This window comes from Rana temporaria, chromosome 11 (assembly GCF_905171775.1).
Source record: "Rana temporaria chromosome 11, aRanTem1.1, whole genome shotgun sequence".
Classification (NCBI taxonomy): Eukaryota; Metazoa; Chordata; class Amphibia; order Anura; family Ranidae; genus Rana; species Rana temporaria.
In genome coordinates this window covers 61,260,566-61,404,744 of record NC_053499.1, presented here as the reverse complement: position 1 = coordinate 61,404,744, position 144,179 = coordinate 61,260,566, and the positions used below count along the sequence as shown (strand labels likewise).

General features: G+C 42.2%; 1 protein-coding gene across 1 annotated transcript; it reads left to right on the top strand.

Moving 5' to 3' along the window:
• The first annotated feature begins 45,116 nt into the window (after positions 1-45,116).
• LOC120917386 (solute carrier family 22 member 6-B-like) lies at positions 45,117-143,757 on the top strand. Its single transcript, XM_040328650.1, has 10 exons — positions 45,117-45,596; positions 53,564-53,667; positions 68,469-68,623; positions 70,245-70,413; positions 75,521-75,644; positions 119,720-119,838; positions 122,854-123,068; positions 131,359-131,467; positions 131,543-131,743; positions 143,545-143,757. Exons 1-10 carry the CDS (start codon positions 45,222-45,224, stop codon positions 143,630-143,632), a joined length of 1,659 nt encoding a protein of 552 aa, XP_040184584.1. The 5' UTR covers positions 45,117-45,221; the 3' UTR covers positions 143,633-143,757.
• The last annotated feature ends 422 nt before the right edge of the window (positions 143,758-144,179 follow it).

Sequence of the window (144,179 nt, the reverse complement as noted above, 5' to 3'; positions counted from 1 at the left end):
GAAATGGCAGGATATAAAATCTGTCATGTTACCCCTGTCATTGATTAATAAGGCGAGAATGCTTCCAATTGTTGAATAGCATACATTTACGTCATATATCCATAAGGCTGTCAACAGAAGTATTACAATATACTTTGTTCTTCATCTTGCAGAAGTTCCTGGAAACAGGATACGATAAGCTGCGGAGGCAGCCAGAGAAAAGGGCTGTGGTCAGCGCCCTAATCGCTGACTTTGGCGGCCAACACGACCACAATGCAATTGTGAAGAAGTGGTCTGACCTGAAGAGGCGCCAAATGGATCAGGTCAGACGTCTTCGGGCTAAATATCATCCAGGTAAGTTATTGTTGACAGTTATGTTTTTTTTTTAAAAAGTGTATTTTGTGTGTGAACTCGAAAGAGAGAGGAGCCGGCCTGCAGGAGTTGGGAGGCCTCCCCCAGAGGCAATCTGCCACCTTTCTCCATGCCCCGGTTGGCAATGGCGGGTGTGAGGGGGTCCTCCCAACCCAACCTCGCATAGCACACCCACCAGGGGCGGGGCTGAGACCACCAAACTCAATTCACAGGTAGCCGAGAGCGGGATCCGAACCCCTAGCTGCAGAGGTGAATCACTTGTCAGTGCAGTGGCAATCGCGTGGAGCCACCGCAGCTCCTTTGGTGACAGTTATGTAAGGTCATATGTAATTCATGTAAGGTCAGATGTTGTTAACCAAGATGCCATGTTGTGCTAACATATATCACCACCAGCCAAGGTATTCATAGTACTGTTGAAAAAAGACATGGGACAGCAGACAGGAACACAGAAGTTATGTGGGAACATAATTTTCCTATTGCTTTGCATGGGACTTTAAAGAAAAACCCCGACCATGGCAAGTGGGGGTGGGTAAGGTTTAAACCACCTATCCTATGTTTGTGGCTGACATATAAGTAACCTGTGTGCCAAGTTTCATATAAATATCTTTAGCCGTTTGTACGTGATGCTGGAACATACATACATACATACATACATACATACATACATACATTTATGCACACACACACGTTGAGTTTTATATATATAGATTACCACTAAATTCCTGTGTTAGGAGTGGGGTTGTTATAGTAATCCCGTGTGCTCCATCAGGCCCTTTTTTTTAACATGAGATGGTCTGAACAAAACAAAGGAGACAAAAACAGCTCATTTTAACATGGTTGCATCCCAGCTCACGCTCAGTCCCCTGTAGTGCCCACAAGACCCTTTAATATAACATTGTCCCATTGGTTAACTGTCTATATAAATCAATTTGTATTCATATACAATACAGCAGAGTACACAGAATTTGCATACGTCATTAGAAAACATTTATATAATATATGAACATTGTGTTATTATAGGAGCTCCAATGCCAGTTGTCCGCGCCAAGCGCAGAAGGCGCCAGGCCGATGAGGAGGAGGAGGAGGATGCGGCAGAGGAGGATGCGGCAGAGGAGGAGATGCATGAGGAGGAGCAGCCAGGGCCCTCCCACTCCCCAACCCCAGCTCCTGTTGAGGAGCAAGCTGAGGAGCTTCCCCCCCCCACCACCCCAACTTCTCAAGCAGAAGAGCAGGAGGAAGAGAGCGGTCCTGTGAGCCTCATTCAGGAAGGTAAATATGTGCACAATGATTAATAACATTTCAACAACAAAATGTAGATATAAAAATGGACAACATATAAAGCGCACCTGTCAGATTGTAGAACCATAATATGGTATTGATGCTAGAAGTATACAGGTAGTGCATAATTATTAGGCAAGTTGTATTTTTTGAGGATTCATTTTATTATTGAACAACAACCATGTTCTCAATGAACCCCAAAAACTCATTAATATCAAAGCTGAATTTTTTGGAAGTAGTTTTTAGTTTGTTTTTAGTGTTAGTTATTTTCGGGGGATATCTGTGTGTGCAGGTGACTACTATTACTGTGCAGAATTATTAGGCAACTTAACCAAAAAATAAATAGATAGCCATTTCAATGATTTATTTTTAACAGTGAAACCAATATAACATCTCAACATTCACAAATACACATTTCTGACATTTAAAAACAAAACAAAAACAAATCAGTGACCAATATAGCCACCTTTCTTTGCAAGGACACTCAAAAGCCTGACATCCATGGATTCTGTCAGTGTTTTGATCTGTTCACCATCAACATTGCGTGCAGCAGTAACCACAGCCTCCCAGACACTGTTCAGAGAGGTGTACTGTTTTCCCTCCTTGTAAATCCCACATTTGATGATGGACCACAGGTTCTCAATGGGGTTCAGATCAGGTGAACAAGGAGGCCATGTCATTACTTTTTTTTATTTAATACCCTTTCTTGCCAGCCACGCTGTGGAGTACTTTGACACGTGTGATGTAGCATTGTCCTGCATGAAAATCATGTTTTTCTTGAAGGATGGTGACTTTTTCCTGTACCACTGCTTGAAGAAGGTCTCTTCCATAATCTGGCAGTAGGACTGGGAGTTGAGCTTGACTCCATCCTCAATCCGAAAAGGCCCCACAAGCTCATCTTTGATGATACCAGCCCAAACCAGTACTCCACCACCACCTTGCTGGCGTCTGAGTTGGACTGGAGCTCCCTGCCCTTTACCAATCCAGCCACGGGCTCTTCCATCTGGCCCATCAAGACTCACTCTCATTTCAGCAGTCCATAAAACCTTAGAAAAATCTTTCTTGAGATATTTATTGGCACAGTCTTGACGTTGCAGCTTGTGTGTCTTGTTCAGTGGTCATCGTCTTTCAGCCTTTCTTACCTTGGCCATGTCTCTGGGTATTGCACACCTTGTGCTTTTGGGCACCCCAGTGATGTTGCAGCTCTGAAATATGGCCAATCTTGTGGCAAGTGGCATCTTGGCAGCTGCACGCTTAACTTTTCTCAGTTCATGGGCAGTTATTTTGCACCTTTGTTTTTCCACACGCTTCTTTTGTTTGATGATCACGCTTCAGAAGCTTTGCAGCTTTAAGAGTGCTGCATCCCTCTGCTAGATATCTCTCTATTTTGGACTTTTCAGAGTCTGTCAAATCCTTCTTTTGGCCCATTTTGCCAAAGAAAAGGAAATTGACTAATAATTATGCACACCTGATATAGAGTGTTGATGTCATTAGACCACACACCTTCTCATTACAGAGATGTACATTACCTAATATGCCTAATCTGTAGTAGGCTTTCGAGCCTATACAGCTTGGAGTAAGACAACATGCATAAAGAGGATGATGTGGTCCAAATACTCATTTGCCTAATAATTCTGCACTCCCGGGATGTGTTAGACACATAACAAGTGTATACACATGATAATGATTGATTAATAAGCAAAAAAAAATATTTATTTATTTGGTAACGTTATTTGAAATCCAAATGTTTTTTTATTATATCCTAAAAGCATCAAGAGATATGAGGAGGCAGAACAGACTCATCGAAAAGACCCACCAGAGGATCCTGCAAAACCAGCGGAAGATGAGCTACCTCACCCAACAAAATGCTCTGCTAGAGCAGCAGCTATCGGGTCAGATTGCGGAAATGCACCGCATTCAGAAACGCATTGAGAGCTATATTTAAATTTATTTTTGTATTAAAAAAACTTATTTTTTGGAAATGTTTCATTTCTTTTTGAGATAGAGTTGTAGGTTTTTCAACACATCTAACTTCACATCAAACAAATCAACATCAACACATTTAACTTCATAATAAGCAAAAACATTTTATACTATTATTTTATTTAACATTAACCTAGGACAAACTAAAGCACACGACACAGACACGACGAACACAAAATAAACTGTTGAAAAATGAACATAACAAAAGCAACAATATATATATATATACAAAGAGAGAGAGAGGGAGAGCAAGAAAGAGAGAGAATGCAGATGAGCTCTTGCAGACAGCCCAATGGTTGCAGTATAAATGCCGCAAAACAGGGTTTAACATAAGGTTCATTGTTATAGTTACACTTGCTGTTTAGATCCGGTCTGGTAGTCCGGTCTGGTAGCTTGTAGCGGAGGCTGTTGGTGGATCCGCTGTGCCAGAGAGGTCATGAAGCTTTACTCAGCATGGAGGCAGCAGCAGGAGTATTAAAATATAATATAACTAGACAATGCATTTCCTGAGGAAAATGCGAGTGGGAATGCTGAATAGCTTAATTGGTGAGCCCCTTGCCAAAGACATTCACCATAACCACTACACTATCTTTAGGACACACAGCTTCTTTCTCTATCTGCAAAGTATAGAGTATGCTGACTTCCTGGTCGCCCCTCCCCCCTCAATAGGTTTCCCCTCCCCCCCAGGTCAGTGAGGAGGAATATTGCACTGAGGTCAGGAAAGTTATTTATGGAAAGAAATAACATTACAAACGCTTTTAATTCACAGATCTAATACATGATTTAAGCCTCCAAACAAAGCTTAATAAATCCTCAAACGTACATGCAATTGATACAACGACTACACCGTTTGAAATACACGGCCCTTGTAAACGCATCGATATGAAATTTATGTAGATAAACTTAAAAATGTGGCCATGTCTGCGATTTAGAAAAGAGCGTCTTTGTGAGTTCTGCAGCAACATTTTTTAGATAATTTCACATGAGAGTCTATGAGACATAATTTCTGGCTGTTGCTCCAATAACTAAAACTAAAATACGTATCGCAGAATTGGTCACATTGCCATAAACCAGACAAGCATAGCTACGTTTTGATATAAAAATTGTGTATGAAAAGTAGATCTTGTGGGCGTGAGACCAATTTGTTTCCCCTTTTTGTAAAGATATTTTTAATTACAAAGATCTCCAATGTTAAGGTCACATGACAGACTCTAAATCCCCTCCATAGGATTACATTATAACCTATTGCATTTTTGTGAAAAATTCGCAAAACGTAAATTGCGTTTTCACCAAAAAATTGTAAACGATAACGATCTGAAAAGTCATAGCCGGATAGCTAAATATTTTGTGACCGCTTTAAAGTTTTTTCAGTGTCTGTAAGTGAAAGTATGAAGTAGCTGAAACTTTTGGCATGGCATGTGAATTCAAAGGGGAAAAGGATGTTCTCATTGACTTCAATGTTAAAAAAAAGGGTCTAAAAGCTTAAAATTTATAAAAGTGTAAAAAGTAGAAAAAAACTTGAAGAAGTCCCATCATTAGCTGAACGAGACGAACATTTTTACAGTTGAATGGTCTCAATAGCTGAAAGTATGCCGAAGTTACGCAGAACCAAAAAACGTAAGGAATAATAAGATTACTAAATTTACGGATATCAATACTGGAAATGTTTATTAAAGCATTCACACTAATTAAGATTAATACATTTACGGGTATCCATACTAGGAATGCTTATTAAAGCATTCCCACTAAGTATCACACAGGCATGATTTACAAGCAGTAGTGGTAATAGTAATACATAGCATAAAAACACTTGGGGAATACTTTACAGCATCAGTAGTGGTCATAGTAGTCAATAGTGTACCAAAAAATTGGGACACAGGTGTCTTGACTGAGCTGTAATAGTAGTAGTAGACATTGACAATACAGTGTCAAATCACTCGGGCAAGAGGTGCCATGATGAACAGCAGTCTTAATAAGAGTATATAGGGTGTGAAATAACTGCTGACATAGGTGTCTTGACTGGGCAGCAGAAGCAGCAGTAGTAGTATTAACAGTAGTAGTTGATACAGAGTCATATCACATGGGCAGGAGGTGCCATGATGAACAGCAGTAGGAATAGGAGTATATAGAGTGTCAAATAACTGCTGACATAGGTGTCTTGACTGGGCAGCAGCAGCAGCAGAAGCAGCAGTAGTAGTATTAACAGTAGTAGTTGATACAGAGTCATATCACATGGGCAGGAGGTGCCATGATGAACAGCAGTAGGAATAGGAGTATATAGAGTGTCAAATAACTGCTGACATAGGTGTCTTGACTGGGCAGCAGCAGCAGAAGCAGCAGTAGTAGTATTAACAGTAGTAGTTGATACAGAGTCATATCACATGGGCAGGAGGTGCCATGATGAACAGCAGTAGGAATAGGAGTATATAGAGTGTCAAATAACTGCTGACATAGGTGTCTTGACTGGGCAGCAGCAGCAGAAGCAGCAGTAGTATTAACAGTAGTAGTTGATACAGAGTCATATCACATGGGCAGGAGGTGCCATGATGAACAGCAGTAGGAATAGGAGTATATAGAGTGTCAAATAACTGCTGACATAGGTGTCTTGACTGGGCAGCAGCAGCAGAAGCAGCAGTAGTAGTATTAACAGTAGTAGTTGATACAGAGTCATATCACATGGGCAGGAGGTGCCATGATGGACAGCAGTAGGAATAGGAGTATATAGAGTGTCAAATAACTGCTGACATAGGTGTCTTGACTGGGCAGCAGCAGCAGCAGTAGTAGTATTAACAGTAGTAGTTGATACAGAGTCATATCACATGGGCAGGAGGTGCCATGATGAACAGCAGTAGGAATAGGAGTATATAGAGTGTCAAATAACTGCTGACATAGGTGTCTTGACTGGGCAGCAGCAGCAGCAGCAGAAGCAGCAGTAGTAGTATTAACAGTAGTAGTTGATACAGAGTCATATCACATGGGCAGGAGGTGCCATGATGAACAGCAGTAGGAATAGGAGTATATAGAGTGTCAAATAACTGCTGACATAGGTGTCTTGACTGGGCAGCAGCAGCAGCAGAAGCAGCAGTAGTAGTATTAACAGTAGTAGTTGATACAGAGTCATATCACATGGGCAGGAGGTGCCATGATGAACAGCAGTATTAATAAGAGTATATAGGGTGTGAAATAACTGCTGACATAGGTGTCTTGACTGGGCAGCAGCAGCAGCAGTAGTAGTATTAACAGTAGTAGTTGATACAGAGTCATATCACATGGGCAGGAGGTGCCATGATGAACAGCAGTAGGAATAGGAGTATATAGAGTGTCAAATAACTGCTGACATAGGTGTCTTGACTGGGCAGCAGAAGCAGCAGTAGTAGTATTAACAGTAGTAGTTGATACAGAGTCATATCACATGGGCAGGAGGTGCCATGATGAACAGCAGTAGGAATAGGAGTATATAGAGTGTCAAATAACTGCTGACATAGGTGTCTTGACTGGGCAGCAGCAGCAGCAGAAGCAGCAGTAGTAGTATTAACAGTAGTAGTTGATACAGAGTCATATCACATGGGCAGGAGGTGCCATGATGAACAGCAGTAGGAATAGGAGTATATAGAGTGTCAAATAACTGCTGACATAGGTGTCTTGACTGGGCAGCAGCAGCAGCAGAAGCAGCAGTAGTAGTATTAACAGTAGTAGTTGATACAGAGTCATATCACATGGGCAGGAGGTGCCATGATGAACAGCAGTATTAATAAGAGTATATAGGGTGTGAAATAACTGCTGACATAGGTGTCTTGACTGGGCAGCAGCAGCAGCAGTAGTAGTATTAACAGTAGTAGTTGATACAGAGTCATATCACATGGGCAGGAGGTGCCATGATGAACAGCAGTAGGAATAGGAGTATATAGAGTGTCAAATAACTGCTGACATAGGTGTCTTGACTGGGCAGCAGAAGCAGCAGTAGTAGTATTAACAGTAGTAGTTGATACAGAGTCATATCACATGGGCAGGAGGTGCCATGATGAACAGCAGTAGGAATAGGAGTATATAGAGTGTCAAATAACTGCTGACATAGGTGTCTTGACTGGGCAGCAGCAGCAGCAGTAGTAGTATTAACAGTAGTAGTTGATACAGAGTCATATCACATGGGCAGGAGGTGCCATGATGAACAGCAGTAGGAATAGGAGTATATAGAGTGTCAAATAACTGCTGACATAGGTGTCTTGACTGGGCAGCAGCAGCAGCAGTAGTAGTATTAACAGTAGTAGTTGATACAGAGTCATATCACATGGGCAGGAGGTGCCATGATGAACAGCAGTATTAATAAGAGTATATAGGGTGTGAAATAACTGCTGACATAGGTGTCTTGACTGATCCAGAGGAGTCATGGGAGAAAATCATGTGGTCAGATGAGACTATAATATAACTTTTTTTATCATAATTTCACTAACCGTGTTCGGAGGAAGAATAATGATGAGTGCCATGCCAAGAACGCCATCCCTAATGTGAAGCATGGGGGTGGTAGCATCATGCTTTGGTGGTGTTTTTCTGCACATGGGACAGGGTGACTGCACTGTATTAAGGAGAGGATGACCGTGGCCATGTATTGCGAGATTTTGGGCAACAACCTCCTTCCCTGAGTTAGAGCTTTGAAGATGGGTCGAGGCTGGGTCTTCCAACATGACAATGACCCAAAGCACACAGCCAGGATAACCAAGGATTGGCTCTGTAAGGAGCATATCAAGGTTCTGGCGTGGCCTAGCCAGTCTCCAGACCTAAACCCAATAGAGAATCTTTGGAGGGAGCTCAAACTCCGTGTTTCTCAGCGAGAGCCCAGAAACATGACTGATGTAGAGAAGATCTGTGTGGAGGAGTGGGCCAAAATCCCTCCTCCAGTGTGTGCAAAGCTGGTGTAAAACTACAAGAAAGGTTTGACCGCTGTAATTGCAAAGAAAGCCTACTGTACCAAATATTAACATTGATTTTCTCTGATGTTAAAATAGTTATATTCAGCACTGTAAATACATCAGGTCCGGGGCTTTATCAGGGAATGCATGACAAGGGACCCTTCAGCGCCCTGAACCGACGACGGGTGCCAGAAAGTCACCGCCGATCCAGGACTCATTCATCTTTATGAATGTGAGTCTGTCCACGGAGTCTGTGGACAGACGGGTCCTCTTGTCCGTGACCACCCCACCTGCCGCGCTGAATGTCCGCTCAGATAGTACGCTGGAGGGGGGGCAAGACAATAACTCCAGCGCATACTGAGCGAGCTCGCGGCAGGTGTCCAATCTGGCAACCCAGTACTCCATGGGGTCGTCGGTGCTCATACTGTCAGAAGCACCGACGGACGCCATGTAGTCTGCCACCATGTGGGCCAGCCGCTGGTGGTGACTGCTGCTGCTGCTGGTGCTGGTACTGGGTCGCTCGGTTTGGAAGAACATCCTCATCTCTTCCATTAGGTCCCCTGCTCGGCTGCAGCTGGGTGCAGCCACCTGCTGGGTGAGATGAGGGGGGACAACTGGAGGCCGGGGAGTTGCCTGCTCCAACCGTCTGACAATGGCTGCCTGCAGTTCCTCCATCCGGTGCTGCCTCCGGCTGGCTGGGATGAACTGCTCCAGTTTCCCCTTGCACCTGGGATCCAAAAGGGTGGCCATCCAGAAATCATCCCTCGTCTTGATGGTCTTAACCCGGGGGTCCCTCCTGAGGCATCTCAGCATGTGGGCAGCCATGGGGAAGAGCACAGCCCGCTGTGACTCCTCAATGCTGGCCAGGTGAATGAGGTGCGACTCTTCATCCCTGAGGCGATGCTGGTCAAACTCAGACATGCCCAACCCCCGGACTATCGGTGCCCCCAACACCGGCTCTCCCTCCTGACCAGGCCCTGACTCCGGGACGACACCAGCAACCACCTCCTCCTCCTCTTCATCATCATCCTCCTCCTCCTCCTCCTCCTCGTCCTGGCCCTGGTCTCGGTGGAGCATTGCTGACTCCTCCTGCTCCACCAAGGCACTCTCCCCAGCCTCGAGCAGGCGATCTAGTGTCCTCCCCAGCATGAACACTATTGGCAGCACGCTATTGAGGCCGATTTGCTCACTGCTGACCATCTTGGTCGCCTGCTCGAAGGAGGACAACACTTGGCAGACCTGGTTTATCTGCCCCCACTCCGCACAGGCGATGAAAGGGAGTTGTGGTGAAGTCCTCTCAGTGCCTAGTTCCATCAGGTACTCCCTCACCGCCCTTTGCTGCTCCCACAACCTCTTCAGCATGTGGAGGGTGGAGTTCCACCGCGTCACACTGTCCACAATCAGCCTGTGAAGGGGCAGATTGTACTCCCGCTGCAACTTGGACAGGGACGCGGTAGCGGTTGGGGAGCGCCTGAAGTGGCTGGCAATCCTACGCGCCTTTGCCACAATGTCACTCAACCCTGGATAAGTGCGCAGGAACTTCTGCACCACCAGGTTGAGGACATGTGCCAGACAGGGCACGTGGGTCAGACTGCCAGCACTAAGGGCGGCGAGTAGGTTGCTGCCGTTATCGCAGACAACCATACCTGCCTGGAGCCTTCGGGGTGTCAGCCACTTCTGGACCTGAGCCTGAAGTGCTTTCAGCACTTCTTCTCCAGTGTGTCTCCGGTCCCCTAAACTAACAAGCTGGAGCACGGCCTGACAGCGCACGTGCCCCACACTTGAGTAGCTACGGGGGCGCTTGCTGGGAGGCTCAGCAGCTGCGGAGACAGTGGCTTGAGGGAGACCAGCAGTTCTCCCCTGGACACCCCGGGGCGGCACCACAAGATCGGTTGCCGCCGATCCCTCACCGACGCCTCGGAGGGAAACCCAATGGGCCGTGAAGCTGATGTAGCGCCCCTGCCCATGCCTGCTGGTCCAGCCATCCATTGTCAGATGAACCCTGTCGCTGACAGCGTGATCCAGCGACAGGGTTACATTCTGCACAATGTGCTGGTGTAGGGCAGGGACACCAGTCCTGGCAAAGAAATGGCAGCTGGGGACACGCCATTGGGGTTGGGCCTGCTCCAACATCTGCCTGAAGGGGTTGCTGTCAACTATGTTGAAGGGCAGCAGATGTTGGGCAATAACCCTTGCCAGGAGCCCATTGAGGGAACGCACACGTCGGTCTCCAGGGGGGAAGGGAGTGGTGCGGTCAAAGGCGTCTGAAATCGACGCCTGGCGCCGGACGGCAGTGCGGGACACAGACGTGGAGGGTGCTGTGGAAGTAGAGGTCTGGCTGCCGGTACCAGTACCTCTACTAGAGGGAGCGGGGGGGCATGACCTGCTGGAAAGAGATGAAGATGTGGCAGGGGCTGCTGTACCCTGCTCACTTGTGGTGGTGGCGCTGCTACCACCACCACGCTTCATCTCGTCATACACCGCCCAGTGGTTTATCCTCAGGTGCTGGTTCAGGGCTGTGGTACCCACCCGAGCCAAACACTTCCCTCTCTTCACCCTCACTTTACAAATCCGGCAGATGGCCACGGTAGGGTTGTCTGCCACCAGGGTAAAGTAATTCCAGACAGGTGACTTCAGCACCGCCCTCCTGTCAGATGGGGTGACGCTTACTTGCACCTGCTGGGACTCGGTGCGCACAGGTGGAGCTGCCTGCTGCTGCTGCTGCTGCTGCTGCTCCTCCTCCTGACACCTCCTGCTGCCATCACCAGTGGAGACCCTGACGATGGTCTCCCTGGTGGTGACCTGGCGCACCGTTTCACCAGGGTGCCTACCTTCCCCGTCGTCACTGACGTAGTGAGCCGACGCGTCAGATGGCAACCATGATGGGTCACCCTCTTCGCCCCCAGAGATGTCAGACCAAGGGCTGAAATGTGTTGGTCTGAGGGAACCAACTGACATGGAGCCTCTAGCCTGGCTCCGCTGTCCCCTCACCCACGCCTGGGTCTGACTAGGTGCTGCTGTTTCCTGCACCAAAACAGCAGCACCAGTTTGAAGGGATGTCTCTGGGATACTGCCAGCAGGTATCCCATCCTCCTCATCCATCCCTTCAAAAAGGTCCTGACCATCAGGACAGAGCTGGAGGTCTGCCTGATGCATGGCCTCCCCCAAGAGATCCCTCTCACTGTCGCTGTCGAACAGTAAGATGCTGGACTCTTGGGGGCTGGGGGGGCGTACTACAGGCACCGGAGTAATGGTGGTACTACTGTGAGTCGGGACCGACGACTCAGTGGCACTGCTGTGCCCCATGTAGTCCACCACTACTTCAGCCTGAGATGGCAATATCGGGCGGCTGCCCGATGGGAAGAACTCCCGGATCAGGCGTACTCCCCTTGCACCCGATCCTCTACCACTAGTAGGGGCACGAGAGGTACCCCGTGCTGGCAGCGATCCAGCACTGGGAGTAACTCCCCTACCCCTGCTGCCACGGCCACGGATGCCGCTCATTATTGCTGATATGTGTGTGGGGGGGGGTAAACTTTATTGGGGGGGGGAAATGTGAACAAAATGTGTTTTTGTGTATTTTTTACAAGACAGGCACGCAGACAAAGACGTACACAGACAGCTACTAAACTATAAGAAAAGTAGTACACCAAAGACAAGGACTAAAAAAAAAAAGCACTAAACAAACACACACAGACACTAAACACACACTAAGCTAAGCTAGATGAAATAAATGTACACTAACAGTGTGTACACTTACTACACAAAATTTAACTAAACTGAACACAAAACTTAGCTTTTAGAAAAGCTCTTTAGGAAAAACTAAACAAAATGTGAACTGAGAATGCCTAGCAAATATCACTGAACAGCGAACCTGCAAGATCTAACAGTAACACAAGATGAACAAAACTTAGCTTTTAGAAAAGCTCTTTTAGAAAGCTCAGCAAAATGTGTTCTGAAATCTCTAGCAAATATCACTGAACAGCGAGGATTGCAGGATCAAACAGTAACACAAATGAACAAAACAGCACAAAACAGCACAAAACGTAGCTTTGAAAAAAGCTCTTGGGTCTATTGCTTTGAAAAAAGCAGTTGATATACTGGAAAAGATCCACTGGAATCACTAAATAGCAATGCTGGTGATGATCTAAATCAATCAGGAACAAAGACACAGGAAAACAGGAACACAGAAACAGCCTCCACACTCTATAGCCAGCTTCTGAATCTGCAATGAAATGGTGCTGGGAGTGAGCTTATATAATGTCCATGCAGGCAGGTTCCTATTGGTTGCTAACCTCTGACGAGTGTGGAAGGAGAACTCTGATTGGCTCTGATGCAAAAGGGCGGAGCAAATAATCGCGCAATATTCCTATTGCCGAATATTCGCATTGCGAATATTCGGCAATATAAAATGATCGCTTCAGCTACTCGGCCCAATGGCTCTAATCATACCAGCAATGCTTTTAGACGTCTATGGAGATCACTAGGATGTGATCTGTTTTAAAAATGAAACTGTAAAAATCGCTCTGATGCGGAAGATCGGGGCGAGGAAAGTAATCGCGCGATATTGCGTTTGCCGAATAATCGCATTGCGATCTTTCTGGAAAATTCAATGAACGCTTCAGCTACTCGGCCCAGGGTCTCTATTGATACCAGCAATGCTTTTAGACGTCGATGGAGATATCTAGGATGTGATCTGTTTTAAAAAAAAAATTGTAAAAAATCGAATATTCGGAATTGCGAATATTCACCGCGAATTTCGAAATATAGCGCGATTTCTCGAATATGCTATATTCGAGTCGAATATTCGCAATGCGAATATTCGTGAGCAACACTACTCAAGGGTACACAAGCTAGGATTACGGTCAGTATTGGCTGTAGAAGCTGTCTCTCTCTTTGTCTCCTCCGGCTTGTATGTATTCTTGTATGTTGCAATACTGTTACCTGTTTAAATATGTGCCTGCTGTACCAAGTCATTTTAAAACTAAATAAAAAACAATTAAATTTTAAAAAAAGATAAATATCAATCACCTCACATGATCATAGGCGGAGATTTTAACATGGTAGCCAATGCCACATTGGATAGATGCACCTCTGCTGCTTCCACTAAGGATTTCCCTAAAACTCTGGCTAGAAACCTACTTGACCACCAATTGGTGGACTCCTGGAGGGCTCACAACATAGGTCTCAGAGAATATACCTTTTATTCCCACCCACATAATAGTTCAGCTATATTGGACTATATATACGCCTCTCCTGTCATTCTGGCCAATTCCTCGTCATCCACGATACCCCCCTGTGTCTGGTCGGACCACCAGGTGGTTTCCTTTACGACAAATTTTATTGGTTTGGCCCCCATTCCTTATACATGGAGGTTGAATGAGGCGCTCCTTTCAGACACAGTGGTCGAGTCGGATGTGGCTAGAGCGATAGATGAATACTTTACACTCAATGCTATTCCAGATACCCCACTTTCTACGATTTGGACCGCCCATAAGGCAGTAATACGCGTCAAGCTTATTGGAATTGCCTCAGCCCGTAATAAGGCTAACAGGCAAAAAATCCTGACCCTCTCAGCGGAGTTAGATCTACTCTATAAGAAAGTTGTCTCCCTACATTTAGATTCTACCAGACGTACCATTGACCAGAAACGACTGGAACTAGACGCACTACTCTCTGCTAAGGTGGAGAAGTCTCTGAGATGGTCTAGAGCTAGGTTCCTGCTCCATGGTAACACAGCCTCGACCATGTTTGCGAGAAAGTTGAACCAGTCAACGCGCCCTCCTCATGTCTATAAACTAGCTACTGGCCCGGGTCAGACCTCCTCACACCCACAAGAGGTGCTTCAGCACTTTAAACACTTTTACTCTTCTTTGCTAGCTGCCATAAGTTCTGAACCTCCCTTACATACTGATGCCTGGTTCCAAGCCCTTCCTATTCCAACACTTTCTCCCTCACAACAGGAGAAACGTAATTTACCCATAACTCTTGCCGAGGTTCTGAATGTGATCAAGTCATTGAAAACGGGATCTGCCCTGGGCCCAGATGGCTTTTCATCAGTTTATTATAAGAAATTTGCTATGCCCCTTTCCACTATACTGGTCCAACTTTTCAACTCGATAATACAGGGAGACAATTTCTCTGAGGAGATGTTATTGGCCAATATGTCACTAATTCCTAAGCCCAACAAAAATCATACTCTCCCTCAGAACTATAGGCCCATCTCGGTCATCAACAATGACTTAAAGATCTTCTCTAGAATCATGGCAGACAGGCTTGCTGGAGTGATATCCTCACTAATTTCGCCCTAACAGTCAGGCTTCATCCCCCACAGACTCATTACTGACAATATACATCTAGTGACAAACATTATCCAGTATGCTAACTTATTTTCACGCAAATTATTCATGCTAGGCCTTGATATCCATAAGGCTTTTGACAGCGTATCCTGGAATTACCTGTCAGTCCTTTTACCCCGTATGGGTTTTCAGGGAGAATTCTACCATGCCTTTCAAGCTCTGTACCAGAACCCTAAAACTCGTATTAGAATTCCAGGTTGTAGTTCAGAATTTTTTAGTTTGGAGAGGGGGACGAGGCAGGGGTGCCCTCTCTCCCCTCTGATTTTTGCTCTAGCCCTTGAGCCCTTAGCCATTGCCATTTTAGATAACCCGGACATTCAGGGTTATACTAAAGGCTCCTCCATGTACAAGTTTTGTATGTACGCGGATGACGTGTTGATGTTCATAACTAACCCCTTACTCACTTTACCAAATTTGATGAACACCTTGTCCTGCTTTGAGGGGGTCTCTGGACTTTCGGTTAATGTCTCAAAATCAGAAGCCCTTCCAGTGGGCTTTTCACCCGCGGAACTGTGCCATCTGAAGCAGACCTTTTCATTTTCATAGGCAGGTGATTCCCTCCCGTATCTGGGCATTAACCTTACCGGGGACTTTCACAAACTTTTTATGGCTAATTACCCTAAGATGATAACCAAACTGAAACAGTTACTGAGGCTCTGGTCCCCTCTTCATGTCTCTTTCCTTGAAAGGATTACAGCTCTTAAAATGACGGTTCTCCCCAAGCTTCTATTCTTATTTCGCTCCCTCCCGATCAGACTTTCAAAGACTTACCTGATGGATATTCAATCTCACTTTAACAGGTTCATTTGGCAGAATAGACCCCCGAGATTTGCTAGAGATATTTTATACAAAATAGGGGATCATTTTATGGCATTTTTATTAATATTTTTTTTACTAGTAATGGGGGCGAGCAGCGATTTTTATCGGTATTGCGACATTATGGCGGACACTTCGGACACTTTTGACACATTTTTGGAACCATTGGCATTTTTATAGCGATCAGTGCTATAAAAATGCATTGATTACTATAAAAATGACACTGGCAGTAAAGGGGTTAACACTAGGGGGCGAGGAAGGGGTTAATCATGTTCCCTGAGTGTGTTCTAACTAAAGGGGGGGTGGGACTGACATGGGGAAATTACAGATCGCTGTTCATACATTGTATGAACAGACAATAGGTCATTTCCCCCCCTGACAGGACCGGGAGCTGTGTGTTTACACATACAGCTCCCGGTTCTCGCTCTGTAACGAGCGATCGTGGGTGCCCGGCGGTGATTGCACCCACTGTGCACGCGCGTCGGGATTAGGGGCGAGCAGGGGGCAAGCGCGTGCCTCCGGCGGCATGCACACACCCCTAGTGCCCGCTTCGTGAGGTGATGTAGATCTATGTGACCTCGCGCAGAGGAGCCGACCAGCCGCCGTATAACTGAGGGGGTAGTATATGCTCTGGAATGACTGGAATGCCCATGTGGTATGATGTAAATAGGGAAAACCAAGAGGGTCATGCATATAAGAATAAAGGAACATGCATATCAAATAACCAAAGGTAAAACGTAGGAATACCTGTATCAACACTTTAGAAGAGTACATAATATAAAAGTATCAGGGATGAAGTTTTGGGGTTTAGAAAAAATATAAAAGACACTGAGGGGGTAGTCACCTTATTGGTACCCTCAGTCAAAGAGAATCCTGGTATGTATACGAATTGGGTTCATTAGTGCCTAGAGATTTAAATAAGGAATTTTACAATTTTTTAACACATACATTTGTTTTTAAATATCTTTTTTATTTTATTTTTTTTATTCTATTCTTTCACGAATACAGATACATTTACGTAGGTAAAAAAAAAAACAATACACCCTCTTTCCACCCTTGTATCCTATTAACTTCTGAATTTTCCAGCCAGAGGTCCCCGCCTCTCCTTCCCTCCAAATGTTGGTAAGGCATGCATACATATTCTCCCAACAAGAGTGAGAAAAGAAGAAAACATTTCTGAAACATCTTAAGCAAGCACTTAAAACCCATACCTCTAACAAGTCCATCATAATCAAGCCATCGGATAAAGGTGGAAATCTGGTAGTGATGGATGTGGGGCAATATGAGAGCATGTGTTACCACATTATACGGAATTCCGAGTGGTATCGCCATGTTCCAGTGTCACACATCCAGTACTACACAAAATTATATAGGGATATTATTATCAAAGCCCAACATAAGGGTGTTATTGACATCAACACTTTCAAATACTTGGACATGGAAAAGTTCACCACTCCAACCTTTTATGCACTTCCGAAAGTGCATAAAAGCTTGACTAACCCCCCTGGCCGACCTATCATCTCAGGCTGTGTGTCGTTAACTGAGAGAGCAAGCCAACTAATTGACAAATATTTGTACCCACACATGAAAGGTCTTTTCTCTCATGTGAAAGACACCATAGAGTTATTAAAAATTATCGATGGTCTGTAGATTCCCCAAGGAGCCTGGCTGATGGCTATCAATATTGAGGCCCTGTATAATTCGATACCCCATACCAGGGGTGTCGAGGTTATTCGGGAGTTCCTCGGGGAACGGGACCTAGATTCTTGAAAATATAACAAGTTTGTTATTGAGTTGTTAGATTTTGACACACAATATATTTGTTTTTAAGGGTTCCCATTTCATCCAGATACAGGGTGTTGCTATGGGGCCAAATGTGCCCCCTCATATGCAAACCTGTATCTGGGGGGTGGGAACGGGACTTGTTTGCAGATGAAACTAAACATATCAGTCAGATACTATCTTGGCATCGATATATCGATGATGTTTTTATGGTGTGGGGGGGACCCAAAGAAACCCTGATTATTTTTTTGGATAAACTACAGCCTGAAATTTATTTACACTTTTGATTTGATGAGAAAAACTTTCTTGGATGTAGAAATATTCATCAACGAAAAAGGTGAACTTTGTTCTACATTATTTCGTAAGCCATCAGCTGGTAACAGCTTGCTTCATGCAAGCAGCTCACACCCTGAGCAGTTAAAAAAAAGTATTCCCTATAATCAATTTCTGCGAGTAAAAAGCAACTGCGCTTTAGATGAAGATTTTCAGAAAGAGGCGGACTCACTGTGTCAACGCCTCATGGATAGAGGTTATAGTAAGACCAGTTTGAAGAAAGCATTCAATAAAGTAAAAAACCTTAATAGACAGTCGCTAATATGTAAGTCTCGATCAGAAAGGGTGAATACATCTACAAGGGTTATTACGAAGTTTAGCCGACAGCATGCCAAGATACGTAAGATCTATGACAGGTTTTGGTATCTACTTACTGCAGATCAAAGAATATCCAGATTCATCAAGCCACATCCACCTTCAAAAGATCTAGGTCTTTGAGGCATATTCTGGTGTCCAGTCATCATATTAATAGAGGTATTATCAAAAAACAAATACCAGGCACCTATCTCTGTAGCAAATGCAGTTTTTGTGGGTTCATTTTGGCAGGTAAAACCATTGCTCTCCCAAATAACACTATATGGACACCTAAACACAGGACCAATTGCCAATCCATTGGTGCAGTCTATATAATGAAGTGCTTCTGCAGAGCCTTTTATATAGGAAAAACAAAGCGTCATCTGTTCTGTAGGATCAGGGATCATGTTTCCTTGATCGCGAAGCGTAAAATGGAAACTCCAATTAGCCGTCATATTGGCCTTTACCATGATTTCCATCTGAAGTCCATAGGGTTCTATAGTTTGGAACATATACCACAGCACGAGCAATTGCAGCTTTTTTTTTTTTAATTCATCCCATCATTTCATTTATAATTGTTTTCTTTTCTTTCTCCACCATCATATCTCTATATAATTTCATCATGCCCAGTTCCCTACATTTTTGACCTCTCTCTGGCCCCCTCTCTTTTCCTTTATACCATCTTAGATGACAGTGGCACACTTATGGCCTACTCCAGACGGGACACGTTTCCTGGGGCTGCTTTGGACACACTGTGCAAGTGATACCTCTCAAATTTCCGTTTGGGAGGAAAACCTATTAATTTATTATCTGATAGTTATTATGTTACTTGATATAAATGTTGTTATTTGATTTGTAATGCTTGTATTTTGGTGTTCACATTTGTATTTTATTTGTTTGGTTCGCCATGCATGACAGTAGGTTCTTCTATCATCGTGAGTTGGGGGATTTTTCTATCTTCCCCCCTTTTTCCGGCTCCACCCCCTTGGGGGTCGGTGTGTGTACGATCATCCTAGTGTGTAGACTCCATTCATGTGCCTTTTAGTTTCCGTACGGACGCCCAAGGGTGACCACTGATCCAGTTTGTTATCAAGCAGGGACCGATGTCTGCCCGCTTGGAGGGACCCCTATATTGTGGCTTCGTGCAGATCAATGCCTGCCCTTTTTGAAGCCATCCACACTTGCAGTCATCAGCACAGAGTCAGTACAGGATGTCTTTCTGTGCAATAGGGCATGCAAACAGGAAGTGATATCACTTCCTGATTCCCATGTTTTAGTCCACATTTCCGGCCCCTCCCCCGGGGGGCTTTTTAAACCCCACACCGCGTTTGCCGTGTGGGGAATGTCCAGGGAGCTCACGTTTCACCGGGATCTATACTACAGTTATTTATCGCTGATCTCTAATGGCCATCTGCAGTATATTAGCTATAAAAGGATCCACTAATAGATCTTTCCGCTTGTATCACTTTCAGGTGGATTATTTAGCAGTTTGTGCTATTTTTCCGGTGGATGTATTTCTACTCTTTAAGTCCCCCTTTTTGGTAAGACATCATCGGTAGCCCCAGGAGGGGCACAGATATAAATGATTGAGGATTTATTTTTGGGTGACAAGATGCTTTTAACCCTATAGTGTCAATTTGAGGAATCTATTGTGCTATATTTAAAGGGGATTTTTTTTAGATACATCTAGGTAGAGTAGGAAAGAGCCTGATTTATCCATCCAATTCTGTGGTCCCTTGGAGCTCCTTTCTTTGGATGTTTAATTGAACAATCGGAGGAAGGTGAGTGCAGCTCTTTCTACTTAGGCATGGCTGCCCAGGGATCTGAGCAACCTCCTCTTGTTTTATTTTTCTTTAGACTTAATTATTGAACGTATTGTTACAGGCATTTCAGGAGGTTTTTGACTAGCACGATTGTTCTTCATCCCCCCTTACGGGAACTAATGGCAATTCTTGAATGGATTTGAATGATGTGTACATGCAAACACCTGGAGGGTGTTGGTCCCTTTGCAGTGATCTTCATATCTCCATGAGTTAGGGAGCCCATGAGGATAAATGGACTTGATTTATATCGGCTCTGTTTCCCCCATTTTCTTTTGTATATTGTCTTCATATTATTAGCTAGTTTTATTCCTAAATACTTTAGCTCTTTTTTTCCACGGGAATTGGAATTAAATTTGTAAATCCTCTGCTTCCTGATTACTTACATTAATGTTCAAGATCTCGGATTTGGCTAAGTTTATAGTAAAATTTGTCAAGTCACCATATTGTTTTAATATGTTTAGTAAGTTAGGCATTGTAATCCTCAGATTTGTGATGTAGAACAACACATCGTCAGCAAAAGCTGCCAACTTATGTTCTTCCTCGTCTGCCCTGACACCTCTTATATCGGGATTGTTTCGAATTGTTGCAAGGAGCGGTTCCAGTACGAATAGAAGGGGGAGAGGGGGCACCGCTGTCTAGTCCCGTTTTTCATCTCGAAGGGGAAGGATGACATGCCATTATTTTTTTATATTTGCCATGGGGCGATGATACAGTACTTTGATACACTGGATCATTCTTGGGCCAACACACATTATTTCCAGCGTTTTCATCATGAGTCCCCAGTCTATCCTGTCAAATGCTTTTTCTGCATCTATCGATTAGCCCGGAGGAAACCTTTTTTTTTTTATTTGCTGGAGAAGGAGTAACGTTCGTACCCCGTTATCCCTCCCCTCTTTTCCTGGGATGAACCCAACCTGGTTCAGATGGACCAGTGTGATCATCATGTCTTTCGTCCTGCAAGGATTTTAGCATATAACTTAGTGTCTGCATTGAGCAGCGATATCCGTCTATAATTTAGCGTGTCATCTTTCCCCTCCTTCGGGATTACTGTTATTGATGACGGAAGGGCCTCCCTGCTCATATTGTACTCAACCCCTAATCCATTCATATACCGTGATATCCTTGGCATCAGGATCTATTTGTACTTTTTTAGGTAATAAGTTGTGAACCCGTCGGGTCCAGGACTTTTCCCCAGGGCCGATTCTTTTAAAGCCTTATTAATTTTGTCCTCTGGTATTTATTTATCTAATATTAACCTTTCATCTTCGGATATTGTAGGCAATCTGGCATTTTTTACAAATTCATTTATGTGTTCTATTTTGTCACTTGCCTGTTCTTCCTTCTGGTTTACAGAATATAGAGCCTCATAATAGGTTTTGAAACTTTCTGCTATCTCTTTAGTCGTATATACCATTTCCCAATTCTTCTTTTGTATTTTTTCTATAAAGTTTCTAGATTTTTTCTTTTGTAATATTCTAGCTATATGTTTACTTATTTTATTCCCCTACTGATATCTTTCTTTTGCTATTCTGTTGAATGTCCTTTTCGTCTCTTGCTCCATTAAAGGGGTTGTAAAGGTACAATTTTTTTTCCTAAATTGCTTCCTTTACCTTAGTGCAGTCCTCCTTCACTTACCTCATCCTTTGATTTTGCTTTTAAATGTCCTTATTTCTTCTGAGAAATCCTCACTTCCTGTTCTTCTGTCTGTAACTCCACACAGTAATGTGAGGCTTTCTCCCTGGTGTGGAGTGTCATGCTGGCCCCCTCCCTTGGACTATAGGAGAGTCAGGACACCCACTAACACACAGCTCCTTTCTCTATCTGCAACTTAGAGAGCGTCCTGATGCGAGGGGGGCGAGCATGACACTCCAGGAAGAAAGCCTTGCCTTACTGTGTGGAATTACAGACAGAAGAACAGGAAGTGAGGATTTCTCAGAAGAAATAAGGACATTTGAAAGCAAAATGGAAGGATGAGGTAAGTGAAGGAGGACTGCACTAAGGTAAAGAAAGCTATTTAGGAAAATAAATTGCACCTTTACAAACCTTTTAAGTCCTTTAGTTCTTCTCTCTTATTTACCAAAGATTGAAATAGGGCCAGATCCACAGCCAGCCTCGTAACTTAAATATTCCCATTTAAGTTACACTGCCGGAAAATTTCTACCTAAGTGCCCGATCCACAAAGCACTTACCTAGAAATTTTCGGCTGTGTAACTTAAATCCGGCCGGCGCAAGGCGTTCCTATTCAAATGGGGCGAGTCCCATTTAAATTAGGCGTGCTCACGCGCCTGGCCGTACTGCGCATGCTCACAACGTCATTTTCCCGACGTGCTTAGCGCGGTTTTATGTTGCGCCGGGTTTTGAGAATCGCGATGGGCGTAAAAAAAAAATACGAGTTGCGGTGGAAAAAAATAATTAAAAAAAAAAAAGACGGCGACGCAGGACAGAAGGGTCTACTTTTACAAGGCCTAAACAGTTTAGGCCTTGTAAAAGCAGCCCTAATTTTATGATTGCAAACTAATACTTATGGAGAAAAAACGAAGCTGAAAAACTTTGTGGATCTCCGTAAGTGTTAATTTGCATACCCGATGCTGCATTTCGACTCGAAATGCCCCCAGCGGCGGATGCGGTACTGCATCCTAAGATCCGGCAGTGTAAGTCCCTTACACATGTCGGATCTTCTGTCTATCTATTGGAAACTGATTCTGTGGATCAGTTCCAAGGATAGATACCGGGATACGACGGCGTATCAGTAGATACGCCGTCGTATCCCTTTTGTGGATCTGGCCCATAGTTCCTGTTGTGTTCCCTGCTGTTGTTTATGGTCCTGTTCTAATCTATGTATTTCATCTATTAACATTTGGATTTTGTTCTTTCTCTCTTTTATCTTTCCTGCCCCTATGGCGATTAATATACCCCTGATATAGGCTTTATGAGCCTCCCAAAGAGTGGCTCCTGATATATATTGGGTATCATTTATGCAGAAATACTGTTCTAATTCTTTCCTTAATGTTTCTGCTACTTCTTTATCTTGGAGAAGTTCTTCATTTAATCACCATGTAAATTGTTGTCTTTGAAATCCGGGTACAGTCATTTTAATTCTCATCGGGGCATGGTCAGATAACATAGACATTTCTATATTAGACTCGATAACATTATCTAGGTCCCTATGATCAACCAATATATAATCTATTCTTGTATACATCCCGTGCACTGGAGAGTAGAATGTATAGTCTGTTACTTTGGGGTGTAAAACCCTCCATATCCATTAGGTGACACGCATACATTTTCTTTTAATCTTTTTTAACTGTGCATTGTTCGTCTCCTGTGCTCGGGATGTACTTTCCACCCTCGGGTCCATACAAAAGTTCATGTCTCCCATTATTATCACATATCCTATCTTAAAGTCCATTAGTTTTGCTAATAACTCATGCAAGAATTTAATGGGGTTATTATTGGGGGAATATATACCGGTATTTACTAATGCACATGTAATTTCACATAATTTACCCTTCAGGAGATATATCTACCTTCTGGGTCCGCTAATCTGTCCTCCAATTTAAACCCCATAGCTTTAGCAAATACAATTTCCACTACCCTCTCTCTCCTAGCAGTTGAATCAGCATAATACCATGTAGGAAAATCCGCGGAGTACAATTTCACATTTGTATCGTGTGTGAGGTGGATCTCCTGTAGAGACACCACATCGGCACCATAGTGTTTGAGCTCAGGGAAAAAAGGCTTCCCTGAAGCCCAGTGAATGATGGCCCTCCTTATTCCTCCCAACCCCCTGGTTCAACCCCCTAGAGATTGAGCTCTGAGGTGGTCTTATGAGCAAGGCTAACCTTACCTGGGGTCACCCGTTCCTGCCCCCTCCCCCCTCCCATCTCTCCCCCTGCCCCAGCTCAAGTCCGGAATACCCTAGTCCTTATTTCAGCTTTGTTACCCATTTCTCCCCCTTTTTTTCCCCTTTCAATTCACACAAATTCTGTTTCTTCAGTCTTCTTTCTTAATTTTTTCTTTGTTCCTACTTGTTTCTTATTCCATGCTGGATGCCAGGACTGATGGTCTTCCATATTATCAGTGGGTTCTTGTTCTTCCCACCAGCCCGAGATCTCTACTATTGGTATATTCAGTCTGTTACAAAATTTCGGGGTATCTTCCGGGAATCTTAGGGTTGCTGAACGACCTTCTTTACGACCAATAAGGCAGGCTGGGAATCCCCATGAGTATTGGATGTTCTGCGTCTTTAGATGTTCCAGTAATGGTTTGAGAATTCTTCTCCTGGACAATGTCTCTGCTGCTAAGTCTGGGAATACCTGTAAAATTGAATCTCCATATTTGACATGTTGGTTAGTTCTCATGTGAGCCCTTATCTGTTCCTGTTCTTAGTAGTTATGAAATCTTGCTATAACATCTCTTGGAACATCCCCTGCTATTTCAGTGGGGTTTCTGATTCTGTGAATCCTTTCAAAATTAATTGTTTTTTTCTAACTCTGTTGATCCGAGGATATGGCCAAATAGTTTGTCCATTTTCTCTTGTAAGTCTTAATATTCTCCTTGCTTCTCTGGTAGTCCTCGGATCCTAATATTTTTCCTTCTATTCCTATTAAAGGTCATTTAAGGTCTTCCAAAATACAGTGTCTCACGACATTTTGCCAAACATCACTGTAAAAATACAGCTGAACTTCAAGTGTGGATTACTGAATCCATACCTGAAAAATATTCACCTGCTGAGCGTTTTCAACTTTAATGTAAACAGGAAACATTTTGAATCTATACATTAGATACTTTGGCGTGCAAAGACCTTAATGAGGATATTTAAATAAATACAGTTATATTAATGCCTTGATATATACTGTGTATATATATATATATATATATATATATATATATATGTATGTGTGTAGTATCTTGCCCTCTATTGTACCTCCTCTGATCATCTAATGTATTTCTAGATTCTAGTTTTCCCATTTCAGATTCCACCACCTGTTACTCATAGGGTGGTAATTAAATGTGGATGTAGTAATTTAGTGAGTATGGCTATATTAACAATACATGGATAGAAAAACTGTTTTTAAATAATTGTAATCATTGAAAAATGGAAACTGAATCGCCTCATTGAGACTGATATTGGTTGGAACTTTGTTTTTCCCTAATATATTCCATTTAAATATATTTTTCCCCTCTCTCTTTAACTTTACTTATTTTAATATATGAATATATCATTTTTGGTAAGTATATCTCTCTCACATAACATACACCTTATTTAAATATATCCGTACCCACAGTCATTAGCTTCTTTATTGTTGATCATTACTGATTGTCTTACAATCTCACAAGAACGAATAACAATATCCACATTAATATATATACCTTGTTGTGTCTCATGATATTGGAATGTCGATATTCAACATGTATTTTAATTAAACATGTATTTTAATTGTTTAGATCTTTTTTCACAATAAGTTATATTGCCTCTGGTCCACGCTCCATGTGAATCTCTATATAGACTGTTTAAATTAATAGTATCACAGATCAGCTGCGTCTGACAGTGTCTTCAAGGACTCTCCTCATGAGCAGGGTGAACCTTGGGGCCAGGGGCGTCGGGAGGGGGTGGCTAGCCGTGGCTGAAGCCCCGAATTTGACCCCGTAAAGCTCAGAGTCTCACGGTGGCAGGACTGCATTATTAGCCCGAGCCACCGAGTGAGTTGCAAGCTCCGGGATTGATCTGATCCTGAGCGACGCCAAGTGCCATAGCAGGTCCCGCCTTCTGGACCCTGAGCAACGCCTCTCATGGATGTCCCACTAGTCCAATGCAGCAACCGCGGGACATGTGACGTCCATCATAGGCACTGCACTGGTTTCAGAAGGCGGGAATTACAATACAGCCGCCGCACCGGCACCACATCCCTGCTCTGCGCTCGGGCGGGCCACGGGCGGCTCTTCTTTCCTCTCCTCCTGGGCTCTCCTCTCCTCAAGGCTCCTCAGCTTTCCTCCCCTCCTGCTGCTGTGACACCGCTGAGCTGAGGTAGGTCAGAACCGTCAGACAGTGTAATGATGTAAATGTCAGTGTATGTCAGGTAGGTCAGTGTAGGTAGGTCAGTGTATGTCAGGTAGGTCAGTGTAAGTAGGTCCGTGTAGGTAGGTCAGTGTATGTCAGGTAGGTCAGTGTAGGTAGGTCAGTGTATGTAGGTAACTACCGTCAGTGCAGGTAGGTCAGTGTATGTTGGTCCGTGTATGTCAGGTAGGTCAGTGTATGTAGGTCACTACTGTCAGTGTATGTAGGTCAGGTAGTTAATGTGCTAGCCAAAAAAAAGCCTGCGTCACATACAAACCGCCGCCCCCCCCCCGTTTCCCGGCCTTGGACTTTGGGCTAAAGCCCCTGGTCTTTTTGCCACCTAGCAACGCCCCTGCTTGGGGTCATGACCTGGGGTCAGCACTCAGCTAAGTCCAAACTCCCATGAGGGGGTCCCTGGCAGAATACCGGCTGGCCCTTAGGTTCCATGCCCTGGGGGATCCTGTGTCACCTGCTCTCTTGTGTCCTCACACCAGTAGCAACGTGACAGTTTGCTCAAGCCATGTGCTCCTCAGAGAGTCTGTCACCGACCAAAGACCAAATGCAGCACAGTAGTGTAGTGGTTAGCACTTTCACCTAGCAGCAAAAGGGGTCGCCGGTTTGAATCCCAACCACGACACTATGCATGTTCTCCCTGTTTCTGTTTCCTCCAGATACTCTGGTTTCCTCCCACACTCTAACATGCTGGTAGGTTAATCGGATCCTGTCTAAATTAGCCCTAGTATATGTATAAATGTGCGTTAGGGACCTTAGATTGTAAGCTCCTTAAAGGGCAGGGACTGATGTGAATGTACAATGTATATGTAAAGCGCTGCTATCATTTTTTTTTTAAATAAATGCAACACCTAGTTCAGAGACTTAACTCCCAGCAAGTAATTCAAGAGCAAATATTGCTGTTTCTACAGGATCTTACTTCCCGTCGCCCTTCAGATCCAGTCGCCCTCCTGCTGGCTGTCCAGCACAGGTAGTAAAATAGACTTATGGAACCCTCTCTGTCTCCAACCTCTCAAAACATTGGAAGAACCTATGCAGCTTCGGCGAACCCCCCTCACTCCAGAGGAAAGTGCCAGGCGCATGGGTTTGGGCCTTTTTTGTGGTGGTAAAGGACATCTTTTGAACAGACAAAAACAGTCTGGCGCCAGGAAACTGGGACATCTATTGTTCTAAGAACCTTGTGAATGTCCCGCAATAGCCCAAAAGAGCAGCTGTGTGGATGAGCACACCAGAAGGGGTGTGAATGCAAGTAAAAACATTCAGGAGCAACCACAATTGAAAGCAGTGATCGGTACAGTCTTGAAAGGACAAAGAGTCAAATAATTTAAATGTTCAATGAGATAAAACCATGTGTCGATTTAATAATAATATATGATTGGATGAAAAATTATCTAGACATCTCCTTGCATAGATGGAACAACTACAAAGCGTGCTCCTCACTGTGACAGTACCTTAAGCAACAGTCAGTGTTACGTACCTGGTTTCCAGAGTCTGATGCAGGGTAGCCTCTCTTATGACTCTGGTTCGCGAGCCACTGGATATGGGACAGCGGGCTCGGAGCACAGAGGGGTAGGAGTGCCGGGTGGTGATGTGTAGAAGCAGGTGGACGAATACCTCTGGCAAGTAGATGCTGAACGTACAGCGGAGGATGGGTCAGCGACCCGCACAGAAGCTGCGACTACAGCGGCACAAGTTAGTAATAGTTCAGGTATACCGGGAAAGCAGGGTCAAACAAGCCGGGTCATAACAGGTGATCGTGCAGAAAGATGACTGAAGAATGGTCGGTAAACAAGCAGGTGGATCTGGCAGCAGTGAAGTCAAGCAGGCGGATGGTCAAACGGAGCCGGGTCAGGATAGGAGAGATGAGAGGAGTCAGACAAGCCGGGTTCGGTGTTCAAATCAGGTTTCAGGTAGAGTAGTCAAAACAAGCCAAGTTCAGTGTTCAAATCAGGTTTCAGATAGCAAACAGGTCTCAGATAGGATCCACGTCAGAACTGCAGATCAGGCAGCAAAGACACTGTGCTGCTGAGGTGTTTAAATAGGCCAGCCTGCTGTTAATCACTGAAATCAGTCTGCACCATTAACCCTTAAGTGGCAGATCCATGACATTGCCCCCCCCCAAGGGGCAGCCTCCGGATGCCCAGTCGGGCTTCTTTGTCAGGATGAGCAAGGAAAAAAGCACGTAACAACCTCTTGGCATGTATATTACCTTCTGGCTCCCAAGAATTATCCTCTGGGCCGTACCCCTTCCATTTGACTAGGAATTGATTCTGGCCTTGTCGCTTCCTACAGTCCAAGATAGCTTCCACCACGTATTCTTCCCAACCGTCAACCTGGATGGGTTCGGGAGGTCTGGATCCTCTGTTGGGAAAAGGATCGGCCACTGCAGGCTTGAGTAGAGAAACGTGGAACACAGGGTGAATTTTCAATGAGTCAGGCAAAAACAGTTCGTAAGAAGCTAAGTTGATTTTTCTTTTAACTGAAAATGGACCCAAAAACCTAGGTGCCAACTTTTTGGATGGGCAAGGTAATTTGAGATTACTTGTAGACAGCCATACCTGATCGTCTGGTTTCAGGTCCAAGTCACCCCTTCTTTTCTTGTCAAAAAATCTCTTGCTATCGGCCTGGGCTTTAGTTACTGCGTCGTGCAATAACTGATTGTTGCGTTGGAGAAAGTCCATAGTACTCTGCACAGCTGGAACTGCTGACTCTGAAAAGAAATCTGGTAAAAATGTTAAATTAAAGCCATAATTAGAGAAAAAAGGGGATTGCCCAGTAGCTGAGTGATTGGTGTTATTATATGCAAATTCTGCCAAAGGCAGCAGAGAGACCCAGTCGTCTTGAGAGAAGGCTGTGAAACACCTAATATATTGTTCCAGGGTTTGATTCGTCCTCTCTGTTTGCCCATTAGACTGGGGGTGGTAGGCTGAGGACAAGGAAAGTTGAATCTGTAGTGTTTCACAGAGGGCTCTCCAGAAACGAGAAGTAAATTGGACTCCCCTGTCCGAAACGATGTTGGAAGGTACCCCATGTAGTCTAATGATTTCCTTGATAAACACGCGGGCCATTTCTGCAGCAGAAGGTGTGTTTTTTAAAGGCAGGAAATGAGCCATTTTAGTAAAACGGTCCACGACAACAAAAATTGCGGTACATCCCTCGGAACGAGGAAGTTCAACAATAAAATCCATTGCGATCATCTCCCATGGTCGGTTAGGTACTGGTAAGGGTTTTAGTAAACCCCAGGCTAGTTTTCGGGGTGTTTTATTTCGGTTGCATATCAGACAAGAACTGATGTAAGACTTGCAAAATTCCTCCAAATTGGGCCACCAGAAGGTGCGTCGTACCAATTCTAGAGTCTTATTAACTCCAAAGTGACCTGCAAGTGGGTGATCATGAAGAAGTTTCAAGACTTCCACTCTAATGTTTTCTGGGACAAAAACCTGACTTCCTCTCCAAAACAGCCCGTTTCTGGAAGTTAGTGAGACATTAGAGGGTTTGGACGAATCGGAAGATGCTCCTCGGATCATGGAGATTAGGTCAGTGTGTAGGAGCAGGAAGTTGCCATCCGACAGGATGGTATCGGGAATAGAAGTATCCTTTGGGTTATCGTACATTCGGGATAATGCATCCGGTTTAATGTTTTTGGATCCTGGTCGGAAGGTAATATGGAAACAAAAACGAGAAAAGAAAAGAGCCCAACGGGCTTGTCGAGGTTTAAGACGTCTGGCAGATTTCAAATACTCCAAATTCTTATGATCTGTGTAGATCAGTACAGGATGAATGGCGCCCTCCAATAGATATCTCCATTCCTCTAGAGCTGTCTTAATGGCCAGTAGTTCTCGATCTCCTACATCATAGTTCTTTTCTGTGGGGGAAAGCTTTCGAGAGAAGAATCCCACTGGGTGTATTAAATCTTTGTCCCCCAAGCGCTGAGAGAGAACGGCTCCTACCGCAACTTCGGAGGCATCGACCTCAAGAAGGAAAGGTAACGTTGGATTGGGATGTCTAAGGATCGGAGCTGAAGTAAAGAGTCTTTTTAAAATGTCAAAGGCCTTCTGCGCTTCAGGGTTCCAACAGAAACGAAGATTTTGTTTCGTGAGTTGTGTGATAGGGGCCACAATAGCCGAAAACCCTCTAATAAATTTTCTATAGAAGTTTGCGAATCCAATGAAACGCTGCACCCCTTTTTTATCCAAGGGTGTTGGCCAGTCTAAGATTGCAGATACCTTCTTTTGATCCATCTCAATTCCTGTAGGGGAAATTACCAGGCCTAAGAATTGGATGGTTTGCTGTTCAAACTCGCATTTTTCAGCTTTCGCATATAAACTGTGCTGACGGAGGCGATCCAGAACCTTACAGACATGTCCTCGGTGCTCCTCCAAGGAACGGGAGAAAATCAGTATGTCATCTAGATACACGATTACAAAAATGTCCAAAAAATCTCAGAATACGTCGTTGACGAAGTGCTGAAAAGTAGCGGGCGCGTTACATAGCCCGAAGGGCATGACCAAATATTCGTAATGGCCATAGCGGGTACGGAATGCTGTTTTCCACTCATGTCCATCCTTGATACGTATTAAATTATACGCTCCCCTTAGGTCTAATTTTGTAAAGATAACGGCAAATCTTAATTTTTGGAAAAGTTCAGGTATTAAAGGTAGAGGGTAACGATTTTTCACGGTGACTTTGTTGAGTTCCCGGTAGTCAATACAGGGACGAAGAGTTTGGTCCTTCTTTGTGACGAAAAATATTCCGGCACCTGCTGGTGAAGTGGACGGGCGGATAAATCCCTTTTCCAAATTCTCGTCAATGTAGATTTTTAATGCGTCTTGTTCTTTTTCAGAAAGTGGGAAAATTCGTCCGAAAGGGATCTCGGCCCCTGGAAGAAGATCAATCGGACAATCGTACGGCCGATGAGGTGGAAGGGAATCTGCCCCTTTCTTACTGAAGACATCCAGAAATCCATGGTAGGGTTTGGGGATGGATTGAATCAAACTTGGGTCAGTGTTTAAGCACAGCAGGGCAGAAGATGGTTTAGGACGTTCGGGAAAACAGTGTTCCTGACAGTAATGAGATGGGAACGAAAGATTTTTAGATGTCCAGTCAATCTGAGGATTGTGTACCTGAAGCCAGGGTATACCCAGGATTACAGGAAACAAAGGAGATGAAATGACGTCCAAAATTAAAAGTTCCTTATGATTGGATGAAGTAATAGCAGGTAAAGGAAGGGTCTCATGGGTCACTTGCCCAGACTTGATGTGTGAGCCATCAGCCAAAAAAACGGAAAGTCTAAAGTCCTTTGTGCGGACGGGAATGTTATGCAGATCGGCAAATGAGGAATCGATGAAACAACTGCATGCCCCTGAATCAACGATAGCGTTGACCGACACCGTCTTTCCCGGAAGCTGTAAGGAAAGGAAGAGAGCAAGATGGTTGGGGTTGGTAGTAATAGCAGAGATGTTATCAGGAACTGAAGAACGGAACTTACGTATTTTGACGGGACAATTGTGTACGTAGTGACCGGCCTCACCGCAATATAGACACAGGTTTAGCTGACGGCGGCGTGTGCGTTCTTCAGGTGGCAAGGTGGGTCGCATCACGCCTATTTGCATGGGTTCTGAAGTATCCATGGGTGGACCAGCAGAATTGGAAGAAACAGGTGGTGGAAAACGAGAAGGAGGCAAGGGAGCCCGGGTGGTGACCCAGACTGGGCGACTCTGTTGAGAGGATCGTTCCGCTCGGCGTTCCCGTAGTCGTCGGTCGATCTGAACGGATTTGTCAATCAGATCATCCAGGGTGTCAGGTACCCCAATACGGGCCAATTCATCCTTTAAGGCTTCAGACAGACCTAAGCGAAATTGGTGGCGCAAGGCTGCGCTATTCCACTGGGTGTCCGCACTCCAGCGGCGGAAATCAGTAACATAGTCCTCCACTGCTCTACGCCCCTGTTGGAGAGCGAGTAAAGCAGCTTCAGCAGTAGCAGTCCTTTGCGGGTCGTCGTAGAGCTGTGCCATAGTCTGGAAGAAGTTTAGCAAAGTCTCTGTCTGGACACCGTTCTCCTCTAACAAGCGATGTGCCCAATTTTGGGGTTCCCCTTGGAGTAGGAAAAAGACAAATCCCACTTTAGTGGCTTCCAAAGAAAAGGTTCGGGGTTGCAAAGCAAAGTATAACTGACATGCGTTTCGGAAGTCCCGGAACTTGGTTCGATCCCCGGAGAATCGTTCGGGCATGGGAACCCTGGGTTCAGGTGGCAACATCACAACTGACGGACCCGCAGATGACGATGATCTAGCAGTGGATGCTGAAGTTGCGTCCCCAGAAGCTGATAAGTTCTGAACCTGCCCCTCCAATCTCAGGTAGCCATCTTGTAGGTTTTGAACGGCCTGGGTAAGTGATGCTAAGTGTTTACACACCTCTTCCATAGCCGGAACTACACCTGCAGACTCTGTCATGGCTGCCTGATACTGTTACGTACCTGGTTTCCAGAGTCTGATGCAGGGTAGCCTCTCTTACGACTCTGGTTCGCGAGCCACTGGATATGGGACAGCGGGCTCGGAGCACAGAGGGGTAGGAGTGCCGGGTGGTGATGTGTAGAAGCAGGTGGACGAATACCTCTGGCAAGTAGATGCTGAACGTACAGCGGAGGATGGGTCAGCGACCCGCACAGAAGCTGCGACTACAGCGGCACAAGTTAGTAATAGTTCAGGTATACCGGGAAAGCAGGGTCAAACAAGCCAGGTCATAACAGGTGATCGTGCAGAAAGATGACTGAAGAATGGTCGGTAAACAAGCAGGTGGATCTGGCAGCAGTGAAGTCAAGCAGGCGGATGGTCAAACGGAGCCGGGTCAGGATAGGAGAGATGAGAGGAGTCAGACAAGCCGGGTTCGGTGTTCAAATCAGGTTTCAGGTAGAGTAGTCAAAACAAGCCAAGTTCAGTGTTCAAATCAGGTTTCAGATAGCAAACAGGTCTCAGATAGGATCCACGTCAGAACTGCAGATCAGGCAGCAAAGACACTGTGCTGCTGAGGTGTTTAAATAGGCCAGCCTGCTGTTAATCACTGAAATCAGTCTGCACCATTAACCCTTAAGTGGCAGATCCATGACAGTCAGTGGTGGACTGGCTTGGTGGCAAAACCTTCAGGTGTTCCTGAATGTCACTAGGAAGAGGGAAGCCAGCGTATGCAGAGCCGGATGGACAGTCTGGAGCCTCGATGGGATCTCCAATGATGTGTGGCGGAATGATGCGGCAGCCAGGGAGCAAAGGGGGGACCAAGAGGCAGCCAGAGCAGCCACTGACTAATCAAAATGTAGAACGTTTTCTCCGTGCCTTCATCTCAGCCCACCAAGACAACTGGGTGGACCTTTTGCCCTTAAGGCAGAGTTTGCCTTAAACCAACACTCCAATGCCAGTTCTGGAAAATCTCCCTTATTCACTTTTTACGGGCAGCATCCATACATTTCCTTTCCTGTTCCCATCTCTCCTCATGTACCAGAGCAGCTAAACCCAAAAGGACTTTCAACTCAGTCTGGGAAGACATTTCTAAGAATCTTCATCTGGCTGCTTCCAGGCATAAAACAGCAGCAGATCATCATCGTTTTACTGGTCCTAAGTTCCTACCTGGTGATAGAGTTTGGCTCTCTACCAAGCACATCCAACTCCATGTGCCCTCAATGAAATTTGCCCCTCGCTTCATTGGTCCCTTTTTTCATGCTTCGTCAGATCAATCCAGTCTCTTTCAAGCTCCATCTGCCCTCTCATCTCAGGCTCCTCAATGCCTTCCATGTCTACCTGTTCAGTCCACTGTTCCTCAATTGCTTCTCTCACCCTCCTTCTCACCCCGCTCCTGTGGCAGATACCACAGATCAGTATGAGATTAAAGAAATATAGGACTCCAAATACGTCCGAGGGAAGTTGCTCTATCTAATTGATTAGAAGGGCTACTGTCCCATGGAGATGTCCCAGCCCCACGCTTGGTGTCCAATTTCCATCGTAAACTTCCCTCCAAGCCAGCCCCTGGACATGTAGGGGGACCTCATAAGTGGCCGCGGGGCTGATCTGTGTCTTACTGGCTACATATGTGTTTTAACTTTTACTGCTGTAGGTCGGCTGGCATCTGTGGTTCCACAAGCTTGTGTTCAGCTTGGGTGTCGCCAATTTCACCTGATGCTTAATATACCTTTCTTCCTGCTACTTCCTATCCAGCCTCCCATATGCCTCTCTATTTAAATTCCACTCAGACCAGTTTCTGGTTGCTTGAGCAACACTTGTTCCTGAACGCCTTTCGTGCAAACCTTCCTAACCTAACTTCTCGTGAACTGATCTCTTGTGTACCGACTTGGCTAGTTCTCCTGATTATGTTGTCTGCTGCCCGCCCTCACCTTGGTTCGCTATCAGGCTCTCCTTTTGCTTCATCCCTCAATCCATCCATCCATCCGTGTCTGACATTGTCTTCAGGTATTCTCCCCGTCAGCAGGGTGAACCTGGGGGTTTAAACTCCTGGGAGGGGGGTCCCTGGCAGAATACCGACTGGCCCTTAGATTCTACGCCCTGGGGGATCCCATGTCACCTGCTTGTCTGTGGGCTCACACCAGTAGCACCGTGACACATAGCCATTTCGATCTAATGAAGAAGCGGATGCTTTAAAACGTTATCGTCATGTTCTGACATCACTTACGATGCAATGCGACGGTTGTTCCTCTCCTCTTGTGTTAACATCTACACAACACCATCCACCAGAACCCTGCTAAGTGACTACAGTATTATACTGTTGTATGCCTATTGATAGAAGTGTGAGTAGGCATTTGGCTGATTGTAATTAAATATACCATTCGTTGCATTTCCTACTGCACATAGTTTTTGATGCACCTTATTTTTCTTCCACAGACTAATCAATGCTAGGGATAGCCAGGCATACAAAGCTGACACGCTGCCTAGCAACAAGAATGCCTTGAGTGGGCCATGCCCTTAGTAGAAAACAGTGCTGATGAGGGGCCCTTCTGGTTGCCCTGCAAGGAGGCTGTGGGCAGGATGGAGCAGCAGGCATTGGAGTCGGACCCAAAGTCAGCCTCACGCTCCTAATAGCAGGGATATCTCACTGCTGGGTGTAGTGATCTCATATGAAGAAGTATATTGTATAGTCCTCCGGTTAGATAATTGATGTTTAGATGTTAGTATGATGACTATAAATTCTGTTGTTTCACAGCAACACACCAGGCTCTCCAGAGAACGCAATTTTAATTAACTTCCAATACAAACAAAGTCCCAATTCTACAGATGATACAAAAGTCCAACAAAGTAATTAAAAGTCTCATCTTAGGCCTTGTACACACGGTCGGACAAAATCTGATCAGGTCAGAACGCGGTGACGTAAAACACACAACGTGCTGAAAAAACGAAGTTCAATGCTTCCAAGCATGCGTCGACTTGATTCTGAGCATGCGCGGGTTTTGAACCAATGTTTTTCTGTACTAACCATCGGTTTGGACCGATCGGGCAGAGGTCCATCGGTTCGGTTTTGAAGCATGTTTTAAAGTTTTGGACCGAAGGAAAACAGACCGATGGGCTATACACACGGTCGGTTTGGACCGATGAAACTGAACCTCGGTCCATTCTCATCGGTTTTGTCCGACCGTGTGTACAAGGCCTTAGAGAATATATATATTGATCACTTCTAGATCTGTGCCTTCATGTTCGTATAGAGAATATACCGGGAATACAGTATATTCTGAGTGACAAAACTGAACTCCATGACTTTATTCCCTAGCCAATGAATATCTGAGCAATTTGATTGGCCATCTTTGATCTGAAAGACAGAAACTACATCCTGTCTTTAAGGCCTTGTACTCACGACCGGATCTGTGCGCTGGAAACTGTCTGCCCGACAGTTTCCGGCGTACAAGGCTGATTTGTGTTTGGTTCCGCTGGCGTGTACACACCAGCGGACCAAATTACCGTCGTACCGGAACGCGTGCACGTAAACTACGTACGACGTCACTATAAAGGGGAAGACCAAACTTAATGGCGCCGCCCTCTGTTCCTCTTTTGCTAGTTACGGGTTTGCTCGTGTTAGTGAAGGTTTGGTTAGAGCTGATTCGCGCTTCTCGGTCTCCAGGCTTTGACAGCGTGTATTCACGGGTTCAGTGCGTGTGCTTGCGGTAACGTAGTTGTCATTCGGCTATAGGCTAGCAGGTTGTTTCTGCTTTAGCAGTTGCATCCTGTGCGCTCGTATCTGTTTGTCACGCGTTTGTCGCAGGTAGTGCTGGATTTGCGAGTGCTTTCTGTTTCAGTGTGTTCTTGACTGACCAGCCGGCCGGTTTGAAGCCATGATGGAGCAGCAGCGTCAATTTTCGCGAGTTGGTGCTGTTTATGGGATGGCTGCTGGATATGTTCATTTGTCCAGTACTTTGGCCAGAAACAGGGGGCGGAGGCGTTTCTGGACCAAGAATTGGTTGCGCCAGCGTGACCAGTTCTCACATATGCCTCTGCTTAGGGAACTCCAGGAGAATAATCCTAATGACTTTAGGAATTTTCTCCGCATGACGGACCCCGTATTCAACAGTCTGCTGGAACTTCTGTCCCCCTATATCACGAGGCAGGACACTGTGATGCGCCAAGCCATCACGGCCGAGCAGAGGCTTATTGCCACGTTGCGGTACCTGGCGACTGGGAGGAGCCTGCAGGACCTTAAGTTCTCGACAGGCATCTCTCCGCAGGCGCTTGGGGTCATCATACCGGACACGTGTGCTGCCATCATCAAAGTTATGCATGAGGAGTATATTAAGGTAAGTTTCCTGGCTGTAATAATGTGGCCAACTAACTTTATTTTTATTTTCCCAGATATGCTGTGTGTTTAACTAACGTTACCTTTTCTCCCTATGCATGTTGATATCAGCTTTTACATGTTTTTTTCTTGACCTACCTGCATATTTGTCCCTTACCCAATATTAACCTGTCCAGCATGCTATCCTAGGGACAAACCCACCTTGCCATTTTTTAAAACAGGACTTTTTGTTTTTTGTGTCCCCCCCCCCCCCCCTTCAAACTTTTATTGTCCCCATCAGAGGGCTGTGGAGTCTCTTAATGAAGTGGCCCTATATATTTCATTTCCCAAATTCTCCATGCACATTTTTCTAATGCAATTTTAATACTGTGAACTGTCACAAGGATGCTTGTAGGATGTTTTTGTTACAAAGTACTAAATCTCTTTTTTTGTTTGTCCCCACAGCTACCCTCCACACCACAGGAATGGCAGTCTGTGGCTTCCCAATTTGCCCAGCGGTGGGATTTTCCAAACTGCGGTGGAGCAATAGATGGGAAACACGTCCGCATTGTGCCCCCACCCCGCTCGGGGTCCTACTATTATAATTACAAGGGTTATCATAGTATTGTGTTGATGGCGGTGGTGTCGGCACAGTATGAGTTTCTATATGTGGACGTGGGGAAGAACGGCCGGATGTCTGATGGGGGAGTGTTCGCACGGACTGATTTCTATGATCGTCTCCAAGCTGGTGGTCTGGCATTGCCACCAGATGAAGATAATGTGGAAGGACTTCCGTTTGTGTTCCTAGCGGACGAGGCTTTCGGGCTTGGTCCTCACCTCATGCGGCCTTTTCCCCAGAGGACCCTCACCTCAGAGAGGAGTGTGTTTAATTTTCGGTTGGCCAGGGCTCGGAGGGTAGTCGAGAATGCCTTTGGGATACTCACCAACCGGTTCCGCCTGTTCAGGACATCGATACATCTGGCGGAATATAAATTGGACACCGTTGTATTTGCCTGCTGCATTTTGCACAACTTTTTACGCAGGCACTCCCAGACGTACCTACCCGACATCGGTTCTGAGGCAAGACTACCCTCAGATCCCCTTCCCGGGCTGGACACTGGTCGCGCTGGCTTGGCCCCCCAATCAGCTCGTGAGGTACGCGACAAATATGTTGAGTACTTCATGGGTCGGGGGGCCATTGCTATGCCAGATCATATTTCTTTCTAATTCGGCCCCCAAAGAAAGGAATATTCTCAAAAATAATAAATAATTAGACCATTGGACTTTATACAGTTGTTTGTCATTAATGCTTTTTCTCTTTTTCTCTGTCTTCCTGGTTCTCTAACTAACTTCTTCAATTGTAATGCATAATTGATTTCTCCACTTTTAGTAACTAACCACATTTTGCACAGTATTCACTCATCTACAAACAGGGTATTGAGTCTAGAAATAAGAAGCAACTCCATTTGTAAATTTTGAGGTCAAGTATTTTAATTTTTGCTTGTTCATGACCCCAAAAATTATTTTATATTTTTTTCATTACTCCCTGCTTTTGTACTTAGGAGTCTACAAAATTTTTTTATTATTTTTTTTTTTTTTCAGGTAATTCAACCAAAAATATTATGCAGATTATACATTTATTAACAAGTTCACATTTTTTTTTATCAAATATAGTTAGATTTATTGTTTACATATATATATATATATATATAGACTATTTTTGGTGGGGTGTTTACCGCCTTAATTTTTTTTTTTGGGCATATTTTTTATGCACAAAAAACAATAATTTTTTTACCATTTTTTTTGTTTTTGGTGTGTTTTTCAAAAAGTAAATTTTTAGGTGAGATTTTGGAGTCAAATCTCTACTTCACTAAATTCAGTGATTAGAGAGATTTATAATTCTATATATATATATTTTAAATTTTTTGGCGTTGTTTATTCTTTATGGTCTAAACTTTATAGTATCCCAAAATGTTCAACATGGTCAAAAAGTAACAAAATCCAATTCCAAAAATATAAAAACTCACAACAGCAGTCAGTCATGGTGTGCTTTCACACTGGAACACGCCAAAATTGGAAGATACACACATTCAGTGCAAACTCGCCAAATGTCATTGGTTCAACAGACAAATGGCCACATGTGCTATCTGACATCATGGGTGATCAATGTCTGTGTTCTGTGGGAGCAAACCCTTCCTCTCAACTACTTGAGGATGGAGGAGGGGGTTGGACCCACAAAGCACAGACATTAGATATTCTGTGATGGCAGATAGCACATGTTGGCACACTGTGTGTGTATCTTCAAATTTTGGCGTATTCATTATTAAAACTGTAAAAATGTTTGTGGGGGCGGGGGATGGGCGGGGGGTGTTTCAGTCTTTGACACGGCCCATCATGTCAATAATGTTTTTAAAATTAGATTCGATGACCATCATTCTTTGCCGCATATTGTCCATTTCCGTGCAGCATTCCAAAAGGACATTTGTTAAATTCTCTTCCATGACAACCATCCTTTCACGCATATTGTGCATTTCAGTGCTGCACTCCATTACCTGCTGAATAATTATAGCAGCACTTGCACGTGAAAATATTGGCACACCATCCTCCTCCCCTAAAAAAAAAAAAAAAAATGTCATTTACAACATTATTTTTCGATGAGGCCTATCTACATATGTTTTTTTGAATCAAGCTAGGGTGACACTGACCTGATGGGCTTCTCCTTTCCACCTCTTCGACATCTTCTATCACTCCTCCTTCTTCCACCACCTCCCCATCATCTTCTATCACTCCTCCTTCTTCCACCACTTCCCCATCATCTTGGACTCCTCCTTCATCCATCAATCCACCTTCTTTCAATTCGCCAAATTGTTCTTCCGCCACTTGCCCTTCATCTGCTATAACTTCTAAGTCCAAAATTACTTCTTCCTCCTCTCTTCCTTCCTCCTTTCTTCCTTCCTCCTCTCCTTCCACATCCTCTTCTCCTTCCACATCCTCTTCTCCTTCCACATCCTCTTCTCCTTCCACATCCTCTTCTCCTTCCACATCCTCTTCTCCTTCCACATCCTCCTCCTCCTCCACATGTTGAGATGGCAGATTTTGGCCTTGTCTGGCCCTCTCTGCCTCCTCCAAATGCTGGCGACTTCTTTCCCCTGAAATAAACCAAAAAAAATGTAGACTCATCAGCACACAGATATTGGAGAGCATAAATCGCACACATTGCTTAGAAGATGCTTTCATTTAGTTACTTTTATCTTTCACCAAACCTACATTTTGCAATTACTTCTATATGGCAAGCTCTGATCCTGCCCCTTTTTAGCAAAGTGACACACATGGATGTCCCCCCTAAACTGTATTTCTGGGAGACCCTACCAAAACCCATTTTTGATTTGGGGAGACACAGGTGCTCTGCATTGCAGATGTGAAAACATCTGCTTTATTACCACTGTTTTTAGAATGAATCCTGTTTGCCTTTCCCATTCTCATAATTTTATTTTCTAGAACTAGCTTTTACACAATGTTTACAAACAAAGTTTTTGGCCAGTGAGCCATGTCCAGGTGTGTTGTTCCTGGAATAACCGAGCCTTTCTGAGAAACTATGTGATGTTACGTTGTTTACTAAGAACACTATTTGTAAATATGTTGGTATTTAGGTCATAAAAAATAAATGACAACATGTCTTTAAAATTACAAGCAGGCCAAGGAGGCAGATGGTGAAATATACATGGCAACACATTATTGCAGACAATCACCCCCCCCCCCAACCCCAATATATATTTACTTACTTTTACGCAGAATTTTAAGTATTTTCTTCATCTGATGTGGCTCCCTCAATTTTAAGTCTGACCATCGTTTCCTCAGCTGTTCCTTGGACCTGGTGATCCCAAACAGCCTCTGCATTCTCCTCGCCACCTTGTCCATAATATGTGCCTTTCGGCGGTTAGGGGTCTTGTATGGCCCTAATTCACCATCATAGTCCTTCTTTCGCATGATGTAAACTAACTCCACCATTTCCTGGAACCGCATATTAGTGGCTTTATATCTTCTTTGCCTTGATCGGGACGTCCCTGCCTCTGTCCCTTCACTTGTGGCATGAGAGCATCGTGCCCGCTCGTGTGACATCGCCATCTTTCCTTTCCCACAGAGATTATGGGCGTGGAAAAGATGAATTCTTACGCCATGGGCGGAGAAGAGGGCGGCGTTTAATACATACGCGGAGTGTAGAGAATGCAAACAACGTGTTTACGTCGGTTACGCGGAGAATCTTCGAGCGCATACAGAACATACACAGTTAACGCCATATTTCCTAAACTCATTGATTAGGGGCCTCGCAAAGGTGACGAGGGCGGGGTTTAATAAATACGCGGAGTGTTTAAAAGGTGCACGCCGTGATTACGCATCTTACGCGGTAATTAGGCGAGCGTGAGAAACGAGGAGCGAGAGACAGGAAGGTAAGGAAATTAAAAATGTGATCAGCAGAGGCCTTGAAAATGTAGACACATGGGATGGGGGTTTGGGCTGTTGGTTGCACCCTTTTTAAGCTATTCTGTCTATGGGGTACCACAATGTTATTTTGGTATCCAAATGCTTTTGGACACCTCACAAAATAGAGATGTGAACAATACTGTACCTCATTGACAAGTTTTTGAATGGTGTATTCAGATCAGGCAAAGTATTGTTCAAGTGTTGGTTGTACAGAGGTCATTAGGAAGTGTCTTTTATGTCATCCATTGTCAGGGGCATGAGATTTACACATGAAAGAGTGCCTAGATGAATACTGTCATTTGTAAGCATTGTTTAGTTTTCTATATTAAAAATATTTACTGCAATGTTAACAATGGCTCTGCATCTAGCAAATCAATGTTTGGTACAAGCAATGCGGCCGAGCTGCCAATCATTGTTTAAACAAGAGAGACTGTGTTTGTAATTAGATATAGGTAATAAATTTGAAGACACATATTAGATCAAAGAAAGAAAAAAACCGCGCTAAGAAATATTAAAAAACACTAACAATAAATTGCTAATAGAGCTGCAACAGCGAAGTGTCAATACAAAACACAACAGCATAGAACAGAGGAAAAAAGGTTGTAGCGCAACAACATATTAGATCAAGGTCAACGCTGATCCTTTTGAATATTTATTTTTCTGTGGTTTATGTTTTTGGAATCTAGACTCAAAAAGAAATATAATTTTTCAAAAAATTCAATGGACCTCCTACAAACCAAGGAAGCTATAGAGGCCTTACTCCAAAAATATCAGGAGACGCCCATCCTGTGGAATTCCAAACACGCATTATATTGCAATAAAGAGGTACGAGCGGCAGCACTAGAAGAGCTAGCAAACTATATGCAAACTTGGGTGCCAGGATGCACTGCCAACATGGTGAAGGATAAACTTGCCAACCTCAGAAGCACATACAGGAGAGCATACAAAGCTAATAAAAGCAAAAAATCAGGAGCAGCAGCAAGACAAGCAAAGGAACCCAAACTGTGGTATTATAAACAGATGGCTTTTTTGCGGGACGAAATGGAAGGCAGGAAAACGATGTCGAGTCTTTCTTCCAACCTTTCCTCCATGCTACCTTCCAGCGGACCTTCCCCAGATGACCACAGCCCTGCAGAGTCGGAGGAAGAGGGCCTGGCTGACAGAGATGCAGATCTGCCACCCTTCGATGAGGAGGTATAGTAGTTTCCTCTATATTTCTTGCGTAAATAATTCTTGGTGGATTAATGATTAGATATTGTAAAAAAAAAGCCAAGCTGGGAAAAAGCAAAAAAAAAGGTGTTCAGACAAATAGGTGTCAGAGATGACAACTGCAGGGGTCAGAAGTAGAGTGTATTCAAGTAATAATGAACAGAAAATACTAAACGAAAAACATGAAAATGAGTGTGGTTTTATTTAGCGAAATTGTAAAAAATGTCCTTTTTTTTCCACACAGGAAGAAGAGATCAGCCAGGAGGTGGCAGATCCTCAGGTGTCTGTCAGCCAGGAGGAGGCCGGGGTCAGTGGCAGCCAGGAGGAGGCCGGGGTCAGTGGCAGCCAGGAGGAGGCTGGGCCCAGTGGCCTGCAGCAGGTCCCCCCGGCCAGGAGAACCACCACCAGCCAGTCTTCTCCCCCCCAGGTGAGGCCATCAGGCCGAAGGAGGCAGTTGAGGCCTGTGGAGGAGGCAAGCGCCATCATGAGGGCCCCCCTCAACCCCACAGAGGCCTTCAGTGCCTCATTGGCCCACGATTTAAATGAAGGGGAGGAGGACCAGAGAAGACTGGCAAAGGCCCTGATGAACCAGGTCCTTTGGTGGATGCAGAGGGGCCTGCTGACCCCAGAGACTGGGCTATGTGACCCGGCCCGGCTTGCGGAACACCATCCTCCTGCTGCCACATCGACCCCACCTGCAAGACCCCGTGTTAGATCCGCTGGAAGGCTGCCTGGAGGGAAGGCTGGAAAGAGGAGGAAACGTTGATTTTCTGCCTTCCATTTCCTTCCACATAAAGGACATCTTGTTTGTACTACCACAGTTTGGGTTCCTTTGTTTGTGTGCTGCTGCTTCATATTTTTGTGTTTGGCTCCTGAGGCTTGGAAGTTTATCCTTCACCATGTTGGAAATGCAAGTTTGCATATAGTTTGCTATCTATTCTAGTGCTGCCGTTCTTTTTATTTTTTGTGATGACATTTGCCTGAATAAAAGGCTTTTTGCTTTCATTTGAAAACATGTCTATTGTTTGTTATACTGTGGGGATTATTAGGCAGCAAACCTTTAATAAATATACAATGGGTAATTTACAAAGGACACACTCCTTGGGGGGGGGGACATTTGGTGTGCCAACATGGTTTAATATTCTCTAATGAAACACAAAAAAAAAAAAAAAAAAAATTAAAAATAAAAAAAACATGTAAAAAAAAACTATTTTAAATGGTGACATAACTAGAAACAACAAAAAAAAAAAGAAAATATGCACATTCCTTTACAAAAATGACTACTATAAATTATGGAGGACCACCAACCAAAACACACGTCTGGCATAGAAAACATTATTAAAGGATTACATCACAAGCAAGAAATGTGACATTTCAGTATGGGACAACTCTATTGAAATTGCATCAGCAAGAGAACGGGGTTATTCTAGCAAGAGAAGAATTAATAAAACGAGGCAAGAAAATGTGGTTTAGTGCGCCTTTTTAAGACATTGTTCTCTTGCTAGAATAAAAGGTTTGTAATGACGAATGTGCCATATCCCAAACAAACGCGAGTTTTACCTGAACGAGCGCTCCCGTCTCCTCATTTGGACTGAGCATGTCTGACGGACACGATTCCAGCAGACTGTTTTAAAGCAAGACCAGGAAACAGTTGTTCGTTGGAAAACGGTCTGGCCGACGATTGTTTGCTGGAATCCTGTACGTTGCTGCCTACACACGAACGAACATGTCCGCTGAAACTGGTCCGCGGACCAGTTTCAGCAGACATGTTTGGTCGTGAGTACGGGGCCTTAGAGTGGCAGGTAAATGACCCCAGCCGGAGTCACTAATTAGTATGCATTCTTGCATACTAATAAGCCCCCTCTAAAGTAATTAGATTGCATGTGACCTGAGTAATTGTTTGATTGGTTTGATGTGTAAAAACTGACCCATCCTGTCTTTTTACACATTGACAATAGACAAGCGTCTTTTGAAGTGTAACATGTAATTACAGGTTTGATGTGTAAACTAGACTTATCCTGTCTCCTAATCGACAAGTGTCTTTTGAAGTGTAACATGTAATTACAGGTTTGAAATCTAGCCTGGTCAATTTTGGACTTATAATATATATATATATATATATATATATATATATATATATATATATATATATATATATATATATATATATATATATATATATATATATATATAAAATAACATCCCACATAAATCGGCCAACATATTACAACATATATTACAACACTGGGGTATCCAAGACATGGAAGACATCAGGGACATGTTCTACCACCATTCTGTAAAATTATTTGCTCTTTGGACAGCCTTTTTTCAACACCCTCAGGTTAGATACAAGTGGTTCAAACAGTTTGAAAGGCCTTAAAACTGTTCCAACTAATTGCATGGATGGATTTAAATGTTAAGAATAGAAGATCGCTGTAAAGATAGAACTGCTCTGTCATGTCCTTAATACCTTTTTGGGAGCCTCTAGTTCTCTCTAGATGGCTTATTAATTTGGTTAAAGAACACGCAACCATCTCTATAAAAGATAACTAAGCATCAGCAAAGCTTGGCCTTGGCCTGTTAATGCTTCATTATACAAGTAAAAGTTTAACAAATGTCAACGCAGTCTACTCTTAAATAAGACTAAAGTTTCACAGTTATTAACAGCGTTCACACTACCAACAACCATCATAATGTTTGTGGTGAGTTGGCTATGATACTGACAACCAACTTCCAATCTTCCTAATAGTCAGTGTATGGACTATGAGCAGTCATGGCATTTCAAGAGATCCTGATGAGTATAGGGGGCATGGGACGTTTCCAGATCATACATGTCATTCTTCTATCCCTGCCTGTGTTCATGCTAGCCAGCCACAATCTTTTGCAGAATTTCACTGCAGCAATTCCAAAACATCGCTGTAGACTCAATGATTCCTTGGAGGATGGCAATTTTACTGGGATTTGGGTGAAAGCCTTTATTCCAATTGAGGCTAATGGAAAACCCTCTAGTTGCTTCCGCTATACCAGTCCCCAATTCCATATGTTCAATGTCACCTCTTCAAGTAACACAAGTGAAGCAGAAAAAGAGCCATGTATAGACGGATGGGTATATGATGACAGCGAGTACTCCTCTACTATCATTAACAAGGTAAGACATATTGTTTTTAGTTTTTTTTTCCTATCCACTTGTTCTCAGTTTTTTCTTAGATGCTTATGTTAGTTATATTGAGCGCTAGTCCCAAATATAATGATAGCCAATAGTATGTAAATTTCTGTGAATTAAGGACATGATTTACAGCATGCTGAGTACTACCATATTATTTAACTAATATTTACATACATATTTTTTTAACAAGAAAATGTATCTATCTATTTATTTGCAATAGAAAAATTGGTTTGACTGATATCTTCAATTTTATCTGTTGTGGTTACAATAAAGATCTTGGAAAAAGTATCAATACCCCTAGGCGAAATGCGACAAAACAGTTATAAGTTCAATTATTTGCATAGCACATGATCTTGCATCCAGACAAAAGTAAGGATCAACCTAGTAACCTTTCCAGAATCAATTGTGTAGGGGCTTGGCCCAAGAATTGTAAGCCAAGCATCCCAGATTTTGGAAAATGTTGTGGGGTTATTACTAGTTTCTCCCTTAGGAGAGATGCATTCGCCATCTGTTTCCACTCATCTTAAGTGGGGGGGGTGCAGAAATCCATTTTATCAAGATAAGATTATGCACTTGTAGGTAGGTGCAGCCTGCTGTCTCCACTACAGGTGGCGCTTAACCGCAACGGCAGTGCAGAGGGAGAGGAGGTCATGAGGAACATGGTTAGCCACTGTGCTGCCCCTTAGCCACCATGCATGAGGTTGCTGAGCAATTATATTTATCCAACCCTTCTCCTGGTTTCGGGAGAAATTGGATTGATGCCCAACAACTATATCACACAATATTACTTGAATTTGCTGGGAAAAAAATTTATATCACAAACTTATTTTGAGGAAGGGGGAAAACAGGTCACCTGTCGACGGTCATTGCATGTCATACAAATGGCCATATATAAGTCAGTTTTTGCATTCAACCAGCAGGTTAAACAAAAAATGTATTTACCAGATTCCCCCATCCACACATCCGAAATGAATAGGGAAGTCCACTTCCTCATTTAATTCTAACAGCGGGAAGGCTTCTTCAACATCAAATGCACTGAGCAGCACTGCAGGCCTGCAAATTTGATCAAGAGAACATTTTCTAGCAAGACGGTTGTACAAAATTTTATTGGTAGACCAACTTCTTCTGTACAACCCATGTAGCTGCAGGCATCATTCAGATATTCCCACTGAAAATCATATGACGTCCTTGTGCTGGAAGTAGGGGTGCAACGGATCAAAAAACTCACGGATCGGATCGATCCTTGGATCAGGAGTCACGGATGGGATCATTTTCGGATCAGCAAAAAAAAAAAAGTCCCTTTTCATCGGTCCAAAAAAAAAAAAAATTATATATATATATATATATATATATATATATATATATATATATATATTCACACACACACGTTATAGTCATTGTCAGAACTGGGGGGAAATAACATGCAGTAGTAGTAAATAATCTTGCTGTAAAAACAGCAAGATTGTACTTTTAACAAGTCCTGTCCAAAAAGCCTCTTTAATCCACCCTTGTGAATTGCTACTGTGCTCTTTTTTTTTTTTCCCCTCCTCTCAACCAGTGCTTCACTAATATTCCCTCTCCAAGTCTGCTTGCCAGAGCCCAGTGCACAGCGTGACACGCCTCCCCGGGGAGGCGGGGAGGCGTGTCACGCTGGGCTCTGGCAAGCAGACTGGGTGGAGCAAGATGGCCGCCGCTCCGGAGCTAGGCCGAAGCCTGGGACTTGCTTAGGCTCCGGAGCGCTCTGCGGATCGCGGGGTGTGCCGATCCGAACGGGGTGACCCGTTCGGATCACAGATCGGTGACAATCCATTGCACACCTAGCTGGAAGTGGTTAAAATAACTCACTAAAAATATTTTTTTAATTGAAGCTCTTGTGGTACTCACAGCCCTCAATAGTTCCTTCAAAAGACCTCTACTTCACTACTGTGTCTTATATTGACAAGGGAGATAGTAGGGCACTGCAGGGAACACAGGAGATCGTCACCCATGATAGTGTTGGTTTCTGTATTGACATCCAAAGGCGATTCATCTCAATCAGAGCGCTGTACGGTGGTGCAGTCAGCAGGACAGCTAAGTATTTACATCCTTGCTTACAGGTACAGCTTTAATAAAAAAAATAAAAAAACATTTAGCAAAGAAGTTGCAAAGTTTAATGAGGGATACATTTAATTACTGAAAGACAGAGTTGTGTCCTAATTTGAACCTGTCCATCAATAATAATAACAGATGTTGCCCATTCTAGATTTATGACCAGCAAAACTGGTAGCAGGAAATCAATTAACAAAATGGGAGAAAAGTGAACCAAAGAAATTGTGATACCATCAAGTACCGGTATTGTTCCACACACTTAGATTAAGAGGGATTTAGTGACAAAAGGATATATAGAAAGAATGTGCACTGTCTCAGAAAGATGATTCAAAGTGCAAAGTGTCACATGAAAAAGTCCTGGGAATTAATTACCGGACTGTGAATAAATTGATGAACAAATGGATTACTAAATAATTTGATTTAATTTATTGAAAAATAGAATATCAATAGTTAAAATTAGAGCGATTCCACACCTAACACTAAGAAAAAAAACTAAAGGTCTGAAAACAAGGACAAACACAAACAAAAGACAGACATGAAACAATGACAAAACACCACCAAAGAGCATTCATCAAAATTACGCTATAAATACATTAAGAGCATCACCACCAAGCCTGATAGATCGTAAATTGTAGAATTAAAGTTTATAGTATAAACAGTATTGCATTGAATATAACAGTCCCTGGTGAAATTTGCAGGGCAAAAGGACAAAGTTAATTCAAGGGATTGGAGAAAAGGGGGAGATGAAGGCAGGCAGCCATCTGCCGCTACAGATATACAGAGTTCACTAGGCTGTAGATAATGATGACCGTCTGTGTATACTAAAGGAGTATGGTCAGTTTAAAAACTGACCATACTCCAGATCAGCAGTTGATGGATCGACAAGGCTTTAGTAATTAATCAGAACTAATCCACTGAACCAAAATCAATGAACAGAGGTTCGAGCCTGGACAATAGTAAGGTTCTAAGTGGAAATTACACAACAGTTCAGACAACAGGGCTTGAAGATACAAATGGATCAATTACTCACTGTCTGTGTAGATCAATAAAGGTAACGCTGGGCAGCGCTATTACAAGCAGCTGAATAGGACTTTGTGGATAGTAGGAGGTTCTCGTCATGGCTGTATAGCATCATGTTAGCTCTAGAAAAAGCCACTCACGATGAGTAAACAGTAAAAGCCTGTCATACAAAAAGTAGGTTTGCTGCCATATGAAGAGCCAAATAAAGAGCAGTGGCTCCCAGATCCCCCATGTCAAAGGCTCAGCCAAGAACCACAGACCAGCTCAACAGCAAGGTTTCACTGGGAAACCTCAGTTTCATCAGGACAGATGAAAGATCCCCAGTGAAACGTGTTGACTTCACTCTCTGCAGCGTCAGACACCATCTCCAGCATCATCTTGCACACCACCTCACTTTTGAGCTGGTCTGTGGTTCAATGCAATAGACACGTGCATTCGTTTTCGTCCGAAAGCATTTTTGTCCGAATTCTGGGTATTTTGGTTATCATTTTAACAAACGAAAACAAGCGTGCAGAATCCGGAATCCGAAAGATTCCGACATAAAAAAGTGCTTTATTTTCATTTTCGTTGCTACAACAGTTTGCTATAGATAGGAGATTCGACATGACGCTGACAATAGCGATCTGTGTCTATCGAACCTGTAGTCGAATGTGCCTAACCTTAACTCTATTAGTCCAAGATTATTCTACATAGAGAGGAAAGATTCAACATAGAGAAAAAAGATTCGACATTATAGAGACGTGTTGGGGTAGACCATTTGTCATGAATGACGAAGATTCCACAAAGCAGCGAAAAACATACAAACATCGAATCTGTCATTGAAGGCTCATGGTGTCTGTCGAAAGTTCTAAGAAGATTCGACAAGCAGCTAAACTGTACGATGCTGCAATCGTACATTTACGGCCAAATGCTCGGCCCATAGCCTATAGAAGAATTTGAATGTTGGTTGACTAGTAATAATAATTTATAAATATAATTATTACTAGTGTCATACACTATTAGAATTCCTTTATAGCTTGTAGGCAGAACATTAGACCGGAAATGTACAGGAAATGTACAGGAAATGTATATACGTTGTACAGTTTAGCTGCTCCGTCAAATCTTTTTAGAACATTCGACAGACACAGGATTTTTCGGACGAATGCATTTTTTAACGAAACAAAATACATAAAAACGAATTTTGGGAGTTACTAAATAAATTTATTTTTCGGACAAAAACAAAATTCCAAAAGAAAATATTTTAGTGTGCACATGTCTACAATACAATACTGTTTATACTATAAAGTTTAATTCTGCAACGGCCGTTGCCTTCGAGTAAAACTTACAATCTATCAGGCTTGGTGGTGATGCTCTTTTACTGTTTAATGCATTTATAGCGTCATTTTGAATAATTCTCTTTGGTGGTGTTTTGTGTGTCTTTTGTTTGTGTTTGTCCTTGTCTCCAGACCTTTTGTTTTTTTTCTTAGTGTTAGGTGTGGAATCACTGTAATTTTACTATTGACATTCTTTTTTTCAATAAATTAAATCAAATTGTTTATTAATCCATTTGTTCATCAATTTTATCACAATCCGGTAATCAATTCCCAGGACTTTTTCATGTGACATTTTGCACTTTCTGACACGTTGAACATTTTTTCTAGCAGGAAATCAAAACTGATTATCATTAAATTACCTAAAGTAAATTGCTTATCAGTAGCAATCTAAAGCTGGCTTTACAGTAGTAGATTTTCTAACAAATTTCTGTTTGAATATTCGTATGGACATTCGTACGAAAATTCTTTGTATATTTGATGACTGGACGAATGCCATTTGAAATTACTTCAAAAATGTGTTGGTTTTAACATTTGATTTCGGAATTATTGTAACTTCATGAACGAAAACTACATATGCTGCTAGACATTTGTTAGAGAAAAAAAAATGTTCTATTCTGCTCCTTTCACGTTTCTGCGGTTAAAAACCTTGATCTGACCACAATAACAATTATAAAATTGAACAAACATTTCTAAAATAAAAGCTTGGACAAAATTCTATTAGTGTATAGCCAGCTTTCGCAAAACGTATTGCAGGGATGAATATCATTGTGTACATACTAAGAACATTTATTTTTAAAACTGTTGTGTCCCATAAAATTACCATAAATAGTAGCATGTTAAATAATGCATTCAACAGCAGCAATAATGTTTAAATATAGAATTTATTGCAGGGAGTGACTGTCTACTGTCTAATGACTGTCTATTACTGTGTAATATAATGCACATTAATTGTGAGTCAATCATTTTAATTTTTAATGTTTTTCAAAACTATCTTTAAAGCGGAACTAAACTATGTCAGAGCAGCGCAAACTGAAAACATGATTTCATTCATTTTTAATATTCAAAGCAAACTCATCCATCCATCCATGTCTTCATGCTTTATTTTGTTGAGAAATCACTTTGAAAAACACCCCCTAGCATAGGTATGCGCAGCCTATTGCATTAGGGTGTGCATCCCAAAGCTCAAACACATATGCGTGTGTGTGCATGTGTATATATATGGACAGTGTCAGTAGAGCAGTAGACAGTGTCAGTAGAGCAGTGGACAGTGTCAGTAGAGCAGTGGATGGTGTCATAAGGGCAGAGATTGGTGTCAGTAGGGCAGTCAATATTATTTTAACATTTTTTTTTAATTTTAGGAGAAAAAAAAGGAGATTTTTATTTATTTGGCCAAAAACCAAGCAGCAACTAAAGAAATGTAAAATAAGAGTAAATATATATATTAATTTCTATCTGTTAACTCAGTGGTCATCAACCATGTCCTCAGGGCAGGGCCAGACTGGGAATAAAAACTAGCCCTGGAAAAAATTCATACCAGCCCCACAGCATTATCATACAAGCGTAACAGTATAGCATTATTATTTTCTTGTTCATGAAAGGGAAAACCATACATTTTAAAGCACATTTGAAGAGTGTATTATATATAGATAAGACAGATATGAAATCACATAGGGCTTTATATATATATATATATATATATATATATATATATATATATATATATATATATATATATATATATATATAAAAGCAAATTCCAGTTAAAAGTGGTAAAAGTGGTTAATCATCAAGGGGGACCCCAGGAACTCAGAACGTGGGGGGGGACCACCTTCCTCAGAAAGAATACACTAAGGTAAAGGGGGTGGGTTACTGATATAAGGGGGAAACCTTAATATCAGTACCCCCTTACACTATCGTATTTACTTCCCCCTTACATCAGTGACCCCCCCCCCTCAGACTTGCCTAGTGGTGCTGTCACTGACCTACTCTCAGGTGCATCGTGCAGGGCTCAGTCAATCGGCTCCAGCTCGGTGGCTCTGGTTTTATCCTATAGTCTCCTCTCCACAGTCCACACACATTTGACTTCTCCCATGACCCCCATCCTGGCGGTGCTCCCACTCTTAACTCCTCTCCAGACTCCCTCAGAGACTGCAGACATAATACATGAGATGGTCAGAGGCTGCAGACATGATACAAGAGCTCAATGCAGCCTCATCAGTGCCCATCAAATGCAGCCTCACTGTGCCCATCAAATTCAGCCTCACTGTGCTCATCAAATGCAGCCTCACTGTGCTCATTAACTGCAGCCTCACTGTGCCCACCATTACAGCCTCACTGTGCCCACCATTGCAGCATTGCTGTGTCCACCATTGCAGCCTTGCTGTGTCCACCATTGCAGCCTTGCTGTGTCCATCATTGCAGCCTCGCTGTGCCCATCATTGCAGCCTCACTGTGCCAATCAAATGCAGCTTTACTGTGTCCATGAATGCAGTCTTGCTGTGCCCACGAATGCAGCCTCACTGTGCCCAAAATTGCAGCTCCTCCTATGCCCCATGTTCCAGTATGCAGTCCCTGTCTGTGGGAAGGTGTGTTGTTGATGCTCGGTACGGTACCTTCCATGCCTGCAGGATATCCATGATCGCCATCAGCAGGCAGGGTCTGTTCTCGTTTTGGATGGAGACAGTGCTCCTTCCAAAGGATCTGTTTGCTGTGAGATGGAGTGGTCCCTGGCCACCTGCACCTTCAGCCTTCCTCATTTCCTGCCCCCAGTCAGCCTGTCCTCTGGTCCTGGGAAAGTGAGAGCACTGGGTGGGAGCTGGAGAGAGGGGAGTGCGGAGAGCACTGCCGGGGTTGGAGAGCACATGGGTGGGGGCAAAGAGCAGGGGTGAGTGGAGATCACACAGGTGGGGAGCGGAGAGCACTGGGGAGGGGGCTTAAGAGCACTGGGGGGAGCCAAAAAGAACAGGGGTGGAGAGCCCTCTCACGCTATCCAAAAAATTATAATATTTGCCTATTGTTATTATTTTGGATAGCCATAGGAAGCATTAGAACCCCTGTCAAGTTTTTGCTAGGTAGATTTCCCACCAACAGTCACGATGAAAACAGTCAAACGTAGAGAAAGTGATGAGAAATCTGCCACTGAGACACAGGGGTTGATTTGCTAAAGGCGCTTTGCAAGTTTAGTTGCACCAGAGTTTGGTAAATGAGGTGAAAAATCACTTTAAAAAGAATACCCAAAGACAGAGTGCAACTGCACTTTGAAAGTGCACAGTCTATTTGCCTTTAGTAAATCAACTTCACAGACAACAATAAAGTTGACTGGGTCCTAGCCTCTTCTTACTCTACTAGAGGCAAATGAGTTTTCTTTCCATCTACTGTGGTTAGCAGTAAAACATGAATATTGTCCAAATCCTTCCTTGCTTTCAGATTCCACCTCTCACCTTATTTGCTTTTATTAACATAGTTTGCATAAAAATGTTCTGTGTTGTTTCTCATGATTCCTCCCCCCCTGACCCTTCTTTCTTGTAGTGGGATCTGGTCTGTAGTAATCGTAGAATGAGACAACTGGCTCAGTCCATTTACATGGCAGGAGTTCTGGTTGGGTCCATTGTGTTTGGAGGTCTCTCAGACAAGTAAGATTTTGCCAGATCATATGTTCCACTGTCTGTCTAGCAAGGGTATAACTACATATCATGGGGCCCCATAGTAAAATATTGGTGGAGCCCTCTGGTTACCTCCCTACTGTCATTTATGTGTATGTGGTATGTGCAAATCAAGGCAGATAGCAGGAGCAATGTCATCATTTGGCACCATTCTTACTATGGCAAATATCAATTGTTTGACTGTAAAACCACTCATTAATTTTTTGACAGGCAGACCAAAATGTTGGTAAAAAATATATATATTATTATAACAACATGATAAAATAGTACAAATCAACGATGAACATCATATAGTATTAATGCAATTATGAATATAAGATCATGATACATAATACACAAAATAATGTTTTTTCTGTATGTCTGGCACATACTGCCCATGGATACTGGTGGGCTAGCTGTCGTACATACTGGCGTAGACACCTTACATGTTTCAAAATAATTATAGTCCTTCTTCAAAGGTTTTATGTCAAATGGGTAGTAGTAGTTCTACAATATAAATTAGGGTTGTCCAGATACCGATACCAGTATCGGTATCGGGACCGATACCGAGTATTTGCGGGAGTACTCGTACTCGCGCAAATACCCCCGATACCTAAATAGAATACTTTCCCCCCCCCTTTCCCCCCCGCCGCTGCCGCCGCATCGCACCGCCACATCAAGGGACATGGCTAGAGGGACATTGCTGCATATGTGAGGGACATGGCTAGAGGGACATTGCTGCATATGTGAGGGACATGGCTGCATATGTGAGGGACATGGCTAGAGGGACATGGCTGCATATGTGAGGGACATGGCTAGAGGGACATTGCTGCATATGTGAGGGACATGGCTAGAGGGACATTGCTGCATATGTGAGGGACATGGCTAGAGGGACATTGCTGCATATGTGAGGGACATGGCTAGAGGGACATGGCTAGAGGGACATGGCTGCATATGTGAGGGACATGGCTAGAGGGACATGGCTGCATATGTGAGGGACATGGCTGCATATGTGAGGGACATGGCTAGAGGGACATGGCTGCATATGTGAGGGACATGGCTAGAGGGACATGGCTGCATATGTGGGGGACATGGCTGCATATGGGGGGGACATGGCTGCATTTGGGGACACATTTAAAAAAAGTATCGGTATTCGGTATCGGCGACTACTTGAAAAAAAGTATCGGTACTTGTACTCGGTCCTAAAAAAGTGGTATCGGGACAACCCTAATATAAATATATCATATTAGTAACATAGTAACAAACATGCATATAGAAAAGAAAAAGCTGCACTGCATATAAGATAATGTGAACTTAAAACAACATAGAATAAACAGTATGCTGTATATAGTGCACAAAGAACACCAGTGCAAAATTAATATCTGATACACAAGTGAAATAATAAAAAGTCCATATGGATAGGTGTATCCCAAAAGTTCAAAAAGAAGGGGATATGACAGAGATGGCAGAAGACTCTCCGAATGGGTGATAAGAGGTCCAGAAACAATCTTGTGAATCAGTAAGACTGATGAGAGTAGCCTCCACCACTTATGTCCTAACTGCTTACCAAAACGATAGGACCTCTATCGAGATCAACAACGCATGTAATCAAACAAGCCAGCCCAAGAGATCCAGGAATGCTGTCACTCTGTCTGTGTCTCCATATTCTTACTCGTCAGACCGTCTCTCCTCCATATGTATGACCCAGAAGGAAAACACTGACATAGCGTAATAACGTCTAAAGAGGTTTTTTTTTTTTAAAATACACTCACATGAATGCAGATAAAAAGTGCGCATATTCTGTGCTGTAGCCGGCCGGCTCTGCTATCCGCTCGTCCTTCTGGATAGACAGCGTGGTACAACTCGTGGTGACGTCAGCACGCCGCTCCTCCCTACGCCGTTTCGTCACAACAATGACTTCTTCCAGGGGCACAAAACAAACACCCAGGACCGCCCAGCTCTGAGCTTTGGAAATCGAGGGTGCGTACCCCCATTTTGGAATTGGGATCCCTGCCAGCATTGAAACTAATGGTAACAAAGGGATAAACTAAAACTACGAGAGAATCGAAGTTTTAATCTCGAATCGCAAATCAAGATGCTTTATTCAATCAAGAATGCAGGACAATCAATGATTTAAAGGACTGGATATCCAAAATGGAATAATGAATAGATACCATGTTAAAAAACGTTACGTTTATTGGTATATGCTAAAATTTTAAAATATGAGATATTAAAAATATTAGAAGAAAGTTTATTAAAAAATGGCACTGAAATTGAGAAAGTGCCAATAAATTCTGTGATAAATACCACAAAAGTTATATAATAGGGGCTATCATATACAATCAATGTAAAATAATTACAACAATAGTAAAGGAATATGAATGTGTTGTTGACAAAAGTGTGCATGTTCTATCGCAACAATTGAGGCAGAACAACAACAGCAATTCGATTGTAGCATAAATGGTAGGAGAGAAACCATAATGCCTAAAATGGAGCTTAAGGAGAAAAAAAAATTATTGGATAAAAAATCAAAAAATATGAGAAAATATGATTGTAATTATATACATAAAAATGTATACAAAAACTACACATATAAAGTGAAAAAAGGCCTGGATAAACCAAAATTCAGAGCTGGTTTACAAGCAAACTGATGCACATGCATATAGAGCAAAGAAAAGTGCATTCATGTATCTATATATGGCATAAACAGATCATACAGTCCTGATCAAAAGATTAAGACCATTTGAAAAATGGCAAAAAATCATATTTTACTTTGTTGGATCTTAACAAGTTTCAGTAGAGCTTCAACATGCAACAAGAAGAAATGAGAGTGAGACCAAACATTTTTTGAACATTCAATTAATTGAAAATAACGAATAAACTGAAACAGGCTGTTTTTCAGCTGATCAAAAGTTTAGGACCACACCTCCAAAAAAAAAACTAAACCCCCCCAAAACAGAAATCCAACTTCCAAACATGAACTCAGTAAAGAGTTGTTAATATGATGTACAGGTATGCAGGGACTGAGACATTTAGATCGTAATATAGTCATAAGCAAGGTACTTAGAGATTAAATCTGGCTAGTATCCAGTCACATATCTCATGATTGAAATAAAAAAAATCGGCCTTATAGTTAAAGGGTTACTAAAGGAAAAAAAAAATTGCCTAAAATTAATGTCTGTAAGGTAGACAGACAGAATAGTGTAATGATTCTGTTAAAAAACAAGTAAATACCTATTAAATTCCTTCATCTATATCACCTCTGGCGTTCTAGTTTATGTTCTCTCATTAACTTCCTGGTTTGCATCGTTTGTTCATGTAAGAACTACATTTCCCAGTATGCATTGCGGCACACCCAGTAATTCACACCTCCTTGAAGTCTCTAACACGTAGAGAGCGTCCTGCCACACAGATGTAGTTCCCAGGAGGGGGTGAGCACGTCACTGACCACCGCAGTAAAGCCTCCCTTCACGGTGGTCAGTAAAATCAGACAAGCAAGAAGTGAACAGAACAGAGAAGAAATAGGGCAACTTCTGAGCAAAAACCAACAATGAGGAAGTGAAAAGAGGAATGTCTGCATGTAAAGGATGCTTATTATGAAAAACAATTTCCTTTACAACCCCTTTAAGCATACCTTAGTCTCCACAATCAGCTCCAGTGTAACCTACTCCAAGTTGTGTGCTGCAGGAATGATCACACAGGAAGGAGCAGATATACCCAGCTGGAGGGCTTGATGATTCAACATTTCTAAAGGAATAAAAGTCATTTAAAACTGCTTGAGGCTCTAATGTAATGTCGGGTCCCGGCAATACAGATGAAAATTATTGAGAAAAATGGCCACTGTGCCCCATCAAATGCAGTCACTTTGTCCCATCAAATGCAGCCACTGTGACACACCCTCCACCCACTCGCTGTCTGACCAACACTTACCCCATCTTAGTGGCCGGTCAGGCATGAATCTATCCATTTTACATATGGGGGTGGCATAATGGAGGGGGCATTGCCCGTGTGCCCTTAATGGACAGGCCGCCACTGTGGCGGTTTTCCATAGCCCCAGTCCCTCTAATTAGAAATTGTGCATTGTGCGTTTTTGCTGCATTTTTGGGAATTGCACCACAGATGCGGCATGCAGGACTTTTTGTGCACTTTCAGGACATGCAGAAAAAATGTACAACCTAATAGCAGTCTATGGGACTGGAGGGTAACATGCCAGAACACCAGCACTGCAGCTAAACTGCAGCTTGCCAGTGTGAACCCACATCATAACATCTAGGAGGGCAAGAAACTGTCACAGGCTGCTGTAATATAACACTTAATATGCAGAGAGGGGGAGAGAGAGCAGGGAGGGAGGGAGGAGAAGCTTACTTGTTGTCACTTACTTGGATGGGACATAATGGACAGTCCCAGGAGGGGCTCACTTGTTTTTTTTTCTAAGGCTGTGGATGCCGAGCTGACTGCTTTGTTTTAACTTTCCCGCCCACAAATCTTCTTCACAGACAACACAGGGCTGCCAGGAGTGTGGGCAGGGAAAGAAAGAGCAGCTCCACCCAGCCTCTGATAGAGCTTTGTGTGGAGGAGGGAGGGACTGGGCATATCTAACTCAGACTGTCAGCACTAACAGAATCACAGAACTCATCGCTGCAGTACTGAATCCGGCCGTGCCCGCCAACAGAGCTGCTGCACTCGGCCAGCTCAGTGGCCTTTTTGCAGGACATTAGAGCAGCCCAGGGGGCAAATGCATTCTTGCAACCCAGCCCAGTCCGCCCCAAGGGCCTTGGTACACCTCTGGGTAGAAGTGACATGCGGGCCGCAATCGGCCTGCGGGCCTCCAAGGGCCATTCGCGGGCCGCTACCGGCCCGCGGGCCGCCGCGGACCACCAGGCTTATGCCCGGTATGCCCTATGGCCAGTCCGGGCCTGGGTATGCCTAGGGAAGCAAAACAGCATAAAATTAATGTGTGTATGGGAATAAATAACCCAATATCACCACAAAGAGCCTGGCAAGGAAAGAGCTTCCGCTGTACCTGTCAGATGGAGAGGGATCATATAATTCTGCCATACGAGCCGTCACATCTGTCCATCGGTGGTCGCCGCAGCTATAAATAGTGTCATTCGGATGCCCGCACATGCGCAGAAGAATGACCGGGCGTAATGATGTCATCGCGACCGCGTCGCATAATAATGACGCGTAGTCATCAATAGTAAACATAGCGTTGTCCCGGAGGACATGATGTATACTGGGCATGGGCACAAAAAAGCACTGACACAAGTCAGAGTGCAATGTATTAAGGGCAAATCCAGCAATTGGAGCCAAAGTAACATGCCACATCCAGCAAAAGGACAGACACCGGGCATAATATTGCAAAAATAGCTTCACAAGGGTAATAATAAAAGAAAGACAGTTTGTCTACTTGGACGGAAGACAAAAATGATCAATGTCCCTAGAACAGGCAAAAATGCTAGACCAATCAACACACTTTAAATGAAAAATTAAATGACTGGCATATTATTGAATTTGTTTATGTAAATGGGCGGGGCCCCCTATTGGGTGGGGCCCATGGGCTTGAGCCCAGTCAAGCCCAATGGTTAGTCCGGCCCAGCCCTTAACCCTAACCCTAGCCCTTAACCCTAACATAAGACTTTGGACACATAATGTTTCCTGCGCTACTTTGAAGAGACTTTGATGCTACTCGAGCGCTGGAGTGTAAAGTTGCATCAAAGTTGCACTTCATGAACAGAACTGTCATACTTTCTTATTAGCCAAAAAAGAGCAAAATGCATCAAAAACACCTGTTCAAAACCACCAAACGTGTCAGAAAAATGCATCAACCGCAACCTGCATAGATGTTAATACAGAGGGAGTCTGTCTGGGATTACATAAAGAGACAGAAAGTCTGGAGGCAGCCTACATCCACAGAAGATCTGTGATAGTGGTAGTTCTCCAAGATGTTTGGAACAACCTGCCTGCCAAGTTCTCTCAAACTGTGTGCAAGTGTACCTAGAAGAACTGATACTGATTTGAAGCCAAAGGATAGTCACACCAAATACTGATTTACTGGCCAAGCATATCTCCAGACCTAAACCCTATTGAGCATCTGTGGGGCATCCTCAAACAGAAGGTGGAGGAGCACAAAGTCTCTAACATCCACCAGAGTGGAAGAGGACTCCAGTGGCAACCTGCGAAGCTCTGGTGAACTCCATGCCCAAGAGTTATATAGTAAATGGATGTGACCTGACACACACTATAATAAAAGTAGAACACATGGCGGCCTCCATCCCTAAATTTGTTATATAGAAGAGAGGAGTTTGTGGGACTTTAAATGAGGGAGCGCCATGTAAAAAGAAATACCATAAAAAGTAAATTACAGTACATGATTTATTTTTACAATCTTATATACATGTCAAATATTTTGTATTAAATAAATAGGTAGTCACAAGGCTTACTCTAGATATGCTGCTACATAGCATGCAATACAGAAATAAAATCATAGACATGGCAGATATATGTAATAAAATCGGTAAGTATGTGGAATATGAACAGGTGATTGTTGGCATCTGGGGGCACTCTACGCGTTTCCTGGCATTTCAGCCAATCATCAGGAGTGTTTTTAGGACAGTATACTGGAAATGAGAATAAACAGAAATAAATGATGATGCATGAAAAATGGGGAAGTACAGGGACTGTCCAACAGAATGGAAATAGTTGGGAAACTTACTATGCCACCACAAGACCCGGTCCGGTATCTGCCAAGGAAAGAAGGGGGGTCCGGGCAGGATGTCTCCCCCGGGGTTGAGACGGGGAACCCATGAGAACGAGGAACAGTGCCCGGAGTAAGACACGGTGGTCACAGCCTGATCCAAAATGTTATGTGTGCACGTAAAGTGCATAGTGTACCTAAAACAATGTATCAAAAATAAATAAGTAAATAAAAAATAATTGTAAAGAAGGGGTAAGGAAATAACAATGTGTTCCCATAAGGGGATGCATGGGAAAGTGTGCAAAGAGGAGAGCCAGACACTGATACTGAACACTGATAAAGGGGCAGTAAACAAAAATGAGGAAATGAGTCTATTATCAGTAGTAGACCAAAAATAGTACATGGGAAAATAGTAAATGCAGGGTTATGTTCAAAAATAAAAAAGTGATCTAATAACAGTGTTGCTAAACACTGGTATAGGAGCAATAAACAAAGGTTGGGAATTGGTCTGGTAGCAATAGGGATTAATAATATAGGGATATATTCAAAGGTAGGGAAGGGATCTAATAGCAATGGGGCTAAACATTGATATAGAAACAATGAACAAAGGTTAGGAATTAGTCTGGTAATGCATAGGAAATTTATGAGTAGCAGTATTGCTAAATGCCAATATGGGGACAATAGGCAAAAATGTATTCTCATTTCCAGTATACTGTCCTAAAAACACTCCTGATGATTGGCTGAAATGCCAGGAAACGCGTAGAGTGCCCCCAGATGCCAACAATCACCTGTTCATATTCCACATACTTACTGTTTTTTTTACATATATCTGCCATGTCTATGATTTTATTTCTGTATTGCATGCTATGTAGCAGCATATCTAGAGTAAGCCTTGTGACTACCTATTTATTTAATACAAAATATTTGACATTTATATAAGATTGTAAAAATAAATCATGTACTGTAATTTACTTTTTATGGTATTTCTTTTTACATGGCGCTCCCTCATTTAAAGTCCCACAAACTCCTCTCTTCCATGCCCAAGAGTGTTAAGACAGTGCTGGTAAATAATAGTGCCACACAAAATATTGACACTTTGGTCCCAATTTGGACATTTTCATTTAGGGGTGTACTCACCTTTGTTGCCAATAGTTTAGACATTAATGGCTGTGTGTTGAGTTATTTTAAGGGGAAAGCAAATGTACACTGTTATACAAGCTGTACACTCACTACTTTACATTGTAGCAAAGTGTCATTTCTTCAGTGTTGTCACATGAAAAGGTATAATAAATATTTACAAAAATGTGAGGGGTGTACTCACTTTTGTGAGATACTGTATCTGAAAATGTATTGTCAAATAACATAATATGTGAATTTACCCAAAATTAGTTTTATTCATTTTGGCTGGATGTCAGTTAGCTGAATCACTTGCTATGTTCTATACCTCAAGAGGATTTCTGCATACATTTTATCAGGTCAGTCCACCTGCTGTGATTTTTAAGTGGGAAATCAAACAGGCAAACTGGTCCATTTGTGCAAATTAGAAATGCCCACAAATAATTGAATACTATCTTCAACAACAAAACTAACATTTTCAAAATGAAACTCTATCCATTGTTTTTCTTTTTCTTTTGATGTAGTTCATGTTTGATATAGGTTAGACTCCCTAATTCCCATTCATTCAACGAGACAGCAGATGAGCAAAATCTTTACTCCTCACGCAGACAGCAATAAAAGCATATTTATCAGAGGGGGAAGGGTTAGAACTTCTGTCAGTTTTTTATTCTTGTCTCGGTCCTTCTTATGTTGTTACTGGGGAAAAAAAATAACAGAAATCTCTAGGGGGACCAGAAAGCACACCTTTACCACCCTTTACCACCCTTTACCACCATATTCAAAACACTAGTAAAAAAAGGTTTTGATGGGAGTTACACTTTAACTGACAGTTGACTTACCGTATTTATCGGTGTATAACACGCACTGTTTTCCCCTGAAAATAGGGGGCAAACCGCGGGTGCGTGTTATACGCCGATGGCTGCATATGTGAGGGACATGGCTAGAGGGACATTGCTGCATATGTGAGGGACATGGCTAGAGGGACATGGCTGCATATGTGAGGGACATGGCTAGAGGGACATGGCTGCATATGTGGGGGACATGGCTGCATATGGGGGGGACATGGCTGCATTTGGGGACACATTTAAAAAAAGTATCGGTATTCGGTATCGGCGACTACTTGAAAAAAAGTATCGGTACTTGTACTCGGTCCTAAAAAAGTGGTATCGGGACAACCCTAATATAAATATATCATATTAGTAACATAGTAACAAACATGCATATAGAAAAGAAAAAGCTGCACTGCATATAAGATAATGTGAACTTAAAACAACATAGAATAAACAGTATGCTGTATATAGTGCACAAAGAACACCAGTGCAAAATTAATATCTGATACACAAGTGAAATAATAAAAAGTCCATATGGATAGGTGTATCCCAAAAGTTCAAAAAGAAGGGGATATGACAGAGATGGCAGAAGACTCTCCGAATGGGTGATAAGAGGTCCAGAAACAATCTTGTGAATCAGTAAGACTGATGAGAGTAGCCTCCACCACTTATGTCCTAACTGCTTACCAAAACGATAGGACCTCTATCGAGATCAACAACGCATGTAATCAAACAAGCCAGCCCAAGAGATCCAGGAATGCTGTCACTCTGTCTGTGTCTCCATATTCTTACTCGTCAGACCGTCTCTCCTCCATATGTATGACCCAGAAGGAAAACACTGACATAGCGTAATAACGTCTAAAGAGGTTTTTTTTTTTTAAAATACACTCACATGAATGCAGATAAAAAGTGCGCATATTCTGTGCTGTAGCCGGCCGGCTCTGCTATCCGCTCGTCCTTCTGGATAGACAGCGTGGTACAACTCGTGGTGACGTCAGCACGCCGCTCCTCCCTACGCCGTTTCGTCACAACAATGACTTCTTCCAGGGGCACAAAACAAACACCCAGGACCGCCCAGCTCTGAGCTTTGGAAATCGAGGGTGCGTACCCCCATTTTGGAATTGGGATCCCTGCCAGCATTGAAACTAATGGTAACAAAGGGATAAACTAAAACTACGAGAGAATCGAAGTTTTAATCTCGAATCGCAAATCAAGATGCTTTATTCAATCAAGAATGCAGGACAATCAATGATTTAAAGGACTGGATATCCAAAATGGAATAATGAATAGATACCATGTTAAAAAACGTTACGTTTATTGGTATATGCTAAAATTTTAAAATATGAGATATTAAAAATATTAGAAGAAAGTTTATTAAAAAATGGCACTGAAATTGAGAAAGTGCCAATAAATTCTGTGATAAATACCACAAAAGTTATATAATAGGGGCTATCATATACAATCAATGTAAAATAATTACAACAATAGTAAAGGAATATGAATGTGTTGTTGACAAAAGTGTGCATGTTCTATCGCAACAATTGAGGCAGAACAACAACAGCAATTCGATTGTAGCATAAATGGTAGGAGAGAAACCATAATGCCTAAAATGGAGCTTAAGGAGAAAAAAAAATTATTGGATAAAAAATCAAAAAATATGAGAAAATATGATTGTAATTATATACATAAAAATGTATACAAAAACTACACATATAAAGTGAAAAAAGGCCTGGATAAACCAAAATTCAGAGCTGGTTTACAAGCAAACTGATGCACATGCATATAGAGCAAAGAAAAGTGCATTCATGTATCTATATATGGCATAAACAGATCATACAGTCCTGATCAAAAGATTAAGACCATTTGAAAAATGGCAAAAAATCATATTTTACTTTGTTGGATCTTAACAAGTTTCAGTAGAGCTTCAACATGCAACAAGAAGAAATGAGAGTGAGACCAAACATTTTTTGAACATTCAATTAATTGAAAATAACGAATAAACTGAAACAGGCTGTTTTTCAGCTGATCAAAAGTTTAGGACCACACCTCCAAAAAAAAAACTAAACCCCCCCAAAACAGAAATCCAACTTCCAAACATGAACTCAGTAAAGAGTTGTTAATATGATGTACAGGTATGCAGGGACTGAGACATTTAGATCGTAATATAGTCATAAGCAAGGTACTTAGAGATTAAATCTGGCTAGTATCCAGTCACATATCTCATGATTGAAATAAAAAAAATCGGCCTTATAGTTAAAGGGTTACTAAAGGAAAAAAAAAATTGCCTAAAATTAATGTCTGTAAGGTAGACAGACAGAATAGTGTAATGATTCTGTTAAAAAACAAGTAAATACCTATTAAATTCCTTCATCTATATCACCTCTGGCGTTCTAGTTTATGTTCTCTCATTAACTTCCTGGTTTGCATCGTTTGTTCATGTAAGAACTACATTTCCCAGTATGCATTGCGGCACACCCAGTAATTCACACCTCCTTGAAGTCTCTAACACGTAGAGAGCGTCCTGCCACACAGATGTAGTTCCCAGGAGGGGGTGAGCACGTCACTGACCACCGCAGTAAAGCCTCCCTTCACGGTGGTCAGTAAAATCAGACAAGCAAGAAGTGAACAGAACAGAGAAGAAATAGGGCAACTTCTGAGCAAAAACCAACAATGAGGAAGTGAAAAGAGGAATGTCTGCATGTAAAGGATGCTTATTATGAAAAACAATTTCCTTTACAACCCCTTTAAGCATACCTTAGTCTCCACAATCAGCTCCAGTGTAACCTACTCCAAGTTGTGTGCTGCAGGAATGATCACACAGGAAGGAGCAGATATACCCAGCTGGAGGGCTTGATGATTCAACATTTCTAAAGGAATAAAAGTCATTTAAAACTGCTTGAGGCTCTAATGTAATGTCGGGTCCCGGCAATACAGATGAAAATTATTGAGAAAAATGGCCACTGTGCCCCATCAAATGCAGTCACTTTGTCCCATCAAATGCAGCCACTGTGACACACCCTCCACCCACTCGCTGTCTGACCAACACTTACCCCATCTTAGTGGCCGGTCAGGCATGAATCTATCCATTTTACATATGGGGGTGGCATAATGGAGGGGGCATTGCCCGTGTGCCCTTAATGGACAGGCCGCCACTGTGGCGGTTTTCCATAGCCCCAGTCCCTCTAATTAGAAATTGTGCATTGTGCGTTTTTGCTGCATTTTTGGGAATTGCACCACAGATGCGGCATGCAGGACTTTTTGTGCACTTTCAGGACATGCAGAAAAAATGTACAACCTAATAGCAGTCTATGGGACTGGAGGGTAACATGCCAGAACACCAGCACTGCAGCTAAACTGCAGCTTGCCAGTGTGAACCCACATCATAACATCTAGGAGGGCAAGAAACTGTCACAGGCTGCTGTAATATAACACTTAATATGCAGAGAGGGGGAGAGAGAGCAGGGAGGGAGGGAGGAGAAGCTTACTTGTTGTCACTTACTTGGATGGGACATAATGGACAGTCCCAGGAGGGGCTCACTTGTTTTTTTTTCTAAGGCTGTGGATGCCGAGCTGACTGCTTTGTTTTAACTTTCCCGCCCACAAATCTTCTTCACAGACAACACAGGGCTGCCAGGAGTGTGGGCAGGGAAAGAAAGAGCAGCTCCACCCAGCCTCTGATAGAGCTTTGTGTGGAGGAGGGAGGGACTGGGCATATCTAACTCAGACTGTCAGCACTAACAGAATCACAGAACTCATCGCTGCAGTACTGAATCCGGCCGTGCCCGCCAACAGAGCTGCTGCACTCGGCCAGCTCAGTGGCCTTTTTGCAGGACATTAGAGCAGCCCAGGGGGCAAATGCATTCTTGCAACCCAGCCCAGTCCGCCCCAAGGGCCTTGGTACACCTCTGGGTAGAAGTGACATGCGGGCCGCAATCGGCCTGCGGGCCTCCAAGGGCCATTCGCGGGCCGCTACCGGCCCGCGGGCCGCCGCGGACCACCAGGCTTATGCCCGGTATGCCCTATGGCCAGTCCGGGCCTGGGTATGCCTAGGGAAGCAAAACAGCATAAAATTAATGTGTGTATGGGAATAAATAACCCAATATCACCACAAAGAGCCTGGCAAGGAAAGAGCTTCCGCTGTACCTGTCAGATGGAGAGGGATCATATAATTCTGCCATACGAGCCGTCACATCTGTCCATCGGTGGTCGCCGCAGCTATAAATAGTGTCATTCGGATGCCCGCACATGCGCAGAAGAATGACCGGGCGTAATGATGTCATCGCGACCGCGTCGCATAATAATGACGCGTAGTCATCAATAGTAAACATAGCGTTGTCCCGGAGGACATGATGTATACTGGGCATGGGCACAAAAAAGCACTGACACAAGTCAGAGTGCAATGTATTAAGGGCAAATCCAGCAATTGGAGCCAAAGTAACATGCCACATCCAGCAAAAGGACAGACACCGGGCATAATATTGCAAAAATAGCTTCACAAGGGTAATAATAAAAGAAAGACAGTTTGTCTACTTGGACGGAAGACAAAAATGATCAATGTCCCTAGAACAGGCAAAAATGCTAGACCAATCAACACACTTTAAATGAAAAATTAAATGACTGGCATATTATTGAATTTGTTTATGTAAATGGGCGGGGCCCCCTATTGGGTGGGGCCCATGGGCTTGAGCCCAGTCAAGCCGAGGAACAGTGCCCGGAGTTTGAGTATGCAGAAATCAAGAGGATTTCTGCATACATTTTATCAGGTCAGTCCACCTGCTGTGATTTTTAAGTGGGAAATCAAACAGGCAAACTGGTCCATTTGTGCAAATTAGAAATGCCCACAAATAATTGAATACTATCTTCAACAACAAAACTAACATTTTCAAAATGAAACTCTATCCATTGTTTTTCTTTTTCTTTTGATGTAGTTCATGTTTGATATAGGTTAGACTCCCTAATTCCCATTCATTCAACGAGACAGCAGATGAGCAAAATCTTTACTCCTCACGCAGACAGCAATAAAAGCATATTTATCAGAGGGGGAAGGGTTAGAACTTCTGTCAGTTTTTTATTCTTGTCTCGGTCCTTCTTATGTTGTTACTGGGGAAAAAAAATAACAGAAATCTCTAGGGGGACCAGAAAGCACACCTTTACCACCCTTTACCACCCTTTACCACCATATTCAAAACACTAGTAAAAAAAGGTTTTGATGGGAGTTACACTTTAACTGACAGTTGACTTACCGTATTTATCGGTGTATAACACGCACTGTTTTCCCCTGAAAATAGGGGGCAAACCGCGGGTGCGTGTTATACGCCGATAGTGTACATTGAAAGGTAAGAAGGGGGACGAACACAGCCAGAATTCATGAGCCGTCATCTCCTGTTCGGCTCTTACTTGGCTCTCACGTCACACACACAGTCCCGCCTCCGTCACTGGCATTGGACCAGTGTTCTATCTATCACAGGAGCTGGTCCAATGCCGATGTTGGAGGCGGGACTGTGTGTGTCTGTGTGACATGCGAGTGCTGAGTGAGAGCCGAACAGGAGATGACGGCTCTGTGATTTCATGCTCTATCCAGGCTGCTTTGATGGTGAGGTTGCATTGAGGCTAAAAAGGGGCATTGATAAGGCTGCATGATGAGATGGGCATTGATAAGGCTGCATGATGAGATGGGCATTGATAAGGCTGCATGATGAGATGGGCATTGATAAGGCTGCATGATGAGATGGACATTGATAAGGCTGCATGATGAGATGGACATTGATAAGGCTGCATGATGAGATGGACATTGATAAGGCTGCATTGGTGAGATGGACATTGATAAGGCTGCATTGGTGAGATGTGCTGCAGATGGGCATTGATCACGCTGCAGATGGGCACTGACCCTTATTTAATTCAAAGTTGTTTAGTTAAAAAAGTTTTATCCTGAAACTTCCCTCTTAAAATGTAGGTGCGTTTTATACGCCTGTGCGTGTTATACGCCGATAAATATGGTATTTTGAAAAGATTATCTTTTTAAAAATCATGAACTATAAACTGTGTAATTACTGATATACTGTAATATATTGAAACTTTTACACTAATACACTAAAATGGTATTATTAATTTTGCACTGGAATTCAGAAAATATTTTCCTGTCATACCAGGTTTGGTCGCAGACCTTTGAACATATGGTCAAACCTTCAGATGTTTGTGAGTGGAATATGTGCAGCCTTTGCTCCCAATTACATCACATACTGTGTGTTCAGATTCCTGACGGGAGCATCACTCTCTGGTATTGTTCTCAACTCATATTCTCTGAGTAAGTATATTGTTTATGATAATACTACTGTATCAAAATGGATGTGCAACAATCTTGGACACCTTTTTCCTAAAGTGAGTGTGACCCATAGTTACACAGCTGGTGTCCGGTGCAATGTGGGGGGGCAATTGCAGTGCCAATGCGCTGATTGCAGCACATTGCACTGTTCCTTTTTTGTTTTAAATAAATGTTATTGACCTGTCACACACTGTGACGTTTCATAAAATTCTACTGGTCACCATGCAGCGTGAGTGAGTAGACTGCCTCACACTGTAATGCGGTGGAAAAAAATACGACCTGCTGTACATTTGTTTCAGTGCATACGGCCCGCACACCACCGCGGTGTGGTAGAGTGAAACCGGCACATAGGAGACAAAGCATTTTGCCTTGTCTTGTGGAGGGATTGTGCTGGAATTGAGACCCAACACAGTCACAGTGCACCTGATGTGAATGGGCCCTTAGCCTCACCCAGTAAGGGAAGATCCGCTCTTCCTCCTGCTCCTATGGGTGCAGGGACTGTTCACAGAACATGGGCCCCAGGGGGGGCCCACTGTGGCCCACACTGCAGTCATGGATGATCCCCTGGTTGAGAGTGTTGTGAGTTGGTGGATGATAATGTGGCTGGGGGGGGGGGGGGGGGGGCAGTTAGAAGCACCAATCTCCCTATAGCTTTCAATGAAACAGCTGACATTTTTTTTTATCACTGCCTAAGGCCCACTTTGACATTGCACATGGGCCCACTGATTTCATGATACACCCCTGCTCCTCCTCTTTTATATTTGCCTTATATGTGTTTGCCCCCCCCCCCTTGCCCCTCAGCCTTTAGGGACTTATCATAGGTCCCGGAAAGCTGCGGGACCAATCAGATGTCATAGCGCAGCTTGCACATGTGCATTGAGCAGCTGGCTGTGAAGCCACAAGCGGCCACACCTGGCTGCCCACAGTTAGTATGCCAGTGCCAGCGGCTAAAGCATAGTGAAGCAACAATCCAGGTGAGGACAGCGATCAAGGGATAGGTAAGTGTCTGTTTTAATAAAAGTCAGCAGCTACAGTTTCTGTAGCTGCTGACTTTTCATCTTTCAAATTAAGAACCTTTTAAGGGGAATTGCTACACTAGTGATCCTGTTTCTGGCAGGGGCAGTATCTAGAATGGAGTTAGGCGATAATGTTTATAATCTTGTCAATGTGAATGCTTGGCAATTGCATATGTACATGCTGCTTTCTGCTTTGCATTGCTGTAAGTGATCTCCCTGTTCTCGCTTACAATTTATGGCTATAGGTCTACTGCCACACTAAAATGAATTCACTCCTTACACGGATGATATTTTATTTAAACAATTGCTAATCAGGAAGAGGAGATTGCAATGAAATATGGAGCTCCCTCTATAGTAGCTGAAATGTAATTGTATGTATTTATTATGTTTAAAAAAAATGTATCTACATATAACAACAAGAGTGTTAAATAAAAGCCATGAAAGCCACAGCAAAATTCCTTTAAGATTAATACTGCAGAAATAACTCAAAATATGTATTCACTGAAAATACATTATACATTCTCTTTTAATTATGGATGCTCCGGAATTTGTCTTGCTTAACATATAACACTTCAATTTCTCTATAGTTGTGGAGTGGATCCCCACAGAAAAACGAGCTTTCACCAGCACAGCCACTGGATATTGTTACACCATGGGCCAGCTGGTCCTGGTGGTATTGGCTTATCTAATTCAGGACTGGCGCATGTTACAGTTGGCTGCATCCGTTCCTTTCTTCATCTACTTTTTATATTCATGGTAATTTTTCTATTACTACTTTTTATGCTTGTATATTATATTACTTACAAATTATTTTTTCTTATGATATATCTGTGATTACATAATATTTACCATTAGAGAATTGGAAGGCACTAGAGATATTTACACTAAAATTATTACTAAATTCTAAGTAGAAGACTTACATATTAGAACAACACATTATTTTGGTAGGTATAATGGATAATTAAAATTTACTGTTTCAACACACTTTTTCTACCAGTAGTAGTCAACTATATAGCAGGCTACAGACCTAACTATTTCAATTTAAACAGAACCTCAAGACCAGAATTCTACAGTAGTGCTGAGAGCTGTGTTATACATATTGGGCCAGATTCATGTACCTTTACGGCGGCGTAACTTATCCCCTTAACGTTACACCGCTGCAAGTTTTCATCGTAAGTGCTTGATTCACAAAGCACTTGCGTGTAAACTTGCGGCGGCGTAGCGTAAAGCCGTCTGGCGCAAGCCCGCCTAATTCAAATGGGGTGTGTACCATTTAAATTAGGCGCGTTCCCGCGCCGGACGTACTGCGCATGCTCCGTTTTGAAATTTCCTGCCGTGCTTGACGTAATTTTTTGAACGGCGACGTGCGTTACGTCCTTTCGTGCTCCCGGACGACTTATGCAAAAAAAAAAAATTTGAAATTCGACGCGGGAACGACGGCCATACTTTAACATGGGCTGTCTATTGTTACACCACCTAAATAGCAGCCGTAACTTTGCGACCTTCGTGGATCGCCGTAAGCAGCTAAGTAGCATACCCGACGCGGAAAACGACGCGATCTCCACCCAGCGGCCGCCGAAGTATTTCATCCTAAGATCCGAAGGCGTACGAAGCCGTATGCCTGTCGGATCTTAGCCAAATGCCGTTGTATCTTTGTTTGTGAATTACAAATAAAGATACGACGCGGCAAATTTGAAAGTAGCCGGAGTATCAGCAGATACTCCGGCGTACTTCTTCTCTGAATCTGGCCCATTATTTCCATTTGAAGTCATGGTGGAGATAAGTGTAAATAATGCATTCCACTTAACTTAGAAACTACTCTCTGATGGATGTCTCCATATTCAGAAATGGGTAGGTTTCCAGCCTTATGTCACGTTGGGGTGGGCCACATTCCGAGGGAGTAATATGTGAATAGTCCCAAACAGTGGTATACTCACTCTAATGACTACATTTCCTGGTACACAGTGCACATCTTTATCCCAATTTCCCAGGTTAATGCTCTCCTACTCAGGTATAGGCCACCTTAATTAAGCTTGCAACAGCAAGCTCACAAAAGTCATTCATTCTAAGTCACGGTTGTCAGTGAGTGCCCATTGCAGGGAATTATTCATTCCTGTCTAGGGGACTGGATGACACTGAATTCCTGAGTGGGGGAAGGCCACCCCTATGGAATCCTATACCACAGTTGTGTAGTGGTTAGCACTTTTGCCTAGCAGCAAAGAGGTCACTGGTTTGGATCCCAACCACGACATTACCTGCCTGGAGTTTGCATGTTCTCCCTGTGCCTGCATGGGTTTCCTCCTGGTACTCCAGTTTCCTCCCAGTCTCCAAAGACACACTGGTAGGTTAATTGGATCTTGTCTAAATTGGCCCTATTATGTGTATGTATACATATGAGCTAGGGACCTTAGATTGTAAGCTCCTTAAGGGCAGGGACTGACGTGAATGTGCAATGTTTATGTAAAGGGTTGCATAAATTGGCGGTGCTATAAAAGTACCTGAAATAAATAAATAAATCCAGTGCCCCATAAACTCCCATGTGGGCCACAGCTAGTAATCCATCTCTCAATCAGTCCTTACTAGGACATTCTGCTCCTCCTACTATGATCTCTCCCTTTATATACTCCAGAGGAAGGGAGACAGGGAAATGCACCTTAAACCACAAAAGAAGAAAAATCATAACCAATAAACTCCCCGTGGCCTCCTAGCACCTTCTGACACATAGATGATGGTGCAATACATGGTAACTTCTCTCAGCTAGACAAATGTTTTTGGAATTACTGTCCATTAGCTTGGCCCATGTTTAGTTAATAGCGAAGAGAAGGGCAGAAATCGTGTTGTCACTGCCTATTAAAAGAAAGAACAAGAGCTACTTCTACTGGAAGTTCTATAACATGTTTGACTAATTGTTCTTCCAGAGAATGTTCGGCTATCATATGAATGCAGGTCCAATAAACTTGACATCAGGGCCAGTTCATGTGTATTGGTACATTCAGAGCTACTTCTATTTCAAACATTTGGCCTCAATACAGTCTAACATTATCTCTCATGTTGTTAAGGTACAAGCTGACAATAACATTCTTTCAATCCATCACAGTAAAAAAGAAGATACTTTTCTTATCAGCCCATGTGCTTAAAATTAAATAATGTCCACAGAAGAACATGAGTCGATTTTTTAAATGAGTAAAGCATTTTTACATTCAAAGTGAATTTACATTTATCTTAGTGAATAAGGTGAAACAAAGGTGAAACAGGATTTTGCCCAACATAATTGGTTGGTTGAAGTTAGCTCGTGTAGCCTCTTTTGGAGGGTTATGAGAAGTGGCCCTGGCCAAACTGGATACTGCACTAAACCTGTAGTAAAAAAAGAGAAGCAGAACCTTCGATAAGTGAACAAGTGAGTTTCATCATAAAGTTGGCATTGACTCCACCGAGCACAGGTCCTCTCTGAGGGGATTCCCTTCCTGAGAAATGAAGATGAATAAAGGCCCCTATTTTTTCCCTAAAATAAAAAAGAGGTTTATACTTACCTGGTCTGTGCAAGGATCTTGCACAGAGCAGTTCCTTACCTCCCCTTCTGATGTTCCCTACTGGCAAAGTTGTGTGCTATGGGGGAAAACGTGCAGGCATGGTTCCAGACCCGGCTGTGTGCATCCATAGACACACACAGCATTGCCTGGCCACTTCCACAACTCCCTCCTCATTCGATTTTACTGACAGCAACGGGAGCCAATGGCTTCCTCAGTCGGCCCTGTGCAGTAAACCAGCACTGCTGCAGACACACAGAGTGCTGGATTGAGAGGAGACTCGGGTGTTTGTCAAGGTTTTTTTTTACGTTTTACTTTAATTTAGGTAATGCATTAAAGTGAAATAGCCTTTTGACTTTAGAACCTCTCTCATTTACTAAAAAAATCGAAATTCACTTTGTAAAGTGAACATCCTCTACTTCTTTAGTAAATAAAGGTCAGTGTTGGAACACAAACAGAAAAGTGAAAAATAATATCACATATATATGGTTCAGCTGCTCTGACAGTAATAGCTGTTGGTGATAGCTCACCTCATTGCTGAATGGGCAGAGCATGCACATTACTTGTCCCAGCATAGCACTCAAAACTGTGCATGGACAATATATCATTATAACTGAAAATGTATACACATTGTTTTCAAAGGGAAGGTCTTGATTGCAATATTAAGTACCGCACTGCATACAGTAGGGAATTTGTTAGACATGAGCTGTCTAGGATGAGAAGATGGAGTACTTATCAAAGATGGTGCAGGCTTCAAGAACAAATGATTTGGGACAGCTTTCAATGTTTTTATTTTAATTTTCAAATAGGTTTTGGAAATACGTATGTTTACTGGAGTAAAAAAAAAAAAAAAAAATTAATAAATATATAAAAACTACCGATTCCCCCATCCACACATTTAATGTGTGAATGGAATCCTTCCCGTTGTGTCATTGTATTCTGATCGTGGGACTTCCCTTCAGCCAGAATACGCTGATCAGTGCTGCAGCCTGTTAGTTGCATGCGCTGATCGAGTAAAATTTTTCCAGCAGGACTGTTCATGAGAAGTCAATCAATAGATTGCGAATTGCGATCCATGTATGATCTTTGCCGGAAGACCTAACTGCACATGGAGCTTGCACCTTTTAAAGCAAGCATTTAATTTGACATTTTCACATCAATCTTCAGCAACAGCCTGTTTTTTTGTTTTTTTTTATTTGACACCAGACACCTCTTTAAATATCTTTTGTAATTTTTAGTTTAGTAGCTCACATAGTACCAGTGCCGATCCTGACCTCCCTGGGGCCCTAAGAAAAATCACATGTCACATTAAAGCTGAGAAGCGGGGGGAGGGGGTGTTCTGCTGTCGGAAATGACATCTTTCATTAAAGTGAGAAGCAGGGGGTGCTGACTTATTACCTTTTCTCCCATGCAGCCAGCGAGTTGAGAAGCGGGGTTAGGGGCTCGAAATGACTTCTCACCAGGCGGGTCCCCTAGTCATTTGGGGGTCCCTAAGCGGCTTGCATAGTGAGTCTATAGGGCGGATCGGCCCTGCATAGTACACATGTTTGCTGGTGTTCCTTAGTAGTAGTTCCAACCGTCACAAATTCACCTGGACAGTCAGAGTATTTTTAAGCAAATCCCGCTGTCCTGTAAATCCGCAAATCAGCAACGGAGCCCAGTACCGAAACATGTTTTGGTACTGGACTCCACTAATCACCCTGTCAGGTGTGTGCCAAGCCGCCTCTCTGTGCTACTGCAGTCAGGATCTCTCCCCCACCACTCTGACTCACCCACCCACGACTCTCCGCCACCCACTGGCTCTCCCCTGCCCACTGTATGGGATGTATGAGGAGGAAGGTGGAGGTAGGTTAGATCAACTTCACCTCCTCCCCATGTCCCCCTGTGCCCACCCACAACCCCCCAGTGTGCAGCCAATCATTGTGGGAAGGGGTTGTGTGGGCAGGAGATTTTAAAGCAGCCAGCGAGCGTGATGTCTGCCTGAGCCTCTGGGCTGGGGAAAAGCCAGCCTGGGGAAAGTGAGCATTCCCTCCTTCCATGTCCCATAGTGTTCCCTCCTTCCATGTCCCATAGTGTTCCCTCCTTCCATGTCGCATAGTGTTCCCTCCTTCCATGTCCCATGTATTGGAAGGCATTTTTTAAATGATTGCGTTGAAGTTTATATGTATCCCTGAGACTCCGGCTTGTGGCATTAGGTCTGTAAAATTTCTTATCTCAAATGATGGCGAGGAGCACAAAGAAGAGTTTTATTAAAAAGCCATATTAAAATAATTCATGCTGTCCGAGAGTTTAAATGAATGAGAATAAACATGATAATGTCACTATCTGGCCCTCAGGTGGCTTCCTGAATCCTGTCGCTGGCTTGTTCTTGGTGGGAAATATGAAAAGGCCATCAAAGACCTAAAGAAAGTAGCAAGAATTAATAGAAAAACAGAGGAGGGAGAAAAACTTACCATCCAGGTATGTATTGAGAATTTAAATTTAAATATGCTAAGACGTTCTGCCTCTAATGTCACTGAATCAACAAAATACAGTAACGTCACCTTTAATGAAGAAATAAACAATACATTAGGGGGACAAATAACAACTTGTTTAGTAGAGATGGACATATAATTTTGCTTTTAGTTGATGACAACCCACTGCCTACATGAACCTCTTTATGTTACTAAAGATATAATTAACCAACCATACAAATATATATATATATATAATTACTGAAATACACTATACAATGTACAGTATGTAAAACTCCCACCAATAGTGAAACATAAGTGCATGAATCTACATCACAAATGTATGTAACATTCAGATTAATAATTAAAATATAACAATGTGAATAAACATAAATACATAAAAAAAATCACATGCCAGTGTGGTATATAATTGAACATGCAAAATGCAATAATAGCAACAAGTGTAGGATGGTAAAATTCATATAGTGTCAATATACACTCAATAAATTCCCCAGTGATTAGACATGTGCAGAAATTAATTTTGTTTCATTTCAGATGGATTCATCATGTTACTAATTTTGTTTCTTGGATTCGTTTCGGAATTTGTTTAGTTTAGTTTTCTTTTATTAATTTTAGTTTTGTTTATAAATTTTCTAACGAATTCCAAATGTTTGGAATGATTCAAATTTGGATCAGTCAAAATATGATCGACCGATTCAAATTCTGTGTGAAGAATAATGCCTCGTACACATGTCCGGACTTTCCGAGAAAAAAAGTCAGACGGGCTTTTTTTCTCGGAAAGTCCGGCTGTGTGTACCCTCCATTGGACTTTTTTTGTCGGAAGTCCGACGGACCTTAGATAGAGGACCTGTTCTCTTTCTTTCCGTCGGACTTCCGACAGGACTCACGGTGGACTTTTGCACGATCAAAAGTCTGACTGTGTGTACAAGGCATAACTGGTTGTTATGGAGCGGGCCGGGAAGTCTGACTCATCAGCTGTCAGCAACCTTCCCTAGAGATATGTAAACAAAAGAATGCTAGCAATAGAAAAGTCAGAAAAAAAAGTGGGGTCCCTCCCCAAAATTCATACCAATCAAAAATAAAAAAAAATGTCCCCCGATGTAGATCCATCGTCAATCACGCTGCCCATCTCACCGCTGGACCTGAAAAAAGAAAAAACTCCAGTCTTATCAAAGGCTCTGCGCCAACTGTCTGCTCCTTCATCTGACCAACCAGGGCATGCTGGGTCAATGATGTCACAAGAAGGCAGGGTTACCAGTGAGGAGCAGGCAGTTTGCGGGGAGCATTCGACAAGGCTGGAGGTGTTTTTTTTTCTTTTTTCGGGTTCGGGGGACAGCGTGATTGATGGTGGATCTACATCGGTGGACATTGTTTTTTTTGTTCTGTTTTTAAAAAAAGGGAATTGTCAAAAACTTGTGTACTGTCTTTAATGATTTTTTACAAAACATTTAGTTGTATTATCAGTTTGCAATGGGTGACGCTCAGGGAGTCATTATTTATCATATATTTATTTACACTTTGGACTTCATAGGTCCACATTCGGATACAATGGGGCAGATCCTCAAAGAATTTACGCCGGCGTATCTCTTGATAAACCGCGTTTTTCAAATTTTGCACGTCGTATCTTTGTTTTGGTATCCACAAAACAAGATATCGGATCTTAGGTGCAATGTTTCGGCGGCCGCTAGGTGGCGTTCCCTTAGTATTCTGCGTGGAGTATGCAAATGAGCTATTTCCGACGATCCACGAACATACGAGCGGCCGTCGCATTTTATTACGTCGTTTCCGTTCGGCTTTTTCCGGCGTATAGTTAAAGCTGCTATATGGTGGCGTACTCAATGTTAAGTATGGCCGTCGTTCCCGCGTATAATTTGGAAAATTTTATGCCGTTTGCGTAAGTCGTCCGTGAATGGGGCTGGACGCCATTTACGTTCACTTCGAAAACAATGACGTCCTTGCGACGTCATTTGGAGCAATGCACCCTGGGAGTTTTTACGGACGGCACATGCGCAGTTTGTTCGGCACGGGGACGTGCTTCATTTAAATGAAACACGCCCTCTACCCGCTGAATTTGAATTCCGCGCCCTTATGCCGCGAGAGATACACTACGCTGCCGTAACTTACGGCGCAAATTCGTTGAGGATTCAAAACAACTCAAAGTAAGTTACAGCGGCGTAGCATATCTTACATACGCTGCGCCCCGGCGCAGATGTATGTGGATCTGCCCCAATGGTTTTTTTTTTATTCACATTTGGAGTGCCACATTATTGGTTTATATAGATTTTGTTATGTGCTGATACATAGGGCTGCAGAATTTGATCATTTAAATCCAACCCCCATGAACTTATTGTACTCGTGGATAACCTAAGTTTTTGAACGAGACTGCATATTCTGCAAAGTTCCACCTAGATGTCATTGTGGATGGTGGACATGACATACACATCTTTTCTATCCCTCCACTTCATGTCCAACACTTCTTCATTCCTTGGCTTGCTAATTCCCCTATTTGTAGTTTTATGGTAACTCTGTGGGAAGCCCTTTCTGTTTTTTCTTAGGCTGGGTTCACACTACGGTTTTCCCGTCCGTCAGCCGCATACGATTTATATGAAAAACCGTATGCGGCTGAAACGGACGGGAACGTATGGAACCGCACATATGTGCGTTTTCCATTGACGTTAATGTTAAAGAAAAACGTATGCGTTTGCCATACTGTTTTAAAAACGGCCGCAAAACCGTGGTTGAACACGGTTTTGCGTACGTTTAAAAAACGTTTTGCCAGCAAATCGTACGCACCCGGATGCATCTGAGTGCATACGATTTGCAATGCATTGTCTATCTATACGTTTTCCCGTCCGGGCCCGTACGTTTTCAATACTGAAATCGTATGCGGCTGACGGACGGGAAAACCGTAGTGTGAACCCAGCCTTACTGTACCACAGGCCAACGTTTTCTTATGGTACAGGTGGAGGAAAAGGGGCAAACTTGTATAGTAATTGTCAATGTAAATGCGATACCCCTTTTGAAACAGTGGGAATGTTAGATCCCAGACAATTTGTCCTCTTATTGTCATTTACGTTGGGATCTCAGGGGGGTTGAGCTGAAAGTCTTTGCCTTCGTACACACGAAAGGCATGCACATATCCAGTGGTGCTTTGACAGAGCTTGTTGAGCTTCAATCCGTACCTGGCCCTTTTGAATCCCAGCCAGCCTGTGATATGGAACAGAGAATTATCCACAGAGATGTAGTGGTCAGGGACATGCAAACCTTGTAGAAAAAAATCAATTACGGGGTAAATTTTATATAATTTATCAAAGTTGGGATGATCTCGGGGAGGGCATTGTAAGTTATCGCAGAAATGTAGGAAGCACATTATCATGTCAAAGCAGGACCTGGACATGCTGAAAAAATCCGGAGCTAGAAGACAGCCACAGAGGGTTTGCTAAGGCATCTGGAAAATGGGTTTGGGCCCTAATTCTTTGGGTCTGGCGTTAAATTCCAGTGCTTGTACTGGGCCTTTCCTCCTGGGGTTTAGCGTTGTTGGCATTTGCCGATTGGCTATTGGGGTGTATGGCACTGCTGATGGCTGCCTGGTCTTCAGAGCATCTTCATTTAGGATGGACTGTTTTCTCCTGCGATTCAGTCGCCGATGCACTGCCTTCGTCAGGCTCGTATTCCGAATTGGATTCAAAACTGGAGTTGGACAGTGAGTGCTCCCTGCTGCTCTCATTGATCAGGCTTAGGATTTGATATGCCTCTTTAGTAAAAACTTTTTTTAACAGGGTGGCTATATTAAGAGTGACACTGATGGGCTGCACACCAGGTAATGATGGGCTGCACGACAGATAGTGATAGGCTGCACGACAGGTACTGCTGAGCTGCACAACAGGTAGTGATGGGCTGCGTGACAGGTACTGCTGGGCTGCACCTCAGGTACTGCTGGGCTGCACATCAGGTACTGCTGGGCTGCACGTCAGGTACTGCTGGGATGTACGTCAGGTACTAATGAGATGTACATCAGGTACAAATGGGATGTACATCAGTTACTAATGGGATGCACAACAGGTACTGCTGGGCTGCACGACAGGTACTCTGATGAGCTGGAGACAGGTACTCTGATTGGCTAGTGACAGGTACTCAGGTACTTTGATCAGCTGGAAACAGGTACTCTGATGAGCTGGTGACAGGTACTCGGGTACTCTGATGAGCTGGTGACAGGTACTCTGATACTCTGATATGCTGGTGACAGGTACTTTGGTACTCTGATGAGCTGGTGACAGGCACTCGTATACTCTGGTGAGCTGGTGACAGGTACTCGAGTGCTCTGATGAAATGTGACAGGTACTCGGGTACTCTGAGCAGGGCCGCTGATAGGGCAGTACAGCCAGCCCTGATGTACCGGGCCCGGCTCAGCTAGGGGGCCCGGGAAGCTTTATAGTTAAATTCTGACAGAATATATTAAAATGTTTTTCTAAACCACCCATGTTCCTGCTTGCTTTTTAGGGTGTACTTACAGAATCCTGGGCCCCATTAGGGCAATAGAGGGGCCCAGGAAGTGAAATAACTGAAGGGACTTTATTTCCATTTTCGGGGGGCGCAGGTAGATAAAGCTTGCCGCATAATGCGCTGCACATGTTCTAGTTCCTGCTGCCCTCTGCTTGTACCATCCCTGGCGGAGTGATTTATGTGTACAGGGCTCCCTCAGTAAGTGCTGTCTGTGGGTGGGAGTGAGAGAGGCATGTGACTGTCTGGCTGAGAGGATGCAGGAAACTTAATCGAGCAGCGGTGCACAGCTACAGGCAAGGAAGGGCACACAGTCACACCAGCTACCATGGAAAGAAGGTACAGCCCTCTGACTCCCCACTGTGTTCATGATTATCGTCATTAGGATGATCACAGCACTTTAGATCCTCTATTGCTCTTCCACAGTGTCACATGGCTATTGGGTCTGAGTGTGTACAGACTGTCACACAATAGAGCCATAACAAAGTCAGCACTCAATAGCCATGTGGCACTGTGGCAGAGCAATAGAGGATCTAAAGTTCTGTGATCATCATAATGATAATCATAAGCATGAGATGCTACTTTACACTTGCTACTTGTTTGGATGGAAGGGGGGGGAGTAAAAACATGTAGCTGAGCTGCATTTTTTTAACCACCCACCAACCACCCCTCCTTAAAGAAGCTTTCACCCAAACCTTACAATTAGATCTGCCTGCCATTTTTTCATGTGGATCTGTATGATCTGTATGAAAGCTCTATATAGGATGGAATCCAGATATACATAGATTAAAAAAAAAAAAATGCTGCTATCTCTCTGTATTGTGGGTTTGTGATGCTTTTCTTTGTGGACATAAAAGCTAATTTGTTTCTGATGCTGGGAGTGTGGTCAATCTTCCTTCCACATTGCCTGTTGTGAGTGGACACAAGTCCAAATTTCCATTTGGCCACCCATAGAGACATCACAAGTCCTCCCCTGTGGGCTGTGCATTGTGTGCAGATGCAAACTGAACAGACCTGGAAATCAGAACACATCTGTCCCATTTAGCTCCAATTCTGCAGAGAATCCACTCACTGATCCCTTGCTGAGTGGAGCAGCACTGTGTGAAAGGTAGTGGTTGGCAAAGTACATATGCAGCTTCCGCAAAGCAACTACTGTAACCACCCACCATGTTTCCTGCTGAGGAGGTGATACAGTGCCTGTTCACCACCAGCCAAATTCTGTCAGAAGAGCAATCCGCATGCAGATCACTCTTCAGAGAGCAATGCTAGTGTGAATTGGGTCATACAGATTTAAATAATTTTTTGGAGTGCATGTCTCAGCTGATTTAAAGGCATAATAGATGTGCTGGCTTAAGGAAAATTGAATCCTTAAAGTCAGCTGCAGCACTCTCATTTGTTAGAAGGAATGTGATTAGCCTGGACAAAGATAAATATCACTTAAAATATCACTTTTTTGAGGCGGGGTTGGGGGGGGCCCCATCAGGTAGGCTGTACGGGGCCCCATGATTTCTAACAGCGGCCCTGACTCTGAGTTGGTGACAGGTACTCAGATGAGCTGGTGACAGGTACTCTGATGGGCTCACATACAGGTACTCTGATGAGCTGGTGACAGGTCCTCTTTATTCAGTGGGGCAATCTGGGCACAGTAGTATACACTGTAATCTTGTAACTCACTGTTCTGCGATCTCCTCCTCACACTGGGTCGATGTGTGAGGAGGAGAACCTGGTAACAAGCAGTCAACCACCGTTTGTTTACTTTTATGACCAGCTGTGATTGGACACAGCCGGTCACGTGGTAAATAGACAATTTCATTAGCTCTTTACCCAGATCGGGGATCGGCTTTGTCCAAGGGACAAGCCTCATCCCCGATCGCCGTGCTGGAGGGAGGAGATATCCCTGCCGGCTTCATATTACTATAGTGGTTAAAAAAAAATAGTGGCTAATAAAAATAATAATAATAATGAGATCCTACATACATCAATAGAAATAAAATATAAAAATTACATTACAAATAATGCTAAAAGGACTAATAATAAAAACCCTACTACTCACGAATACCCACTGACAATGGGTAAAAACCAAAAGGTTGAAAACTGGGCTATTTCCACAATTCCCAGACACCCTAGAGGTCACCAATAGAAAAATTAAGATTAAATTCTGTTAGGACCTCTGGGGGGCCTGGCCTGGATCTCATATATCCATCTGGACTCCCTTCTGTCAAGCTGTCTAATAACAAATATAAAGAGATTTTCAAGCTCAAACTTGCTTTATATTTGTTTGACATACATTGCACTTCCAGTGCTCCTTGCTACAAAGACCAGTTATAGGCGTTTTGTACCCTGAATATATTGGTCAGGCAATGTACTGACACCCGTGCTGCCGTAGTGCTATGTGCTGGGTGTTCAGTGCGACCCTGTACATTTAAGGAGGAGTGGCTCCTTCCAGGCTCACCTGTCCCCTACCTATCCATTATAAATGCATGTGCTTCCAAGATGGTGACTTTTAGTAGTTAGGGACTGCAGGAAGCAGGGTCCCTTGGTGGTGCCTGCAGATTATGCATGTATTTGCAAATGTGTGCAACTAAACCCCTGTTCTTAATGCATATTGTTAGACAGGTCATTCCAGTTGGTCGCTGGCTGGTTGGTAAATTTGAGCTTGGAAATCTCTTTAAATTTGTTTAACATAAGTTGCCCTTTAAGTGCTCCTGGCTACAAAGACCAGTTATAGGTGAGGGCAGTGGCCACTTTTTTGTAAGCTTCGAGTTCGAGTCAAACTCATGTACGACTCGAACATTGCATGTTCACCTGTTCGGCGAATAATTTGGGGTGTTCGCGGCAAATTCGGAAAGCCGCAGAACACCCTGTAAGAGATTTATGGGAGAAATCTAAAGTGCTAATTTTAAAGGCTTATATGCAAGTTATTGTCATAAAAAGTGTTTGGGGACCTGGGTCCTGCCCCAGGGCACATGTATCATGATGGGTGACCCCGCCCCCCTCTGATGTAACAGCAAACCTGCGCTACAGGGGGGCGAGGTCCCCCACACGTCACTGGGAAAGCCTGGGTTTTCCCTTGCGTCAGAGGGGGACGGGGTCATGTGATGGGTGGCCCCGCCCTCACCTACATAAGAGATGTCACTGCTGAAGCCGCATCATTCCAGGCCTGTCTCCGGTGGAGACAGGTGATGCGCTGCACTGGATGGACATCTCTTCGCTGGATCCTGGACCTGGATGAAGAGGAGATCTTCTCATCTCTGGACCCCCGGAGATGAGATCACCCATCGCAGGATATTGACAGCGTTGGAGCGGAGACCGAGAGTGGATTACCACCGCTGGATTTTTTTTTTTTATAAAGGACTTTCCCAACGGTGGTTTTTTTTACAATTGTTGCACTTTCTTTGTGAAATGGTAGGGGTACAATGTACCCCATTACCAATTCATATGGGGGGGCCGGGATCTGGGGGTCCCCTTTGTTAAAGGGGTCTTCCAGATTCTGATAAGCCCCCCGCCCGCAGACCCCCACAACCACTGGGCAAGGGTTGTAGGGATCAGGCCCTTGTCCCCATCAACATGGGGACATGGTGCTTTGAGGGGTCCCCAAAGCATCCTCCCAATGTTGAGGGCATGTGGCCTGGTATGGTTCAGGACGGGGGGAAATCTCTCGTCCTCCCCTCTTTTACTGCGGCCTGCCAGGTTGCGCGCTCGGATAAAGGGTCTGGTGTGGATTTTTGGGGGAACTCCACGCAATTTTTTTTTTAAATTTGGGGTGGAGTTCCCCTTAAAATCCATACCAGACCTGAAGGGTCTGGGATACATATTTGGGGGGAACCCCACATCATATTTTTTTTATTTGACGCCGGGTTCCCCTTAATATCCATAACAGACCTGAAGGGCCTGGTAATTTAATTACTCATATTTGTTTTTTTTATGAATGACTTTTCTCTGTATTGCCAGATTTTAGTGATTTTAAACAATTTTTTTCCTTTAGAAATGACATTTGTGCAGTGACAGTTCTAAGCAGGGGAAACAAGCAAGTTTCTTCTCACCTTTTTAATATTATAAACATGTTCCCACAAATATACTGCTAATGCCCTACCCATGCATCCCACATATTGCATTTCACAGGGACATTCCAACATGTACATCACACCTTCTGTGGTGCATGAAATAAATCTATAATCTCATAAGTTTCCTGTATGGCAAAAGCAACAAATTATTTTCTTTTCCTTAGATTCCCCTTAACTGTATCATAGATCTTATATCTTTCACAAGAATAGAAACCAGCCCCAGCTGGAGGGTGAATTTTATTTTTGACTAATTTCTCTTTAATTAAGCGCTCTACTATAGACACATTTAGGCAGATCAGGTAGCACCAGGTCCAAATTTTTGTTTTTAATTATATTTTATATTTTATTAATTATATTCTCTGTTTTCCTATTCTGCATGTCCAGAATCAGAGAGTACTAAAAATCTGTATTCTTTTACCAAACGTTATCTATCACCTTATTTCTGATTAATGGACCTTTATTCTCTTCCCTCACTTTTTTAATTTCCTTATTTATGAACACTTTTGTGTATCCTTTCTGTATGAACTTTACCCCAATAAATTCCAATTGTTGTACAAAATCCTCTTCGAACAAACAGTTCTGATGCAGTCTCATGAGTTGTCCTCTAGGCACATTGGACAACCACAAGGCATGGTGGCAACTGTCAGAAGGAATACAGCTATTGCGATTAGTCAGTTTAGGGAAGGTTTTGGTCAAAAATTCTCCTTTATCTATCATAATCACAAGATCCAAAAAAACACAAAAAAAAAACTGTGTTATCATTGTTCCAAAATAGGACAATATTTTTTTTAAACTGTCCTCCTTTCCCTCCCATATAATAAAAATGCCATTAATATATCTCTTGTAGCATCTTAATTTGTCTTGTCTTGCCTTTAAAACCTTTTCTGACATTGACATGAATGAATTAGCAACACTCATGGCTTCACCTGTTACCTGTTGAAAAAAGTTTGTCATACCAAAAAAAATTCTGCTGGAGACCAAAACAAAAGACATTCCAACAAAAACGTTTTCGTTTCTTTGAAAGTGATGTTCTCTCTAAGGCCCATTCAACTGATGACACTGCGTCATTGTGTTCTATTATCCTACATATATATGTATGTATATAATGAATTACCATCTGCAGTAGCCAGTATGCAGGATTCCCCATATTTCATGAGCTTGATTATCTGTAACAGATGTTTTGTGTCTTTCAAATAGCCCTCCATAATACAAGCCACTGACTAAATGAAATAATAAATATACTGGCCTAGTCTAGAATGTCTAGAATCAATTCCATTTACAGTGAGACACCTCAGAGAGTTTTCAATGTGTTTATGTATCTAGAGAAGATGATACATTATTGAGATTTGACAAGATGAGGGAATTAGGAGGTATTTTGCCTATTTTCCTTTTTTTTTTTTTCAAAATATCATTTTTTTTAAGTTTTTTAACAAGTTTCTGTAATTTTTTTATTTTATTTTATTAGTCAAGGAAGAGTTTTCATCCAAGATTTTGTATGTATTCCAATCCTCTAACAGTCTTTCCATCACTATTTTCTTCAAAGTATTTAACCCTTTTTTATTGATCAATCTTTGTAGACCTGCTGTCAGCAAAGAAGTCATAACATATTACATATTACAACACCCCATACACACTATGAAGCCCCATACACACTATCAGTTTTCCTGTCAGTTTTCTCTTCAGGTTTACCAAAGCCATGTAGTGCAAGGGCCTGCCTGATTGCATACAAATTGAAACTCTTGAGGTTTGACCTTATATTAGATGGTTTTGGTAAACCTGAAGAGAAAACCGTCAGGAAAACTGATAGTGTGTATGGGGCTTTAGATTTTCTGCAGATTTTTGTCTTCAGATTTCCTAACACCATGTAGTGCAAGGGCCTGCCTGATTGCATACAAATTGAAACTTCTAAGGTTTGACCTCATATTGACCTCATATTATATGGTTTGGGCTGAACTTTGGTTGTTCGGATGTTCTGACGAACACCGAACAATATGCTGAGTTCGGGGAAAATTCGAAAGCCATGGAACCCGTTAAAGTATATGGGACACTAACATGAAAAACCAAAAGTGATAATTTTTAAAGGCTTATATGCAAGTTATTGTCCTGCCCCAGGGGACATGTATCAATGCAAAAAAGTTTTAAAAACAGCAGTTTTTTTTCGAGAGCAGTGATTTTAAAAATGGTTAAAGTGAAACAATAAAAAATATTCTTTTACATTTCATACCTGGTGGGTGTCTATAGTATGCCTGTAAAGTGGCACATTTTTCTAATGTTTAGAACAGTCCATGCAGCAAAATTACATTTCTAAAGGAAAAAAAGTTATTTAACCTCCCTGGTGGTATTATTATTTCAGAAAAAAGGTGCTGAAAGCGGTACCATTATTTGCAAGGAAATTTGGCGTTTTATACTGTAGGCCTGTAATTCTTAGGAATAACTCACTTAAATCTGACCAAACAAGAGACTAGTAGGCATCCCGGGTATGACATTTTTTTAAAAACAAAATTATAAATTATAATATAATAAATAATTATAAATAATTATAACAAGTAATAATATAATTATAATAAAATCACAGAAATTTGCTCAGTTGCAGAATTGTCGCTGTCATTAATTTTATTTTTTTATGACGAATTTCCCCACAAATCGCTATCGCACAATTCTGCAAGTGACACGGCCAGCACAGCAGTTCCCCGCTGCACGCGCGGGGAACGCGGAAAGGGGCGGACGTCTATTGATGGCGCCTCAGAGAACTAGAACCACCCTGCGGCCGTCAATAGTCGTACGGCCGTCGGGAAGTGGTTAATATTCATACCAGACCCAAAGGGCCTGGTAATGAACTGGGGGGGAACCCATGCCGTTTTTCTCAATGAATTTTATCTATATTGCCAGAAACCGACAATTCATTACAGCCGTGAACAGTTTTTAATGACTTTTTTTCTTTAGAAATGTAATTTTGCTGCAGGGACTGTTCTAAACACAGGATAAATGCACTACTTTACAGGCATACTATAGACACCCCCCCAGGTACGAAATTTAAAGTGGAGTTCCAACCACAATTAGCATTTTTTAAATGTATGTCCTTTCATCCTGCGTTTTTATAATATAAATCTGGTCACTTACTATTTTACAATCCGCCACCGATCCGCATAGATATTCAAAAAAGATAGTTTATAAAACTATGTCTACACCGTTGTCATTTTGCTTGTGGGCATTGTGAAGCCTACAAGCACTTACTTCCTGGAAGTCTTGGATGGGGAGTGATAATTGGACAGCGCACTGCATCCTGGGAAATGATGACACACATTTCCCAGGAGCATTAGAGGGAGATGATGTTAGAATCCTAGATGCTTTCAAAGGCAGATTTCGTGGGACTGCATAGCAACAGGCATTTCCAGATGAGTAAAAAAAAATATATATTTTTTTTTTACTTTTTTAGGTCTAATGAGCACAATAATGAAAAAAAAAATTTGGGATGGAAACTCCACTTTAAAGGACACAAGTTTTATTGTTTCACTGTAAGCATTATTAAAATCACTGCTCCCCAAAAAATTGCCATTTTTAAAACTTTGTTTTGCATTGATACATGTCCCCTGGGGCAGGACCCAGGGGCCAGATTCACGTAGAAGTGCGGCGGCGTAACCTATCGTAGATACGTTACACCGCCGCAAGTTTTCATCGCAAGTGCCTGATTCACAAAGCACTTGCAATGAAAACCTACGCCGGCGGCCTCCGGCGTAAGCCCGCGTAATTCAAAGAGGCATGTGCCATTTAAATTAGGCACGCTCCCGCGCCGGACCTACTGCGCATGCTCCCTTTTGAATTTACCGCCGTGCTTTGCGCGAAGTGGCGTCATTTTTCGAACAGCGACGTGCGTAGCGTACTTCCCTATTCCCGGACGTCTTACGCAAGAAGGAAACATTTTTAAATTTCGACGCGGGAACGACGGCCATACTTTATACAGCACATACGTGTGCTGTGTAAAGTTAAGGCACCAAAAACGACGACTAACTTTGCGACGGAAAACTAGACTAGCAGCGACGTACCGAACGCGAAAAACCGTTGTGGATCGCCGTAACTCCTAATTTGCATACCCGACGCTGGTTTACGACGTGAACTCCCCCCAGCGGCGGCCGCGGTATTGCATCCTAAGATCCGACAGTGTAAAACAATTACACCTGTCGGATCTAAGGTCTATCTATGCGTAACTGATTCTATGAATCAGTCGCATAGATACTCTGAGAGATACGACGGAGTATCTGAGATACGACGGAGTATCTGAGATACGACGGAGTATCTGAGATACGACGGAGTATCTGAGATACGACGGAGTATCTGAGATACTCCGTCGTATCTCTTTTGTGAATCTGGGCCCAGGTCCCCAAACACTTTTTATGACAATACCATGCATATAAGCCTTTAGAATGAGCACTTTTGATTTTTCATGTTTGTGTCCCATAGACTTTAACGGTGTTCACGCGTTCGAACAAATTTCTTGCCTGTTCGCAAGTTCTGGTGCGAACTGAACCGGGGGGTGTTTGGCTCATCCTTACTGATAACCAAGCAGTTGATCAGGATTTACCTTCCAACCTTGGAACTTTTTTTTAATTATAGACTAATGGCATATAAAATAGGGGAAGATATTGATAAAGAGATTAAACTTGCTTTTACAAGAGAAATTGATCAGAAATGTTATGACATATGGGGAATCATATGGGGAATCAATCAAGAACAAATTTAAAAACCATAAAAAACTAACGGTAAAATATTTGAATAGAAAATGGGATATATCTTCCCTGGAATCTTACATAGAGAACAAAACTGTTCCCAGGGGACTAAGGGAAAAAGTAATACCCGCTGAACATCTTCACAACCCCAGGTCCTTAGAAAAATGGAAGGCCCAATGCATTAACCATGGTATTGAAATCATGTGGCTCATAGTAGAAGAAGAAAAAATACAACTTATGGAATCATCAGATCAAATAGATTAAAGCACCAAAGCATCCTTTAAAGATAAGTTCACAAAATATAACAATCACCTAAAAAAAGAAATAGAAAGAATTAAAGAAAATCTACGTCTAACTAAACAACAGAAATTTAAACGTGATCTAGATGATTGGAGTAAGGATCAGATTTTTGATCTAACTAAAGTGAGAGGAAGAACTAGATATAGACGCAGTAAATATAATCAACAACAAGGGGGATCTCTCTCATCAGATAGTGACGAAGACAGCAATAGGAAAAAAAGTTAGTTTTTTAGACAAAGAAACCATTCAGGAGGAACAAAATACCAACAAAGCGAAACAATCAAATAAATATCCAAAGGCCATAGCAAAACACAGGGAAGAACCAACAGACCTACACGCAGTCAGAAAAATTAAACAAAGACATAGGGCCAGATTCACGTATTTGGCCGTATCTTTGTGCGGGCGTAGCGTATCCTATTTACGCTACGCCTCCGCAACTTGGACAGGCAAGTGCAGTATTCACAAAGCACTTGCTCCGTAAGTTGCGGCGGCGTAGCGTAAATTGGCCGGCGTAAGCCCGCCTAATTCAAAATAGGCTGGTAGGGGGCGTGTTGTATGTTAATGAATCGTGACCCCATGTAAATGATGCCTAACGAACGGCGAATGCGCGCGCATGCTCAGTATCACGTCTAATTTACTCCATAAGATACGCCAGGCCCAATGCCTGTGACGTGAACGTAACCTACGCACAGCCCCATTCACGTACGACTTACGTAAACGACGTAAAAAGATACGCTTGCCGACGTCCATACTTTGCATTGGCTGCACCTCATATAGCAGGGGTAACTTTACCTCGGACGTAAGCCTAACGTAAACGGCGTAGCGGGCGCAAGTACGTTCATGAATCGGCGTATCTACCTAATTTACATATTCGACGCGTAAATCTACGGAAGCACCCCTTGCGGCCAGCGTAAATATACACCCAAGATACACGGCGTAGGAGACTTACGGCGCTCGTATCTTGGCCAAATCTATGCGTAACTGATTCTAAGAATCAGGCGCATAAATACGACGGCTCACATTCGAACTTACGAAGGCGTACGTGGAGATACGCCGTCGTAAGTCCACTGTGAATCTGGCCCACAATCACTAATTTACACCAAGAACAAGATCTCAAGATTATTAACCTTTCAGAATTCACCCTAAATCAAAACTATATAAAATTACTTCAAAGAGGTCTTTCGTTTTCACCATCAAACAATATGGATGAATTTGAGGTTTTTAAAGACATTAGCCTCTTATTCAGAAAAGTACTTTTGAGAGTGATGCATAAACAACGATAAACAAAATTTAATTCTGCTGAAAATTAAAGGGAAAAACAATCCCTACAGGAATTAATTGGATGAAAATGAGAGCGAAGATCTTGTTGAAGAAGATATAGAAATGATGACTGATGCCTGGAAAATAAAAACGGAACAAAAAATCTGATCGAAGAGGTTGCCTAATATTGAGCCTGGATTCACACTTGTGCGGTGCGAATTTCAGCTCTCTTATCTCTGCAGAGAGATAAGAGAACTGTTCAGCAGATCAGCTCTGTTTTAGATGCAAATTTGGAGACCTGAGAGAGGGGAGGGGGGAAGGGTATTGAGGTGAATGAGACAAATCCTGAAGAGAAATGAACACATCTGCGAATCAGATGCGTCCCCATAGAAGATAATGGGCCTCAATTCGCACCTGAGCTGCACCGCAATGCCTAGAAAAGGCACACGTTTTTTCGGCAATGCGCAGTGCGAATGCATCGCACATATGTGAACCAGCCTCATTGAAAACAATGTATTTTATAATGTTATGCGAATTGGATGCGGTTTCAGCCGCAACCAATTCGCATTGGTGTGAATCCGGCCTATTGAAAATAAGTGGATAAGTGTATTTTTGGAACTAGTCCAATCAGATCTCAAATCCACTAATTGGCAGATAAACAATAACAACAATCTAGATAAAAACAAAATAAAGGCCCTTTATCAATTAGGTAATGCTTAAAATGTCACAATTAAGAGGAGTGACAAAGGAGGAAATATTGTTTTGCTCAATAATAATGACTATGACTAAGTATTTGGACAGCACATGGTCAGGACACCTTTCGGAAAATATTGAGCATTCCATTCTATGGGCTAGTGACTGAACTAAATCACTGATTACTATGGGCCTTTGAGGCAAATTTACTGTTAAAAAATGTATATGAATTTTTGAAGGTGGATGTATTTAATATACCCACCTTCTATATTATACCAAAGGTTCACAAGAACCCAACTAAACCACCAGGAAGGACCATAGTATCGGCCATCAATAGCCCATTGGAACGTATCGGTAGATACCTGGACGACGTGATCAAAGAGATAGTAACTACCTTACCATGCTTTGTATAAGATACTTGAGATGTTTTAGCTAGGATGGAAAGGATTGTGGTCCCAAAGGAGGCAATATTGGTTGGGGTGGATGTGGAATCACTATACACATCCATCTCGAACAACTGGGGCATACAAGCAGTGGCACACTTCCTGAAATTACATTACTCAGAAATGGAAGCTCAAAATGAGTTTATAATAGAACTATTAAACTTCCCGTTGAATAACAACTACTTCCAATTTCTTGGAACGAATTATAAACAGACTCGCGGAACTTCTATGGGAGCCCCATGTGCCCCAGCATATGCATGTTTGCACCTGGGGCTCTGGAAAGAGCTGGATATTTATTCATCATCTGTGTACCTCGGCCATGTACTACAGTGGCTGAGGTACATCAACGACATTTTAATTGTCTGGTATGGGACGGAGATCCAACTAAGGTACTTCATTAAAAATTGAAACATGAATGACAAGGAGATTTCTTTCTTGGACCTAAATATTGCGATTGAGGGAAACCATCTAGTTACACTAACATTCAGGAAGGAAACAGCAGCCAATATGCTGCTACACGCAGAGAGCCACCACCCAAGACCCCTAAAAAATGGTATCACAATAGCTCAGTTTCTTCGAATTAGACGAAACTGTACAGATATTGATCAATTTCAGAAGGAAGCTACAAAGAAAAGCCAGGGCTGGTTTACTATTTTGTAGTCCAAAATATAGTTCCAGGTAAGATAAAAATATAGTTCCAGACATAGTTAAAGCAGGGGTTCACCCAAAAATCAACTTTCTGCCATTAGATCCAGCATACTGCTGACATCTGCAGTATGCTGTTTTTTTTTTTTTTTGTACTTATCGTTTTATCAGCCATTGTTATCCGGCTCCGAGCGGGGATTCCTTCCGGGTATAGGCGTTCCTAAGCCAAGCGGAGTTGATTGACAGGGCTGCTAAAGCGCGTCACGCCTCCCGAAAATACCCGAAGTGACACTCGAGTGTTTACGGCGCCTGCGCAGTCAGCTCTACATGGCAAGCGCAGGCGCCGTAAACACCCGAGTGTCACTTCGGGTATTTTCGGAAGGCGTGACGCGCTTTAGCAGCCCGTCAATCAAATTCGCTTTGCTTAGGAACGCCGATTCCTCGCTGAAATCCCCGCTGGGAGCCAGATAACAACAGCTGATAAAACGATAAGTACAAAAAAAAAAAACAGCATACTGCAGATGTCAGCAGTATGCTGGATCTAATGTCAGAAAGTAGATTTTTGGGTGAACCTCCGCTTTAAAACACTATGGTCTATAAATTGAAAAAAAATTATAGTTGGCTTTACTTAAAACAACTAAGTTGAAAACATGAAAAGTCTAATGAGTCAGACAAAAATAAGTTTAGTTGACAGTACTTAATAAGCTAAATTTAAAAAATAGTTGCCTCATTTTTTTTGAGTAGACCCAGCACAAGATTTTTTTACAGTGTGCTTCAGAAGTTGGTATTTTGAATTTTTTGTTCATTTTGTCCTTTATTTTAGGTACAATGAAATTAAAATATTCAGAGCAAAAACACATCTGAATGTTCCAAATAGATTTGTATGCTGCACACTAAAGGTTATCATGCAACACCTTAATAATATATATAACTCAAGACAGTGCAGCGCAAAATGTCCTTTTTAAAAGTTCATGAATAAACATATCATGATGAACATAAAAATGTGCCACTGCGATGTGGATGTGCATCCAAACTTTTAAGCATGCAAGTGTCAACATGAGTCCAGCCCATCCACTGCAGACATCAGCAGTCACTCACCTCATATCCTTAACCCACAGATCTAAAAACACCTTCCCATAAATGGGAAACAATCAGGCCCGGACTGGCCATAGGGCCAGTTGCGGTCTGCGAACGGCCCTCGGCAGGCCGCATGTCACGTCTCTCCAGGGGTGTACCAAGGGGTTGCAGGCCGAGAGGGGACGCCCAGTTTACCTAATAGCAGAGATCCCCCAGAGAGAGATGAGCTAGGTGTATCACAGCCAGCTCTGACATTTCTCCCCTCCCCCTGCTGCCTGCACGACCAGTTAGAGGAGAGGAGCTGCTTCTACTCCTCCCCCTCCTCTCCTCTTCTCCTCCTGTATCTGCCCCGACCACTCTCCCTGACAGACACTGTTCTGCTGCCTAAGGCCCCATACACACGATAGAATCCATCCGCAGATAAATCCCAGCAAATGGGTTTCTGCGGATAGATCCTATGGTGTGTACACGCCAGCGGATCTGTTTCCGCGGAGAAATCTCCTCTGGGATGGATTCCAGCAGATCGGATATTTGCTGACATGCACAACAAATCCATCTGCTGGAATCCATTCCAACGGATGGATCCGCTCGTCTGTACAGACTTACCGGATCCATCAGTCCAAAGGGATTCCCCGCACGCGTCGTAATGATTTGACGCATGCGTGGAATTCCTTATATGACAGCGTTGCGCCGTCGCCGCGTCATAATCGCGGCGACGGCGCGACACGTCATCGCCAGAGGATTTCAGCGCGGATTTCAATGCGATGGTGTGTACACGCCATCGCATAGAAATCTTCTGAAATCCTCGAGAGGATTTATCCGCGGATACGGTCCGCTGGACCGTATCTGCGGATAAATCCTCTCGTGTGTATGGGGCCTAAGGGATGTGGGCGGGAAGATTCAAGCTAAAGCCAAACAGAAAGGAAAGATGGAGTCTGATATCCATCCAGTCAGTCCCTGCTGCCTCTGAGTGAGTACTGTACACTGATGTAGGGGTGCCCTTCATTCCCCTCTCTCTCTCTCTCTCTCTCTTCACCTTTCTTTCTTTCTCTCTCCCTATTATCTATCTACCTATCTATCTCTATCTATCTATCTATCTATCTATCTATCTATCTATCTATCTATCTATCTATCTTTATCTATCTATCTATCTATCTATCTATCTAGCTATCTATCTATCTACCTATCTATCTATCTATCTATCTATCTATCTATCTATCTTTATCTATCTATCTTACTTTCTTCTTTCTTTATCTATCCTATCTATCTATCTATCTATCTATCTATCTATCTATCTATCTTCCGTCCCTTTTTTCTTTCTTTCTATCTTTATCTTTCTTTCTTTCTTTATCTATCTTCCTTCCCTTCTTTCATTTTTTTCTTTTTTTCTATCTATCTATCTATCTATCTATCTATCTATCTATCTATCTATCTATCTATCTATCTATCTATCTATCTATCTATCTATCTATCTATCTATCTATCTATCTATCTATCTATCTATCTATCTATCTTCCCTTCTTTCTTTCTTTCTTTTTCATTTTCATCCATATCTATCTTTCTTTGTATCTATCTTTCTTTCTATCTATTTTCTTTCTTTCTTTCTTTACTTTTTTTTCCCTCCTATCTATATTTCTTTATCTCACCCCACATCCCACATCCCATCATTAACCCCCCCCCCCCCCCCCGGGCTGCTCAGTCTAAAATGCCCGGGCCTATTTTTTGTCCCAGTCCGGGCCTGGAAACAATTGTAATCGAGAAGTCAATCGGTGACATCAAAGATTCGCTTTACAGTCAATGGAAAAGAAGATATCCCAGAAATATGCAATTGAAATAAAAAGAGACTATAGTGACTTCATCAGCGGGACATTTTTATGTTCATCATGATATGTTTATTCATGAACTTTTAAAAAGGACATTTTATATTGATTTGTCATTTTGCACTGCACTGTCTTGAGTTATATATATTATTAAGGTGTTGCATGTTAACCTTTAGTGTGCAGCTTACAAATCTATTTGGAACATTCAGATGTGTTTTTTTGCGCTGAATATTTTATTTTTTATTGAAAATAAAGGACAAAATGAACAAAAATTTCAAAATACCAACATCTGAAGCACACTGTAAAAAATCTTGTGCTGGGTCTACTCAAAAAATACCGTATTTATCAGCGTATATCGCGCACTATTTTCCCCTTAAAATAAGGGGAAAATCATGGGTGCGCGATATACGCCGATAGCCGCTTCCCGCGCTCAGTTTGAAATCCTGCGCCGACATATACCAAGTGCAGTACACTCGGGTACATTCGGCTAGGCTCGGCTTCGCTCGTGCTCACGCATAAACGTCACAGAGCGTAAACGCGAGCGACGCCGAGCCTTGCCGAATGTATCCGAGTGTACTGCACTCGGTATATGTCGGCGGAGGCGTTCGAACTGAGCGCGGGAAGCGGGGAGGACACCATCGAGGCGCTGGAGAAGCCGGGAGGACATCATCGAGGCCGCAGACGGACGCTGGACCGGACGATGGATGCTGGGAAGACACCAAAACTGTAAGTAATAAAATCATATAACATTTTTTTTTACAGGAATTTTGGGGGCAACTTTAGGGGTGCGCGGTATACGCGGGAGCGCGTTATACCGTGATAAATACGGTAACTATTTTTTAAATCAGCTTTTTAAGTAGTCAACTAAACTAATTTTTGTCTGAAGTTAGGAACACATACATTAACTTATTTATTTCAAGTACTTATATAGCACTGTCAATTTACAGAGCACTTTACATATACATTGTACATTAGTCCCTGTTCTCAAGGAGCTTTCAATCTAAGATCCCTAACTCACATTCATACGTGAATGTTAGGGCCAATTTCCCTACCAGCATGTCTTTGAAGTGTGGGAGGCAACCTACGCAGGCACAGGGTAGAACATGCAAACCTATTACTTAGTTACTTAGTTTTAAGTGAAATCAACTTGTAACTTACTCAATTTTTTTAAGTTGGTAAAACTTATTTTCCAAATGTATTTGATGTATGTTTGAGGGTTTTTATATAAAAATAATATAATAATATGGTTTTAAAAAAAGGAATAGTCTCATGAAACAGGCTTTCAAAACAAATTAACATGTATTATTTATAAAGTGTTACAAATGTAATATTATTGAAGCAGTATAAAATGTAAATATAAACATTTAAAGAACAAAATGCCTCATTTTCAGCTAACAAATCAAACTGAAACACACCCATGTAATGTACAGTATATCTGTAAAGAACCTAGAATACAGAATGTATCAGTGGCGGCTGGTGCTCAAAATTTTTGGGGGGGCGCAAAGGAAAAAAAAATTGCAGTCTCACTGTGCCCAAACGCAGCCACTGTTACATGCCATCAAACGCAGCCACTGTGCCATCAATTTGCACCACTGTGCCATGCCATCAAATGCAGCCACTGTGCCATCAATTCGCACCACTGTGCCATGCCATTAAACGCAGTCACTGTGCCATGCCATCAAATGCAGTCACTGTGCCATCAATTCGCACCACTGTGCCATGCCATCAAATGCAGTCACTGTGCCATCAATTTGCACCACTGTGCCATGCCATTAAACGCAGTCACTGTGCCATCCATTGTCACCACTGTGCCATGCCATTAAACGCAGCCACTGTGCCATACATTGTCACCACTGTGCCATGCCATTAAACGCAGCCACTGTGCCATCCATTGTCACCACTTTGCCATACATTGTCACCACTGTGCCATGCCATTAAACGCAGCCACTGTGCCATCCATTGTCACCACTTTGCCATACATTGTCACCACTGTGCCATGCCATTAAATGCAGCCACTGTGCCATCCATTGTCACCACTGTGCCATCCATTGTCACCACCGTGCCATGCCATTAAACGCAGCCACTGTGCCATACATTGTCACCACTGTGCCATGCCATTAAACGTAGCCACTGTGCCCTTTAATGGTCGCCGCTGTGCCAATTGTCCCCACTGTGCCCTGTAAATTGCTTTCTCCCCCCCCCCCCGTCCGGCACTTAACTTTACTGGAGTCAGGCATCCACGTCCCACGATGTCTTCTCCCGCCCTCGATGACTGACAGGCGTCTCAGCCAATCAGGTTACAGGTAGCCAGAACCGGCCAACCTGATTGGCTGAGACGCCTGTCATCTTATTCAAGGGGCGTACAGTCTGTGCGCTCCGAGAATAAGCTTCCGGGACCCGAGGGCTGTATTGGGAAAGCCTATCAGAGCTGTTGGCTTTGATAGACATTTCCGTACAGCCAACCAGCTGGCATTATTCAGATGGCCGGACATTGAGCGCTGACCATCTGAATAACAGCGGCAGCGGCGAAAATAACATAGATTCGTGCAATGCATGAATCTATGTTATTTGACTCAGTGGCGGTGAGAGCCAGAGGGGGCGGCGCTCCAGCGCCCTCTATGGACGAACCGCCACTGGAATGTATTAACTTTTTTTTTTAACCTTTTCTCCAACGCCCGCCGTCATGACGGCGGGAGGCAGACTATATTGTTCTGGGTGGACGTCATAAGACGTTGCGCCCTTTGTATCCACTAGAGGGGCGCACACGCCCGATGCGGACCGTTTTCATCAGACATGTCCGCTGGGATCATTTGGTCTTATGGCTGTACACACCATCAGACCAAATTCCGCGCGGACAGAATACGCGGTGACGACGCGGCGATGTGACGGCGACGATGACGCGGCGACGTGCGCGAACCCGGAAGTTTAATGCTTTCACGCATGCGTCTAATCACTTTGACGCGATGCACGGGTTCTCGAGCCAGCGGACATGTCCGATGAGTCGTACTGACCATCGGACATGTCCGGCAGACAGGCTTCCAGCGGACATGTTTCTTAGCATGCTAAGAAACAGTTGTCCGCTGGAAACCTGTCCGGTCGGCCGGAAAATTGTCCGGTCGGCCCTACACACGACCGAACATGTCTGCTGAAACTGGTCCGACGGACCAGTTTCAGCGGACATGTTCGGTCGTGTGTACGAGGCCTAATACGCAATATCTCTGAAACCAAACCAGCACATACGTTCATTTTTGCAGCACAAATAGGCACAGATGTAGTGCAAACAAATGCTATATTTGTTTTTAAATTTTAATAACATTGGATGCAAAGTGGGCGGAGCTTGATGTTACAAAATCTGAATTTGAATTCCAATATCTCAAAAACCGAATCGGCTGAAACATTTATATTTGTGGCACAAAATAGGTTTTAAGCTTAACAGCTAGCGGTCCCTCACCCTGCATCTTGGTTGCGTTCTGCATAATGCAGTAAGCGCAAACTTTGCGTGCGTACAAGTGAGTTGTCTCAATAGATCTATACAACGGACTTGTGTCTATTTATTATAAATATATTAATCTGCAAATAAAATAAACATTTTGGATGGTATGTTAACCACTTAAGCCCCGGACCATTTTGTTGCTAAATGCCCAGGCCAGGTTCTGCTATTCAGCACTGCGTCGCTTTAAAAGACAATTGCGCGGTCGTGCGACGTGGCTCCCAACCAAAATTGGCGTCCTTTTTTCCCCACAAATAGAGCTTTCTTTTGGTGGTATTTGATCACCTCTGCGGTTTTTATTTTTTGCGCTATAAACAAAAATAGAGCGACAATTTTGAAAAAAATTCAATATTTTTTACTTTTTGCTATAATAAATATCCCCCAAAAACATATATACAATTTTTTTTTCCTCAGTTTAGGCCGATACGTATTCTTCTACCTATTTTTGGTAAAAAAAATCGCAATAAGTGTTTATCGATTGGTTTGCGCAAAATTTATAGCGTTTACAAAATAGGGGATAGTTTTTTTGCATTTTTATCAATTTTTTTTTTTTTACTACTATTGGCGGCGATCAGCGATTTTTTTCGTGACTGCGACATTATGGCGGACACTTTGGATAATTTTGACACATTTTTGGGACCATTGTCATTTTCACAGCAAAAAATGCATTTAAATTGCATTGTTTATTGTGAAAATGACAGTTGCAGTCTGGGAGTTAACCACAGGGGGCGCTGTAGGAGTTAGGGTTCTCCTAGTGTGTGACGAATAGCCTATAAACGAATAGCCGCGCCGTCGTCCCGGATCGCTCCCCGCGGGAATCCGCCCGCCGCACGCAGCGGAGGGGGTCTCGATCGGACCCCCGACCCGCTAGAAGGCGGGGACGTATATATACGGCGGGCGTTAAGTGGTTAAGCAACATTTAAAGCATGTGAATGATAATTTGTTCAATGTTAATTCTATACCTTTCAAAGGTATTGTATGGCTTTGTGGTGACTTGGAAACATATACAGCATCAAAACTAGTGCAGTTACACGTTTGGCAAACATGCGTCCCGCAATTTCATTTAAATGAAAAGATAATTTTTTAAAGTAACTGTAATGCCCTGTAAACACGATCGGTTTGTCTGATGAAAACGGACCGATGGACCGTTTTCATCGGACGAACCGATCGTGTGTGGGCTCCATCGTTTTTTTTCCCATCGGTGAAAAAAAATAGAACCTGTTTTACTGTAAATTCTTCTTATGGTTAAAAAAACGATAGAAAAAAACGATCGTCTGTGGGGAAATCCATCGGTCAAAAATCCACGCATGCTCAGAATCAAAACAATTTTAATTATATATATATATATATATATATATATATATATATATATATATATATATATATATATATATATATTAGGTAGGCTTGTTACTTTTGGGGTTTATAACCAATTTAACATAAAAAGAACATACAGTACAAATTCTAGGCAGACAGCATGACAAGTGTTATATTAGTGCTACTACTCTACACCTTACCCCATCTGCTGGGATTTTATAACTCTCAAAATAAACTGTAGCACCCATAACATAGAAAGATATAATCTGTTTTTTTAATTTACATACGCATAGAAACTCCTTAAGGCTAAATGCTTACACACCTTTACCGGGGAATCAGCCAAGAAGTAGTACAATAATGTAAATACCTGAGAATGTGATGCTAAAAATCAATCAGTCCTATGCTACATTAACTATCTGTTGAATATATCACTTAATGGACATGTTGATAAAACTTAATTTTTATGTTTGTGAATCAGACTGGGACAGATTTGGCAAAAAAAGAGTGCTTCTAGCATAGCCTATAAGAGAGACAGAATATTTGTCTATATTACTAATCAACCAAAGAACAATCAACAGGGTTAAAATACAGTTTACAGTGGGAAAAGTATATTATGTTCAACTAGAAAATGCATTCCCTGAGGAAAATGCGAGTGGGAATGCTGAATTGCTGAGCCCGCACCAAAGCCATTCACCATAACCACTACACTATCTTTAGGACACACAGCTCCTTTCTCTATCTGCAAAGTAGAGAGTATCCTGACTTCCTGGTCGCCCCTCCCCCCTCAAGAGGTTTCCCCTCCCCCCAGGTCAGTGAGGAGGAATATTGCACTGAGGTAGAAAGCTATTTATGGAAAGAAATTCCATTACAAACGCCTTTTAATTCACAGACCAATACATTAATTACGCCTCCAAACAAAACGTAATAAATCCACAACCGTACATGCGATCGATACAGCGACTTCACCGTTTGAAAGACACGGCCCTTGTGAACGCATCGATATGAAATTTATGTTGATAAACTTAAAATTGTGGCCATGCCAGCGATTTAGAAAAGAGCGTCTTTGTGTGTTTGCAGGAATTTTTTTTAGACTTTTTAACATGACGGTCAATGGGAGGGCGTTTGAGGCACTTGTCCTTTAGAAGCTCCTGGAACTAAAAGTCAAATGCCTATCGCAAAACTGATCACATTGCCTGAAACCAGACAAGCATACCTACGTTTTGATATATAAATTGTGTATGACAAGTAGATCTTGTGGGCGTGAGAGCAATTTGTTCGCCCTTTTTTTAAAGATAATTTTTGTTTTCAAAGATCTCCACTCTAAAGGTCACATGACACACTCTAAACCTGCTCCATAGGATTACATTATAACCGATAAAAAAATCACTAAACGTAAATTGCGTTTTCACAAAAACCGTATAAGATATCAATCTAAAAAGTCATGTTTGGATAGCTGAATATTTTGTGACCGCTTTAAAGTTTGTTTGGTGTCTGTAAGTGAAAGTATGAAGGAGCTGAAACTTTTGGCAGAACGTGTGTTTTGAAGCAGGAAAAAGGATGTTCTCATTGACTTCAATGTTAAAAAAAAGTGTCTAAAAGCTTAATATTTTAAAAAGTATAAATAGTACAAAAAAACTTGAAGAAGTCCCATCGTTAGCTGAATGAGACGAACATTTTAAAAGTTAAATGGTCTCAATAGCTGAAAGTATGCAGAAGTTACGCAGAGCCAAAAAACGTACGGAATAAAATTAAAATTAAAATTAAGAAGAAGAACTAGAAAATGCATTCCCTGAGGAAAATGCGAGTGGGAATGCTGAATAGCTGAGCCCCCACCAAAGCCATTCACCATAACCACTACACTATCTTTAGGACACACAGCTCCTTTCTCTATCTGCAAAGTAGAGAGTATGCTGACTTCCTGGTCGCCCCTCCCCCCTCAAGAGGTTTCCCCTCCCCCCAGGTCAGTGAGGAGGAATATTGCACTGAGGTAGAAAGCTATTTATGGAAAGAAATTCCATTACAAACGCCTTTTAATTCACAGACCAATACATTAATTACGCCTCCAAACAAAACGTAATAAATCCACAACCGTACATGCGATCGATACAGCGACTTCACCGTTTGAAAGACGCGGCCCTTGTGAACGCATCGATATGAAATTTATGTTGATAAACTTAAAATTGTGGCCATGCCAGCGATTTAGAAAAGAGCGTCTTTGTGTGTTTTGCAGGAAAATTTTTAAAATTTTTAACATGGACGGTCAATGAGAGTGGTTTTGTCACTCTTGTCCTTTAGAAGCTCCTGGAACTAAAACTAAAATACGTATCACAAAACTGATCACATTGCCTGAAACCAGACAAGCATACCTACGTTTTGATATATAAATTGTGTATGACAAGTAGATCTTGTGGGCGTGAGAGCAATTTGTTCGCCCTTTTTTTAAAGATAATTTTTGTTTTCAAAGATCTCCACTCTAAAGGTCACATGACACACTCTAAACCTGCTCCATAGGATTACATTATAACCGATAAAAAAATCACTAAACGTAAATTGCGTTTTCACAAAAACCGTATAAGATATCAATCTAAAAAGTCATGTTTGGATAGCTGAATATTTTGTGACCGCTTTAAAGTTTGTTTGGTGTCTGTAAGTGAAAGTATGAAGGAGCTGAAACTTTTGGCAGAACGTGTGTTTTGAAGCAGGAAAAAGGATGTTCTCATTGACTTCAATGTTAAAAAAAAGTGTCTAAAAGCTTAATATTTTAAAAAGTATAAATAGTACAAAAAAACTTGAAGAAGTCCCATCGTTAGCTGAACGAGATGAACATTTTAAAAGTTGAATGGTCTCAATAGCTCAAAGTATGCAGAAGTTACGCAGAGCCAAAAAACGTACGGAATAATAAAATTAAAATTAAAATTAAAACTAGAAAATGCATTCCCTGAGGAAAATGCGAGTGGGAATGCTGAATTGCTGAGCCCGCACCAAAGCCATTCACCATAACCACTACACTATCTTTAGGACACACAGCTCCTTTCTCTATCTGCAAAGTAGAGAGTATCCTGACTTCCTGGTCGCCCCTCCCCCCTCAAGAGGTTTCCCCTCCCCCCAGGTCAGTGAGGAGGAATATTGCCCTGAGGTAAGGAAAGCTATTTATGGAAAGAAATTCCATTACAAACGCCTTTTAATTCACAGACCAATACATTAATTACGCCTCCAAACAAAACGTAATAAATCCACAACCGTACATGCGATCGATACAGCGACTTCACCGTTTGAAAGACACGGCCCTTGTGAACGCATCGATATGAAATTTATGTTGATAAACTTAAAATTGTGGCCATGCCAGCGATTTAGAAAAGAGCGTCTTTGTGTGTTTTGCAGGAAAATTTTTAAAATTTTTAACATGGACGGTCAATGAGAGTGGTTTTGTCACTCTTGTCCTTTAGAAGCTCCTGGAACTAAAACTAAAATACGTATCACAAAACTGATCACATTGCCTGAAACCAGACAAGCATACCTACGTTTTGATATATAAATTGTGTATGACAAGTAGATCTTGTGGGCGTGAGAGCAATTTGTTCGCCCTTTTTTTAAAGATAATTTTTGTTTTCAAAGATCTCCACTCTAAAGGTCACATGACACACTCTAAACCTGCTCCATAGGATTACATTATAACCGATAAAAAAATCACTAAACGTAAATTGCGTTTTCACAAAAACCGTATAAGATATCAATCTAAAAAGTCATGTTTGGATAGCTGAATATTTTGTGACCGCTTTAAAGTTTGTTTGGTGTCTGTAAGTGAAAGTATGAAGGAGCTGAAACTTTTGGCAGAACGTGTGTTTTGAAGCAGGAAAAAGGATGTTCTCATTGACTTCAATGTTAAAAAAAAGTGTCTAAAAGCTTAATATTTTAAAAAGTATAAATAGTACAAAAAAACTTGAAGAAGTCCCATCGTTAGCTGAATGAGACGAACATTTTAAAAGTTAAATGGTCTCAATAGCTGAAAGTATGCAGAAGTTACGCAGAGCCAAAAAACGTACGGAATAAAATTAAGAAGAAGAATAATAAAAAACGAATATCAATACTGGGAATGCTTATTAAAGCATTCCCACTAATTAAGAAGAAGAATAATAAAAAACGACTAGAAAATGCATTCCCTGAGGAAAATGCGAGTGGGAATGCTGAATTGCTGAGCCCGCACCAAAGCCATTCACCATAACCACTACACTATCTTTAGGACACACAGCTCCTTTCTCTATCTGCAAAGTAGAGAGTATGCTGACTTCCTGGTCGCCCCTCCCCCCTCAAGAGGTTTCCCCTCCCCCCAGGTCAGTGAGGAGGAATATTGCATTGAGGTAGAAAGCTATTTATGGAAAGAAATTCCATTACAAACGCCTTTTAATTCACAGACCAATACATTAATTACGCCTCCAAACAAAACGTAATAAATCCACAACCGTACATGCGATCGATACAGCGACTTCACCGTTTGAAAGACACGGCCCTTGTGAACGCATCGATATGAAATTTATGTTGATAAACTTAAAATTGTGGCCATGCCAGCGATTTAGAAAAGAGCGTCTTTGTGTGTTTTGCAGGAAAATTTTTAAAATTTTTAACATGGACGGTCAATGAGAGTGGTTTTGTCACTCTTGTCCTTTAGAAGCTCCTGGAACTAAAACTAAAATACGTATCACAAAACTGATCACATTGCCTGAAACCAGACAAGCATACCTACGTTTTGATATATAAATTGTGTATGACAAGTAGATCTTGTGGGCGTGAGAGCAATTTGTTCGCCCTTTTTTTAAAGATAATTTTTGTTTTCAAAGATCTCCACTCTAAAGGTCACATGACACACTCTAAACCTGCTCCATAGGATTACATTATAACCGATAAAAAAATCACTAAACGTAAATTGCGTTTTCACAAAAACCGTATAAGATATCAATCTAAAAAGTCATGTTTGGATAGCTGAATATTTTGTGACCGCTTTAAAGTTTGTTTGGTGTCTGTAAGTGAAAGTATGAAGGAGCTGAAACTTTTGGCAGAACGTGTGTTTTGAAGCAGGAAAAAGGATGTTCTCATTGACTTCAATGTTAAAAAAAAGTGTCTAAAAGCTTAATATTTTAAAAAGTATAAATAGTACAAAAAAACTTGAAGAAGTCCCATCGTTAGCTGAATGAGACGAACATTTTAAAAGTTAAATGGTCTCAATAGCTGAAAGTATGCAGAAGTTACGCAGAGCCAAAAAACGTACGGAATAAAATTAAGAAGAAGAATAATAAAAAACGAATATCAATACTGGGAATGCTTATTAAAGCATTCCCACTAATTAAGAAGAAGAATAATAAAAAACGACTAGAAAATGCATTCCCTGAGGAAAATGCGAGTGGGAATGCTGAATTGCTGAGCCCGCACCAAAGCCATTCACCATAACCACTACACTATCTTTAGGACACACAGCTCCTTTCTCTATCTGCAAAGTAGAGAGTATGCTGACTTCCTGGTCGCCCCTCCCCCCTCAAGAGGTTTCCCCTCCCCCCAGGTCAGTGAGGAGGAATATTGCATTGAGGTAGAAAGCTATTTATGGAAAGAAATTCCATTACAAACGCCTTTTAATTCACAGACCAATACATTAATTACGCCTCCAAACAAAACGTAATAAATCCACAACCGTACATGCGATCGATACAGCGACTTCACCGTTTGAAAGACGCGGCCCTTGTGAACGCATCGATATGAAATTTATGTTGATAAACTTAAAATTGTGGCCATGCCAGCGATTTAGAAAAGAGCGTCTTTGTGTGTTTTGCAGGAAAATTTTTAAAATTTTTAACATGGACGGTCAATGAGAGTGGTTTTGTCACTCTTGTCCTTTAGAAGCTCCTGGAACTAAAACTAAAATACGTATCACAAAACTGATCACATTGCCTGAAACCAGACAAGCATACCTACGTTTTGATATATAAATTGTGTATGACAAGTAGATCTTGTGGGCGTGAGAGCAATTTGTTCGCCCTTTTTTTAAAGATAATTTTTGTTTTCAAAGATCTCCACTGTAAAGGTCACATGACACACTCTAAATCCCTTCCATAGGGTTACATTATAACCGATTCCATTTTCTGAAAAAATCGCTAAACGTAAATTGCGTTTTCACAAAAACCGTAAAAGATATCAATCTGAAAAGTCATGTTTGGATAGCTGAATATTTTGTGACCGCTTTAAAGTTTGTTTGGTGTCTGTAAATGAAAGTATGAAGGAGCTGAAACTTTTGGCAGAACGTGTGTTTTGAAGCAGGAAAAAGGATGTTCTCATTGACTTCAATGTTAAAAAAAAGTGTCTAAAAGCTTAATATTTTAAAAAGTATAAATAGTACAAAAAAACTTGAAGAAGTCCCATCGTTAGCTGAATGAGACGAACATTTTAAAAGTTAAATGGTCTCAATAGCTGAAAGTATGCAGAAGTTACGCAGAGCCAAAAAACGTACGGAATAAAATTAAAATTAAAATTAAGAACTAGAAAATGCATTCCCTGAGGAAAATGCGAGTGGGAATGCTGAATAGCTGAGCCCCCACCAAAGCCATTCACCATAACCACTACACTATCTTTAGGACACACAGCTCCTTTCTCTATCTGCAAAGTAGAGAGTATGCTGACTTCCTGGTCGCCCCTCCCCCCTCAAGAGGTTTCCCCTCCCCCCAGGTCAGTGAGGAGGAATATTGCACTGAGGTAGAAAGCTATTTATGGAAAGAAATTCCATTACAAACGCCTTTTAATTCACAGACCAATACATTAATTACGCCTCCAAACAAAACGTAATAAATCCACAACCGTACATGCGATCGATACAGCGACTTCACCGTTTGAAATACGCGGCCCTTGTGAACGCATCGATATGAAATTTATGTTGATAAACTTAAAATTGTGGCCATGCCAGCGATTTAGAAAAGAGCGTCTTTGTGTGTTTTGCAGGAAAATTTTTAAAATTTTTAACATGGACGGTCAATGAGAGTGGTTTTGTCACTCTTGTCCTTTAGAAGCTCCTGGAACTAAAACTAAAATACGTATCACAAAACTGATCACATTGCCTGAAACCAGACAAGCATACCTACGTTTTGATATATAAATTGTGTATGACAAGTAGATCTTGTGGGCGTGAGAGCAATTTGTTCGCCCTTTTTTTAAAGATAATTTTTGTTTTCAAAGATCTCCACTCTAAAGGTCACATGACACACTCTAAACCTGCTCCATAGGATTACATTATAACCGATAAAAAAATCACTAAACGTAAATTGCGTTTTCACAAAAACCGTATAAGATATCAATCTAAAAAGTCATGTTTGGATAGCTGAATATTTTGTGACCGCTTTAAAGTTTGTTTGGTGTCTGTAAGTGAAAGTATGAAGGAGCTGAAACTTTTGGCAGAACGTGTGTTTTGAAGCAGGAAAAAGGATGTTCTCATTGACTTCAATGTTAAAAAAAAGTGTCTAAAAGCTTAATATTTTAAAAAGTATAAATAGTACAAAAAAACTTGAAGAAGTCCCATCGTTAGCTGAATGAGACGAACATTTTAAAAGTTAAATGGTCTCAATAGCTGAAAGTATGCAGAAGTTACGCAGAGCCAAAAAACGTACGGAATCAAATTAAAATTAAAATTAAGAAGAACTAGAAAATGCATTTCCTGAGGAAAATGCGAGTGGGAATGCTGAATTGCTGAGCCCGCACAAAAGCCATTCACCATAACCACTACACTATCATTAGGACATACAAGCAGTGTTCCTTCAGTACTTATAAAGCCTAATATCACACAGCTCCTTTCTCTATCTGCAATATAGAGAGTGTCCTGACTTGCCTGGTCGCCCCTCCCCCCTCTTTCTCCACATGAGGTGGGGGAGGAGGACTGCACTGAGGTAAGGAAAGCTATTTAGGGAATCAAAATACCATTAGAAACGCTTTCATCCACACACAAAATCAGTTATCGAAGCCTTCAAACAAAACGTAATAAATCCACAACCGTACATGCGATCGATACAGCGACTACACCGTTTGAAGGACACGGCCCTTGTGAACGCATCGATATGAAATTTATGTTGATAAACTTAAAAATGTGGCCATGTCAGCGATTTAGAAAAGAGCGTCTTTGTGTGTTTTGCAGGAATTTTTTTTAGACTTTTTAACATGACTCTTGTCCTTTAGAAGCTCCTGGAACTAAAACTAAAATACGTATCACAAAACTGATCACATTGCCTGAAACCAGACAAGCATACCTACGTTTTGATATATAAATTGTGTATGACAAGTAGATCTTGTGGGCGTGAGAGCAATTTGTTCGCCCTTTTTTTAAAGATAATATTTTTTGTGGATGATCTCCACTCTAAAGGTCACATGACACACTCTAAACCTGCTCCATAGGATTACATTATAACCGATAAAAAAATCACTAAACGTAAATTGCGTTTTCACAAAAACCGTAAAAGATATCAATCTAAAAAGTCATGTTTGGATAGCTGAATATTTTGTGACCGCTTTAAAGTTTGTTTGGTGTCTGTAAGTGAAAGTATGAAGGAGCTGAAACTTTTGGCAGAACGTGTGTTTTGAAGCAGGAAAAAGGATGTTCTCATTGACTTCAATGTTAAAAAAAAGTGTCTAAAAGCTTAATATTTTAAAAAGTATAAATAGTACAAAAAAACTTGAAGAAGTCCCATCGTTAGCTGAACGAGACGAACATTTTAAAAGTTGAATGGTCTCAATAGCTGAAAGTATGCAGAAGTTACGCAGAGCCAAAAAACGTACGGAATAAAATTAAAATTAAAATTAAGAACTAGACAATGCATTTCCTGAGGAAAATGCGAGTGGGAATGCTGAATTGCTGAGCCCGCACCAAAGCCATTCACCATAACCACTACACTATCTTTAGGACACACAGCTCCTTTCTCTATCTGCAAAGTAGAGAGTATGCTGACTTCCTGGTCGCCCCTCCCCCCTCAAGAGGTTTCCCCTCCCCCCCAGGTCAGTGAGGAGGAATATTGCACTGAGGTAGAAAGCTATTTATGGAAAGAAATTCCATTACAAACGCCTTTTAATTCACAGACCAATACATGAATTACGCCTTCAAACAAAACGTAATAAATCCACAACCGTACATGCGATCGATACAGCGACTTCACCGTTTGAAAGACACGGCCCTTGTGAACGCATCGATATGAAATTTATGTTGATAAACTTAAAAATGTGGCCATGTCAGCGATTTAGAAAAGAGCGTCTTTGTGTGTTTTGCAGGAAAATTTTAAAATTTTTTAACATGGACGGTCAATGAGAGTGGTTTTGTCGCTCTTGTCCTTTAGAAGCTCCTGGAACTAAAACTAAAATACGTATCACAAAACTGATTACATTGCCTGAAACCAGACAAGCATACCTACGTTTTGATATATAAATTGTGTATGACAAGTAGATCTTGTGGGCGTGAGAGCAATTTGTTCGCCCTTTTTTTAAAGATAATTTTTGTTTTCAAAGATCTCCACTCTAAAGGTCACATGACACACTCTAAATCCCTTCCATAGGGTTACATTATAACCGATTCCATTTTCTGAAAAAATCGCTAAACGTAAATTGCGTTTTCACAAAAACCGTAAAAGATATCAATCTGAAAAGTCATGTTTGGATAGCTGAATATTTTGTGACCGCTTTAAAGTTTGTTTGGTGTCTGTAAGTGAAAGTATGAAGGAGCTGAAACTTTTGGCAGAACGTGTGTTTTGAAGCAGGAAAAAGGATGTTCTCATTGACTTCAATGTTAAAAAAAAGTGTCTAAAAGCTTAATATTTTAAAAAGTATAAATAGTACAAAAAAACTTGAAGAAGTCCCATCGTTAGCTGAATGAGACGAACATTTTAAAAGTTAAATGGTCTCAATAGCTGAAAGTATGCAGAAGTTACGCAGAGCCAAAAAACGTACGGAATAAAATTAAAATTAAGAAGAAGAACTAGAAAATGCATTCCCTGAGGAAAATGCGAGTGGGAATGCTGAATTGCTGAGCCCGCACCAAAGCCATTCACCATAACCACTACACTATCTTTAGGACACACAGCTCCTTTCTCTGTCTGCAAAGTAGAGAGTATCCTGACTTCCTGGTCGCCCCTCCCCCCTCAAGAGGTTTCCCCTCCCCCAGGTCAGTGAGGAGGAATATTGCACTGAGGTAGAAAGCTATTTATGGAAAGAAATTCCATTACAAACGCCTTTTAATTCACAGACCAATACATTAATTACGCCTCCAAACAAAACATAATAAATCCACAACCGTACATGCGATCGATACAGCGACTTCACCGTTTGAAAGACACGGCCCTTGTGAACGCATCGATATGAAATTTATGTTGATAAACTTAAAATTGTGGCCATGCCAGCGATTTAGAAAAGAGCGTCTTTGTGTGTTTTGCAGGAAAATTTTAAATTTTTTTAACATGGACGGTCAATGAGAGTGGTTTTGTCGCTCTTGTCCTTTAGAAGCTCCTGGAACTAAAACTAAAATACGTATCACAAAACTGATCACATTGCCTGAAACCAGACAAGCATACCTACGTTTTGATATATAAATTGTGTATGACAAGTAGATCTTGTGGGCGTGAGAGCAATTTGTTCGCCCTTTTTTTAAAGATAATTTTTGTTTTCAAAGATCTCCACTCTAAAGGTCACATGACACACTCTAAACCTGCTCCATAGGATTACATTATAACCGATAAAAAAATCACTAAACGTAAATTGCGTTTTCACAAAAACCGTATAAGATATCAATCTAAAAAGTCATGTTTGGATAGCTGAATATTTTGTGACCGCTTTAAAGTTTGTTTGGTGTCTGTAAGTGAAAGTATGAAGGAGCTGAAACTTTTGGCAGAACGTGTGTTTTGAAGCAGGAAAAAGGATGTTCTCATTGACTTCAATGTTAAAAAAAAGTGTCTAAAAGCTTAATATTTTAAAAAGTATAAATAGTACAAAAAAACTTGAAGAAGTCCCATCGTTAGCTGAATGAGACGAACATTTTAAAAGTTAAATGGTCTCAATAGCTGAAAGTATGCAGAAGTTACGCAGAGCCAAAAAACGTACGGAATAAAATTAAAATTAAAATTAAGAACTAGAAAATGCATTCCCTGAGGAAAATGCGAGTGGGAATGCTGAATTGCTGAGCCCGCACCAAAGCCATTCACCATAACCACTACACTATCTTTAGGACACACAGCTCCTTTCTCTATCTGCAAAGTAGAGAGTATGCTGACTTCCTGGTCGCCCCTCCCCCCTCAAGAGGTTTCCCCTCCCCCCAGGTCAGTGAGAAGGAATATTGCCCTGAGGTAAGGAAAGCTATTTATGGAAAGAAATGCCATTACAAACGCCTTTTAATTCACAGACCAATACATTAATTACGCCTCCAAACAAAACGTAATAAATCCACAACCGTACATGCGATCGATACAGCGACTTCACCGTTTGAAAGACACGGCCCTTGTGAACGCATCGATATGAAATTTATGTTGATAAACTTAAAATTGTGGCCATGCCAGCGATTTAGAAAAGAGCGTCTTTGTGTGTTTTGCAGGAAAAATTTTTAAATTTTTAACATGGACGGTCAATGAGAGTGGTTTTGTCACTCTTGTCCTTTAGAAGCTCCTGGAACTAAAACTAAAATACGTATCACAAAACTGATCACATTGCCTGAAACCAGACAAGCATACCTACGTTTTGATATATAAATTGTGTATGACAAGTAGATCTTGTGGGCGTGAGAGCAATTTGTTCGCCCTTTTTTTAAAGATAATTTTTGTTTTCAAAGATCTCCACTCTAAAGGTCACATGACACACTCTAAACCTGCTCCATAGGATTACATTATAACCGATAAAAAAATCACTAAACGTAAATTGCGTTTTCACAAAAACCGTATAAGATATCAATCTAAAAAGTCATGTTTGGATAGCTGAATATTTTGTGACCGCTTTAAAGTTTGTTTGGTGTCTGTAAGTGAAAGTATGAAGGAGCTGAAACTTTTGGCAGAACGTGTGTTTTGAAGCAGGAAAAAGGATGTTCTCATTGACTTCAATGTTAAAAAAAAGTGTCTAAAAGCTTAATATTTTAAAAAGTATAAATAGTACAAAAAAACTTGAAGAAGTCCCATCGTTAGCTGAATGAGACGAACATTTTAAAAGTTAAATGGTCTCAATAGCTGAAAGTATGCAGAAGTTACGCAGAGCCAAAAAACGTACGGAATAAAATTAAAATTAAAATTAAGAATAATAAAAAACGAATATCAATACTGGGAATGCTTATTAAAGCATTCCCACTAACTAGAAAATGCATTCCCTGAGGAAAATGCGAGTGGGAATGCTGAATTGCTGAGCCCGCACCAAAGCCATTCACCATAACCACTACACTATCTTTAGGACACACAGCTCCTTTCTCTATCTGCAAAGTAGAGAGTATGCTGACTTCCTGGTCGCCCCTCCCCCCTCAAGAGGTTTCCCCTCCCCCCAGGTCAGTGAGGAGGAATATTGCACTGAGGTAAGGAAAGCTATTTATGGAAAGAAATTCCATTACAAACGCCTTTTAATTCACAGACCAATACATTAATTACGCCTCCAAACAAAACGTAATAAATCCACAACCGTACATGCGATCGATACAGCGACTTCACCGTTTGAAAGACACGGCCCTTGTGAACGCATCGATATGAAATTTATGTTGATAAACTTAAAATTGTGGCCATGCCAGCGATTTAGAAAAGAGCGTCTTTGTGTGTTTTGCAGGAAAATTTTTTAAATTTTTAACATGGACGGTCAATGAGAGTGGTTTTGTCACTCTTGTCCTTTAGAAGCTCCTGGAACTAAAACTAAAATACGTATCACAAAACTGATCACATTGCCTGAAACCAGACAAGCATACCTACGTTTTGATATATAAATTGTGTATGACAAGTAGATCTTGTGGGCGTCAGAGCAATTTGTTCGCCCTTTTTTTAAAGATAATTTTTGTTTTCAAAGATCTCCACTCTAAAGGTCACATGACACACTCTAAACCTGCTCCATAGGATTACATTATAACCGATACAAAAATCACTAAACGTAAATTGCGTTTTCACAAAAACCGTAAAAGATATCAATCTGAAAAGTCATGTTTGGATAGCTGAATATTTTGTGACTGCTTTAAAGTTTGTTTGGTGTCTGTAAGTGAAAGTATGAAGGAGCTGAAACTTTTGGCAGAACGTGTGTTTTGAAGCAGGAAAAAGGATGTTCTCATTGACTTCAATGTTAAAAAAAAGTGTCTAAAAGCTTAATATTTTAAAAAGTATAAATAGTACAAAAAAACTTGAAGAAGTCCCATCGTTAGCTGAACGAGATGAACATTTTAAAAGTTGAATGGTCTCAATAGCTGAAAGTATGCAGGAGTTACGCAGAGCCAAAAAACGTACGGAATAAAATTAAAATTAAAATTAAGAACTAGAAAATGCATTCCCTGAGGAAAATGCGAGTGGGAATGCTGAATTGCTGAGCCCGCACCAAAGCCATTCACCATAACCACTACACTATCTTTAGGACACACAGCTCCTTTCTCTATCTGCAAAGTAGAGAGTATGCTGACTTCCTGGTCGCCCCTCCCCCCTCAAGAGGTTTCCCCTCCCCCCAGGTCAGTGAGGAGGAATATTGCACTGAGGTAGAAAGCTATTTATGGAAAGAAATTCCATTACAAACGCCTTTTAATTCACAGACCAATACATTAATTACGCCTCCAAACAAAACGTAATAAATCCACAACCGTACATGCGATCGATACAGCGACTTCACCGTTTGAAAGACACGGCCCTTGTGAACGCATCGATATGAAATTTATGTTGATAAACTTAAAATTGTGGCCATGCCAGCGATTTAGAAAAGAGCGTCTTTGTGTGTTTTGCAGGAAAATTTTTAAAATTTTTAACATGGACGGTCAATGAGAGTGGTTTTGTCACTCTTGTCCTTTAGAAGCTCCTGGAACTAAAACTAAAATACGTATCACAAAACTGATCACATTGCCTGAAACCAGACAAGCATACCTACGTTTTGATATATAAATTGTGTATGACAAGTAGATCTTGTGGGCGTGAGAGCAATTTGTTCGCCCTTTTTTTAAAGATAATTTTTGTTTTCAAAGATCTCCACTCTAAAGGTCACATGACACACTCTAAACCTGCTCCATAGGATTACATTATAACCGATAAAAAAATCACTAAACGTAAATTGCGTTTTCACAAAAACCGTAAAAGATATCAATCTAAAAAGTCATGTTTGGATAGCTGAATATTTTGTGACCGCTTTAAAGTTTGTTTGGTGTCTGTAAGTGAAAGTATGAAGGAGCTGAAACTTTTGGCAGAACGTGTGTTTTGAAGCAGGAAAAAGGATGTTCTCATTGACTTCAATGTTAAAAAAAAGTGTCTAAAAGCTTAATATTTTAAAAAGTATAAATAGTACAAAAAAACTTGAAGAAGTCCCATCGTTAGCTGAACGAGACGAACATTTTAAAAGTTGAATGGTCTCAATAGCTGAAAGTATGCAGAAGTTACGCAGAGCCAAAAAACGTACGGAATAAAATTAAAATTAAGAATAATAAAAAACGAATATCAATACTGGGAATGCTTATTAAAGCATTCCCACTAACTAGAAAATGCATTCCCTGAGGAAAATGCGAGTGGGAATGCTGAATTGCTGAGCCCGCACCAAAGCCATTCACCATAACCACTACACTATCTTTAGGACACACAGCTCCTTTCTCTATCTGCAAAGTAGAGAGTATCCTGACTTCCTGGTCGCCCCTCCCCCCTCAAGAGGTTTCCCCTCCCCCCCAGGTCAGTGAGGAGGAATATTGCCCTGAGGTAAGGAAAGCTATTTATGGAAAGAAATTCCATTACAAATGCCTTTTAATTCACAGACCAATACATTAATTACGCCTCCAAACAAAACGTAATAAATCCACAACCGTACATGCGATCGATACAGCGACTTCACCGTTTGAAAGACACGGCCCTTGTGAACGCATCGATATGAAATTTATGTTGATAAACTTAAAATTGTGGCCATGCCAGCGATTTAGAAAAGAGCGTCTTTGTGTGTTTTGCAGGAAAATGTTTTAAATTTTTAACATGGACGGTCAATGAGAGTGGTTTTGTCACTCTTGTCCTTTAGAAGCTCCTGGAACTAAAACTAAAATACGTATCACAAAACTGATCACATTGCCTGAAACCAGACAAGCATACCTACGTTTTGATATATAAATTGTGTATGACAAGTAGATCTTGTGGGCGTGAGAGCAATTTGTTCGCCCTTTTTTTAAAGATAATTTTTGTTTTCAAAGATCTCCACTCTAAAGGTCACATGACACACTCTAAACCTGCTCCATAGGATTACATTATAACCGATAAAAAAATCACTAAACGTAAATTGCGTTTTCACAAAAACCGTATAAGATATCAATCTAAAAAGTCATGTTTGGATAGCTGAATATTTTGTGACCGCTTTAAAGTTTGTTTGGTGTCTGTAAGTGAAAGTATGAAGGAGCTGAAACTTTTGGCAGAACGTGTGTTTTGAAGCAGGAAAAAGGATGTTCTCATTGACTTCAATGTTAAAAAAAAGTGTCTAAAAGCTTAATATTTTAAAAAGTATAAATAGTACAAAAAAACTTGAAGAAGTCCCATCGTTAGCTGAATGAGACGAACATTTTAAAAGTTAAATGGTCTCAATAGCTGAAAGTATGCAGAAGTTACGCAGAGCCAAAAAACGTACGGAATAAAATTAAGAAGAAGAATAATAAAAAACGAATATCAATACTGGGAATGCTTATTAAAGCATTCCCACTAATAATAAAAAACGAATATCAATACTGGGAATGCTTATTAAAGCATTCCCACTAATAATAAAAAACGAATATCAATACTGGGAATGCTTATTAAAGCATTCCCACTAATAATAAAAAACGAATATCAATACTGGGAATGCTTATTAAAGCATTCCCACTAATAATAAAAAACGAATATCAATACTGGGAATGCTTAATAAAGCATTCCCACTAATAATAAAAAACGAATATCAATACTGGGAATGCTTATTAAAGCATTCCCACTAAATATCAATACTGGGAATGCTTATTAAAGCATTCCCACTAATAATAAAAAACGAATATCAATACTGGGAATGCTTATTAAAGCATTCCCACTAATAACGTGACCAATGGATCTGTAGGGCAGATCTCGGGGGACCAAAGCTTGTTGCTCATAATCATTTCACCTGTGTCTTTTAGGTATAGTTAAGTTCAGGTATAGGGTAGAGCACATTGATGTGCCTAGGCCAGGGGTGCCCCACCTTTTGAAGAGTGAGGGCCACTTAATCGTCTTGGTAACCGGTCGTGGGCCACAATGAGCGGAGCGGACAGATGACAGGCCCATGTCCACTCTGCAAATGCAGAGAAGTGGGGGGAACAGCCCACTCTACTCTATTGGCCCTCCAATCCGATATTCCCAGATGGAAGGGGACGGATCTCCCCCTTCTGTTTTTTTTTTGTGGATCGAATTAGAGGTAGTTGTGTGTAAACAGCCACAAGTCTGTTTACATCTGTGGCTCAATAGAGGTTAATGAAGGCCCCAATTGGGTCAGACTGATCGTGTGAAAGGGGCCTAAGGCTGCTTTCGCACTGATGCACTGTGGTATACCCACCTCGAGGGTGCAACACAGTGCACCTGTGACTTTCCTGCAGGATAGCTGCACTTTGCCATAGACTTCTAGATTATCCTGCAGATGTGGTGCACTTTCTGAAGTGCACCAACCCACAGGTAATAACAGAAGTCTATGCTCAGTGCAGGTAACCTACAGGGGTTCTGCGCTGTACCTGTGAATCAGTTTGAAAGCAGCCCAGTAACCACTGCAGAACAGATATGCCCAAATATACACTGTGATTTTAGAAAAAACTTACTAACTCTTCTATTCATGTATAGCCAGCTATTGCTATTCCAGGCAGAGTGCATTTGGTATCACGCCACCTGTGACAGGAGTTGGTGCTATACATGAAGCATCGACTTATGCCAACCCGCTATTGCAGAGCAGGAGGTCGCGGGACACATCAGAGGGCTCTGCAGGCCTTAGTTGGGCACCCCTGGTCTAGTCCATCTTCCAAGAATGAGGCAACACAACCTCTAGCATATGACAGTTAACAGTTGTCAAGTCACATTCTCTTTTAATGGCATCTGTTAACACTATATGGTGTTGCTTTATTGGTAAATATACGAAAAAGGAGGAAAGGTCTGGTGTCCCCAATAACACACTTTCATCCCTGTTACATATAGTCAAAACAAAAGGATTCGCCCCGGGACTTTAAATGAAGTGGGTAACGTTTCCGCCAGTAAAGATAACAGTAATTGTATAGTATATAATATATTCAAGTAAAATTGTTTACATGCGTAAAGTAAAATTGTTACATACATAGATAACACCAACAGTTGCCAATTGAAATGATACATAAACAATAAATATTAGTACACAAGTATAATAGTGGACAGAGTACACAGGCATCGTATTACCCGCCCGACTAACCTAGTTTTCGCAAGATCCAGCTCGCTCTTCAGGGGTGTGTAACACTGTACCTAGGATGAAAAAGTATATGGCCCAGATTCTCATACATTCGCGCTGCTCCTGGGCAGCGTAATATATGAGCTCTACGTTACACCGCCGCAGGTCTACAGGTTTACATCCTGATTCTCAGAACACTTACCTGTAAACTTGCGGCGGTGTAGCGTTAGATTGCTCGGCGCAAGCCCGCCCAATTCAAATGGGGCGGGCACCATTTAAATTAGGCGCGCTCCCGCGCCGAGCGTACTGCGCATGCTCCGTCGGGTAATTTACCCGACGTGCATTGCGCTAAATGACGTCGCCCCGACGTCATTTGCCTAGATGTATACGTAAATGGCGTCCAGCGCCATTCATGGACGTCTTACGCAAACGACGTAATTTTTATTCAATTCGACGCGGGAACGACGGCCATAGTTAACATTGGTTGCGCCTGCTAATTAGCAGGGGCAACCTTACGCGTCGGGTACGCTACGCAAACGACGTTAATTTGCTGCGTCGACCTCGCGTATGTTCGGGAATCGCCGTACTTACCTCATTTGCATAGACGACGGGGAAAAGCGACGATGCGACACCTAGCGGCGGGAAAAAAAATTACTTTTAAGATCTGACAGCGTAACAGCCTTACGCTTGTCAGATCTAATGGGTACCTATGCGAAACTGATTCTGAGAATCAGTCGCATAGATACCCGGGGCCAGATGAGGTGTTACGACGGCGCTAATGGTGTTGCGCCGTCGTAACGCCTTTGAGAATCTGGCCCTATATGTTTGGCAATCTGGCACAGTATTAGTTGTAAAGGCACAGGGCAGGAGAGGTTGTGGGTCCCCATACTCACCACTGAGCTTGACCATGGCTACAAGTGTGCGGCCCCAAGACGGCATTTATTGGTACATAGGAAGTCATAGACTAGTATTCCCAGAAGCCAGTTTTTCCAATGTTACCAGAAAATCATAGGTTAATCAAAGGATTCCTGTCCACAGCCGAATGATGACTACAGAGCGGACCCCAATTGCCGGGAGGACGTCAATAGACATCCTCCCCTTCACACGCTCCTCGCCCGCCCCTGCAGGGCCCGCCCTGTGATCACCCGAGTCACTGAGACTCGGGTGATCACAGATCTGTACCCAGGCCCTTACCACGTGATCAGCTGTCAGCCAATGACAGCTGATCGTGTGATGTAAACAAAGCTTGTTAATTTTTGTTTCTCCTCACGCTGTTAGCGGCTTAGGTGCAAGGGACATTGGTCCGGAAGAGGAAGGAGGCACGTCTGCAATGTAAACCCCATGCTAGTGCCACCTGCCAGAGCCACCTGTCAGTATCCACAGTGCCCACGAGTGCCACCTATCAATACCCACGAGTGCCACCTATCAATGCCCACAAGTGCCACCAATCAATGCCCACCTCCATTGGTGCCAATCAGTGCCTCATCAGTTCCACCTAGCAGTACCCATTATTGCCACCCATCAGTGCCCATCACTACCACCCATCACTGCCAGTTATTAGTGTCACCTATCAATGCCACTTCTCAGTGCCCACCAGTGCCACCTATCAATGCCCTTCAGTGCCACCCACCAGTGCCGCCTATCAGTGCCCACCAGTGCTGCCTATCAGTGCCCACTAGTGCCGTCTATCAGTGCCGCCTTATTGGTGCCCATCAGTGCAGTCCATCGGTGCCTATCAGTGCCCATCAGTGCAGCCTCATCAGTGTACATCAATGAAGGAGAAAAATCCCCCGTTTTCAAAATTCTATTTGTGGGAAAGTTCTATTTGTGGGAAAAAAATTATAAAAAATGTATTTGGGTACAATGTTGTTCGACCGCACAATTGTCATTCAAAGTGCATCGTGATGAAAGCTAAAAATTGGTCTGGGCAGGAGGGGGGTTTAAGTGCCCAGTAAGCAAGTGGTTGATGAAGTTCCTTTCTGCACATCCAGTCCTGTGACTGCAGCTACTTAAAGAGAGGCGCAGGGCAAGTTTACTTTGTCCATCCATAGCCCTACCAGTGTTTGTGTTGACAAGTCTTTATATACTCTGTTTTTTATATTTTAAAATATCAATTTGTATCAAGATTAATACAATTCTAACTCTTCATTTCAGACAATTAAATATGACATGCAAAGAGAAATTAATGCTTCTCGTAAGAAGAATTATTCTGTGATAGACCTAATAAGGACTCCTGTGGTTCGTCGCATATCCATTTGTATATCTTGCACTTGGTAGGTACTAACCTTCTTGTTGTCATTGTATCTATATGAAGATAAAGGTGTTCCTTTCACAGTTTTTTTTCAGCCACAGTTTTATAAATATTATAATTGTGCTCCATCACAGGGATGACTATAAATATTATAACTGTGCTCCACTTACCCTGGACTTACTTGTGGCTTCCACTTTAAACCCCTTACTTTGAATGCACTATAACCTAACATGAGTTCAAACCAGCCATTAGATGATATATTAGCTCTATTTTTTTGGAATAGGAGGGTTATGTTTTAAATTGATATCATTTCAATTTAAACAGTTAACACTTTTACCAGATGTTCTCACCATTCACATGAAGGGGCATATCTTCCCTGTTACATAGTGAGGCTGGCAAATCTCTGAGCTATTACAAGTTTGGAATACACTGTTTGGGGGGGAATAGGAATAGGAAGACAGGGGATATCAAATATATATTGGGCACTGACACCCATGGGAGGGTTGGATGCACTGAAACTATTAGAAAGCTGGGAATTAGAACTAAACCAAACTATATCTGAGGAAAAGAAGAAACAAGTTATAGATTTTGTCCATTCTACATCAATAGATGCAAAAGTAAAAGAGATGAATTATAAGCTCCTTACTAAATGGTACTATGTACCAACAAAACTCCATAGAATAAATAGTGAAGATCACCCTTATGCTGAAGAGAGTGTGGGATGGAGGGAACACATGCCCATATTAGGTGGCATTGCCCCCGCATACAGGTATACTGGAGAGAGATACTGAGGATGATAAAGAAGATAAGTGGAGGTGAAATTAGACCCCTGATATTGCCTGTTTCATAACACGGGGATGACGAGGAAAAAAAAAAGAAGGTCCCTGGTCCCATACCTATTGAATGGAGCTAAAGCATTAATTCTAAGGAAATGGAAGGAAAAAAAATCTTCATCGATGGGAGAATGGTTAAGAGAGATAGATATAATTAGAGGGATGGAGGAGCTGCTGTCAACCTATGAGAAATGCAGGCCAAGACATGATAAGATTTGGAGAGGATGAAGAGAATTTAGGGAATCACAGGACTATATCGACGGGGTGGGGAGATGAGAAGGGGGGGAGGTGAAGGGACTGGCCCCCCCACCCCCCCCCTTTGGTCTGTCTCCCCCTCTCTTCTTCACCTCACCCCCCCTTCTTTTTTTTTGGAGGGCTTGCAGTGGGAAGCCTTCTTAAAATAATAGACATATACATTTTTTAATACCACTTTTTATATGAATAACATTTTTTCACTAGGAATTAGAACTGCACATTAGCACTATGATTTTTTATGGGGATAGAGGATGGGGGAAGTGAGGCGCATTTATATCCTCTCCCCCCCACACCCCCCCCCTTTTTTTGTTGTCTATCTCTCTTTCTTTTATGTGTGTTTATATATATATATATATATATCTGTATATACGTGTATATAGGCATCAAACTTTTTCATTAGGATTTAGAATTGCACAGTTGCACTATGAACCCTTATGGGGATAGAGAAGGGAGGAAGTGGGGTGAATTCATATTCGCTCTCCCTCCCCCTTTTTTACCACATTGAGGGGCCCAGAGTGGGAGGCCCTTCCAATGGAATATATATATATAAATCTATAACACAATTTTTTTATATGGGTTTAATCTTTTTCACTAGAAAATAGAATTGCATATTTGCACTATGAACCACACGGGAATAGAGGATGTGTGTAGAGGGGTGAACCTGTGGCCTCCCCCCTTCCTCTCTCTTCTTTTGTTTTGTTTTTTGTTTTTTCTTTCTCTCCTCTCTTTCCCACATTAATAAGCTTGGAGTGGGAAGCCTTCTTAAAGCAAGTAATACACATATAAATCATACAACACCCTTTTATTTATTTTTTTAGAAGGGGAGAGGGCGGGGAGTAGGGGCCTCGCCCTATGTGTTTATCTCCCTGCTTCTCCTTGGTCTTCTCTCCACCATCTCAATTTACTTCTATTCTATCTCTGTCCCCTTTAAATGGTTGTTTAAAAATATAGGGTTGGGCATATTTTATATAGGGTAAAAGGACCTCCCAGAAAAAGTTGCCATAAATATTAATTACATTTTATGAAGGGCTTATATTGAGACCATATATGTTGGTTTGTCTAATGTGTGTTTTTTTTTTGTATTTTTGTATTGAAATCTATGTAATGTGGGAAAGAATAAATAAAGAGATTTTGTAAAAGTAATGCATCATAAAATTTTAATTAAATTAGGTCTGGTTGATGGTTATACGTGGTCACTTCTTAGACCAATATTAGATTGCTGGTTATTTTTTTACACTATTGTTATTTTCACAGTCTGGCTATATAACACAGACCCAATAATTATAGAAAGATGCAGAAGTGTTGTGTGAAATTTGATTGCTTTAGGGGTACAACCTCACAAGTGATTTAAAATGTGATTTATCTAATGTGATTTATAGAGTAAAAACTGCAACCTGAAAAGTAATAGCAACCTGTCTTTGTGTGAGTAAAAACACAGATGGACTTGCTGCTTATTTTTGAACATACTTCACTGGTCATTCAAGTAAACTATTTTAAAAGCCCTCATAACCAACAGAGCACAAGTAGCCATTGTCAAACCAAAGTGTTTGCCACGGTGTATGGTTAGGAAATACCACACATATTATTATCCAACACAATAAAGAATGCAACAAGTCCCTTATATTCCTTAAGAAACAACACTGCATTCACACAGAGAATAGGAGACCAAGTGTTTGTTTGTTGATCTGCACTCCCATGTGGACTTTCTATGCAGTTTAATGTTTGACACAAAATTTACCCAAACCCTCCAACTCATTATACTATCAGCAAGCAGAGCTTAAAAACGTCCAACTGCTTAATGAGAGTGGGTTTTTCCTATTTTACAGATGTGTTCTTTTTGTGGAGGCCACTTATGAGTCATCTATATTTATTTTAAATTGTTATTAGTAATATCACTAGCATCTGATGGAAACTTCAGACTTCTAATGTCCATTTCTTTCCTTAACTAGGTTCTCTACCAGTTTTGCCTACTATGGTCTTGCCATGGACCTTCAGAAATTTGGGTTTAGCATTTATATCATTCAAGTAATTTTTGGCACTGTTGACATACCAGCCAAGTTTTTCTCTTATTTTGTGATTAATTATGTTGGGCGACGTGTTCTGCAGGCCTCTGCTTTAATTTTGTCTGGTGCTGCAATTTTAGTGAATATCTTTCTACCTGAAGGTAAACTGTTTTTGATGCATTTAATTGTGTTAATGATTTCCTGTAAATTCTTGTTCAGTCTTACTGCCTACATATTGTGAAATATCTTTGTGAGATACTATTTTTTAATTTGCAAATCTAACCCATATTACCTATTCGCTCAGAATTCATGAGTGTCTCTTCTTCAAGGATCTCTAGCAATCATAAAATGGCAAATTGTCATTAGCACACCAGGATTATGCAAAAGAAAGGGGCACGTAACAGGTCAACTTTCTTGATAAAATGGGCCTCAAGTATGGCCACTGACATCACTAAGGAGCTGCACAGTGAATGTATCACCCTTTCACAAACCAGTGCTTTCATATTTGTGCTTCCACAATCCCCTTTGAAATGAATTGTGCCATGACTGACATTTCTGTCAACAAGATCCATTATGAAAGACCAGAGAAAAAACATATAAAGAATAAAGAGATGACCAGCACAAAAAAGTTATGATAATGTGAAAGAAATAATCAAACCATTTATGTACTACAAACCAGTCTCTGGAATGTAAATACAATACAATATAATTAGTATCAACACAGTGCACCACAATGCGTGGCAATGTGTTACCATGTGTCGTGGTGTGCTGAAAGGCAGGTGTGTTGCTTTAATGTATTGAGATGTCTTTGAAAATGAATGGTAACACACATCTAGCTTCTAGCTGGTTATGATTTTCTATATTTTGAGGATGGTTTCCAGTAACTCATAAGGTGGTTTTGGTAGGGAGAAGACTTAAACTACCTGGGCTTTAGGCCCCCCTCTCCCCCTTATAAACAGAGAGGTGCCATTGTCCTGTAGGCTCTGTTTCTCTTTTGTGATTGTCGAGTGTTGTGGACCCTATTGCCCTATGTCCACCTGGGAGACTGTTGTGCAATTAATGCACCACCTTGCTGTTAAACTATAATAAAACTATGCTGTCCTGAGGAAGCAGCATTGGCTGGGAAACTCATTAACAGTGAACATATGAAGGGCACCCAGCTATACATCTCAACTTTGATCTTATAAAGCTTGTAAACAACTATTGTACTGACAATATTATAATTTTAAATAATTTTTTAATGTTATTACAAATAAATCGTTTTTTTTTTTTTGACAGTTTGGCTGCCTCGTGAAATACCTTTAAAATTCTATATTTTAGAGTAAAGCCTGGTACACATGGGCTGAATATCGCCCAGTTAAACAGAAGCAGGCCATCGTTTGGGCCCTGTGTACGGCAGCCTGTCTGATAGAAGCTGGCTGAACGTCCTGCTTTTGTCGAAGCGACATGGCAGAAAAACATCTGCCGATCAACATCTGATCAGCGCTCGCAGCCAATGAACACAATAGCTCAGCTGGGAGCTCGCTGTACTAACATCGGATTGTTAGCTCCTCCCGAGTTACTAATTTTTTTTGTTCATTCAGCCCGCAGAGTTCTGCAAAAAAAAACTCATAGTACTGTATATACCAGGGAAAAGGTCATTTTAGTGTGGCTTTGTTATGTTATCTCTTACCTTAACTTTTGGATAAGATAAGAAAATGTCAAAAGCTGTCATAATTTTATTGCTGCCTATAAGTCTCTGCTGGGGAGGCAAGTTCTTTTTATTTGTTCTGATGACCATTGTCATTGGTACGGAAAGTAACAGAAAAACGAAAATTAGGTAGTAATCAGAGGAACCGGTTGATAAGGGGAAATCTTCCAATGCAGACACTTTTTCAGATACAATTTTCTAAGATGGAATTTCTCCTCACATTAGAGATCTGAAACAAATCGATGCATGCTCGGAAGCATTGAACTTAATTTTCTTGTCTCGTCGTAGTGTTGTACGTCACCGCATTCTTGACAGTCGAAGAACTTTTGTGTGACCGTGTATATGCAAGCCAAGCTTGAGCCGAATTCCGTTGGAAAAATCATCCAAGGTTTTTCCGACAGAAAATCCGATTGTGTGTACGCGACATTAGACTTTGAAGTCAGTTTTGTGAGATATGACAATATATGTATCTCCCTTGTTTTAAAAACGAAACAAATTCATACTGCAGTTAGAATTCACTCCACTCCAAAACTGAACTAACAATTGATTGGATTAGTCAAGCATATACTCAACCAAACTTTAATTACCTAAAAAGTTAAAATAAACAGAATACTACTTTACCAGGACTTAAGAATTCTGTCGTTTTGAGAAGCAAAGTCCCAAAGGGACTTTTTTCAACATTCCTACATATTTCTGCCTTTCAAGATCCTTACATTCCAGAATCCTCATAGCATCCTTTCTGCCTGAGAGAGAGAGATCTCTTCTCTGTGATCTGTAACTACTTTTGATCTCACTCAAAAAGTGGGCGTGTGTGTCACTACTATGTAATTGATGATGTAATATGACGGTATGTTTCTATATGTTACCATGACAACCAAGTCTATTGGCCATCTTGAATAATTACTATTTTCAACCTCTAGAGGCAGTGTTGTATAAGAAATTACTTAAATGTTAATTTTGTTTATGTCTTAATCAATTTATGACAACCCTTTGACCTAGGCTTCATAGAAAACCATTAATTGACTAAGGTTGACAATCATGTGTCAATTTCCCTAGACATTCTGGCTCTAGCTTATATATATGTATATGAGAAATTCTACCCCACATAAATAGCTGAAGCTATTAAAATCCTTGAAACTGAAGTCATAATTCTAACGATAAGCATAACAGTTATTCGTGAACAGTCTTATTAATAGGATACCATGTTTGCAACATTTATCATAACAATATAAATATGCATTAATGGGTTTTTAAATATTAAAACAGATACATCATAAAACATATTTTGAAAGAAAAATTATTATTTAAAATATATAATACAATAGCTTCATTTGTGATTAAGCACTCTTGTTTTGTTCATGCAAAGAAAACTTTTGTGAGCTTATGTGAAACAACAGCTTCTTACCATTTTCTTATCTTGTTTATTTTACTAAATGTTCAAACCTTTAATTTATGACCTGGGAAGATGGTACAGACCAGATTTACACAGTCTCCTTGTAAGACAGAAAAACCTCTTGTAACAATGTCTATTCATGAGTAGGGATGAGCTTCGAGTTCGAGTCGAAATCATGTTCGACTCGAACATTGCCTTTTTCGCCAAACAGCGAACAATTTGGGGTGTTCATGGCAAATTCGAAAAGCCGTGGAACACCCTGTAAAATTCTATGGTGTACGTTTAATAAACCGTGATAAGCCAAGATTATGATGATCAGCGCTTATCTCAGAGCATTGCCGGTTTAATAAGCTGAGATAAGGAGCAGAAAACATGTTCTCCGCTTCTCATCACAGCACATGGCCGTTTTGTGACAAACGACCAGTTTAATAAACTGAGATCTGAAGATCTCACAGCCCTTCCACTGAAATATCTCCCTTCCAGATTTACCCGCTCAGAGGTGGAAAATCTGGGAGAGAAGCTGGTGTGATAAGAGGAAGAAGGCTTATTTCTTCCTAATATCAGTACCAGTGGGTTAAAAATGAATATTAACAACATTATATATATATATATATATATATATATATATATATATATATATATATATATATATATACCAGGGCTCAAAATTTTAAGTCCTGAGCTACTAGCCAGGCCTCAAGGGTTACTCGCTACTAGTTGCCCCGCCCAATCCCTACCCTCCCCTGCCCCTAATCCCGCCCTCATATATTATCTCATGAAATTACACTTAAATGTTCTATGCAGAATTAAGTTATAAAAATATTAACAACAACTTTATCCATACCCAAAAATGCAGCCTGCCCGTGTCCGCAGTGCAGCCCGTGTCCGTCATTGCAGCCTGTGTCCACGAGTGCAGTCTGTGTCCACCAGTGCAGCTGTGTCCGCCAGTGCAGCCTGTGTCCGCCAATGCAGCCTGTGTCCGCCAGTGCAGCCTGTGTCCGCCAGTGCAGCCTGTGTCCGCCAGTGCAGCCTGTGTCCCGGCCCTCAGTGCAGCATGTGTCCCTAGTTCAGCATGTGTCCCCACCCAGTTTCAGCCTATGTCCCCCCCAGTTTCAGCCTGTGTTCCCCCCCAGTTTCAGCCTGTGTCCCCCCCAGTTTAGGCCTGTGTTCTCCCCCAGTTTCAACCTGTGTCCCCCCCAGTTTCAGCCTGTGTCACCCCCCCCCCCCCCAGTTTCAGCCTGTTTCCCCCCCACTGAGACAAAGGGCAATACAACCCAGGCCAACGGCGGTGCTCGCCCCCCCTCTCTCCGCTTCCAGGCAGCCCACACTCGCCCCCTCTCAAAATCCACTCGCAAAATGCGAGCAGGCGAGTGGATTTTTTGAGAGCTGATATATACACACGTGTACACATATATAGATACTGTATATATGTGCGTGTGTATACATATACTGTGTTTGTATATATATATATATATATATATATATATATATATATATACCCACACACATACAGGGAGTGCAGAATTATTAGGCAAATGAGTATTTTGACCACATCATCCTCTTTATGCATGTTGTCTTACTCCAAGCTGTATAGGCTCGAAAGCCTACTACCAATTAAGCATATTAGGTGATGTGCATCTCTGTAATGAGAAGGGGTGTGGTCTAATGACATCAACACCCTATATCAGGTGTGCATAATTATTAGTCAACTTCCTTTCCTTTTGCAAAATGGGTCAAAAGAAGGACTTGACAGACTCTGAAAAGTCCAAAATAGAGAGATATCTAGCAGAGGGATGCAGCACTCTTAAAATTGCAAAGCTTCTGAAGCGTGATCATCGAACAATCAAGTGTTTCTTTCAAAATAGTCAACAGGGTCAAAAGAAGCGTGTGGAAAAACAAAGGCGCAAAATAACTGCCCATGAACTGAGAAAAGTCAAGCGTGCAGCTGCCAAGATGCCACTTGCCACCAGTTTGGCCATATTTCAGAGCTGCAACATCACTGGAGTGCCCAAAAGCACAAGGTGTGCAATACTCAGAGACATGGCCAAGGTAAGAAAGGCTGAAAGACGACCACCACTGAACAAGACACACAAGCTGCAACGTCAAGACTGGGCCAAGAAATATCTCAAGACTGATTTTTCTAAGGTTTTATGGACTGATGAAATGAGAGTGAGTCTTGATGGGCCAGATGGAAGAGCCCGTGGCTGGATTGGTAAAGGGCAGAGAGCTCCAGTCCGACTCAGACGCCAGCAAGGTGGAGGTGGAGTACTGGTTTGGGCTGGTATCATCAAAGATGGGCTTGTGGGGCCTTTTCGGGTTGAGGATGGAGTCAAGCTCAACTCCCAGTCCTACTGCCAGTTTCTGGAAGACACCTTCTTCAAGCAGTGGTACAGGAAGAAGTCTGCATCCTTCAAGAAAAACATGATTTTCATGCAGGACAATGCTCCATCACACGCGTCCAAGTACTCCACAGCGTGGCTGGCAAGAAAGGGTATAAAAGAAGAAAAACTAATGACATGGCCTCCTTGTTCACCTGATCTGAACCCCATTGAGAACCTGTGGTCCATCATCAAATGTGAGATTTACAAGGAGGGAAAACAGTACACCTCTCTGAACAGTGTCTGGGAGGCTGTGGTTGCTGCTGCACGAAATGTTGATGGTGAACAGATCAAAACACTGACAGAATCCATGGATGTCAGGCTTTTCAGTGTCCTTGCAAAGAAAGGTGGCTATATTGGTCACTGATTTGTTTTTGTTTTGTTTTTGAATGTCAGAAATGTATATTTGTGAATGTTGAGATGTTATATTGGTTTCACTGTTAAAAATAAATAATTGAAATGGGTATATATTTATTTTTTTGTTAAGTTGCCTAATAATTCTGCACAGTAATAGTCACCTGCACACACAGATATCCCCCTAAAATAGCTAAAACTAAAAACAAACTAAAAACTACTTCCAAAAATATTCAGCTTTGATATTAATGAGTTTTTTGGGTTCATTGAGAACATGGTTGTTGTTCAATAATAAAATTAATCCTCAAAAATACAACTTGCCTAATAATTCTGCACTACCTGTATATACAGTATATATATATATATATATATATATATATATATATATATATATATATATATATATATATATATATATATATATATATATATTCATGTGTATATATGCATATATATTGTATATATGTGTATGTGTGTGTATACATATATATAAATAATGTATATATATATATATATATATATATATATATACACACACACACATGTGTGTATATATACAGGATATATACATAGTTATCACATGTTCTTTTAAAATTTAGTTTCACTTTTTGAAACCCACCCACTTTTACACAGATCTTGGCCGTTTTCAGAGGAAACACTTCTTCTCTGTTCTCCCTCTGAGAACTGAAGTTCTCAGTTTATTAAACCGGCTGCAGAGGAGAACTGACAAGAACTGAACATGTATCAATGCAAAAAAAGTTTTAAAAACTGATTTTTTTTTGGGAGAAGTGATTTTAATGATGCTTAAAGTGAAACAATAAAAGTGAAATATTCCTTTAAATTTCGTACCTAGGGGGGTGTATTGTATGTCTGTAAATTAGTGCTTGTTTCCCGTGCTTAGAACTGTCCCTGCACAAAGTGTCATTTCGCGGCTATAATGAATTATTGGCTTCCGGCAATACAGAGAAAAGGCATTGAAAGTCATTGATGAAAAAATAAATAAATGCGTGGGGGTCCCCCCAAATTCAATTACTAGGTCTTTTAGCTAGGGTATGGATATTAAGCAGAACCCCGCGTCAAATAAAAAAAATGGCATGGAGTTACCCCCAAAAATTCATCCCAGACCCTTTATCTGAGCATGCAACCTGGCAGGCCGCAGGAAAAGAGGGGGGACGAGAGAGTGCCCCCCTCCTGAACCATACCAGGGCACATGCCCTCAACACAGGGAGGATGCTTTGGGGGTCTGTGACCCCTCAAAGTACCATGTCCCCATGTTGATGGGGACAAGGGCCTCATCCCTACAACCATTGCCTGGTAGTTGTGGGGGTCTGCGGGCAGGGGGCTTATCAGAATCTGGAAGACCCCTTTAACAAGGGGAACCCCCAGATCCCAGCCCCCCCTATGTGAATTGGTAATGGGGTACATTGTACCCCTACCATTTCACAAACAAAGTGTAACAAATTGTAAAAAAAACACAGACACCATTGGGAAAGTCCTTTATTAAAAATTAAAATAAAAAAAAGATTCCAGTGGTGGTAATGCACTCTCGGTCTCCGCTCCAATGCTGTCGGTATCCTGCGATGGGTAATCTCCTCTCCGGGGTCCAGCGATGAGAAGATCTCTTCTTCATCCAGGTCCAGGATCCAGCGATGAGATGTCCGCAGCGCAGCACATCACCTGTCTCCACCGGGGACACCCGAGGAATGATGCAGTGGGAGCGCAGTGATATCTCTTATGTAGGTGAGGGTGGGGCCACCCATCACGTGACCCCGTCCCTCTCTGATGCAAGGGAAAACCCAGGCTTTCCCAGTGACATGCGGGTGACCCCGCCCCCCTCTGATGTAACAGCAAACCTGCGGGGTTCCCCTTAATATCCATACCAGACCTGAAGGGCCTGGTAATTAAATTTAAGGGGACCCCCACGCATTTTTTTATATTAATGATTTTTCTCTGTATTGCTGGGAGCCGACAATTCATTATAGCCACGAGTGGTTTTAAATGAATTTTTTTCCTTCAGAAATTACACTTTGTGCAGGGACAGTTCTAAGCATGGGAAACAAGTGCTACTTCACAGGCATACTATACACCCCCCAGGTACGAAATTTAAAGGAATATTTTACTTTTATTGTTTCACTTTAAGCATTATTAAAATCACTGCTCCCGGAAAAAAGTCTGTTTAAACTTATTTTTGCATTGATACATGTCCCCTGGGGCAGGACCCGGGTCCCCAAACCCCTTTTTAGGACAATAACTTGCATATTAGCTTTTAAAATTAGCCCTTTAGATTTCAAACGTTCAAGCCCCATAGACTTTAACGGGGTTCTAAAGTTCACACAAACTATTGGTCTGTTCGCAGGTTCTGGTGTGAACGGGGGGGGGGGTGTTCAGCTTATCCCTATTCATGAGCTATGAACTTAGTTTCAACTTTAGAGGGAAAATATCTTCTCTCATGTTAAATATATATAAATATGAAAAATATACAATATACAGCCTTATATATATATTTTTTTTAACCCCAATAATTCTGACAAATTGTCCCCCCAAAAAATGAAGGTTTTATTAGGACACCCATATGGAATTTTCATTGTGTTAAGCATGCTTGAAGTAAAATTCCTATGTTCATTTGTGTCTTCCAGACTATCACGTTGCAAGAATGGTAATGGTTGTGTTTGGGAAAGGATGTTTGGCAGCTTCATTTAACTGCGTGTTCTTATTCACAGGAGAATTATACCCAACCGTCATCAGGTAAGATACTGAGTGGGAGGGTAAGACCTAGTTTAGTGATTTTGCCCAACTAATGGTTTATGATTTCTGTTTCAGGCAGACTGGCTTTGGCTTAGGAACTATGATGGCACGCTTGGGAGGAATTGTTGCTCCACTTGTTCAGATGACTGCAGATTATTATTACCACCTCCCCCTCATTATATTTAGCCTGTGTCCTATTCTCTCTGGAGTTATAGCTGCTTTTCTTCCAGAGACACTTGGTGTGCCTCTCCCTGAGACCATTCAGGAGGTGGAAAGGTTGGTATCCCAGTACTGTTATTCTTTTAGTTTAGGCTCTTCTAGTTCTGTCCATCACAGTCTGAAGACGTCTAAATAAAAAAGGAACGTAAAAGATACTGTAGGATGCAAGTTATAAGAAATAAAGGAAATACAGCCAGGCCTGTCTTTAAGGCAGGGCAAAAGGGGAAGCTGCCCTGGGCCCTGTCATTGATGTGGGGCCCAAAGCAGCTGCCTCATACTTGCCAACTATGCCAGTTTAAATTCCCTCGTCCCTTGAGGTTTTAGTCCTGTGCTGTGTCCTGATATCTCAGTGTGAAGTTATGTTACTAATGCTGCCCAGCTCTTCCCTATTGTTGTGTACAGATGACTCACCTGCAGACCCTGTGTAAAAAAACGCCATTCATATGTACATAAAGGCGGCATTCCTATGTATATCATTCCCCTCTTCAGTGAAGAGATGATGTGGTGTAACCTCTGGCAACCAATCGGTGAGCAGTATTACTGTACAGTAATCTCTAGCAACCAATCAACAAGAAGAAATCATGTGCTGTAACCTCTAAAAACGAATCAGTGAGACAAAATGTGTGCTGTAACCTCTAGCAACCACTCAGTAAGCGGTAATGATATGCTGTAATCTTTAGCAACCAATCGCAATCACTGCCTGATCTGAGACAGTAAACTGATTTTAAGTCTAGCTGATATTTATTATATGTCTCAGAGCAGATGGAGAGCACAATTTCATGGGGGGGGGCCAAGAAACTTTTTGCCCAGGGTCCAATCAACTTTAAAGACAGCCCTGAATACAGCCTTTAAGTTGACAACATAAACCATATAGATTGAGGCTGATTTACTAAAGGGGTATAGATAAGTATGACATCAGCCATGCTGTTTTCTCAGTCTTCAATCTTTTCATGCTAATAGGAGTTCTTACTGCTAGCTTCACTGAAAGCTGTAATTGTTGTCCATCCGGTTGAAAGCCTCATATTACTCTTCTAAACCTTGTCAGGTTTTCAGTTACAATTTCATTCATCCATTTTGCTGGAGCTTAAGTTACATTTATTAATAGCCTGGCTGAAGGAAATGCAAACTTTCCTAGTCGATAAAAATGATCACAATATAGAGCGATCTTTTGGACGTGAGCGCTGCCCCTTTTGGCAGAGTGGATTACTCTCATTGCTTTTGCCTTCTTATGGAGCAGCAGGGTCAGAGTGGCCCTCTGGAGGATTATACTGTAATACTGGAGTATCAGAATGGAGGATTCCCACATGAGCCAGCTTATTGTTGAACTGCCCAGGTTGGATCAGTATATTTCTTACATTGTGGCTCGGTGTTACCTTTATTTCTCTTCAGGCCCTTGCACTGCCATATGTGGATGGGGGGGAAGACCTTTACACAGTTGTAGCGTCAGCACAGACAGACATGGCTTTTTACTTAGGCTGCATTCACACCTATGCATTTTTAGTGCTTTTTGCATTTTGAAGATTTGCTCTATAGAACGTGTTCCATAGGAAACCATGTTAAAGGGGTTGTAAAGGTTTGTTTTTTATTTTCCAAATAGGTTCCTTTAACCACTTCCCGCCGGGAAGTGGTTATGAAATCCTGACAGGACGTTCTAGAACGTCCTGCAGGATTTCATGCCGCGCGCGCCCGTGGGGGCACGCATCGCGGCGATTGGTGATGCGGGGTGTCAGTCTGACACCCTGCATCTCCGATCTCGGTAAAGAGCCTCCGGCGGAGACTCTTTACCACGTGATCAGCCGTGTCCAACCACGGCTGATCACGATGTAAACAGGAAGAGCCGTCGATGGCTCTTCCTCACTCGCGTCTGACAGACGCGAGTAGAGGATAGCCGATCGGCGGCTCTCCTGACAGGGGGGGTTAGCGCTGATTGTTTATCAGCGCAGCCCCCCCTCGGATCGCCACACTGGACCACCAGGGAAGCCCACCCTGGAGCACCAGGGTGGGCAAAAAAAAAAAAATGCCAGGAAAAAAAAAAAAAAAAGTCTAAAAAATAAATAAAAAAAAAGCATAAAGAAAAAAGATGCCAGTCAAAGCCCACAAATGGGCACTGACTGGCAACCTGTCAAAAATCAGTGCTGCCACCCCAGTGTCCATCAGCGCCACCCCAGTGTCCATCAGCGCCACCCCAGTGTCCATCAGTGCCACCCCAGTGTCCATCAGTGCCACCCCACAGTGCCCATCCATGCCCAGTGCCCACCTATCAGTGCCCATCTGTGCCACCCATAAGTATCCATCAGTGCCGCCCATGAGTGCCCATCTGTGCCGCCTATGAGTGCCCAGTGCCGCCCATGAGTGCCCATCAGTGCCGCCTATGTGTGCCCATCAGTGCCGCCTATGTGTGCCCATCAGTGCCGCCTATGTGTGCCCATCAGTGCCGCCTATGTGTGCCCATCAGTGCCGCCTATGTGTGCCCATCAGTGTCGCATACCAGCGCCGCCAATCAGTGCCACCTCATCTGTGCCCGTCAGTACTACCTCATCGATGTCCATCAGTGCCATCTCATCGGTGCCCATTAGTGCCGCCATATCAGTGCCCGTAATTGAAAGAGAAAACTTATTTACAAAAAAATTAACAGAAAAAAATAAAAACATATTTTTTTTTCCAAATTTTCAGCCTTTTTTTAGTTGTTGCGCAAAAAAAAAAAAATCGCAGAGGTGATCGAATACCACCAAAAGAAAGCTCTATTTGTGGGGAAAAAAGGACGCCAATTTTGTTTGGGTACAGTGTAGCATGACCGCGCAATTGCCATTCAAAGTGCGACAGTGCTGAAAGCTGAAAATTGGCTTGGGCGGGAAGCTGCGTAAGTACCTGGTATGGAAGTGGTTAAGCTAGTGCATTGTGCGTCTCCCCACAGGGATGTAGTCCCAAGGGAGGGGGCGAGCATGCTGACTAACCCCCAGCCAGAACGGCTCGGATGATGGGGGCAAGCTTACTGAGGAGGAACAGGAAGTGAGAAATTCAGACAAAGAAAAAAAACATTTAGAAGGGAAATCAAAGGAAAGGTAAGTGAACCAACAATGCACTAGCTTAAAGGGGTTGTAAAGGATTTTTTTTTCTCATAATAAGCATCCTTTACCTGCAGACATTCCTCTTTTCACTTCCTCATTGTTCGTTTTTGCTCAGAAGTTGCTCTATTTCTTCTCTGTTCTGTTCACTTCCCGCTTGTCTGATTGTTACTCACCACCGTGATGGGAGGCTTTACTGCGGTGGTCAGTGACGTGCTCGCCCTCTCCTGGGAACTACATCTGTGCGGCAGGACGCTCTCTACGTGTTAGAGACTTCAAGGAGGTGTGAATTACTGGGCGTGCCGCAATGCATACTGGGAAATGTAGTTCTTACATGAACAAGCGTCGCAAACCAGGAAGTGAATGAGAGAACAGAAACTAGAATGCCGGAGGTGATATAGATGAAGGAATTTAATAGGTATTTACTCGTTTTTTAACAGAATCCTTAAACTATTCTGCCTGTCTACCTTGCAGACACACATTTTAGGCAAAACATTTTTTTCCTTTACAACCCCTTTAAAGAAACCTATTTAGAAAAAAAAAAACCCTTACAACCCCTTTAAATGGACTGTAGTGCAAATCTGCTAAATGCAAAAAGTACTAAAACTGCATGGGTGTGAATACAGCCTTAGGGCTGTGATAAGCTAACAGAGTAGTAAGGGAGCACTGAGAAGGTATGCATTGATAGCAGAGTAGGGGGGTTATAAAGAGAATTTGTTACTTTGTCTTGAATAGTTAAAGTGAAAGGTTTACATAATTCTGCATAACTTGGGATGTCCTGCACTGTTCAGAAATATTAATGGAATATTCTTTCTTCAAATAGGGTACAATATGATTAAACACCAGAATATATCAACCAAGACCATGTGCTTGCACAGTTACAGTAACTTGCCAATGTTCATACAAAAGTATGCACGCATGCAATATTATTACCTATATTGTCAAAAGTATTTTGACGCCCACCTTTACACAGTGGTTCTCAACTTCTTTCCTCAGAACCCACTAATTTTAAGTATTACCTTGGGGAGATGCAGAGTAGAATACTGCAATCGCTGAGCAGCAAATAATATCACCTGTATTTCAGTTATCTTGCAAACCTGGCCTGTTAGTGGGTCCTGAGGACAGGAGTTGAGAACCGCTGATTTGAACTTTAATGGTATTCCAGTATTAGTCTATGGGAATCAATATTGAGTTGGCCCACCCTTTACAGCTATAACAGCTTCAACTCTTCTGGGAAGGCTGTCCACAAGGTTTAGGAGTGTGTCTATTGGAATGTTTGACCATTCTTCCAGAAACGCATTTTTGATGTCAGGCACTAATGTTTGATGAGAAGGCCTGGCTCACAGTCTCCGTTCTAATTCATCCCAAAGGTGTTCTATCGGGGTGAGGTCAGGACAGGCAGGAAAAGTCAAGTTCCTCCACCACAAACTCGCTTATCCATGTCTTTATGGACCTTGCTTTGTGCATTAATCCAAATAATTTAGTGGAGGGGGATTTTGGTGTGGGGTTGTTTTTCAGAGGTTAAGCTTGGCCCCTTAGTTCCAGTGATGGGAACTCTTAAGGCATCAGCATACCAAGACATTTTGGACAATTTAATGCTCCCAACTTTATGGGAACAGTTTGGGGATGATCAATTCCTGTTCCAATATGACTGTGCACCAATACACAAAGCAAGGTCCATAAAGACATAGATGAGAGAGTTTGGGGTGGAGGAACTTGACTGGCCTGCACAGAGTCCTGGCCTCAATCCAATAGAACACCTTTGGGATTAATTAGAGTGAAGACTGCAAGCCGGGCCTTCTCGTCCAACATCAAAGGCCTGAGCTCACAAATGTGCTTTTGGAAGAATGGTCAAACATTTCCATAGACACACTCCTAAACCTTGTGGGCAGCCTTCCCAGAAGAGATGAAGCTGTTATAGTTGCAAAGGGTGGGCCAGCTCAATATTGAACCATACGGACTAAGACTGGGATGCCATTAAAGATCATGTGCGTGCGAAGGCAATACTTTTGACAATATAGTGTACGGTATCTCACACAAGTGAGTGAGTTTCAGAGTCTTGGCAATTATAGCCTATGCCTATAGCCTATGCCATCTTTATGTAGAGCAACATTTTTTTTTTTTAAGATCCTCAGGGAGTTCTTTGCCATGAGGTGCCATATTAAACTTCCAGTGACCAGTATGAGAGAGTGAGAGCGATAACACCAAATTTAACACACCTGCTCCCCATTCACACCCGAATTTCCCACAAGGCCACATAGGCCAGGCCTCAGGGGGGGCAGGGTGCTGAGGGGCGGCAGTGGCATGGAGTCCCCTGACGCCCAGAACATACAGTTAAGTTGCTTTCTAGCAGGACTAAATGTAGTGTGGGGGAATCTGCTCGCTCGTCAACAAGTGATTTCGGCGATGACGCCGCAATCACTTGTAAAATGTGTGCTGCCGTCCCCTTCCCTCCACATACCTCTCTCTGCTGGCTCTGTCATCGGGACACCATCCTCCCCCCAGCCGCCGAGTCTGTCTACTGTCCCTGCCACCAATGTACACAGTGAGAGGGGTGAGCTGTGCTCTTCCCATCTTAGCTGTGACAGGAATTCTAGCACCGTGCTATGACACCTGTTTTGGAGGTGACAGGGTCAATAAAGAGAACCTGTCACCTCCACTCCAAATGCTATCACACAGGGAATTGTTTTCTCCTGTGTGATAGCAATAAAGTTAAAGCGGAGGTCCCGTGAAAAAAATTATATTAAAAGCCAGCAGCTACAAATACTGCAGCTGCTGACTTTTAATAAATGGGCACTTACCTGACCAGCATGCCCGCAATGTCAGCAGCAGAAGATGAGCTATTGCTCGTCTATCTGCTGCCCCCGCCGCCATCCTCGTGAAGGAATCAGGAAGTAAAGCCTTGCGGCTTCACTGCCCAGTTCCCTACTGTGCATGCGCGAGTAGCGCGGCGCCTTCCCTGTGGTCCCCGCTGTCCTGGGACCAGTGTGTTTCCCAGAAGGCAGCGGGGTGGAAAGTGGAGTGACTCTCCCCGGAAGAGGGTGCAAATACTTGTATTATCTGCACACCCCTGAAAGGTACCAAATGTGACACCAGAGGGGGGTTCCGAAAAGCGGAAGTTCAATTTTCTGCTTTAAGTGAGAAAAATCTAATAAAAAAAATTAAAATTAAATTTTAATAATTAAATTAATAAAAGAAAAAAGTAATGTACCGTATAAGAAAAATAATATTAAAAATAATAAGAAAATTATACAAAAATAAAAAGGTAAAACGACAAGCTACAAATAAATAAAATGATGAAAAAGTTAAAAAAAAAAAAGAATTAAAAATATTTGAACTAACCGTGCCGCCCCTGCCATCCGGTTGCCATTCTACATTGATTGGGGGGGAGGGTTCGGTGTCCGGGGAGGGGGTGCATTGCAGAACCTGGTCTTGGGGCGGCAGGGAGAGCAAATCCGGCCCTGGCTGGACACAGCTAGGAATTTGGTTTTGAAGTTTTTGCCCTGTTACTTTGTGGAATACTTGTTAATAGCACAAATAAATGCAGCACTGTTTGTCACCACCTCATTGGACTGGTATCTGTGCCTGAAAGTGTGCTCGCTCCAGGGAGCTTTGTGCCTGCTGCCTATCCCCATCTCACAATATATATATATATATATATATATATATATATATATATATATATATTTCATTGGCATGTCATGTTGCAAACTGCATTTTAAAAACAGGGCAGCTCTTTTATGGTACTGAGGGCGGTCAATTTGTGTCAATTAAACTGTTTTCAGAACAACTTCTATATCATTGGGTGAACGGTAAAGTGCAATAATATCTGTGCAGCCTCTGACAATTTTCTTTAACATGCAACAGAACATGCAACAGCCCATAACTTTCTTATATAACATGAGGGTAGTCCCTATCAGTCGTTTGCTGCATGTGTGGGAAGCCCCAGGTACTCCACTGTAATGGGATATACAATTTTCAGCTTGAATACCCAATCATGTATGGAGGAATTTGAATTGGTGTGAACAAGTAATGAGCAACACAGAAATAAGGCAGTCCTCCTAATTGCTCTTGTTTGAAAAGTCTGAGCCATGGTGCATGGTGGATATATAACTATATATAACTATATACTATACAAAGCATTCTCTGGGTTTATCTTCATAGCTTCACAGATCAGAGATTGTAGTTACCAGAACTTGCTCAACAAGATATTTGTGTGGCTTCTATATTAGGAAGTTGTCATAGCAAAAAAGATCCCCTATTAAAGTAATAGTATCAGTAACTTTACAAGTCTGAAAGACTCAATTGTAGACATGTCACACATATGGAGCAACCAGGGCAGTTTCCATGGAGTACATGGTCCATGCCCCTCCTACCGCATCTCCCAAGATACTCATTACCTGCTACCTTGCCCCTGGCTACTAGCCAACATAAGCAACGTGTTAATCACAGTCATTTTCAGATTGTAGTAAAGACAATTGTACCCAAAGCAGAATATAGAAACAAACAAGAAAATTGCAATTACACAAAGCCGTATAACATTTCACTATGCAGAAAAATTGGGATATTCAGCATTAGCATGCTAACGACAGAGAGTTCTGATAATTAAAGTAACTTTAGGCTCCATGCACACTGGGCTTAAAAAAAATCTGTTCTCTTTGGAGTAAAAAACGCTCATACTGTAGAGCATTTTTTGTACAGTAAAACCTTGGTTTGAGAGTAACTTGGTTTAAAGAACGTTTTGCAAGACAAGCAAAATGTTTTAATTAATTTTGCCTTGATGTACAAGCGATGTCTTGATAAAAAAGTAGCGTCGTGTCACAACTGAGTATAAAAAAGTAGAGAGGAGCCTCTAAAGCCTCGTACACACGATCAGTCCATCCGATGAGAACGGGCCGAAGGACCGGTCTCATCGGTTAACCGATGAAGCTGACTGATGGTCCGTCGCGCCTACACACCATCGGTTAATTAACCGATCGTGTCAGAACGTGGTGACGTAAAACACAACGATGTGCTGAAAAAAACGAAGTTCAATGCTTCCAAGCATGCGTCGACTTGATTCTGAGCATGCACAGGTTTTTAAACGATGCTTTTGCATACTAACGATCGGTTTTGACCTATCGGTTAGGCGTCCATCGGTTCAATTTTAAAGCAAGTTCTCATTTCTTTGACCGAAAGTTAAATAACCTATCACACGATCGGTTTGGACTGATGAAAACGGTCCTTCAGACCGTTGTCCTCTGGCGATCCTATCGTGTGTACGATATAGTAATATGGTTACATTTAATGAAGGTACAACATGTAGCACCTTATTGCTACACTTAGAGGTGCCTCTCTTCTATTTTATACCATGTAAAAAAAATGCTTTGATATACAAGTGCTTTGGATTACAAGCATGTTTCTGGAACAAATTATGCTCGCAAAACAAGATTTTACTGTATAAAGTTTAATCAAGTTTAGGAGAGTTCCAATCAGAAATGTGAATGAGAAGGTTTTTTTTCACTGCCTCTAAACATTGATCTCAAAATATGCCTGTAAACATCTTAATGTGCATGGACACATAGGATAACATTGAGTTGCTTCTACAGGTAAAACACAAAATTCCTGTAGAAGCAACGTTTTTTTACGCGAGTGTGCATGGAGCCTTAAAGTTAAAAAGCCACTGTGTTAAAAACAATAATAATGCTATCTGCCCCACCACCAATGCTTTTCACCTTTGCTCTCTTGAAACTGAAAATTGTCAGCATCGGACATTACCAGTTATCTGTGTCCCCGGCTGCAGCACTGTGGTTCCAACCCTACAGCTGCTACCTCAATGACAAACATAAGGCTAAGTAGACCTGTCATTGGCTACAGCAGAATAAAGTGAAGGTTCTGGAGTGGCCATCCCAGTCTCCTGACCTCAATATCATCATGCAAGGCAGCCCAAGAATTTACAGGAACTGAAGACTTTTTGCCAAGAGGAATGGGCAGCTTTACCATCTGAGAAAATAAAGAGGTATTAAGAACTGGGGTATGTAAACTTTTGATCAGGGTCATTTGTGTAGTTTCTGTTGTCATTATGATTTAAAAAGAGTAAACACAGTTGATTGATGATAAATGGCTTCAACCAAACACCATCCATGAGTGAAAGAAATGTTTTGTGTTATCATAAATTTTCTCTGAAAAATCATAAATTCTGCAAAGGCATGTAAACTTATGAGCACAACAGTTGGCTACATTTGAGCAATGACATTGACCAAAAGTGGCTATGGCCGTATTTGGTCAATGACATCGCTGGGTATACCCCAGCCATTTGTTTACATTTGATTACGGGGACTGAAGCTGTCGTTAGAGTATTGATGGGATTAGACATTTAAGCAATGGTTATTTATTTCTGAAAGTGATTGGGAGTCCTTCATTATGATTGACGAGCATCTGCATCCCCAGACGAAGTGGCTGACAATGCATTTACATTTGTAAGATTAATTTGTTTTTATGGTTTTGGTGTCAAAAAGTGCTTATGTTACTATGTAACCCTTATGCCGCGTACACACAATCATTTTTCAGCATGAAAAAAAAACGTTGTTTTTCAGCATGTCGAAAAAACAACGTTTTCCGAACATCATCATTAAAATGATGTTGCCTACACACCATCGTTTTTAAAAAAAAATTCTAGCAAAGCGCGGTGACATACAACACGTACGACGGCACTATTAAGGGTAAGTTCCATTCGCCTTTGGGCTGCTTTAGCTGATTCCGTGTTAGTAAAAGACGATTTGCGCTTTTTTGTCTGTTACAGCGTGATGAATGTGCTTACTCCATTATGAACGGTAGTTTTACCAGAACGAGCGCTCCCGTCTCATAACTTGCTTCTGAGCATGCGCAGGTTTTTAACGTTGTTTTAGTCCACACACGATCATTTTTTACAACCCGAAAAATTACATAGTTTAAAACGACATAAAAAAATGCAGCAAGTTCGAATTTTTTTTTTTGTCGTTTTTCAGAACCTGAAAAATGATGTGAAGCCCACACACGATCATTTTAAATGACGTTTGTGAAAAACAACGTTTTTTTCATGCCGAAAAGTGATCGTGTGTATGCGGCATTACTCATTTATGTGGGAAAGGGGTGGTATTCTGATAAGCCCCCACCCATTGACATTCACAACCACTAAACCAGGGTTGTGGGGAAGAGGCCCTTGTACTCTTCAGAATAGGGACAAGGTGCTTTGCTGGGGACCGACCATGTTGAGGGCACATGTTCTGGTATGGTTGAGAAGGGTCTGTAATGAATTTTGGGGGGACCGTACGCTTTATTTTTTTTTTATGATGCATGGTGTTCCCCCTCAAAATGTATCCCGTGCATGTTTTTTTTAAAGGAATTTTACATTTTTAAACTTGTCCTTTAACCACTTTACCCCCTTAAGATGTGGCTGCTCAATGACCAGGCCATTTTTTGCGATACAGCACTGCATTGCTTTAACTGACAATTGCGCAGTCGTGTGCCACTGTACCCAAACAAAATTGACATCCTTTTTTTTTGCGCTATAGACAAAAAAATTGCGACAATTTTGAAAAAACACAATATTGTGTACTTTTATGCTATAATAAATATCCCCATTTTTTTACAGGAGGCCAGAGTGGGAGCAGCCAGGTGGAGGGGAAGACAGGGTGGGAGCAGCCAGGTACAGGGGAGGACAGAGTGGAAGCAGCCAGGTGGAGGGGAGGACAGTTTGGGAGCAGCCAGGTGGAAGGGAGGACAGAGCGGAAGCAGCCAGGTGGAGGGGAGGACAGGGTGGATGCAGCCAGGTGGAGGGGAGGACAGGGTGGGAGAAGCCAAGTGGAGGGGAGGACAGGGTGGATGCAGCCCGGTGGAGGGGAGGACAGGGTGGGAGAAGCCAAGTGGAGGGGAGGACAGGGTGGATGCAGCCCGGTGAAGGGGAGGACAGGGTGGGAGAAGCCAAGTGGAGGGGAGGACAGGGTGGATGCAGGCAGGTGGAGGGAAGGACAGGGTGGATGCAGGCAGGTGGAGGGAAGGACAGGGTGGATGCAGCCAGGTGGTGGGGCGGACAGGATGGGAGCAGCCAGGTGGAGGGGAGGGTGGAAGCAGCCAGGTGAAGGGGAGACCAGGGTGGAAGCAGCCAGTGAAAAATTCCTGTACCTCTATGGAAGCCTGCATCTCTGCCCCCCTCATCCCCCTTGCTCCCCCCACCTGGAGGTAAATTCTTACCTTGGAGGATAATAATAGAATCACTGGCACTTTCTCTCTGGCTCCCTCCACCTGACAGCCTCATGTTTCCTCTTCTCCTCTCTTCCTCTTCCCCCTCCCGCTTGGCATTTTGGGGTCTGAAGCGCACTCTCAATGAAACATCCCGGGGCCTGATGGTATCCGGGACTACATGTCCCATAATCCTCTAGCTGCTAGTTTCCCAGCCATTGGCCCTGATTGTAGCCAATAGGAGCGGGCATTGCCGGGTAAATGGTTGGCTCAAGGAGGAGAAGGAGTGGTGGAAATCCCAGCAGCTACGGCTCTGCCTTTGTCACTCCCTTCACAGAGCCTGTCAGTTTTGGCACCGCTGCCCTGTGCCCTGTGGCAGCAATGGCTGATGGGGGTCAGCATCAGCACAGCCTGCTCACTATTTTCTCATGGGGGGGGGGGGATTGACCCATTGGATCCACCCCAAAAGGCCACACATTACAGATACACTGTGCAATTTTGAGGGTCGCCGCAATGTGCTCCAGTTGCCCTTTATCACTGTGAGGATGTTTTTGGGATTACATTTTCAATTTAATTTTTTTTTTTCTACTTCAGAACTGATCATGAAGATGAGGTGACCAAATATGCTGAGGAGATGGCTCTGAAGAACACTGAATATGAAACAATAAATGGGAAATCCTAAGACTGCTCATTTTTCCATCCATTGAAATACCAAACAACTTTGGTAGAAAATATACGCACAATATTTTGGGAATTACGTTATCACTGCTGTTTAACTTCAGATTAATAAACTTTTGCCAATATTAATCTTCTGTGCTTTTTTTTTATTGTTAATCTAATGCCTTATGATGCATTTTAAACTGGACAGAGAAGGCTTGTTTTTTTAAGTGAAGTTGGTTTAAAAAAGGCAAGATTGTAAGATGGATCAGGAAACACAAAGGGTAGTGTGTTCAAAGTGTTTTCAATATATTGTATCATTTGTCATGTGTGCTGTTAGTATTCGTTGATTTGTATAAACAAGTCAGCTACTAAGGACTCAACGCAGAGAGAGACACAAACAATCTGACTGACTGACAGTGTATGTGTGTACCTGAGTATGGTGAGTACCCGAGTATTGTTAGTACCTAAGTATTGTGAGTGTTGTGAGTACCTGGTATTGTGGGTGTTGTGAGTCCCTGTGTAGTGTCAGTCCCAGTGTAGTGTGAACACCCGTGTGCTGTGAGCACCCG

Bases quoted from the DNA above. Each gene is read 5' to 3' on its own strand.
- LOC120917386 (XM_040328650.1), top strand. From the start codon at position 45,222: ATGGCATTTCAAGAGATCCTGATGAGTATAGGGGGCATGGGACGTTTC. The intron at 75,645-119,719 runs GTATGTATTGAG...TCTTCATTTCAG, and splicing joins GAGAAAAACTTACCATCCAG to ACAATTAAATATGACATGCA. The intron at 131,744-143,544 runs GTTGGTATCCCA...TTTCTACTTCAG, and splicing joins ACCATTCAGGAGGTGGAAAG to AACTGATCATGAAGATGAGG.